Source organism: Syzygium oleosum, unplaced genomic scaffold (assembly GCF_021117445.2).
Source record: "Syzygium oleosum isolate NSW1041296 unplaced genomic scaffold, Sole_v2.1 Sole_v2.07, whole genome shotgun sequence".
Lineage (NCBI taxonomy): Eukaryota > Viridiplantae > Streptophyta > Magnoliopsida > Myrtales > Myrtaceae > Syzygium > Syzygium oleosum.
Window position 1 is genome coordinate 4,399,653 of NW_026607491.1, and position 118,283 is coordinate 4,517,935.

The following is a 118,283-nucleotide window of genomic DNA, read 5'->3' on the forward strand; positions in this document are numbered from 1 at the left end:
GTCCATGGACGAGGAAAATCTGGAAAAATACAGCTCTGAACATCAATGTCTCCGTTCAAGGTTTGACGCGATTCGAAGTGTGGTTAGCTGAATTTAAACATACCTCGGTTACTTTTGAGCTTCTAACGTTTGTTCTTTGGCAAATTTGGAAAACTCGAAACCACTCTATTTTTCGAGCGCAAAAGCCAAACCCAGAGGAAGTAATGGCTGAAGCAACTGCAATGAAACGAAATCATGATCGGTGGCTCCCTGGGAAGAAGAAAACTACAACAGCAGCAAGCTTCCGCCTCCACCAATGGCGGCCACCAGAACCGGAAGAACTAAAAATTAATATCGATGTAGCCTACTTGCCTGGAACAAATGAAGGTGCAGTGGCGGGTGTCTGCCGAGATAACTTTGGAAACTAATTGATGGCTTCGCGCGATCTATAAGGGCATCTTCAGCAGCTCAGGCGGAGTCGCAAGCCATGGTGGAAACTCTCATGTATTTCTCCACGCGAACTAAAGTCTCACTTAAAGTGGAGTCAGACCATTTTGATCTGATAAGCGCACTCACTGGCAGAGCGCAAATCGGCTGGGAAGTACAAGGCCTTATCAAAAAAGCCCACTCGCTCCTCAAATCTTTCAAGGATTTAAAGTTAGCCCATGTTAATAGAGAGTCCAATAGAGTTGCTGATTGGGTGGTTAAAGCTCAGTGTAAAAATAGATTATCACGAAATTGGCTTTTGAACCCCCCCTCACCCCTCTTAGAGCTTCTTTGTTCTGAAGCAAACGAAGTGTATCCACGTACTTATTTCCAGTGATGAAAGTCGATTCCTTTTCTGACCAAAAAAAAAAAGGTAGAACTTCCTGTAAGGAGATCCTGGGAGCTCTTTACAGATATTTGATACGTGTCCTTAAAACATTTTGATATTGGTATGTCTACATGGCATGGTGATTTAGTCCCCAAACTCATCTCCAATCACAATTTTAAGACGAATTCCACCCTTTCGTCCCAATATCGGCGAATAATTATTACATTATTTGCCCTCCACGTACAAACATTGAAATGACTCCGAAGTTAGAGTTCTCAGGAGCTCTTTACAAATATTTGATTTGTGTTTTTTTAGCATTTTAATATTGCCGTGTCTGCACGACAATGATGACGAGGACGTTGAACTTAGATGCGCATCACTTGTAAATGGAGTGGGACATCCCGGCTCATCATTAAATTTGGAAATGAGAGTGCGCTTCTTGCTATATTCTGGCTTTTGTTTTGTTCCGCAGTTAATTGGCATTTACTAGGCTCGAAAATTACGTACCTCTCTCGAGAATTATTTTGATACAGGAAAATTGGCACCAAGCAAATAAAATAAAGAGAGAAATTTCAGGCATCAAAATGAGGGGGGAAAACAGTACGTTTCAGAAAAATTGACTAGATAGAGAGAGTGCTGCAACGTTCCACAGGCGAATTGCCATGGCGGGAACGCTTCAAACCCTAATCCTCTCCCCTGCAACCTCCAGGACGGTCCGGCTTTGTCCCCGGAACGTCCGATTCTCCTCGCACGGCGGTCGTCTCTCCGTTCGCCCCGTCAAGATTGGTCCAAATCGCTCGGCTTCGCGGCCCATTAGAGCCTGCGAGGCATCATCGGGTCAGGTCAGTTCGGCTCTTGCTCGGACCGGTCGTAGCTGGGAGCTGAGCTGAGGTTCGCTCGCGTGTTCTGAGAAGTCAATGAGAGAATGGCTGCTTGGTTCGACGGATTTTAAACTCCTAATGCACGATGGGGTTGAGAGAGGAAATGTTTCGAGAATGAATTACGTTCTGCATTCAGTTAAAGTGGCGTTTTAGGTTCCGCATTGCGGAATTTCCGAAGAAAATGACTGCTTAATATTATGTCTGTAAAGGATGTGTTGGCGAGAAAAATGGGCTGGAGCCCTTTTTTAAATTGATAGATAAAGATTCTTGGATGTTTTCAGGTAAGTGGAAATGATCATGCTCCCGAAATTCCTGGGAAGGTAAAGGCGGGAAACCCATTCTCGAAGTTCGTTGCGGATAATTTTCTTCCTTTAGGTAATGATATCTGTTTGATGGCATGTATCTTAGTTGGTGCAAAGATTACAAATTCACAGGCTTGACCACGGTACATTTTGGATATATCTATAGCAATCTCTTTAGTTTCTTTTTAGATGCGGAGTTTTCACTCTTCATACTCATAAATGGTTCACTCAGATATGGAGGCCAGTGATTATGTAAGCCTTTGTGTATATGTCGATATGGTGGGTGGCAACTTTCCATGATCTTGAGCTCGACCCGTTTGCCACAGTAATTTAAAGCTTAGCTAAATTTAATGAGCTTTGACAGCTTGAACCAAGACCGTTTTCCTGTTAGTGATCTCGTTCTCTGCTATAAATTCCTTTCTTTCTTGCTAGTCAATAATGATTTTAGTCTGACAACAGTACCCTGGCTTGCTGTTTGTATGAAATGTTTGCGGTGATGATATATTAATGCAATTTCATCTCATGTCACAGCTCTTATAGGTGGAGTTGCCCTAGGACTTGCAAATCCTAGTCTGGGTTGTCTTGCAGATAGATACTATTTATCGAAATTTAGTACCTTTGGGATCTTTATTATATCAGGTTTGGAAGTGAACCTTTTCTCTCATTACATATTTTTCTTTTTCTTTTTTGTGATGCCATCTGTATGTAAAGCTTCCTACATGCTCTAGGATTGACATTGCGGAGTGGAGAAATTGGTGCGGCTGCAGAGGCATGGCCTGTCGGAATGTTTGGGCTTGTATGACTCCAAGTTTCTTTTGTGGGCATGTGCATATTGTAGGTCGATTGTAAACATTGTGAGATATTTTGATATGGTATATCATTTATCGTAGTACAAAATGTACTATTTCAGAACACGTCAATTTGTTTTATTTGACATAGATATTATGTGGTTGTGATCGCAGCCATCTTCTGTGAACTGTATCTTTCCAAGATCTTTTAATTTGCATATGAGATACAGCTAAGGCATGCGTAGGGAAGGGAATTATAGTCTGGCTGTGTACGTCATTCTTGAGCAGTCTCCATTGACTCTGCGTGCTTGATGGCTAACCTAAATTGAATATAGTTTTCGCGCTATAGTGAGTTTTAACTGTTATGCATCTTCACTATGCAGGGATCAATTCTATTGTTCAGTCCATATTTTTCAAAGCTAATTTTGCAAATTCAGCTTCAGCCTCAAGAATTTGTTACAGGTTGGGCATTGATTACTCTCTCTGTCTCTCTCTCTCTCTCTCTCTATGAATTGATTTGTGGACAATATATACCATATTAATATATATGTAATTTCTTTCACGTTGTTTTTAGGAAGACTTTTTTCCTAGCTTGTTTACCTGAATATTATAGATTCCATCATCAATATCTGCTCATATATTCAATATCAAGTTAAAATGGATGTGCAAACTTGGGCGCCCTTTTATATGTACATAGGTATTTGTTATCTCTCTTTTGGGCTATCTTTCTGTTATGCCTTTCCAATCATGTATTCGATACTGTCTCTGTTGCACCTCATGGTATTAAGCAAATTAAGATGACTTTGATTCTACTGATTAAGAAAGAAATTGAAGTTGGCTTTTGTTGGGGACTTTATGCTGTACATGATTGTCAAAGAGCGAGAGTTATGTTTGCTTCAACTTACTATTATTATACTTCAGAGCTTATAATCAATTTAAAGAGAATTTCTTTTCAATGCTACAATGATCTGTTTTGATCCTGCAGGACTGGCCATATTTAGCTGTATGCCTACTACATTATCAAGTGGAGTGGCTCTTACTCAGGCATGCCTACTATTCTTTTCTTTCAAAGTTGTTGCTATTGATGATAATTTTTCCATCAATGGAAGGTTGTGACTGCAGCTTTCTGGAGGGAATTCTGCTCTCGCTCTTGCAATGACAGTGATATCAAATCTGTTGGGAATTCTACTTGTAAGTTATAATATTGTTTTTGGCAGTATACTGTCAGATCGTATCTGTGGATTCTCAGAACAAGAGAGTTGTGCAAGATGTTACCCTGATCTTTCTTTTCCTCGGCATCCTTTTCTCTGCTATGATAATTTTTTCTGTTTTTCCTTCAAGAGCTGCCGTTGATGCAACTTCTAGTTCTGTTTCCTTTAATTTTCCTCTTTTTATCATCGAAAATACCAGGAAGCTTTTCTTTGGTTTTTACTTGAATGAAGTTTGTAGTGCTCCTCATGCTTTGTACTTTGGTTGTTGCAATCAATAAGTGTGATTTTATTATTAACAATAATTATGCGGCATTAGTTCCTAAGAGATGGCTCCTTTTAACAACTTGTCTAGAATTTTGTATGTAATATTGTAGAGCAAGCTTGGTCCTGCTTTCTAGGTATGAAACTTAGTATTTTCACATGCATGGCTGCGGATGCATGATAGTTTTCTAAATACTTAGAAGCATCGATTTGCTATTTTTTTTATTTGACATGATTGTGGTTTTATATGACTTGAGCTCAACCACTGTCATAACTGTACAACAATCTGATGGCATGATTAATATCTTTTTAGGTGCCATTTTCTATCTCCAAGTTCATTGCTGATGGAGTTGGAGTCACTGTTCCGACTAAGCAATTGTTCAAAAGTCTAGTTCTCACACTTCTTATTCCATTAATCCTGGGGAAGGTATATCATCCTCGCAGAAATTTTTTATATGCAGAGTTCGTTGATGCCTTTATTATTGGAACTAGTATATTACCTCATGAATATGGATCAGGTCCAAACAGGCTGTCAAGAGCTGAAGATCTTCCTGGTTACTGATTGCAAAAAGATATGTCGATTAGCAATAGAAAAAATAAGGCTAATGCTTAATTAAATTCATCAGCTGGGGGTACTTAAAAATTAATGTTCTGTTTCCAATCAAATGACATAACCTTTATGTTTGCTGCCATAAAACAAATTGTTGAATGTTGTGAAATAATTCAATGTCTTCACTAAATAGTGCTTGCATATATATTTCTGGTTTTTTGCTACCTAGCAGTATATAAATGAATTGGAGGATTAGTTTTTGATTCAAGAGCCCGCATTACCAGATAGGCAGATACCTGTTTGGCTCTTGCATGATCTCTTCATGATCTGCTTGTCAGTTTTACTACTATATGTACTTTGAAAGTATCCCTTTGGGTGAAGAGTTCAAAGAGTATAAAGACTTCTAACGGTTTTCTCATTTTGACTGTGGAAGTATGGTCAATGGAATGTGTAATCTAATCTTGTCACCTCCAAGTTTATCTATCTTATCTTTGTGGCATTGACAAAAATTCCTACCTTTTGAATATCATTAAGCTTTTCCTTCTGTTACATGTTTCTTTCTGGAAGCCTTCATGTGGCAGTATGAAGATTCTGTCTTTGTTATATTACTGTTTCATGAAACGACAGGAAATGGTTATTATCCTTCAATAAATTGATTGCTTTTCATTTAGATAATCTAACATCATGATTTGTTTTGCCCTACAGATTTTGCGAGAATCTTTCAGAGGTATGTGTCAACAATCATTGTTTACAGTTATTCTAGAGAATATGGTGAAGTTGGTGGATTTTGAGGAACTGTCAGTTTATAAGCTGAATTGATTCACTTCACTTGTCATAGGGAAAAATTGCCTGTGAATAATGCTGAGACCTGAATAAATATGTGTGGATAAAGTATCTGGCATTTGCTACAATGCTGAATAAAAGTTATATCTCAGGCTTGGCAGATTTTGTTGATAACAACCGGAAGCTTTTCTCAAAGATCAGTGCGGTTTTTCTCAGTTTAGTAAGAACCCCTAATTTTTCTAGCTTTAATTTTCTGATCTGTAGAGGGTAGCATAATTTTCTTATGACAACCAGTAGACAGTGTGATTTCTCAGTTTACTGAAGGAAGTAAAGGGCCATAGCTCTATTTTCGGTGAATGTCAGAAACAAATGAACGCATCATGGTCCATGTCGACTGTGGTTACTAAAAGCTTAGCAAGCATATGATATATCTGAAATTCTTGGATACTCCAGAAAGTATCTGGCTTTGTAATAGCTTTGTTCCTTTATTTTGGCTACACTAGCTTCCTTATTTCTGCCATTTCATTTCTCTAATTATGAGAAACAGAGCTGCGGAAATAACATTGTGATTGTGAAGCTCATATTTTCTATCAATAAGACTAGCATGAATTTCTACAGCTTTTACTAAGGCCAGTTATGTATTCAGCCAATATCTACTATTGGAGTTACGTACTTCGAGCTGAAATCCGCATGAGATCAACTGTAAGCCATGTTTTAAGGGATCTCTCGACAGGGTTGCTTCATTTTGTGATTTAGGGTGATTTTGAACAAGACTTTAAAATGGCTAGTAAGATGTACGACTACATGGAGAAGCTACAATTGGCGTTAGGAAGTCAAGCTAGCCGTTTTTCTTCTTAGAGAAGAGATAGAGCTCTGTGAGGGTTTTGTTGCTAGTCTAAAAGACTGACTGGAATTGCCAAATAGGAAACTTAACTGTTTAGGTTTTTCAAGGCCACTGATTTGTGCTCTGCAAATTATGTGATATGACTAGAGAACGATTTCCGGTCAAATGGTTGCTATTTATGTAAATCTGCTTTTGCATAGCGCCTCTGGCTACCCTAGTATGTTGTGCTTACTCTTGTGGGGTAAAAGATCGGTCATATGATATAGTGATTTAGTGTATGGAGGTTGTCGGTGATGAGGATGTCGACTATTTTAGTTGATCTCGTACAGGTTGTTTGGTGATGACATACTGCTTTTCCTATCCTTCCTGGCTCTTCCTTTACCCTTTTCACTACTCTAGAAGCACTCTGGTTGATCTGCAGTAATGAGCAAAGATTTATAGCGATTTGCTGGAAGAAAACTTTTTCTTCTCTTAAATGTTGGCAGTAAAGAGACATGGTGGCAAAATAGATTGATATGATATGCTAAAAGCTCTGTCTAGTGCTAAGCTTGATAAATTTGTGCTTCTTACCTAGGTGGGCACCGAAATGGCCAATTATCAGATTTCTTGCTTTTGTTGGAGGACGATAATGTGTCCTCGATGACTTTGTTGAACATGATACTGTCTTAAAGTGAAGGTCCACGTTCATGAGTCAATTCCAGTTTGGATATATCTCACTGGATGTTGTTTTGCAGGTCCCATGGATACAGGTGAGCAGGTCAAGGTCACTTTTGCTGTTGGTCCAACCAGCAATGTTTCTTGTTGCGATTGGGATGGGAACGTATGCATTTCATTCTTGTCCAATATTTCTTTTACTACCTTTTTATGATGCCAAATATCCAGCTATTTACCACTTTGCAATTATATCAGAATTTCCAGATTAACGAGTGGAGTTTTTATGGAGTGGGTACCATTAAAGTATTTATAGTAAGATTACCTTTTCAAGGATGATAAACTTGCTGCTTTTTACACGTGAAACTACTTTTTTACATTGTCAAAGCACAAAATTGTAGCTACCAGTGGCCTGATTTTGCTGTAGTACTTTTCTGATTAGCTTATCTTGAAATTGTTCCTTCTTTCTCTGCTCTTAAGCTTCTCCAAAGAGTAGCTGATAGCCCATTGATAATTCAACTACTGAAAACATTCTAGTTCTTTTTTAGATGGTAGAACAAACATATTATCTGACCATAGATTACTAACCAAAAAAAGCTCATATGATTACCTTGCTTTTCATCTTCTCTAGATTTTGCAATTGATGTGTCTGTCTGAAGTTCCTTGGTCTGGCCACCATTATAGGAAGCCAAACCATCACAGTTGTCTCCCGGTGGCTACATCTATAGCCCAAGTTCACTAGTGTAATTTTCAATAAGATTCATTATTGTGATTTAACTGCATTGAGATATGACATGATTGTTATATGTGACTGCAGGGTTCTTCATCTCATCCTATTAGCATTTAATGCTTTTGCTATACAATGTCTCTCAACTGTCACTGGTGGTGGTCAATCTGTTTTTGCAAAGAAAGAAAATGCAAATGCTGCTCTTCTCGTGGCAAGCCAGGTAATCTACCATACATATTCAGTTAACTTCTTTTCTTGTGCAGTCTAAGCAGCCTAAGTCAAAAGTAAGAGAGTAATACACGCTCAATCTGAGTCAAGGTAACAGAGGAACTATACAAGTGTGTTAGATGCAGATATAGAATATCATTGAGATCCTATAAGTTTCTTACTTAAGAACATATACTAAGTCTAATGTTTGATATGTAGGATATTCTGGGATTTATTGTGCCAATTATTTATTCCTCTAAAAGATGATAGCTTCTGTTTGGTTAGAACAAATTTACCATTTGGTATTATCATTCTGCACCAGTTCCAACTCTGCAGAGACATGAGAAAAGCTAAAAAAACAAAGAAAAAGGAAAAAAGAAAGAAAGAAGGAAAGGCCCATGGCATTTGATTGGACATTATAAAACCATCTGGACATCCTATAGCGGTAGCAGCCATGTTGCTGATTCTTTGAACGAAAGTCCCATGGCATTTGGATGGAGATTATTTTTGTTGGATGCACACTTATACGAAATTGGAACTATACATGGCATGAATTTTGTGGCAAGTTGGAGGAAAATGTCCATTAGGATGAGCATCTTGGTTTGTTTAATCAGTTAAGGAATCGGCTATTAATAACCTGTACCCTTGTATATTTTTTTAAGGAACACAGTGCGTATACTTTTCGCTCTATGATTTGAACTTGTTAGCTGGATAATGCAAGGGTTACTTCCTCAAGGATGACAACACTGAAACTTTGACCACACTCTGCAGAAAACTCTACCAGTAATGGTGGCTGTCGTTGAGCAGCTCGGTGGTGCATTTGGTGAATCTGGTCTGCTGGTTCTTCCTTGTGTTGCGGCACATTTAATTCAGGTAAATTTTTTTATTGTTTCTATCTGTCACGGGTTTGGACAATTGATTTCCTCACTTCTCTTTCATGTAGATTATAATGGACTCCTTCCTCGTAAATTTCTGGCTGCGAAAGGATGCTGCTTCCAACAGTGTGAAGGTAGCTTGATGCTTAAGCATGTGCTCTTACCAGATTCATTCTGTATGTTGTATATTAATCTGCTTTTTGCAGATGTGAGTGTTGATTACTGCATTGGAAATAAAATTTTTCAATTGATAGGGCAGTCGGACTCAGATAGGCAAGGATTTCGATGCAGTGGTAATCTGTGCTCATACTCTTCTTGTGTCATTATAAACAGCAAACCGAGTCAAATTCGTTAGATGCTGGCACGCGTGGCAACTATCTTTTGCTGTACTTTTGGATGAAAATTCACAATTACAATTCTGTTAGAAAAAAACAAAACAAAACCAGTTACCCGAAAACCAGTAACGAAGTGTTTGCTGCTGGACTAAGCTTCATATGTGGCGGTACATAGAAGGTAGTTGACTCATTAGAACTTTAATTGGTAATGTTATTCTGCTAACAGTCAGGGATCGTCATACCTAAACATTAAATCGGGAAGCTATATCACTTCTTCATCAACAAGAGAATGGATTTGCGGTTGGTGATGCACAGTTTAAGCGCTTTAAGAGCGACAGCTCTTGAACTAAAATCAAAGTAGAGTGAAAACAGGTCCTAGGAATCAGTTAAATGGACTGCTAACTCATATATGGAGGATAAGTGTTTGCAATGTGAAGTGCATTCATAGAAGTTTTGCTGAAGAGAACAGCTGACCAAGAATAGTAGACTCTTGATACCAAAACTAGATGTGGTCACGAACTGCAATTAACAATCTGTCAAATAGAAAACAACAGTCTCAATTGAAACTACACACCTATGGACGTCCAGCTAAATTTTGGCAAAGACTGCATTTGAGAGTTCAGCAGTGGTATTTCATTGATGATGTGAGCGGAATATTTGCCTCGTTGAAGATAAGGCTACAAAACAAATGAGCTTGTGATGCCAAGGACAAACTACAAGTACACAAATTCAGAAGGAAACGGAAAGAGTGCCTTCTCAATTATTTCGAGGGCCTTCCTTTATGTCGCAAGAAAAGGTACTTTGAAGTTTACAGATGAAAGAGATATGAAGCTGAAAATGTTTATTTGGGCAACCCCGTTTTAGGGTCAATTAGAGCCTGACTTTCATCTGAGAGCACAACCGGACCCCTCCCAGGTCTTGTGCAGATGAAGTAACTGACTTCACCTCTGTTCTTCTGGGCGGGGATCTTATCCTTGATCTCTGGAGGAGGTGGCAAAGCTTCCACATCATCTATTCCTTGGATTCCGGCATCTTTCAGGATTGACTTGTCCCCAATAACATAACTGTGGATAAAGAGGATCCACGTGATTAGTTACCAATTCCCAAACTTCTTTGAATCTTTCAGAGAGAACAATGGCAGGATGACTTTGCAGAAAACTAGAGTGTACCTGTTCATGTCGGTGTCTGCGCTGGGAGGGAAGAAGTACAGCAGTCGCTGAAGCAACAGCGTAGCTGCCTTTCTATTGCGTGCAATGAGAACTGCATTTGGCCCCGCATCAAAGGTGTACGCGACCTGTCATATCTTCCAGTATTAGTCACACCAATTTAAGGCATTTCAGCTACTATGTTGAGGAACAAATTAAAAATGCCGTATATAATTAGGCTTTTCCAGACCTTTTCAGTACAATGAATCTTATCCTAAATCAACCCAATTAATACTGAAGCTAGAACTCTTGCTTTCTAGGTATTACTGCATGGCCATCAGTACTAGAGGCAACTGGATGAAAGTGAGAAAAGAAAAAAAGGAATTATCTGATCAAGATAAACTGTATTTGTCAAATCTAAAGAGGTGCCCTGTCCTCCTAGAAGTATGCTATTTCGGAAACTGAGATGGCATTACAACTCAAAATATATAATGTCATTCTTTAAAATATGAGGCACCATTCAACAAGATTCAGAGGTAAAAGAACTTGTTCAAGTAATGTATTGGCTTCTGAAAATTTTCTATTAGATGAACGAACTTGTTGAACCTCATCAGTTTTGTGTAAACACCAGAAAATATTCCTCTGTGTCTTCAAGCATATACCACGATCGGTACAAGGAACTTCCAAATAGCTATTATTTTTAAGAGCAATCTCCATAAAAAGCAGTTCCAGGAAACATTTTATCATCTTTTCTTTGTATTGACAAGAATGTAGATGCAAACTTTAGAATTTTGAATAAGTTACCCTGAAAATAATGATGCCAATTTCCTTGTTCTTTTCTGATTAATACTGACAGTTTAAAATTACATCAAAGATTTCTACTATCTCAACATGCCAAGAGGAACTGTCCAAGTTAATCTGCTAAGTAAACACGAATAGAATGATGATCAACAAGAATGTGCCTCTACTTAAGCGATTTGAATACCTGAGGTGCTTCTTCTGAGCGATTCCATTTCTCAACACAGCCAATTACCCTGGAACATAGCGCTAAATATTTTTAAATGGAGAACAACACAGACGGTTATCACAGGGAAGCAAAAGTATGAACACACCAGTAAAAACCAGTAGTATGAACTTAAGTTGCCTAGAAAATGGTATAACTTGCCTGTGGGATGTGTCATTCATGTAGAAAATTGGAGGACATGTATCGAGGCACACTGCATGGAACTGATTACTGTCAGCACAGGCTAATCCTGCAAAAGATGCAAAGTCACGATTTTGAATGGCTTCTTCCATCTTTACAATCCGCTTGGGCACCACCTCCTGTTTCATTTAAAACAGAGGAGAATGAGTTGGTGAGTGTTTACTTCAGAAGCTTAAAGAAACTGCAATTGAAAGCTTCAAGTCAAAGGAAATGACCATAGGATGCCTGGAAAAAACATTAAATTCATTCTCGAGAAGCTACACAGGTGGAATGGTAAGAGAGTTCATAAATTTTTGTTATGCAGCTTATGAAATTCTCCAACCATCCAACTAATGTTAAAAGCTTGAGGAATTTTCCAGACATGAACAATTAATGACCACTTCATTGAAGGAGAAGAAGAGATACCTTTGCTCTATGTTGCAAAAGCAAACTTGTTTCAACACTTTCACGCATTCCTGAGGTGCTACTTGTTTCCTTTTGCCGGGAACTTACCTGAAATCACCATGCAAAGACTGCATAAGATTGAGGACGCACAGGAATCATGGAGCAATAATAATAACATTTGAAATGTTAGGGTGAATGAAGGTTGTAGGATCATGAAGCTCATACTAAACTAATGATAGGGCACATGACAAAGATATAGTCACTCATCAGATTTTCATGCTACAAACAGGAATAAAACTGTCCATTGAGTACAGAAAGTCTCACTGTTGGATGGAAAAACCGTAATAAAACAATGTCAAGAGAGTGATAGAAAATCTCCTACTAACGTTTCATTCCAGCCAATATAAAACTAGCTGAAATAATTAACACCAGATGTACTGTACACAAAAGGCCAAGTTAAACTTAAGTACCCACGTATAAGACCATGCAGAGAGCAATTGAAACCTGAATCCAATGCAATATCTAAATTAAAAAGAAATACATAACAAACAGCAATGACGGGTCATCAAAAGATGCAAAACTGCATAAAAGAAAAATACGAGTAAATTAACAAGGGGAGTAATCCCACTAGGAAAGATTATACATTACAAATACAAGGCGCTAAGCAGTAAAGAAAACATTATGAAAGATCACAGAAGTAGAAGAAAAATTAAATAACGATCAACTTACACTCGAACAAGGAAAGAAACGACAATGATAACTAGAACTACATCAATGCAGTAGTAACAGAGAATTCTATCTTAGACAGATAAGGCCCAATCAATCAAATGCCAAGGAAGAACAAATCCAGACCAACAATCAAATTATAGGTGACGAAATGGAAGGGGATTGCAAGTTCTCAATAGAAAATACGAGGTATGACTATTAGCCTCTTTGCTGACCTTTTTTTCCCCATTAAGGCTAAAAGCTTATTCTCTACATCTTAAAAAATCAACTGGTAGGTCACAGAAAACATCACTAGTATAATAAAAAGAAACATACCACAGCAATGATAATAACAAGTTCATCCCAGTGTTTTTCATCTGCCAGCTGAACAGCGATGCTGTCACTCCCATTTTCCTCCTTAAAATCACAAGATATTAATATCAGAATCGCAGAGAATAATGGCATAGCAAGCTTCAATGGATGGTAAGGTGTGACTTCAAATCAAACTCACTTTTCCCATTATCCACTTTACGAATCCACCATATAAGCTGCGACAAGCACTACCTGAACCTTGCCTAAAATGTAGAAAGAACAATTTATTAAGGAATGCACCAAGCTACCCCTCAACCCACCAATTGAAAGATTGAAACATGCAGACAGAAGGGCACACGCTACCTAGCAATAGCAGAAAGTTGGCTGTGATCTTCTTGAACATTCATTAACTTTGCAAGAGCAAACACTGCAAAAAGAGACAAAATTACAAATTATAGAACTGTCCATTCTTTTCCTAATAAAAGAAAACATGTCATAACATAATCTTGAGGCAAGAAAACAATGTCAACTATAAAAAGAATTAAGTGAAACCATAGATTCAACATATGGGACTATAAAAGTCCAGTATACATCAACTAGATATAAGTCTAAGGAGCAATGATACTTATAGAGACCCTTTCTAGTTTTGATCTGTATCATGGGCATTCTTGTATATCCTTGATGTAAAATTAAATCCACCAAAATTCCTTGTTCTTTTCCTTTCCTAGTTTTATGCACCTAACAATCTCTAAATATTACAATCACTCTGTCTTTCCTTTAATTCTGTCATCTACCCGCATGCTTCTAAACCTATACAATTCTGTCTTTTGTAAGGATATTTGAGAAAATTTCAACTAATTTTACTGCTATAAATTAACCGAGCTTATGTATACATGCCCGATGCAAACATGCAGCAGTGCACAAATAAGCGTTCGCATATGGTATTTGTTAAGGCATTATTTGTGTTTCTTATCCTAGTCCTTAGGATGATAGCCATGTTGCCTCCTCTTTTGTTTAGCAATGTTCTATCCATATTCTTGCTCCTGAGACTCCAACTCAGCGGGTGAGGTAGATACATATCATTTGGGCTAGAGAAGGGTTAAATTCAACTGAAGCATAAGGTCTTGCTAAAGACCACTTCTTATTCAAAAGTACATCACAAAATTTGACCAATTGGTGGATTGAATCACGATGGTATCCCATGGGCGACAAAGTTTGGGCTACTACGTTATTCATGTTCCGAGCTAAGTGAGGGAAGGAAAAACAAAAGCATCAAATTGATAAAGTACTTGAAATAGGCATCATACAGCTATCCACGGTATGGGCGGAATAAACACTTCAACCTACAAGTTACATTAAAGGGAATGGAGAAAAGGATCTGTTACCTAAACAGGCTAAGCCTGCAGCTGAGGAAGCTAAACCAGCAGCAGTGGGAAAGTTGTTAAAGGAAGAAATGTGGACGTGCAGTTTCTCCCAATCTTTCTTGGAAATCTTAATTCCTTTTTCCTTATTCTCAACATCAGTAGCTCGGGCTCGAATTTCTTTCAGACAACTCTGAAATCTAACTCCAGAAAGAGATATCTCCTGTAATACCCAGAAAAAAAATTATTCATGTGCCATACATGGAAAAGCAGAAGCAGCATGTAAGAGATCAGTAAACAGGAGATGAAAAGAATGGCAGTGCCGTATTAACATCAAGAACAACGCGCTCAGCTAAGCGACAAATATGGTTTTCCCAGCTATTTATTGCGCACGAACAATCCCAACCTATCAAATCTAACACAATTCATTCCGCAACGGCTCAGTTCAATCTCAGCTAAATCAAGCACGTCTCTTTTCCTCGTCAATCGCTCCTCCCGCTAGCTTTAAATCCCGGGCGACGCTCGTATCTTACCGACCGCGCCCGTTCCATCAAGCATGCCGTCTTCGACCGACGCGAATCCCAGCTCCCCTTCGCCCGCGCGGCCTCAGCCGGCCAAACACCCCGAACGAAACCCCCCACGAGCAACGACGGAATCGTACCTTGCCGTTGAGCCACATGCGGTCGCGCTCGAAGCCGGGGCTGACGGCGACGGTGGTGGTGGTGCAGAGGTGGTCGGGATCCAAGGTCACGCTGATGCTGTCGTTCACGGGCAAGATGAGGGACTCGTCCCGCTTCCCCCAGTACTTGATCACCGCGATGTTGGTCGGCGTCTGCGCGGTCACCATCAGTATCCATTCGCTGGCCATCGCCGCCGGGGCGCGCGCGCGCGCCGGAATCGAACGACGGGCGGGGGGGATTCTCGCCGGATTTTCCCGGGAAAGCGAGAGGGAAAATCGAGCGAGAGAATGAGATCTCGAGAGAGAGAGAAAATGGCGGAGAGGAAAAGGGACAGAGGAGAGTGATGCACGAGAGGAATGGGGAGTGGTCTTGTTGTTTATATATACAGGACAGGGCAGGGGGGGTTCCTAAAACGACTGTTTGAATTGGTTGCTGTGGGGTTTGGAATTCCTTTTTTTTTTTTTTGATCGGGTTTTTTCGCGACGGAATATTCAGTTCGAGTCACAATTATTGCTCAATTTTGAGCCATAATGTTAATGGGAGTATGACCGAAGTTATTTGATGACATGGCATGGCCAAATCTACATCATAGATGAACCGAGGCTTCCAGAGGCTAGAGGAGCGGCGGAGGGATTCGAACCTGTGACCAGGGGTCCGCCAACTACCTAGGAGTAAATCCTATATATCACTAGGTACAAGTTTGGGATTTTGGAGCCACGGAAATTTTTTTTTGAATAAATATGTCACAATGACATAGTTCAAGATTTTTTTGATGACTTTCGCCCTTCTAATTAAGCCAACAAATTACCTTTTTATCTTCTTTTCGTGTTCCACGATAGAGCCTGGCATATCAAAGGACAATGAAGAGAATATTCTTGGAGATGTCCTCGGTCAATATAGCCCAATAATAATCAAATTAAGTAGTGGCAAGAGATTCTCTTGTTTGGATTTGATGAGGTTATGCTCTTTATTGGAACACCTCATAAGCAATTACTCATCTTGTTAAAAATTCAAGATGATTTCATTAAGGTAACTCAGAGCCCTAACGAGAAATTTTGAAATACTTCCTGTCGAATCATGATTGCAGTTTATTCGTTCTTTCCAATTTTAGAACCATAAAGATTAAAATAGAAAAGATCAGAAAAAAGAAAAGGAAAGAAAAAAAAAAGGGAAAGATCGAGACCGATTTTTTTTGTTTGGCCATGAAGAAAGTTATTAATATTGCTCATAAACAATGCCCTGGATTTTTTTCATGAACAAATACCAATTTAAATTCGATAAATCTATAAGCAGATTTGGACTTCCGTCGATATCGCTCAAAGCTTAGAAAAGTGAATGAATAAACAATTTCCCTAATGACTCTAAATTAATAGCGTTATATATTCACCATATCAGTGAACTCATGATCGCGAAAACAGAAAATGATTTTCAGCTTCAAAGCAAAGCTTTACTTACGAGAAAGACATATTTCTAATTTCTACTTGTTCGGACGGACAACACGAGATAAGTTAACTGATTTCATTTTAAAATTAGCACAATTATGATATGTAGAGGAGAGATGATGAGATTAATTTTATTGAGAGATTGGGACAAGACCAATTGTAAATATTGAATCAAATCATGAGATCGGATGTTAAGTTGGTCAGATAACATGAAAAGGGTATAGATAGCTTTAAAAAGGGTACATTTTATTTGACCGATGAATGGTTTCCACACTACCATGTGGACACAGCTGAGCATGGTAGGCACTAGGCAGAATGCCATTTTCACGATCAACTATGAGTTTGATGGTAACAAGCAAGACATTTTGTGACAAAATAATTGAAGTATAATAATAATAATAATAATAAAAGAAGACAAAACATGATTTTGACGAACACGCCAAGCATAACGTAGTTCGACTTGCCGCTATTTGTACGAGCCAAAAAATGGTACAAACGTGAAAATCGATGTCGAGGGCTCCAAGCATTGATTTTCATTGGATGTCTCGTGCTCTTAATTGACTTATTTTTTGGGCTGTGTATATACTAAATGAGCTATTTAAACCTCATGCCAACACCCATAAAAGACCCCCCAAAAAAATAACTCTACAATTCAGTCAAAGAGCATGAAATTTACTGACCGCGGCTCCTACAACCCGACCCGTTTTACAGAGTCCAAGCTTCCAAAAGAAGTATTGTAAGGGATGGGTCTTAGACTTATGAATCACTCTAACAGAACCTCTCTCATTTGATATAGAATTCAGAACGTCGCCAATTATCCCACTTTAAAAATCGACATTCTCATCATCGTTATTTGTATAATTAGTCAGAAGATAACTCATTTCCTATGTTCTACTTGAATTATTTGATAATGCCTTGATGGAGGATAATCCAAAAGAGAGATACTAGTAGTCATGTGAAACAGGAGCACTCCCACGAGTCAAATAGCAATCGAGAATCTTGAATTTTAACTTCAAAGAAAGCCAGCTTCGCATTAAATTAATAAACAAACAAATCAATGCGTGAAGTAAGTAAGCCACCACTTTTTTAAAGCATTAAATGTGGGGTGCCTATGAATCAGGAAATCAAAGTCGCCAACCATCCTTGTGACCTCTTAAATGCCTCACAAGCCCCTTTTCCCCAAACCCTAACATGCAAAAGTAATTGAGGTTGAACCAGTTTCCGGTGCAAAAGGTCCCAGATAGGGTTCCATGTGGGCCTCTCTTGATTCATCATGCAATCATCCTACAGTAGTAGTTTCAAGATTCAACATATCCCACACGGCGTCTCGCCGCGAGATCTGATGTGAATTCTCTCTGAACTCCCATCGGGTTGCGCAGATTCCGTGCCGAAAGTTCGATTCAATCTTTCGAGGGATTTTCGCGTTTTGTGGGGAGTGATGTTTTTTTTCTTTTTTGGTCGAAGGGTAGTGATGTTGGTAGCTCGATATAAGAGTTAGAATTAGCACATAATGATTCACGGACTCAACAGCATTATACTTCCACCAATACAAAACAAGAGAGTCCATCATCCCCACGAAACCAAGACAATTTGAAAAAGAGTGAGGACAGAAGCTGGTGGCATCTTTTGTTCTTGCAAGAGATTCCTTGTTTTCTGGGGCCAACTTTCCACCAACCCTCGGCCGAGAGTCTCACTTGGCAGTCAGGAAAATATATAATGATGCTCCAACATCGTCAAATTCCGCACACTACAAGTCAACGGGAGCAACAAAAAAAAAAAACTATAGCTCCTCAGTCAAATTTGAGCAGCCCGGCACTCCATCGTGGGCTTCCATTCGTTTTAAGTTGACAACCACTACTAATTCAACATCCGCTCGTGTGAAATCGCCAGAAAAAAAAAGGGGTGTTGAGAGAGAGAGAGAGAGAGAGAGAGAGAGAGAGGTGTTTGGGGGAGATAAGAGTTGATTTTTGCAGGGAAATGTTAAGGTATGGTAGGCTGCCGAATAATTGAACACGTGATGAAATCCAATGAAAGGAACAACATATGCATACATGGATGGATGCAGCAGACCAGCTAGAGATTCATTATTAGAACCTGCATCTTCATCAGCATGCTCTACCTTCGTTTGAAACAGCAGCAGCCTCCTGATATTAATAATTTTGAAGAAACTAGTAACGATTTTTTAACATGTAGACAGATTTGAACTAAAGTGAAAATTGAGGGTTCTTTTTTTAGACAAAAAAAAAATTCGATCAGAATTGAGATTTGATCTAAAGTTGGAGGTTCTTTAGGGAATTAACAAGAAGTGTGTGTGTGTGTGTATATATATATATATATATATTGGTCTGTTCGTAAGTATCATCTCGGAAGGGTTCTTTCCCCCCTCCCCTTTTTTTTTTCTGGCCAACCATTTTTAAGGAATGTTGGGTTGGGCCATTTTATGGGAAAATTTGGGTTTTGAGATTGTCCAGCGATCGAAAGCACATAACTTGTTATAATGTCCGCATAGGTCAATGAATGCCGTCTCGTCAGGGCTTGTATAATTGGATCCTCATAACAACTCGCGCTTTGTCTTTGATGAACATCCTCCTCCTGCGTTTTTTCTTTCCAAATATACCAAGCAAATGGCTCAGAAGAAGTGAGATCTCTTTCACGGCTCGAGGGACAGAGGCTGAGTGCATACAACGGTCTAAGGCAAATGGCAAAAGGGTGGTCTAGACGGCCTCTCCTTTCATGAAACCGGGCATATAAGTGACACTATTTGTGCACACTCGAGATATGTGGAAATAGAAATAGGCAAAATGCACCACGAGCCCCTTTATGAAACCTGTGAAGAATCGAGAGCTCATAGGCTGGTCGCTGCTGCCAACTCATTGGTACAAGGTTCGCACTAACGGAACATAAAGGCGGAACCCTGGGAATCCTTCAGTAGGTGGAATCGTAGGCGATAGGTCCGGTGATTGTATTGAGGGATTCTCGGAGAGAATTGGGCATCGTTCAGCTCTGTGTGCAGAATAGGGGGCCATTACTAAATCCTCGCGTCAACGAAGCGAGATTGGGTGAACACAATTCAACACGCAGCTCGCGAAGGAAACATGTGCGTCAACTGGCAAGCGAATTCAGGTTTTTCCCAGGGGCCGGACTTCGTTATACATTTGAGTCTTCCTGTGGGTGTTCAGAACTAACGCGTTCAGGAGACAAAGTGGGCGTTATGAGGCCTAGAGTTGTAATCTGTGATGTCCTTTCACCTTCCATTACACCCAAAAAGGAAAATATGATGCTGGCCTTCGGACACTGCAGCAACTTTTGTTGTGAACCTGCTCAGCAGATGCCAAAGTTCATGAACGACGAGAAATCAATCTCTGAATAATCCTGTTAATGAGAAGAATCCAGTTCGCTTTCCTAGCCAAAGTGTCCATCAAATGCACATTCACCACAATAGGATGGGATCCAAAGCTGATACAGAAAAATTGACATAAGATTACTACAAGTGCGAGACAGAACTCAAATGAATTACTTGATAAAAGATTGGACTCTGATACAGAAAAATTAATATAAGATTACTACAAGTGCGAGACAGAACTCAAATGAATTACTTGATAAAAGATTGGACTCTCAGGTTTCTATTCTGCCTTTTTTCTGCCTTTTATGCACTGAAAAATATGCCTCATGTGACATATAGTTACTCCTCATCCGAATCCGGTTCTACATCAATAATATCGGGGAAAAGGTCCATAGATGATTCGTTGTCCGGATTTACAATTATCTCCTTGCCCTTTCCAGAATCCGAAGTCCCCAGCATATCCTTTTCACCTGAAGCAGAAATGCCATCACCTCGAGTCACAACGACATTCCCTTCTAATCCGATTTCTCTATTTTCATGATCTACAGTACCACTGCTCAGTGGATCTGCTCTGGAATCTCTTTCAACACCTTTAGAAGTAGTCGCTATACAAGGAATCAGTACAGGTTCCTGTTGCGGATGTTCTTGAACTTTCCTAGTCGACTCTTCATGCTTTGGTGATTCCACAATACTAGGATTCCTCTCTTCCATTTCCATGTCATTCGCATCTACTTCGAGTGGCGATGCCCTGCTTTTCTCGGTAGTGCTTTTATCTAATGAGTCGTCATGTTCCTTTTCCGTGCTAATCGCTTGGGACGAGTCACCGCTCTCTTTGCTGTACTTAACTTTCTTAACCTGGTCATCTAATGGAGTCTCGGGTTTTTCCTGATTTTGAAGCCACTTGCTGTGGAGCTCATCATCATACGAATCAGGCAGAGTAAGCTCGGTCCTTTGTGAAAAAGCAACTACAGGCTGGCCACCAGAGTGCACATTTTCCGCGAATCTGTGGGAAAATCCCCCAAAGGAGTCGGTAGTTGCGGGCGAGTAATCTTCCAGAGGTAGCGCCCGAGGATGAATAAGTACTTCCAAAGCTAAAAGAGCATGTGCACAAAATTCAGCCACCTTTGTCCCTGTTTCTTGTCTTCCTGCAGAAAACCATTATACTAAGTCCATTAAAAGAAATTTAGAAGATTTCTAAGAGAAGTAATTCAATGGGTGATGAGCAGCGATTGCACTAGCAAGGACACGGCGATCTGCATCTCACGATGATGAAATAAGATATTGCAAGGATATGTCTAGCCAGTGAGGACAGAATTAAACCTAATCAGAAGGAACCACGATTGTTTCTGTCGATTAGCTGAGTGCAGGACAGATAGATGTTAATTCGTTAAGGTTGATAGGGATTTTTGAGGAATCTCAGAAGAAATGCGATAGCGGGTCATTTTGTAAATGACTCCTTTAATCAATTAAGTTATCTCAAATCAGCACAATCTAATCTATTCACGCAGTACATCAAAAAGTTGAAGTACATGTCCTTAGAAGTTCACCAATGACAACTCTGAATTGACCTTTATCTTCATGGACCATAAAAGGACGAAAAGAAAGGATTTAGGAGACAATTAAAAAGAAACTGCAAAAGGACAGACTTCATCAAAGAGGAACAAATGACTGGAAATAGATAAAACCATTTTCACGCATTGCATTTGCTGCATATGTATTGAATCCAATAGTAATCTCACCGTCAAACATCTAAATAATAAACTATAGTTCCATAATGAGGCAAACAGACATTAAAGGGAAAAGCAGTCATGCGACCTCACCGTAAGGAAAAGTGACCATGCGACCTCACAGAAAGCTTCCTTCGAAAGAATACTTTCTCCACTAGCATCTTCAAGAAGTAAAATAAAATAAGCAGCCTCCCCCTCTCTCTCTTCCAGCCATGATATGCCTTATTATTAATCATATCCCCATTACGATCTACGGGGAAGAAAAGAATTCCTTCTTTTTGCACACTATCACCATAGACATGCTTTTCTGAACAAACTTATTGCCCTCATGGCTTTCCAGAAAGACTCCTCTTGACAAGATTTAAGGAATAGTTTTCAATATCAAATGTATCAAAAATGAAACTCTCACTAATCCAACATCGAGCTCAATATTAGACAACTGGTGTAGTTTCCTCTGCATATGAATATAGTTCTGCCACTGCTACTTCTGTCACTATAGCCAATCATATATAATCACACAGAAAGGAAACTACGTGTCCGCCAATGAGAATTACCTCTTTGAAAGAGATCAAGACTTCTGGCTATATTTGCAGGCCGTACATGAGATTGAGAAAGAAGTGATGCCAATAGTGCCCTCAAGGCAGCAAGTTTTAATTTCTCCATCATAGATATTTGCTCATTCGGCATACAGATGCTATTTTCCTCAATGTTCCATCCATCATGAACTGAATTTGTTGCTACTGAAATCAAGAGTGCATCAACATTTTTCCTCCAAGAGTCGGACCTAAGAGCGCCACCCTGCGATCAACATGTCGAAAGCAAGTTATGGAAATAAGACAAACAATTATAAATTAACTAGATCAACAACAAAAATGTACACCTCCTTGATGGAACGCAAGATACTTTCCCTTGACATTTTCATTGAAAAAAGTGAGAGTTTGACACAAAATAAAGTGGAAATTTCACACTACCCCCTTTGAACAACCAAAGGTACAAGAACGAAATATTCCAGAGTTTATTTCATTTACCTGTATCCCCAAAACACATTTGCTAAGTTACAGAAATAAATCTCTTCATAAGAGGTCAAATATTAAGAATTTTTAGTTGAAAAGAAACTCATCCAGCATCATTATAATGATATATCCAGAAAGTCTACCCAGCAATTTATCTCTATGTCAAAAGATGAGGGCAGAATTCTCTATATGGACAACAGTGCACATATATGCAGCACTTACCACAGTAAGAAGAACCTCCAATGCCTCCAGTGCAGCTATCTTAACACTGGCAGGCACCACCAGATGATTCTTGGGTACTTCTCCAAAGCCTATTTCATGCTTATCCTCTAAAGATCTAGCTGCAGAAGCATGCTTCCTTTTTTTCTTATTTGGGAATGACACTTCATTGGCCCTCGACAGTGTGATGGGAAAAGCAAGGCCATTTTCATGATCAGGATTCAAATCAATGAAAACATTGTTGATTACTTCCTGTGTCAGGAATTTTGCTATACCTGTTAAGAAATTATATCAAGGCAATTACCAGTCGAGCAGAGGTAGAGATATTGACATAAGAAAAGAAAATCAGGTTCTATAATAGAACTATATCATTAAAAACCAATGAGATGAAATAATAGAACCAAAAGGTGGAACAGGGAAAAGGCAGAACAAATGACTAACTGTTATTATTTAGCAAAAAAAATGACTAACTGTTATTAGTGTCAACGGCCTTACAAATAATTGCAACACCTCAAAACAAGGATTGAATGTTGCAGTGCTTCAGAACTTGTAAATCAATCGTTTTGGATGAAAGCAATAATTAACTTGCATCACTAATATTAACCCATACGTGGGTATTGTACAGAATCAATCTGCAGCAGATTGAGCTGTAAAAGTCACAAACTTGATGGATGCTGAATTGGCATTTGATTGACTCCTTAAAATTTGGGTTGGTTTTTAGTTTTAGCTTTTGTCCAGAGAGCCAAAAGGGTCTTTTGTTTTGGCTTAAAGCCAGACCAAACACCCCATACAATTCCTCTAGGTTTGTGTGCACATATTCATAGAGATGGAACTCTCTGTTGTCAATGATCAAACAGGTTCCTTCCTTACATATCCTGACAAGCATGACGGCACCATCTACACCAATATTTCACATCTTCCTTCAAGAGAAAGAAGTTCCAGGTGGTACAGAGAGAGGCCAAGTTAGCTGATTCTGAAGTTCTATATTTGATATTTGATCTCTCTTTCCAGGCCACTGCTTTCAGGGGAAGCAGGGTAACACAATAGTTACTTTATAACCTAATCCGAAAAATAAACTGACATAATCTGAACAGCCGAAAAGGGAAAAAGCATGCGTAGTCCTAACACAAGTGCCTTACCTACGCCCATGGACATCAGCAAAGTTCTTATGATTGAGTAGATCTTTACCCTTAACTCTGGCAATGAGCAGTTTTTGAAATATCCCATAATAAGTCGGACAATATATGCAGCATGAGGCAACATTTGACTGCACAAGAATGTAGACTTGATGTCATTGAACAACAGAAAACGAAGAGAGACCAATGAGGAACATGAGGAAAGAGGACAAATACATTGCAAGATTTTACTATATAGAATCATTGTAAAACCTCTGTCCAATTTTGCAGAAACAAGAGCATGAAGGACAAGCAGCACTTAAAGCAACCATATCGTTATGTTGAGGCCACCTACTATCAAGCACCTTGTTCTACTCATCCACCAAAAACTCAAATGGTGCCTCAGTACATTCCCAATTCTCACCTAACTCAAGCCAAATCAATCGACAACCCAATGATTTTCTTCGTGATGGCCCAGTTGACACCCTTGCCATGCCCATTATCCCATCACTTTTAGTCTATTCTTATATGGCTGTGCCCCAAACCAGTAATGCACGTAAAATAAGTCGTATTACATAGTTCTGGAGACAACATCACTGCTTAAGCATTTAAAAAATCTACCTTGGATAAAATGCTTACTTCGTCCCACGAAAAGACTGTAGAAGCACAATAGGCAGAAACTGATTACCTGCGCATGCCTTTTGTCAATGCAATTAGCAGATCCAAAGCATCTGAGTGAAACATTGGAAGCTCTGAACAGAGAGATTCTTGTTGTGTGGCCGTGACAAAGGGCAATAAGCTTTGAGAGACAGAGCCATCCACCATTAGCACTCTTTCGATAAGGGCTAACACTGCTTTAACAGGAATATTCACCTGTTCTCACAAAGAAATATTTGTCAAAATTAACAAAAGCAAGAAAGAAGATTTGTAATATATTCTCAATCATCAATAGTTCTAAGGTTGCACTTAAAGATTAAACCTATGTTTCTCTCTCATGAAGTTGAGAAAAGGTGCAGAGACGATGGTCACTACCTGAACAGGATAAGGATTTGTAAGCATCTCACAACCGCAAAGCATAAAAGCAGACACACTGGATGTTAGCAATCTCTTCAGTCTTTTTGTGGCCTCAACAGCTGCTTTGTCAATAGTCTTGCAAAATCCTAAGGGTGTTGGTGGATCTTTTCCCGGTGGAACCAATAAGTTGACAACTTTGGTACTTTTGGTTTCTGCGACATGCAAAAAACATAAGTCACAACACCAGATTTCCTGCACTAACACCGGATAATATAAGTATGTATGTCTGTTATGTATGTTTTGCTAACCTTCCTCTAGGCATTGAAAGGCATCATTCAGATGGCCATCAATTAAGAGAAGGATCTTCTGCATCAGTAAAGACCAGGTCTCCTCATCTCCTTTTGCTTGGGGAAGAATTGCTAAGCAGTGAGTAAGCTTCTGAAAGGTGAGCAGCAGAAATACATTAAGAGAGAATATACCTCAGAACAACCCATCATGTGCTCCAAAGCTTGTCAGTCGATCTCATACAAGAAACAAAGACTAGAAAAGAGAAGCACACTAACCTTTAACAAGCAAGTACTGCACTTCCCTGACATTATCTTCGAAGCAATAGTTGTCTCAACCTGCAAAATGCAGAGGAAGTATGTCATAGAATGCATGAGCGATTAAAAAATTAACCCAGTTGGGAGGTCTAGCCAACTACTGCAAACTACTGCCTCTTCACATAAATCTGACAATTAGCTTTACTTCATCCAATGCATTAGCTTACTACTCTTTTCACAGTTGATGTTTGGACCACATAAGGTTATTATCTAAATGAGTTCAGAACTATCTTTACTATAAGTGATTCTTAAGTTCTCAAGTGCTTTTATATACACCTACAATCTCCCACTTCAGTATGATAAAAGGAACCAACAAAGAATGTGCAACAGCAGCAGCAGTGCAAATATCAGTCATTCAAATAAATTTCAAGAAAAATCTTTTCACAAGTGTTTATGTATTTAAAAGTTTGATTAAACTTGGAGCTGTTAAATTTCAAGCCAGAAGGCAAACATGACTGTGCTCTCACATGCTTGGCATATCAGTATGCCTGACAGAAAAGACTCTAGCTAAAGTATACCCGGAAACTCACACTGTCATAATGGCGATGGATGGCAGAGGGAAAGTAACATATAATGCTGCACAACATGTTAGCTGCTCCATCCTGCAAACATCACAATAACAATAGCAGTTGGAAATCCAAAAAGAAGGCTAAAACTACCACAGGTAAACACGCCAAAAAGAATGTTTTTGGCATTATTATGCAGAAAACTTTAAACACGTTGAAGAACGTGTTCAAAGCTCAGAGAGAGAGAGTGAGAGAGAGAGAGAGAGAGAGAGAGAGAGAGAGAGAGAGAGAGAGAGAGAGAGAGAGAGAGAGAGAGAGAGAGAGTCTCGTCATCATAGACTGCAAAATGCTATGCAAGCAATGGCATACACATGGCAGGATTACCAACCTAAATTTGACTTGCACTAAACAACCTGGGTTAAATTACAACAGCAGTCTATGCACTTCCCAAATTCTGAAGAAGTTGCACTGTACTTTTTACAGTCAAGACCCCCAGCACAGGTAACTCTGCAATTATGTTAAGGGATGGTCAAGTGAAAGCAGATACATAGCCACTAGCCACATTGCATAGCATCAAGGGTGAAAATGTAGTTTACTTTCCCCGCAACTACGTATGTTGCTGCCAAGATGTGAAAGATAGGTAAATTGCTGACGCTACAAGTACATAAGCAAACTGCAGTAATCCAAAACCATAAGGACCATCATATTCAGACCCACCAAAAGTTTGGTTAGCTGCTTACAAGATCAGAAGATTTTGCCTTAATTCTATCCAAAAAACTACCATTCAGAAAGAATGATATGTTTCGGGCATGCTTCAAGAAAAGCATTGCATTATATAAAAGCATAACATCAGAAGTTGCAATCCCAACAATGTAAGATCTCCTTAGAGTGCCTCCAATTGAAAAACCCATCAGTTCAAAAGTTCCATTTCATAAGTGCAACAGCTCCTCCAAGTAGATTGTGTACCAATGGCATAGTGCGAGTTACCACATTAGGTATTTCACATTTAAGGATATATCAAGAAACTAGACATAAAGCACCAATTTGTGCCCTGGGTAGAAGAGATAAATTTTCGAAATTGCTGTTGTTGTGAACACTTATATGAATCATAAGCTTAAATCACAATGCTTTGAACAGCAATTGCAACATTTACAACCTCTAAGTTACTCTAACAATCACATCCACAAGCACAAAGGCCTTTCTCCACCTTTCAGTTTGCAGAGTTTATAAATAAAAGCAAAGTATGATAGAACATTTAGGTTGACATTGTAGAAAAAGCAAAAGAAGATAATTACTAACCCATTGAGCCTCCGATCCGTCTTCATTTAAAAGCTTCAAAAATGGTTGAATTAGCTTCCCAGAAAAACTAATACCATCTTTCTTCACGTTGGGAAACTGACCTAACCTAGTCCAGGAAAATAAAGCACATGATGACTAAACAATGCATCAGTTAAACAAGATCTACGATTCTCACATAGTTCATGGTCAACTAACGGATGGTGGCATAGATGTTGCTTGAAGTAACTATATAATAAAAAATGCATGAAGGGAGTCATTATCAGCTGTCACTTTCTCACTGCCTTCTCCTTTTCCTTTTTCAGTAATTTTGATGGGAAATGACCAATTAATCTCATAAAAACCTTCCACCAATGAAGGTTTTCAATATCCAATAAACTCAGCAGGAATCTCAAATTTCCTCACATTTAAAACGAAGCTAAGTCATTTGTTCTATTAAGGAAAAACACAAGGATCATGAAACCACTGGTCAACAGGATTGAGAAGATGCGACTAAGCACAATTATCAAATGATAACATCACCATTGTCATCAGCAGCTAAGCTGTTTGCATTAGGGGTGAGTATGGTTCCAGGGTAGAACTTGAAACCTGAGAACCTGACCTGTGGGAACCTGCAGGTTCCAGGTTTCAAGGTATGCAGGGTAGGTTCTAGCTTCCAAAAATTGGAGAACCTGTTTCGACGGGTAGGTTCCAGGTTCTAGGTAAGTGGAACTTGGAACCTGGAAACTGGAACCTGAAACCTAAAAGAGTTTTTTATGTTTTTTCTTAATCTATGTCTTTGTGTGATCCTGCGGTGTTTCATGGTATTAAATAATGAGTATATAATCTGGAACCACTAGTCTGAGCTTTCATTTTATGACATGTTAATGTTTCATATTCTTCGTGCGTCTAAATATAAGTTGTGGTAGCAACAAATGGTAATCATTAAAGGTGATGATTCACTGCAATTGTTCAATTAATAATACAGATGGAACCTGAGTAGATCTTGGAACCGACCCTCGAACCTGTGATATGGTAGGTTCTAGGTTCTAAAAAATGAAGACTATTATCGTGAGTAGGTTCTAGGTGGAACCTATATGGAACATGGAACGGCTCACCCCTAATATCGATTCATGCAATGACTTCTCATTTTAATTGTATTTGTTTGAACCGTAATGCTAAGAAAACTAGTATTTTGTATTCTCTTTTGTGAATGACAAGCTTCTTCAGTATTGTTGCGTTCATTTTCATAATAAAATAAAATAAAAAAAGAACCTATTAAACCCTGGAATCTACCCTGGAACCTGTGACAGGGTAGGTTCCAGGTTCCAAGTTTCAAAAAATGAGGAACCTGTACCCGAGGGTAGATTCCAGGTTCCACTTGGAATCTGTAAGGAACCTGGAACCGCTCACCCTTAGTCTGTATCTAAGTTTGGCTAAATATACGCCTGTACACATGCCTTCTAGGCAGTACCACAAGAACTCTTGTTTAAGTCAAAATGCAGATATACCATTAGTCACCCCAGTAGCAATAAAGACAGCTATTCATTGAAAATACAAGTGCCAGGGTTTTCAGAATTTTTTGATCTTTTGCGGTTAGTTTAGCATAAGTCTTGCGCGCACTTGATGCTCTTTATGAAAAGCTAATTATTTGTAAAAAATCTTCTTTATAGATGAACATTCTTGATAATCAAAAGATAATATATGAGATATGTGAAGTAGCAGACAAAGTAGATCCAGATTCGTTTATACTTATAATGAACTCTTCAATGACTTCTGGTAACACAAAATCTGCAATTACTTGATTCTTACCCACAATACAGTGCCACACTTTCTTAACTAACAACAAGAAGTAGTGAATGAGCTGGATTTTCTAATTCCATAAGTAGAAGGACAAACGAAAAACAGAAGACAACTCACCTTGTAAACAAGTCCGAAAGCGAGGCAATAGATGCCACTCTCACAAACTTGGAAACTCCTGGTGCCTATCAAAAAGATGAAAAGAAGAGGGTTTTTAAACTCCAATAACAACAATATTCGCTTCTTGTCATTCTCTAAGCCTAGCATCTTATCATCAATGATTACTGTCCCTCAGTTGAAAAAGAAGAAAGAGGAAAATGAAAGTATAACCACAAATACAAGTCAGATACCTGAACGTGCACATGAAGTTTCTGAAACCAAGAAGAATAAGATGCCAAGAAACGGTGAGAGCTGCAGTCTTGGCAAGTTATGCCCAGCAAACAGACTCCTGCCCAACATTTGTCTGGCTAGAAGAGAATCGCTTGCTCAGATACATAAATACGGAGACTAAAATTCCCAAATTCCAAACAAGCAATTGCAAAGCCATCGTAAAGGGTTAAGTCAGCTTTCATTAACAAAGTCTGTGTTCCACCAAGGGTGTACATAATCACAAAATCCAACAGATCCCATCTACTTTACATGTAAGCAACAAAAATTTCTTCACCAGGTTGCAACAGATCATCCAAGACAGCCGGAAAAAGTACCGATTCCTCCAAAAAGGAAGAATAACCTAATAAAAGAAGTACATTCAACCTAATTAAGCAGTAAGCAGTCATATCCATCCGTCCCTCGCAACTCGGCCATAATACTACTTCTTCTTTTTTCGAATACGACGGAAGGACAGCCATAGAACTTCATTTTGAATGAGCTATCATATAGCATGCAATTCACAATTCCAATATCATTATAAGCAAGCAACACTAAAACCAAATGAAAAAGGATGTCTCATTCTGCCAGTCTAAACTACAAAAGCATTCTAACAGGGGAAAAAGAAAAAAAAAACAGGAACTTTAGTCAAACAAAAGTATGAGCTTCCATTACCGCAGAGCCAACATTATCACAAAAAAAAACAAGACAGGGCGGAGATCATTACCACGTCGCTGGAGACCAGAAACAGCAGCCGGTCGACCCAAGCATCCACCGCCCTCTTCCAGCTCTCGACCAGCTTCTCGTCCGTGGACTCCTCGAACGACTCGGACAGCAGCTTGTGGACCCTGAGCGTGGCGATCACGCTCGCGAGCTCCGAGGGGTCCGAGAAGGGACGCGAATCGTCCGGGACGTGCTCCCTCAGGAGCGTCGAGAGCAGCCGCGGCTTCAGGGCGACGTCGTGCATGTTGCCGAAGTTGCCGCGGGCCGCCATTGACGTCGGAGGTATCCGAGCCCAAGCCGGCGATGGCAGCGACGGGGAGAGGTTGATACGGGTGAAGAATCGGAGGAGCGGCCAGCGGCGAGGGGCGACCGCGGCGGGGTTTTGGGTTTTACGCAGGAAGCCGTCGCGCAGGGAGAGATTTTGTAGTTTCAGTGGCGGAAAGGAGTGGACAGTCGCTGAACCTGATCAGGCAAAGCCCGAGCCCAAGCCCAAGTGGGAGGATTTTGGGCCAAGTGAACATCCGGCCCAATAAGAGAAAGAAACAGAAACAGAAAATAAAAAAAGCGAGAAAAAGAAATCGTTTTGATTACAGGCTATTCCTGGCAGATCGCCGGCCGGCCAGCAATGACTGAACCACCATTGTTTGCAATTTTCGGCCAATTTAGGCAAGATAAACTACATAGGAATATCATGAAAACATTTAAGACTGATTGGTCAAATTGAAAAGTTTATGACTGATTGGGTAATTTATTTTCACTAAAAGAGTTGGTAACTTAAGCCGTACAAATACATATTTGTAAATTACTGGAATTGTCAGTTATTTTGAAAAATTTTAATTCTTTCGTAAAGAATTCTTCACTTTGCTCAGCATATAATTACCGGCAAACCGTTGGAAGAGTTAGTACTTTTGAAACAATCAAACAAATGTGGTAACTAAAGTCACATATGAGTCGGCAATTTCATATAAGAGTTGGTGTCTTTAACAAGTCAGTACGCTGCGGAAATAAAATTACAAAATTATTAAGAAGAGTTGGTTATATCGAAACAATCTAATAAACGTTGGTAATTGACTCAAATAAGAGTTGGTAATTTCATATGATAATTGATAACATAAACGTGGACTTGATAGAGTCGGGCGAAATTGTATTCCCGAAGCAATGAGCAATGGATGAGGAAGGCGAGCGGGAACCCGAAGATGTCGATTATAGTCTGTCGTCGTCGTTTAGCAAACCGAAAGTTCTACAAAGAAGAGGGATTGTGTGGACTGAAGAACACGAGTAGGGTCGATCTTCCTCTACGGTTGCCATCCTTTTTTTTAAAAATTTGGAGGTACTTCTTTAGTTAGATTATAATTTGTCAAATTTTTTATTCCGATTTCATTAGGTTGTTTAATGGCCAGTAAGGGACTGTTTGGCAACTGGCCAAATAGTGAAAATTTTTGTTTTTTTGTTCCTAGAATCAGTTTTGGAATATAAATCTGTTTGTTAAATTTTTAGATTCTGGACACAATTTTTTGTAAATTTGTGCCCAGAATCAGTTTTGGAGCAGAATCAAGAATAAAAAAAAAGTAGCTTCTTGATTCTGGGAACAAAAATGAAAATCAATTTTTTTTCTTCTTCTTTTTCTTAGTTTTTAATGTAGCTTCTAATGTCTGGCGTGAGGGCCACCCTCGCCATATCTGACGAGATTAAAATATTTTAATAAAAAAAAATTTATAAAAAAAATATTTTACCGGCCTTGGCCAAAAAAAAGAAAAATATATTTTTAATATAAAAAAAATTTACCAGCCATGGCCAAAAATAATAAAAAAATTATTTTTAATGAAATATTATTAATAAAGAAAATTTTTACCGGCCATGGCCAAGAAGGAGGAGAAGAAAAAAAGAAAAGAAAAAAAAAGAAAAAAGAAAGAAATATTAAAATATTATTAATAAAAAGAAATTTTATGCCGTTACCAAACGCATTTCTGTTCTTTTACTATTTCAAGAATAGAAATTTTGGGCCGTTACCAAACTCCTTCAAATACTCAGAATCAGTTCCCGAGCACAGAATAAAAAAGAATAATTTATGAGCAGAATCAGTTCCCGGGCACAGAATCATTGCCATGCGCACCCTAAAAGTGATAAATCTTTCTTGGTTCTCAACAATTTGCCCTTCTAATTTCTAGACAATTGCATTATTCATAGAAGTATAAATCAAAAGGCTATCAAAGATTCAAGCATGAAAAGGGTATCCAACAATAGGTAGATGGGGCTATTGAGTTAAGTAAATCATGTTAAATGTTGTGTAATTTTCTACAGTTGGTTACTCTAGATCAACCCCCAAATAAAATATTGATAAAATTATGGGAAAAATTCGTACTTTTGAAGTGATCAGTAAACGTTGTTAAATGAACTCAAATAAAAGTGACATTTCTATATAAGAGTTAGCAACTTTATAAGTTGGTTAGCTACTCAAAAAACTGTCGGTAAATTATTTCTAATATATTGTAATTTGAAAATTTTCGGGAAAAGGACATTATAAGTGCCGTAACTTTCGTACAGCGTTCGCTTGAATGCCATAACTTTTTTTTCGATCACTTGAATATCATAACTTTGAAAATAATGCTCAGTTCAGTGTCATAACTTTCAATTGATCACTTGAGTGTCATAAATTTTTAAAAACGTTCACCCAAGTGTCAAAAAATCCGACGTGGCATGGCATTTGTGTTGAACATTTTTAGAAAGTTATGGCACTCAAGATGATCACTTGAAAAGTTATATGACATTCAAGTGATCGAAAAAAAAAATTATGACACTCAAGTGAACGTCATACATAAATTATGGTACTTGAGTGATCGAAAAAAACACTTATGGCACTCAAGTGAGCACCGTACAAAAGTTATGGCACTTATGATGTCCTTTTCCCAAAATTTTCAATATATATCGGCAATTGACTCAAATGAGAGCCAATAATTTCATAGAATAGCTTAAACTCTACCAATAATATTGTTGGAATGGTCAATAATTTTCAAAATTGTTGGCGATTTCGTATAAGATGGGTCACTACTTTAATCCGTTGGTAAGCTCTTCAAATAACTGTTGATAAAGCATTGGAACAATTGGTACTTTTGAAAAAACGTAATAAAAGTTAAGGTTAATATCATGAAAAATCCCAAATTGATATATAAATGATAAATTTATTCCAAACTAATTTTTTGACCACAAAAAATCCCAAATTAGTACACTTGTGACAAATTTACCTTAAACTAATTTTTTTACCACAAAAAATTCCAAACCGGTACATTTGTGATAAATTTACCATATGTTAAATTGGATTAATATCACGAAAACCACAAACTGGTACACCTGTAACAAACAGAGGGTAAGAAATTTGATGGTAAAATTTAACGGAAACTAACATAGGGTAAAATTGTCACATGTATACTAGTTTTGGATTTTTGGTGGTCAAAAAATTAATTTATGGTAAATTTATTACAAGTGTACTATTTTGAGGTTTTTCGTGGCATTGACCCTAAAAGTTAGTACGTGGACTCATAAAGGGTTGACAATTTCATACAAGATTTGATGCCTGAAGTGCCCTCATTTTCTCAAATAATAGTCTAAAATGGATATTGTTTCAAATAAGAAATGTAGTGATTATGTCAGTTTCAAAGACGAGCTTGACTTTCCGGCTGGTCAAGGGCTTCTTCGTCCTTTTCCTTTTTTTTTTCTTTTTTCCTTTTATTGGCCGTTTCTTTCTTCTTTGCCGGTGGCCGGTCTCAAGCAATGGCCGCCCACCGGTGATGCTCGGAGAGGGCCACCCTTGCCCAGTGGTCGGCGAGGGCCCGGTGACCCTCTCCAGAAAGAAAAAAAAAAGAAATGAGAAAAAAATAAAAAGAAATTTAAAATTAAAATTATGTTTGGACAAAAATGACCTTGACCGACCAAAATATTTAGCCGATTGACGACCGGCGAGGTCAAGCCCTTATTTGAAATTGTCATAGTCACTTCAGGTCATTATTTGAGACTGACATGGGCATTTCAAGGTCTTATGTGACACAAGATCCACTTCATGCCCTTATTTGAGAAAACGAGAGCACTTCAGGTGCTTATTTGAAATTTTCCCAAGATTTAGTGACCTTATCACAGTTTGGAAATTTGACCTATATGAATATCTATTGGTAATTATTAGAACAGTTTGGAAATTTGAAACAATCAAATAAACGTGGGCATTTAGCTCAATCAAGGATTGATAATTTTATATAAGAGTTGGTAATTTAAGCTCACATGTTGGTAAATTATTAGAAATGTTTGTAATCTTGAAATGAGTTGATAATATCTTATAAAAAGTTGGTAACATGTGTAAGAGCTAGTACTTCTCAAACAATCCAAATGAACATTGGTCTTGGAAAAAAATGGGAAAAAGAAAAGAACATGAAACACTGGTGACATAAGAATTGGTAATTCTACATAAGAGCTAGTAAATTTGACAACTTGGTGCTCCTAAGTTCCAAAAATAAGCCTTCGTAGATTGTCTTTTGCGACTCAAATGTGAGTTCATATAATTAAAATTAATTGCTAATCAAATCAAAGATAAATTGGTAAATCACTCAAATTACAGTCGGTAATTTTGTATAAAAGTGAGTAATTTTAGCACTTTGATAAGCTCTAAAAATAAACCACGGTAAATTATGACAACAATCATTAAATTTAATACGTTGGTAAAATACAAAAAATAAATGTTAAGTAGATAATTAAAATGGTGGTAAGATGTACTTTTCAAAACCTATTGGTGACATACGAGTTCCTGAATAAATAAAGGTGCATATGGTAACATTTCTATTCCCGGAAATAATTGATATTCAGAAATAGTTTATTCTATATCTATTTCCCGGACGAATTTCTGAACAAAAGAACGCGTTTGGTAACCACACAAAATTTCTATTTATGGAATAGAAAATGTACAGAAATGCATTTGGTACGACCCTAAAAATTTATATCCTCAATTTTTTTCATTTAATTATAAAAATGTCAGTAAAGACTTAACAGTTCATGTTTAGATAAAACTGAACATTTGTAAGGACTTAACTAATCAAGATATTCTAAGATGACCTTAGAAAATCCAACGTAATAGTTAGTCAAAGATGGATGGTTGGAAATGGCAGCAAATAGTTCCACTAGTTTATAACTCACAATATGAAGATGTTGACGATAAATCTTTGGGCATTACAATAAACAGGTGCATAGACCTTTTGAGCTTTAGGGTGTAAGGTGTAGGGTTTAGGATTTAAGGTGCAGGGTTTAGGGTTTAAGGTGTAACGTTTAGGGTCTAGGGTATAGGGTTTAAGATCTAGGGTCTAGAGTGTCGGGTTTAAGATTTTAGGGTGTAGGGTTTAAGGTTTTAGGGTTTAGATTATGCTAAGCTTGTTTCTAAAATGACATTGTTTCTCTTTTTGTTCTTGAGAACAAAAAAATATATTTTTTTTAACTTCTTGTTTTTGTTCCAAATTTATTTCCTGGCCACTGATCTATTCCGAAGAATAGAAAAATTAACTTACACAAATAAATTTCTATTCTTTCTTTTTGTTCCGGGGAACAAAAGAACATAAAAACAAAAATATTACCAAACATTAGGGTGTCAGAACCGAACCGAAAAATCGAACCGAGATACGAACCGAACCGAACCGAACCAAAAATTTTGTGCATTTCGGTTCGATTCGATTTTCGGCTCGGATACTAAAAAAAAACCATTCTTTTTCTTTCAGTTCGGTTTATTTCGGTTCGGTTCGGATCGAACCGAACTGAAAATACACCCTTTGCTTTTTACCTTAAAAGGCTTTTCAGACCGGTGCTACTTCTCTGGCTCTTCGTCTTCCTCAGCCTTACTTCCCAGATCTTCCGGCCCCGTTCCGTCAAGAAGAGCTGGGACACTATCAACCTCATCCTCGTCCTCTTCGCCATCATCTGCGGGTTCCTCAGCAGATCCAACCACGGCGGAGACGCGGGATCGTCGGGCTCGTACCTGAGGTCGGACTCGCGGAAGTCGTCGTCGTCGTCGAACCCGGCGACGCCGTACAAGTGGTACGACAGCTACGACCGTCGGAGCTCCGATTGGGGCGAATATGAGTTCTCCTCGAGTTCGTCTAGGAGGATGAGAAACAGCTGCTCGTACCCGGATCTGAGGGACGCTTGATTTACCTTCGTGTCTCTTCTTCCCTCTGCTTCACCAAAGGGATGCGGAGGTGGAGGGGCTGAGGGAGTGGGTTAGGCGAGCTGGTGGATGGCCTCGAAATGGAGAGGGCGGCTTTGAGCGACGAAAACCTTTGTACGCTCAGTAGACACACTCAGCAGCTCCTTCCTATACGCTAAGTCCATCGACACATCCCTCTCGTCGACCCAAACCCTGAATCCCCTTAATATCATCCTCACGACGTAACAATCCTCGAACGTCCTCCGAACTGGTGAAATACACCACAATCCTATCCTCCTTGCCCGGCAACCTAAACGAGCAGCCGTGATCGTACCCACAATCGACCGACTTCGCGGGTTTCAGCTTGGAAGGGGCATGAGCAACCACTACGGTTTGGGCCTCATCAGCGCCCCGAGATGGGGACTTGGCGGATTCGAACAAGCTGCAGAGCCTCTGGACCTTACCTTTGATGGAATCGCCGGTGGTCATGAACGATTCGAACGAGCTGTAGATGCACGGAACCAGCTCACTCGAAAGAGGGCTTACCGCCACAGGGCTTTTCCGCGGGCTTCGCACACATGGTGACCGATCGGTTGAACGGAGGCAATCTCCGCTTCCGTTCAGAACGAGAAGTTGAAGTTGCAGAATGAGAAGTTGGTCAGGGAGAAAGAGGAAGGGGAAAGAGCGAGCGATCCAGGCGGCGATGAATAAAAAGCAAAAAAAAAAAAGAAAAGAAGGAACCGAAAACTGATCCGAACCAAACCGAATTAAACCGAACCAAATTGATTTTTCGGTTTGGTTCCAATTCGGTTCGAGGGGGTTTTGGTTCGGATCAAGAGGGCACCCTTAATGGTTCGGTTCGGTTCGATTTTTCAAGAAAACCGAACCGAAAAACCGAACCGTTTACACCCCTACCAAACATGCCCTCACTTGCCAGTGACAACTCATTTGTTACCAAGGGGATGTGACAGTTAGCAACGCTTTCAAGGAACTCAATCAGCAGAGCAAGAGGAAGCAGCCAGATGCCAAAAAACTCTTATCCACAGAGAACCTGCGTAAGCGAACATCCATATACAGACCAAGTCTTCGAACATGGAGGCCTAAACATGAATTAGCAACAACTGAAACAAAATACATTTCCTAGATTTGCACGATACATCAGTCAGCAATTTTCTGGTACAAAGGAACATGAGATACAGACCCCTTGTCTGATCAATTCACCTGCGAAGGTTGGCCTGTAAATCAAGCACTTCTCTGAAATACGCGTCAAAATACAACTTGATAGCATCAGTATCCCAATGAACTTTACTCCACCAAAGTTTGTCGCCTCTAATCTGCTTTATCGAGTTGCCATTCATGGTCCTGAATGGCAACATCTTAAGTGAAGGACAACGCACAACTTCAAGTTGCTCGAGACTCTGCCACGACTCTCCTCTCCTACAGAGGCATTGTAATTGGGGTAGCCCGCTCAAACGTGCCGCCCGCAGGTTAGGAACAGCAGCATATTCTTTCCCGCTTCCTGGGACGTGTTGGAAGAGTTCATTTAGATGGACACAAGCCTCTACCTTGATTTTGCTCAATTTGGGCAGGCTTGTGATCCGACCCCCCAAGTAGAAAAGATTCTCCAATTCGTCGCATCCAGTTACCACCAAAGCTTCCAATCTAGGAAAGCTCAATCCCAAGCGATCAGCTAATACTGATATGCTCTTTATCTTCCCAATGTTATCAAAATACAGCTCTTCCAAATTCGGTAGTAGGTCGAACTGAGCATTGCTTCCTTCGTTCAGCATGGCATCTTTGAGAGTCAATGTCTTCATATTAGTAAAACAATCCACTCGGTTTATGACGACATTTTCCAGAATCACGTGAAGATTGCAACGATTATAAAAGGCTAGAGAAGTTGCGTGAGAAATGAACCATTCTATACTGTCTCCTGAGAGGTCTTTTTCCAATGGTCTTGGTATATCGTGCACTAAATTCGTCAGACCCATTGAGCAGCGAAACGTTTTCAGCCTTTCGATCCAATAAACACTGCATTCTTCAAACGCCTTCACCGTATCATGCAAGCATAGATATAGGACGGATAACCTTTGCAAAGACTGTAAATCCTCCAGGGTCGCCCTTTGCTCCATGTGGCGCTCTTGAAAGTAAATCTCGAAGTAGGACAGCGGAGGTCTTTGCTTGATGAGCCAGCGGTAACCACTTTCCGTCATGTCTAAGAATTCCAAGGAATTCAGCTTAGAAACTGTTTCTGCTAGAACGAATTCCAAGTTGAGCGTGTATGATAGATCTAACTTCCTTAGGTTTGTTAGTTGATCCATCCCTTCTGGCAATTGCTTGATACTTGTGTCATGGAGATCAAGTATACTGAGTTTGGTAAGACTTCCCAACGGAGGCAATTCTTCAAGATGGTTGCAACTCCTCAGAAGCAGAGCGCGAAGATCTTGTAGATGGAGGAGAGAAACGGGTAATGACCTTATTTGGGTTCCTCCCAAATTCATTATTTTCAAAGCACTGAATCCTCGCAGAAAGTTCTCTGGAATATTTTGTAGGAAGTTGTATTGAAGGAAAATAGATCTCATTTTAGAACATTCTATTTCCTGATCAGGCAACGCCTCTATGTTACTCCTCGTAAAGGAAAACCTTTCCAGATTTCTTTGCAACTTGACCTCTGAAAGTCTAATCATTCCGGCGTTAGCTCGAATGAGAAACTTGGATTCTGGACCTGCGCATGTTGCGATCCATATCGCAACATCACGAACCACGCCGTGCATCTTTACGCTATTATCTGAATCGCCAGTCTCCAATAAACACGAGTCTTTCAAACTCTCAATCAAGGCGGTTCCCTTGTTTAATGCGGTATGATAGTTAAGTTGATCGTCGATCAGACCTTCGGCCCACCAGCATTCCACAAGTTCGCTTATCAGAATGGAGTAGTCATCCGGATACAGGCAACAATACAGAAAACAAGATTTGAGTTGTTCATTCTGCAGCGAGTCATAGCTCAACTTCAGTGAGCTATACAAGTTGGGCTCTATATCGTGAATAGAAGGTCTTGGCCTTCTCAACTCATCTATAGCATCCTCCCACAGGCCAACCTGCGTCTTCCGTCTCATCGCTGAACCCACTGTTATGAGAGCCAGTGGCAGCTTTCCACATCCTTTGCAGACAGTTCCCGCTAACGGTTTAATACTCTGCGAATCAGCTACTTCTCCGGCATGTTCCTTAAATAATTCCCATGCTTCTTCATCCGTCAAGACTTCTACCTTAACTTCAACATCGGTCATCATTGCTCGACAAACATGAAAAGAACGCGACGTCAGTAGAATCTTAGACCCCAAATGGTTTTCGGGTCGTGGGATACCAACAAGATCCAAGTTGATGGCTTCCCATACATCATCAAGAATGAGAAGAAAGTTTTCCCTTCTAAGCCTTTCCAAAAGTTGTATAGCTGTCCTTTCCATGGTTTCCTCCTCCTTCAAGTTCAACCGATTGGCTATTTTGTTCTGCAGATTCTTCAGATTCAGCTCTTGGGATGAGGTAGTTTTCGAAACAGTTGCCCAGATAACCAAGCTGAAAGGTTGCCGTGATGACAAAGTGCTGCTGAGCTTGTTGTTTAGGTTCTTCACCAGGTAGCTCTTGCCTACTCCTCCCATTCCCCATATTCCAATTCGCCGTACTTTATCATCGTGTAATGATTTTAGAATACGAGCCATTGTTTGCGATGCGGTCGTGTGGTCTCTAATCGAAGGGCAGGGAATATGCTCCGCCACTTTTATGTGAGAATCAGTGGCATCTCCAATTGTTTCTCCATGCCAGCAACTCCTCATCTTGGCACTGATTGAACGATAAACAAATTTTCCACCTTCTACGACGAGTGAAGACACAAGCGAAGCGACAATTTCCATATCGCAGAAATGGCCTAAACATGTAAAAAGGATCGACTGCAAGTGCTAGAAACTCTCGGATCGCATTGCAGAAAGAACGAAGGGATAAAAAGAGTCATACTCTGCACAGATTCAACTTAAGATAAATTGATTCTATAGTACGAAGTAAATAATCAAGATGGATCACGCCATCAGAACTGGTGCCCCACTCCAAAAATAGTGTCACACCCCAAAAACTATCAAAACCGGGGATGACACGGCCGTCCTTTCGTCCGAAGACGCAGCCTGAATCCACAACCAAAGAACAAACTTCCAAAAGTCCCCACGACATCGATATCACTCTATTGGCTACTAACAAAGGAACCTGAAAAGATTGGGGAAAGAGAGGAGTGAGCAACCACAGCTCAGTAAGTAGTGTGTATCCCTTCTAAGCAGATCGAGCAGCATATAACAATGCTGGAAGCTCATACTTCAATCCAAAGATATTATATATATATATATATATATATATATATCAAATCAAATACGAGTTGGTTTATTTCAACAAGACTTTATACAATTCAGAAAATACTCATTTAAATCACCATCACATAATAAACAGCAATGGTCAAGTCCATTGATTAATCTCTATTAAAAACCATGTCAATTGTCCATTCTATTGACCAATCTCAAATCACACATCAATGGTCTATTCCATTGATAAATCTCATATCACATCACACGTCGATGGTTCATTCCATCAGCCAATCTATTGCTCAATATACTACCATGGTCACGACACAACGCCTTGTGACAAGGCGACCGAGATTCCCCTAGGAAAGCTCTCCACCTACAAAGCCGGTGGCTCGGCCCAGAATGATATCCTAAACCGGTATGCATACCCGAAACCCTTACCCGGGTTCACAGTCATATTGATTATCAAACAATCATCCTCAAATATTAGAAATCTAATCCATAATACATTGTACAAACCAAACAAATAACTTTCTCGCAACACGGCTCATCCGCCAGAAATACATTTCGTAAAGCATTTCTTGAATCATTTCCGCACCCATTTCATAAACTAGTTCGCAACATAACATGTATATATCCGTTTGCAATATATTTTTTAAAACCATTCTCAAATTACCAAAGAGTAGTAAATGTTCGATCTAGGCTTTTATGCAACAAACATGCTTTAATAATTCATACGATACTCAAATCTTTATTACTTTCAAAACATGAGTTTATAAACTCAAAGTAGAGATAGCACCACTCACCTGAAAATGCCTACGGTGAAACAACAAAGATTACTCGAACCGTCGAACTCGCAATCCTATCAAATAAGCGAGAAACAATGTTAAAATCGAGTAAAACGCTACCTCAACTGCAACTCAGTTAAACTAGGCTTAGATGTTAAGGTAACGACTAAAAGGCGGTCACAAATTGCTCATTCAAAGCGATTACTCAAAACCATCCGCAACGCGGAACTTAAACGCGAAACTTGATCGGGCCATAACTTCCTCCTCCACCGAACCCATTTCAAGCGAGCTTATAGTCAAAAGAAAACCCATTCAGAGAATTACAAGACCCCCGACTTGGCCGACCCAAAATCGGGCCAAAAAGCAACGAAAATTGGCGTGGAAAGCTTCTATCGCGTACTGTTCACCACACGCGCTCAACTTCAAAAATTCTTTTCGGGCAAACCATAAATTCAAATCGAGTTTCGTAAAATCCCATGACTCCACGAGACCCCAAACTACCAATTCTATATATATACGTAGCTCAACGACTCAAAAATCGGTCTACGCGGCTTTATTTTCACAAAACTCCGAAATTATGCCACAAATCCAAAAAATACTCCGAATGAACGAACGAGAGCCGCGAGTACTTACCGGGCATTGCAATACGAAGTCGAATTGGCTTGGCGAGGCCCCGTGGCGCAAAACCCTCTTCTCTTTTCCCTTTTTCCTTCGTTTCCTCTCTTCGTTTCCTCTTTTTCCTTCGTTTCCTCTCTTCCCGTGAGAGCTCTCGATCTTCCTTCTCTTCGTTTTTTAAGGAGCTGAACGAGCCCCGAGATGAGCAACATAAGACCATTGAAGTTTAGTCCTCCTGCCGATTGATATTCTTGAGAAGCATCGGTGGCAAGTGCTGGTAAAGCTCGCGGAAGAGATGGTGATGGAAACATATAAGTCCAAACACGGTTTCTTCTGGTCAGCGTCACGACTCGCAGTCAACTGAATGCAAAAGGCTGAAGAGAAAATTCGCGGAAAGCATGAAACATGAAGACTGAGTATGGAAAGAATTGTTCGGTTTCTGGACCTAATATCCTAAAAAATCTCTAATTTTAGTTATTGTTTCAATTCTACCTTTTGTCGTATAAAAAACCTCCAATTTTAGATCATGTCCAAATTTTATCCAAAACTTTTTTTGTCTCATAAAAAATCCTAAACTTTTTTTATTTCGTAAAAAACGCTCAACTTTATATCCAGTCTCAATTCTGCCCAAATTGTCACATTAGTTTTAGGTCCAATTTCAATTTCACTCTAATTATTTTTGTCTCATATCACCAATTTTACTTAAGTTCCAAATCTCCTTTCCATTAACCCTTCGTCAAAATCGCCCTCAGTGATTTTGCACTCATTAATCTCTTATGCTTGGGAATGTCCCATCTCTCGTGCGCTCGATACGCTTGAACAACTCGTGCTTGGGAGTTTTCCATCTCTTGGTTGTCAACGAGAGATTTTTTATGGAGGGTTTATGGGGGCAAATTTGTGACTCAAGTAAAAATTTGTGGTTTTTTATGAGATTGGAAAAATTTTGGAGTAAAATTGGGACTTGACAGTAAAATTGGGATTAAGACCTAAAGTTGGGGGTTTTTCTTAGGACAAAAAAACTTTTGGGGAAGAATTGGGATATGACACAAAGTAAAAAGGTTTATGGTAGAATTAAGATTGATCCTAAAGTTGGAGGTTTTTTACGAGACAAATGGTAAAATCGGAACAAAAACTAAAGTTTGAGATTTTTTGGAGTATTAGGCATCGGTTCCTGTACAATGTTGTTTTAATTTTTCATTTTTATCACAGAGAAGAACCAAAACATTCTGCATGATTCTGAACATATTTTTTCTTCCGTTTTTTCATCAGGCGAGAAGCAAGTTCTCATTTCAACGCCTACCCGTGTTTTTGTATAAAACGAGATTTCTTTTCACGTTTAATCTACTGTTATGGGAAGTGAAGAATGGATTTCTTTTTACCGTAAAAAAAATATCCACGTTTTTTACCGTCCACCTTAATCGAAAGAGACCGACCAAGACAGGCAGGGGTAATATTGTTACCAATGAAGTCGTGTGGTCTCTCATTGAAGGGCCGGGAATATGCTCAGCCAACCTTTATGGGAGGATCAGTGGCATCTCCAATCGTTTCGCCATGCCAGCCCTCCTTCTCATCTTGGAAGGGGATCGAAGGACAAATGAAGGGTTAATACCACGAAAATTCTTAAATTAGAATACTTATCACAAATTTATTTCGAATTAATTTTTTAACCATCAAAAATTTCAAATTAGTATACTTGTGATAAATTTACCCCAAACTAATTTTTTGACCACAAAAAATCTCAAATTTGTACTCTTGTGACAAATTTACCGTCCGTTTAGTTTCCGTTAAATTAGATTAATTTTTCATTTTTATCAATTTTGTACACTTGTGACAAACAGAGGGTAAAACCCCAAACCGGTACACCCGTCAACTGTCACATGTCATTCAACTAAGTAATTTGACAGTAAAATTTAATGAAAACTAACGAAGGTAAATTTGTCACGGGTGTACCGGTTTGGGGTTTTTGGTGGTCGAAAAATTAGTTTTGGATAAATTTGTAACAAGTGCATCAATTGGGGGTTTTTTTGTGGTATTAACCCAAAAACAAATTTCCCACCTTCTACAACAAGTGAAGAGACGAGCGGAACAACGATTTACATATCGGAGACGATCTATGTAGGTCAACGCGATCGAGAAAGACGGGCTAAAATTCTAACAAGGATCAATTGCAAGTTGCTAGAAGCTCTTGGATTGGATTGCTTTGCACAAATTCAGCTCGAGACAGATCGATTCCATGGTCCAAAGTAAGTAATGGATGATGGAACACGAGAAACAGAAATGGTGCCCGCCTCCAAAAAGAGAGATGAGCAACGTAAGATCAAAGAAGTTCAGACCTGTTAAACAGACATTAAAGAGCCCATCGGTCGATACTCCTGAGAAGCATCGGTAGCAAGTGCCGGGGAAGCTCGCGGAAGAGATGGTGGAGGAAAAGTACTGACTCGCTGTTTTTTTTTTTATCAGCATCACGACTTAAAATTGACTATCATGCAAAAGGCCGTGAGGGAAAATTTGCAGAAGAGAAAATAGCAGAAATGATCGCTGAACCTTGATTCAATATGTAATGTGATTTCTGAACTTTTAATTTATTCAATATAGTCCCTAAATTTTAGCCAAATGTGCAATGTGATCCCAAAACTTACAATTTATTCAATATAGTCACTGAATTTTTTGTACATATTTAATTTAGTTCATAAACTATGTGAAAGACAATATCGAATATTTTCATATAGTTTAGGGACTAAGTTGAACATGTATCAAAAGTTCATGGACTATATTAAACAAATTGAAAGTTTATGGACCACACTGTACATTGGGTTACAGTTTAATGATCACATCGAACAAATTCAAAATTCAAGGACTGCATTATACATTGGGCCAAAATTCATGGACCATTTGTGTCATTTTCCTCGCAGAAAGCATGGATGGTGATAATTTTTTTTTTTTGCAAGAATGAATGGTGATGAAGTTAACAATGGGCCCCACCTTTATTGTCAGCACCACTTTTTTTTACATAAAATAATAAGTCAGCACTACCTTTTGAACTAAACAATTGTCCGAAAAGTGCTAAATTTATCATGCGATGGCTAATTCAATAGTAAATTTTTTAATTTAGTCCATCTAATCCTAAACCTTTCAGCGATTTTTCAATATAGCCCTTCCATCTAATTTTGACCGAAAATTGCTAACGTGGCAGCCTTGTTAATGCCAGTCATTCAGTGTTGATGTGGACAATTTTTGCTCTTTTTTTATTTTCTGAATTTTTTTCCTTTTTTTCTTATTTTCCTATTTCCCTTCTTCTATCGCTGATGCTTCAATGATCGTTCGCGTAAGTCACTAACCACAGGCAAGGGCTGCGACACCCCCTCCTGTGGCTTATAACCTACATTGGCCATCGCTGAGGCCCGGCAACCAACGAAGGGAAATAGGAAAATAAGAAAACAAAAAGAAAAGGATAGGAAAAATAAGAAAAGTTTAAAAAATATTTGCAAAAATCGTTCATGTCACAGCGCTAGCTATATCATGTAAGTCAGTCAATATCCACGTCAGCGATTTGAATGACTACATTGGTAAATCACCAAAATGTTTGGGACTAGATCAGCCAAATTGAAAAGTTAAAAACTGAATTAGCTACCATACAATAGGTGTAGGGCTTTTTGGACAATTATCCCCTTTTGAATAATTTTTTTTTGTTTTTAATTTCCAGAACCGCCAACTTTTCTAAAAACTTAAATTGTTAAATGAAAACGTGATTTAATATTTAATATCCTAATACAGTATTTTATAAATTTTATAAAGTGATTGGTGGTAGAAAATGAAAATTTTCAGCGTTAACAAAAGTTTTAAATATAATTTGTTGTTCCGTTTTTTCATTTGGTAAGAAGCATGTTCTCATTTTAGCATCCACTCGTGTTTTTGTCTAAAATGAGATATCTTTTTTACTTTTAGTTTGCAGTTATGGAAAAAGTAAGTGGTTTTTTTTTTTTTACTTCAAACAGTATTTAACCATTTTGAATACTGTAAATGGAAAATTGGATGATTTCTTCTCTCTTTTTTTTTTTTTTTTTTTTGGATAGAGAATGATTTCTTTTATATCAAGCAAGTTACATCTCACGGCGGTACGTACTAACCTTTCTGAGCAAATGCTGGGGTCGAGGTGTTCTTCATCAAACATATCCTAGTACACGGCATGTACTGAGTTTTCAGCACCACAACAGTAGTGCGATGGTTCAATTTCGATTCGATTTAGACATGAAATTGGCAGTGTAGTTGACGGGCCATTTTGAATCTGCTCATGTGGTATGAGTTCGAATCCTCCGACTCATTCTTGTTTTGGACTTCTCTACAGCAAGGCACGGGGACTTCCTAGCACTCTTTTGAGATAAAACGATACAGTTTCTCCTCAAGATTGTTAAGAAAAATAGCATTTCAGAAAACCTCGAAATCGAACTAAACCCGATATGATTCTTAAAGCGAACTAATCGGATCGAATTATAGTCTAATCCAATTCGTTTTTTAATCCGAACTCTATTCCCTCACCAAAGGTCATTCCATCGCTTAGGACTAACACCTCCAGCTTAGCTAGGGCTCGACCTGTTCATTGGGCGGGCCGAGGCAGGGCCTGCTCGAGCTCGTACCTTTGGAGGCACAGCCCAGGACCAAACTTTTGGGCCCGGGCATGTGTCCAAGCCCGCCAAGTGAAGAACATGGGCGCGTCTCGCCCACCTACTAGGCTACCTTTTTATATTTGGTTTTTGGAATTTCAGCTTAAACAATGAATAAATCGTTTTATTAGCTACTTCATCCATGAGTTTTATACTATTTCTCCGTAATATATTGGAAATTTTGGCTCATTTTATCCTATTATTGTCCATTAATTGTATATATCAAGGTTGAATTATTAATAGAACATAATTGTGTATTTTTTTAAAATAAGCATATGGGCGGACCAGGCTCGTCCACTGACTAGAGTCATCCAATTGGCCTAAAAAATCCGGCCAAGCCAGCCCGTTTTATGAGTGGGCCTGGGCAAGCTTGTGGACCACCCTCCTTAGTTGACAAATTTATAGGGGTTCAGTATTCCAGTTGATCTACTCCGTTCTTTCAGCTCATACAGTGACATACAAGGTTAGGATCCATTTTATAATTCTCGAAATTTTACCGTTTGTAGAGATTGTTGCCTCTGCACAAAACTCAGTGGATGATTCTACAAGCACAAGTACCTTTCACAACACTACAAACCCCCGTCTTTCCAAATTACAAATATTCAACCCTCAACAGAATTAAAATCAGAAAACACTTAATTTTGCACAAGTGAAAGCTAGAAAACTGGATGCAACAGAGAGAGAATAGGAGTGTTTTCCGTTAATCTTCACAATCATCTTTGATTTGTTTAAACAGATTTCCAATTTTCAAAGTATCCTTTAGAAGCTATCTTAGAGTCAAAGGAGCCATTGGTTTGTCTTTCTTGACCATCAAACCTGCGTTCTGCACAACCAGACTCTCAAGCTGGGCATTTCTAGAAAAAGAGGCCTCTACTTCTGCAGTTTGTCTGACACTTTGATATGAATTATGGCAATTTTTTGACATTCTTCAAGCTGCTTTCTGTGGATTCCAAGGCTTGTAAATAGTTGTTACACATCGATTTGAATTAAAATCAAATTAATAACTAGGCTAGGTCTGTTTTCTAGAATTGTAGAGGCATGTGTGTTAACTATCTATACCTAGAAGGAGCTGCTTTTGCAAAGGATTCTTCCAGATTTTTCACGTTTCTAGTTGAATCGTCTGTTCACCTTCTACACAATGGTCCTTCCATGCATAATAACGTCCTCATGTTCTACAATATTGTTCACCTTGGACAAAGATCCTTTGAGCCTTAGGCACATTTCCCGTCTAATACCTTATTCTCCTTCTGTCGAAGTAGAACATCGATATGCCTTCGAATCAGAGTAACAATCTTCACGAGATTTTAGATAATCTCACCATAATAAGAGTGGATTGCTTTTGACTATCAAAGATGCAAATGGTGCATTTGTTTCGCAGAAAATGAATGATTTAAAAAACATAATTTTAAAAATAATATCTTGTATTGTTTACAAAAATAAATGAATGAAATTTTTTTTCATTGTTCACGCAAATAATTAACAAACATACCCTAACGGTAAAATGAGAAATTATCAACGCTAACAAATCTTCACCCAGGAGATCGCTAAGAGAAAGCCAAAGTCCGAGCCCATCAATGTCCTTTACTCAAAAGCTTAAAACAATAAGTTATGGGCCAATTATGATATATTAATTGCTCCACACCATATCAATTCTTCGATGCGGAAGTTCTCTAATCCAATTTACACATGCATCCTAACAGTGTGTCGCAATCACAGTGCTGTGGCAAGAGAAAAGAGTCTTAGCAGAGTCTCAAGCAGCTCAAAGTCACGCGATGTCGTTCACTCGAGAAGTTGCCATTCAGGACCATGAATGGCAACTCTAGAGGCGATACACATTGGTGGAGTGAAGTTCATTGGGACCCCGATGGCATCAAGATTGTATCTTCGACCGGAATTTCATTCACAGGCCGACCTTGGCAGATGAAGTGATCAAAGGAAGGTCACAGATGTTGTGTTCCTTTGTACCAGAAAATTTGGCAACTGGCTTATGTTGCAAACTCTGGAAATACGTTTGTGTTTCGGTTGGTGCAACCTCAAGGATTTGTGGCTTGATTTTAGGTCGAGAGACCATATTTCAAAGCAAGTGCTCCTTTCCTCGTCAAAGCGAAGTCCCCACGTCCGCAATCTACGGGGCGAGATTGTCATTGTTGCTTTTTTCTCACCTTGCAACCGCTTCCATTTCACCTTTCAACCGCACCAACTTCTTTACGAAGAGAGGAGCATCTTATGCATCGAGTGCTCTACAGTTGATTCACGGAGAAAAAGCTAGGAGCAGGTGTTGATCTTTGAGAAACAACGTTGGTCGACGTACAAGCCTTGTTTATTCATCCTCCTTCGTCTCCCTTTTGAAGGAGTTACATCTTTAGATGGCCCACATGATTCCACTACTAAAGCAAACGATGATCACAGTCGACACTGCACAGTGCTGGAGATCACCATCATAAGAAATCATGGCCATCATGAGAGAGAGAGAGAGAAAGAGAGAGAGAGAGAGAGAGAGAGAGAGAGAGAGAGAGAGAGAGAGAGAGATGTGGGACCTTACAAGACCGCAAGTCATGCCTTGATGGAAAATATTGCAGTCAGCTTCCTTTTAAGTGAACGTTCCTCTTCGCTTACTCCTTCCATGGGGACCCTTCAGCTCTCCAAGCGCTGTCCAATGGCCGAACTGATGAGACCCAAGTTCTTCTCGATCCTCCTCTTCTTCTGCGTTGCCCGTCTCGTCCACTTGGAGCACTGCGAGTCCACGCACTTCATAAACGACCTAGTGGAGGAAGAAGACAGCTCTTGGCCGGACGAAGAAGATGGAGTGGACATGGTCCAGACGAGGCATGATGCTCCGAAGCAGAGCTGCGACATGTCGACCGGGAAGTGGGTGGTGGACGAGTCGTACCCTCTCTACGATTCCAACTGCCCTTACCTCAGCACCGCCGTGACTTGCCAGAGAAACGGACGACCCGATTCGGATTACCAGAAGTGGAGGTGGAAGCCCCAGGCATGCTCACTGCCAAGGTATCATTAGCATCATCAAAATTTCCAACATTCTACTTTAATTTGGGCCAAGACTGAATTGGTAATTCTTAAATGATATAACTAGAGGCGGATGCAAGAAAATTTGGATGATCACTATGTATGTAAGACAAACGAGGATGGTTCTGATACTTTTGAAGACTTAAAAGATCCATTTTCCATACCTCTTCTCTTTCTGATAAAAGAAGAACAAAAACTAGGGAATATTATCACTTTGTTCTTGCTTCGCCTGAATGATATGAAGGCCTTTATAGTCCTTAAGTGTATTGTCTTTCAGGTTTGATGCGCTGAAATTTCTGGCAAAGATGAGAAAGAAGAGAATAATGCTGGTAGGCGATTCTATAATGAGGAATCAGTGGGAGTCACTTGTGTGCTTAGTGCAAGGCGTGATTCCAACTGGCCGGAAAACAGTATCGTACAATGGACCTTCCATGGCTTTTCATGCAATGGTGAGAGACCTTAACATTGAGAAGTTGAATTTTACCCGCTTTCCAAACTTCTTTTTGTGATAATATTAGTGCACGCAGTCAATCTTACATAAAAGAGTGAAAGCTATCGTGGAAAAATCATCAAGTCAGAAGGACCACGTACCAACTCATCTAAAGAAGCTCAAATTTGTTACTTGAACATTATGTGCTTTATAACTTTTATTGATCTATCGATGCTTAGAAAACTCGATGCCAATTGACTTTTTTCTTAATGCGCGTAATTAAGGAAATTTTTGGCAGGATTTTGAGGTGTCGATAGAATTTTCCTGGGCTCCGCTGCTGGTGGAACTGACCCAAGGACCTCAAAACAAGAGAATCTTGCACTTGGATTTGATTGAAGAGAATGCCAAGTATTGGAGGGGAGTTGACGTCCTTGTGTTTGATTCTGCTCACTGGTGGACTCACTCAGACAAATGGAGTTCGTAAGATGAATACCTTCCTCTTACCCTGTTTCTGTTTTAATCTTCCGAAGAATGAAAAGCAAATTCATTCCTCTTTCTTGACGACCATATCAGAAGCATCATTTTGTTGCCAATGTGACATTTATAGAGCCAAAAAATTTCATCCTGCTGATTTTAGAATGTGGAACCATCCAAAATTCAGGTGGGATTACTACATGGAGGGAAGATCCATGTTCAGGAACTTGAATCCAATGGTGGCTTATGAGAAAGGACTCACTACATGGGCCAAATGGGTGGACTTGAATCTGAATCCTCAGAGAACCAGAGTCATTTTCAGAAGCATGTCACCCAGGCACAACAGGTACTCGCACTTGCTTTTAAACTTTAAAATCACCTAATTGAAGACTCCAAAAAAGAAACCTATCTGTTTATTCGTATCCTAGTTCATAGTAGTAGAGCTCTGTCCTGAATCTGCCATCAAAGAAGACGAGGGGGAATTGCCTTTTGTAGACAGAGAGAGGCAGAGTTTAGATTTTGTTATAAAAGCATTGCGTGACCTTACAATGCAGTATATCTAGGGTACAATGTAATATTACCATTTTCTTTATAATGAGAACATCATTTTGACTTGTCTCCTTGTGTGGCTAGGGAAAATGGGTGGAAATGCTACAACCAGAAGCAACCTCTGGCATACTTCAGCCACCGGCATGTCCCTGAGCAGCTGGTCGTGCTACAGCAAGTGGTGAGGAAGATGAGATTCCCTGTGTATTTGCAGGACATAACGGCAATGTCTGCACTGAGGAGAGACGGGCATCCCTCGGTGTACAGAAGAGAGATGAACCAGCAGGAGAGGCAGAACCCGAGAGGCTTCTCGTCTGATTGCAGCCACTGGTGCCTCCCAGGAGTGCCCGATACTTGGAACGAGATGCTGAATGCTTTGCTCTAAGCATTGGAAATCTAGTGCAAGGATTTGAGTAGGAACTAGTTTTCAGGTTTGTAGAAGAACTGCTTCTACAGATGATGGCGCGTTTCTTTGTGTTTCGTCTTTGTAAATTTGTATGCGATGTTCATCGTTGACGGTTTTATCGGGTTTGTTATGCGATTGCTGCTCTGCGTCTGCTTTGTCATGCTCATCATCTTACAAGCAGATATTCGTGCCCAGTTGCACATGTCAGGTGAGGAGTGTCATAGGCCATGTCGAAATCTAGATCTGACCAAGCTTCTCTAACTTAGTATTTGAATGGCATCAGGTCTCATAAGATTAAACTACAGGGGCCCGGGGCGTGAATACTTGGTCAGTCCTTGAATATGACCTCAATCCAATTAAAAAAGTCGGGTATGCTAGAATTACGCAGACAAGTCTCCACCATCGTCATACACGAGATATCGAAATCTCTCTCCAAGTTTGAAAACTGTCATCTAGCATTTGGTTGTAATTCATCAGAATTGTAGGAAGAAGCCAACCACTCCTCTATGGATGAATCATAAAAGAAGCACAAATTAGGGATTAGGTGATCATCTTAGGAAAGTAGTTTGAATTGAAGCTATTACTTTCGCAATGTGCATGAGAGAAAGAGAGAGAGATGTCCATGGGAAAATGCTTTAGGGCATAGGATCCCCACTTTCAAGGTGACTAACTTTGACCACTAGAGATCAGAAGGAACATAACCAACGAAGCAGAAGAGATCACTCACTAATAGTGATCCATGTTCTTGTCATAATGCACATCATATTTTCTCACAGGTGAGACCGGGAATCAAGGGACGCGAGAGACGCGTGCGAAGGTTTGCCTTTTCAATTTAGTAAAGGCGACACGATGGCTTTGATAGGAGCAGATATGATGGCTTTTTTAGTACAGGCCCCTTCACATTCGGAGTAACAAATTGAGTTACACTCGGGCCTTTTTTCCCCCTACTCAATCATGTTGCCTCATCTTTAACCATACCAACCGGAAGAAAAAGTCTTAAAGAAGAAAAAGTTAAAAAGTCATTAAGGGTGGTGAACAGGCCATCGATCTGTACTGGTGATTGCGTTAGTTCCATATTGAGTGGAGGACGTGAAGGGAAATGGGTAAATCCAAGAACGAGCGACGAATTTTCATGTTCGGAACCCTCGATTCGATCACTTCAGTTTATTAGATAGATAATACTATGGTCCGATTGACCGATATGAGTAGAAAACATATAGTCATCATAATCTTAAATTCTTATACGAAGTTTGGAGAAAGGCACAGCCCCGATCCTATGTAGGTGGAGCGAACCTTCTCTTCAATTTAGCCATGTCCTTGGAGCTCAACCCGAAAGCCTTCTCCAAGAGATCGTCCCTAATCCCAGACCCGAAAATGGCGGATGGAACTCTCAGCAGTCCAGGGTTTTGGCTGTTGAAGCTCCCCAGAATAGTGGCAGGCTTATCTCCCACGTTCATTTGGAAGTGGACTAGACCTCTAGGGAAAACCATCACTTCACCTTTGTCTAGAACCCTGGCAAAAACCTTGTTCTGGGTGTCGACAAATCCTGAATAAACCCTTCCCTACAACACGAAAGCCACCTTGGTCGCTCTCGGATGAAGATGCGGGACGTTAATCCCATCTACATCAAAATCCGCTCTTACAAAGGACATACACAGCGTGTTTAGCCCCGGGAAGATGTTTGCATTCACTGACGTGGCCGATTATCCTGTTTGGCTGAACTTTCCAGGGAACTTTATCCCGGAAAACACGAAGTCTTCTACCGTGGCTAGCGACGAGTTCTTGCGTTGGGTGGCGGCCGTGGATTCTTCTCTGTCGGGTATACAGAAGTCTTGGGTAGGATCAGGGTCAGAACCCATTATGAGATGGATACGAAGGAATGCCAAGAACAAAATCTTAAATTTGGGGGACAATCTGTTTGCACCTCTTTAGGGGAGAAGCAAGAATTGCCATAAGCTAGGGGGATTCGAGTCTTTTCTTTTAGAACTAGTTATATGCTTTTTCTCCACAAGAATCGAGACATACGAAGTGCACGTTTGAGGATTTTCCACATCAGGACAAGGCACGGCGGGTTGTTTCCGGGTGATTCTGTCTTTTTCCTTTCAAAAAAAGATCTCTTCCCTTTGAAAATAAGGTAGTAGTTCGCTCGAACATGGCACCGACAGCGGCTCAGGCCCACTTTTGGCTGCTTTTCTGTGGCCACTTCATACAATACATCGAAGTGTTCTCGACTTAAACCATTTATTTGATGCTTGAAGTGTATATAAAAAGGCAAGATGATGAATGCTACTCTGTCATTTGTATAGCTCTCCAACTCCTACTAACAAAGTACATTCTCATCGATGTCGTTTCGTCTTAATCTGTCAACCACTCGTCACACGGATTGAGCTACACTGCAAATTATGCTGGAGTCCACTATGAAGAAAAACAAATACAGATGACTCTAGCATCTGCCTAGCGCGTACCCTTTTCGGAATAGAATAGTGAGTTTTGAAATCAAACAAATGGTCATTAGATAAGGCAACGCTGGTAGCAGGTATGATTGCTTATATGCAGTCACTGGCCACAAATCTTGCTTACATTATAACGTTCATCTGGCCAGGAGGTCATCGCACTTAGCAAAAGATGTACACAGTTTCATCCACCCGTAAATATCAGTAGACAAAACACTTCTAAGAAATGTGATAGATAGAACGAGTATATATAAGTCAGGTGATTTTTTTCCAAGTCACTATCTTATTAATCTAAAGGTTAATACCGCGAAAAATCCCAAACTAGTACACTTGATACATTTGTGATGATTTTACCCCGAGTTAGTTTCCGTTAGATTTTACCATCAAATTTCTTGAATTATATGACACGTGTCAGTTGACGGGCGTACCAGTTAGGATTATACCCTTATGTTTGTCATAGCCTCACGGGTGTGCTAATTTGTGTTTTTTCGTGGCATAATTCAATTTACTGTATGATAAATTTATCACAAATGTACCAGTTTGGGATTTTCAGTGGTCAAAATATTAATTTGGGGTAAAATTATCACATGAGTATCAGTTTGAAATTTTTCGTGATCAAAATTAGTTTTAAACAAATGTCACAAATATACAAATTTGGAGTTTTTCGTGATATTGACCCTTAATCTAACGATGAGAAGAATTTCAAGATATTATCGATTCACCTGTTTATGGTGCTGGTCATTGCATCCATTGACTGGATCATAAACAATAAGGTCAAATTTCGGTGACAGCAGCCAGTCATTGTGCTTCAAGAAGATAATATGTGAAGAAAATCAACAATGTGCAAGTAGATATTATTTTGGTAGATGTGGGAATTCCAATCAAATGTGGGAGAGACGTCAAAAGCATAAGAAGTGAAGTAGTGACAACCAAGCAATTTGATATTCGTCCTTTTCAAGCTGAAAGAACTAGAATCACACAAGATAGATGGGGATCAATTACCTCCTGGGAGAGAGAATGCACCAGGAGAATACGGCAGCCACTCTATGGAGCACAAATGGTGCTTTAGAATTTGACACCACAATTCTATCTAATGCTTTCTCCTTCATAGGTTCCTGGTGGAAAAGTTTTCCATGTCTCTTCCAAAGATCCAGATTGAACTCGACACTGATGGAAATGTATATTTGTTGAGCCAAGACAACAGAGTTTATACTGGAAGAATGGTTACATTGTGTTTACATCACAGTTTCTTGGTCCAATTGTTAGTAACTATCAATATCCGTTTCTGGCCTTCGAAGGTAGTATCGCAAGCAATTTACTAGCACCTGCAATTTCAAATGATAACGCAAGTAAACCCTGTGAGTTCAAATAACAGACTTCATAGACAAACATTTTGATCCTACATGGTATACAAACATAATTGCTTGTAATTGAATAATGGTTTCAATAAGATTTAAAACTCGTGAGCAATTTAAAGACCCACATCATTTCTAGAACTAGAATATCAGTAAGGTCCGTGTATTTTAGTTCAGGAACATAACATTTCAAAAGAAAATTTTTAAATTTTAATCTATACGATAATTATATTAATTTAGCCCCTCGGATCAGTAGAATCAATCCCACGTTTTCATCAATTAAGATAGGAACCTATAAAGATCCTTCTTTAGATATAGACTCTTGGTTAGGTTTCAGATCCACAACCGTAGCTGCTTTCTGGTTTTCAAGATTTGATAAATAGCATCGTAAGATATTATTTTTACTTAACTGGTGTGCTCTCATCCACCAGATTGAGTTTGAGGGGGGCACGTTGGAGAATTTATTGTGTAGTTGGTTCGGGTGTTGGTTGAATTAAGTAGGAGAATAATAATTTAGTAGCTGCGTGTTGGTTTCTATGCCCTATAAATTAGCTTCTTTCTGTACTCTTGAATAGGAGATTACTGAATAAGCACTTTCAAATCATTGTGTTATATTATTCTTAACTCATACGATATAAGGATCCTACAATCCGGAATAGGAATTTAACAACCAATTATTCAACCCAAATCACTACATTTGACATAAGTCCAACAGAATATGTGAACATACAGTCTTATGAGATGCTATGAAAGCAAGATTTTTTAAGACTTCACCAATTACCTGAGACAATGAGCTATTCAGTGCTGCTCCTCCATAGCTCACGTAAAATTTATCTTTAGCCACCAACCCCTGTAAGATGAGAACTCCTTTTAAGTGCGACCATAGTATACAAACAATTGAATATGCGAAGATCTGCAAACAGAAGCGAGATGAGAAACAGGCTAATCTATCATACTTCTGTATCAATCTCTGCCGATTCCACATTGATATTAATGTCAGCAAGATTTTTGATGATGTCTACAAGTAATCCAGGTCGATCTGCTGTCTCTACATAAAGCAAGCTGGTCCAAAGCAGGATAAATTTGCATAAGCGATCTATTAATCACCTCTCTTGAATACAATGATGTGTAATTTAACAAAAATCCAGGGAATCTAGTATTTCGCTATTCAAAGATGATCTGATGAATATGCATACCTCCGCTTCGGTCCATCTTCCTTCACTTGAATGCGAGTTGCGATGTCAACATCAAGCTGTTTTAAGATAAAGAATGCCACTCAATACAGGTAACTTCATGGAACAAGTGCAAAACTTCTATCAATTGAAATAGAAAGTCTTAGCACATCAGATTATACACGGTCATAGCACAGATCCAAACATTAAGCGGCCAAACTACTAGTTCCCTAAACAGGAAGTACCATAAAGCAATAACTGAAATGTCTTTCATCCCAAACCAGAAAAAAGGAAGGGGAACCTTTAAAATAGATTTTGTCATGGAAAAAAATGTTAAAACAAATCATTTCTGAGCATGTAGACATTTTATTTGCCTAGAAACAGAAAATGGCATCATTTTTTCCTCTTCCTGCTGTCTGAACATGGAAAGTTTTGCAATTTATTAGTTCCAAAGGGATGATGTGAATTTTGAGCAATTTCGTTCCGCACGTAGAAAGTATCAGACTACTATCGATTTATGTGAAAGTTTAAACTTTTAGATGACGGCATGATTTCCTATACTCATGCTCATCACTCAAAGCTCAATTTTGATGTATGGCCCGCCATTATGAGGGTCATTACGTCTTGACCAAGATTTTGTTCTGGTATAAGGTCGTCCAAGCACGTCTTTCCCACCACAGCTCGCACAAAGGCGCAGAAGCAACAGTTACCATAAGAACATGCGTGGTAAGGGTAAAAAAGAGGAAGAACCTACGAAGGAGAACCAACCCAGCATTTCCAACTGATGATATCAACATCATCGGAATATGTAATATTTAAAGACCTCAAAACTACCTATAGACCATTCTCAAATGCAAACCCGTGCAGTCCAAACTAAAAGCAGGATTCCCAACAAAATCAGGGTCAAAACCAAGTGGACCAACCAATTTGGAGCAAGAATATTTTGACAGGACACGTAATCAGTTTATGTTGCTTAGATCTAATGGATTCTTCTAATAGTATTTTAGACAGTTCTCTCAATTTCCCTCCATTAAGTTTAAGTTGTTCGAATGAAGTTCATGTTTCCAGAAAAAGAAACAAGAATAGTTTGACACGACAGGTTAGAATAGAAAACCTTTTTGACTCTATTCTATATATATCAGCCAAAAATTATCAGCAATTTCACCTAGATTTGAAAACCACGTATCGATATACCTTTTGCTTTGACTTCTAAAAAGCTTGGGAATCTTCATTAATCCCCCGACTTCACTCTCTCTCTCTCTCTCTCTCTCTCTCTCTCTCTCTCTCTCTCTCCCCCCACAAAAAAATAAAAGGGGGAAAGAAAAACACAAGAGAAGAATGAATGACCTGCCTCAACCCACTAGAAAAAACCTTTTCCCTCTTTTTCTCTCTATAATATATTTTCTATTTCAGTGAGCATCTCCTACCAAAAGCATATTATAGTGTGTTTGAAATGCTGGCTTAGTAATAATGCCAAACTAATTAAATACCTCTATATGGAAATTAGAAAATGAATAGGGATGCACCGACAATGGGACAGAATCTTGCACGGAGGAAGTCAAGGGAAAATTCAAACTTATGCCAAAATGAATCGTGGACTCTCACAAAAATCTGAAGCACGTGGGTTTCAGTTGGGGTCCAACAGGCAAATCTCAGAACAAGTATGCCCCACAACAGTTACAAAAGAGATTATTCGTCATATCTTGCTAATCCTATCCTATGTGTTTACGTATCTCATATTACTTGTTGATAGGGTTTATAGTGGCCTTATATACACGAAACTCCCTCAATCTAAATTCCCTTGACCTAAAATTTAAGTTTTTGGGTTGGACTTGTCACTATGAACGAGCCAAGAAGGGTCAAAGTACAATGGACACAAACCAAGAAAATGAAACTTGCAGAAACCAAAAATGCACATCACCTTCTTCTCTGGAGCTTGTATTCCAAATGCCGCACCCAATGCAAGTTGTGCACTGGACTCCTAAAAATTAAATAGTAATGGTAACAAGAAATTCACAAGCAGAAATTCTGTCCAGTAGATAATTTTTCCATGATACTCTCACCAAAGAACTCAAAGTAATAAACACTATGGAGCAATAATTTAAATTCATACCGGATGATACTTCAAAAGATTGTTGATAATTGTAAGGCGGATCGTCTCCAATAGCTCAGGATCCTCAACTTTACGGCCAGTGTCCCTGAAAAAAAATATATAATATAAATGACTGCTTACCCTTTTTTAATTGTTTCAATAAGTGACTGCTTCCCATTATGTGATACTAAAATTGACCTGTCATGGCATGCACAAAGGAAAAAAACAATCGAAAGATAGCGACAGCTAGAGTTGAGTCCATATAGAAACTTAGTGCCTCTTTGGCTCTTGAAGATCCAAAAATTTTGTTTCAAATCACATTTGACTGTGATAATAGGTCATAAAAAATGTCTAGTAATATCTTCAAAACAGTTTCCAGCAAAAACAGGTGAGTTGTTTTGCAAAATTAAACCTACAAACAGATAACAATTTCTTTTGTTTTCAGCATTTTCATTCAAATGAGAACAGGAAGGTCTGATACAACCAAAATACAGCTTCTCATGATTTTGACGGATACCAAGCAAGTTCTCACGATTTTTCATTCCTACTGAAAATTTTCATTCTCACTGACCAAACCAATTTCCAAGAAGATAGAAAATGAAACAAAGACACACTCATATTATCGAAAATACATAAACAATGATGATTAAAGCCTTCTACCGGTCTCTTTTTAAATAACCCGAAATGCGGAAGCTAGAATAAGAGATGAAATATCTTTCAGCTGAGTCTATTTTTCCAGGTTACAAGTTCCTCTCTCACTGATCTATATGCTACCCGGCTGACGAATAAGAGTACAAACGCAGAATTTGTAAGAACCAGCGAAAAGCGCACGACAATTTCAGTTCTTTCTTTTCAAGGATAACAGTCTTAGCTGATATTCATCCCAATAGACTATATGCCCGGAAGATATGACAAACACTTGCAACAACATGGCAGAAAGCCAGAGAACTCAGGCATAGAGGACAATAATCTATTTTGTTCTAGAGTTTCTACAAATGAAATCTTTAAAGCATGGCTGATAACAGACATATAGTCATGATCGTCACAAGTGCAATAATTATTCAGCAAATAATACTGAAAAGTTAATCTTCAACACAAAAACATAAATAAAAATGAACTACATGGAAATTGAGAATAAGAGAATATGCACAGAGAACATGGATCAGCAATTCCATAGAGGAGACAAAAAATTCTATGACAATAAGTACATCAAGTGTTGCCGGTAGAAATGAAATCCCTTACAGTCTTGTGATGTGGAATTTTGTTTGCTTGACAGGTCCCTCTGTGGTAACAATTCCCTTCGATACATCCAATCCTAAATCCTTCAATGCTCTCATCTGTCAACATAAATCATCAGTCTAATCTCATCAGAAAATACACACGGAAGCAAAACTCTACCCAGATACCTATGCCATTAAGAACTCTTCAGGTAAATTTATTCCAATACTCAATGGATGTACTCAAATCTTCCAACCCTAAGAATTTACACATTTACATGTAAAAGAATCCAATTCAAAGGAAAACAACCAGCTTACATTATCCAACAACCAAAGACTTTTGTCAGTATATACTGCATATTTGATTCCATCCATAAATCGATTTTCTTCCCTATGAGTTATAGTCTCAATAAGAATTTGAGTTCTTATTGTTGGTTCATAGGTTATTATATGAATATACCACATCAATTCGTTATGTATGGATGATGAGATTCCCAGCGCGACCCAAGATACAAGAGACTATGCTCACAAGTTTATGCTTCATAGTCCCGCTCGAATCTAGAGGGTAAAAGGGGCTTAAATGATCTGGTTACTAAAACAAATTATAAAATGGCAAACCAACTCAATCTGGGGATGGGGAATAACACAAAAAAAGCTCAAATTAGACCAATTTAGCCACAAGGCAATAGTAATGGTATAGTATCCATCATTCTTCTCTTTCATTCTCCTCATCTTTGGGGCATATATTTGGCAGGATGCACACAATTTTGATAGACAAACAGAGATATCCATTCACCCAATAAATAGGGGAAAAAACAGAGAGAGTTGTTGCTGGAAAGAGCATTGGCACTGAAACTGAAACCAAAATCACTACTACTTTTAGGTTAACAATAAAATCTTTACAAAAAAGTCACTTCACCGTGTCAATAAGAGCCCCGAGGCGATCCCCAAAGCTGAGTTGCACTATAGTCGCATCTGAATCTGAATTTTGATCAATCAGCACCACTGGCATGGGAACATAATCAGAAGCATCATCACACTGCAGAAAAAGTTACACTTGTGTCATGTCGTCAGAACGGATACATCTTGGGATTTTTTGTATTCTCTACCAACTAAAAATTGACACTTAGAATAACAATTTAAAAATCCCATCATCGCATTATTGAAATTCATATCAAAGAAAACACCTGAACAAGTAAAGGACTAAATCATGACGGAACATCACATTTAGGCTATTGTCTGTACTTCATCTAGATAAGAGAGATGAACATATGGAAGGACTGATAAGTGCAGTATAGTATATCTCAGTGAAGATGTGGAAAGAACCACAGCAGAATACCAGCTTCTCCATCTCACAACTAAATAACACAAGCAGAAGACACAATTTGGAGAAAATAGTTGGTGAACGAAAAAGACAATACACGACAATATGCATTCAATATGTCAACCCAAGCTACAGATTTACACTATATAAAGAAAAGTTGGTCCCACCCAGACACTGATTTTCAACATAACCATTGAAAGATGCTTGTTGATTGCACCAATTAGCAACAGAAGAGAAAATGGCCACTATGAAGGCATTCATTACTCGACAAAGACGGGAAAAACACTGGTTCTAATTGCCAGGGAAGCTCTATTAACAAACAATTGAAGTAAATTTAAACAGAAGGCCAGTTCTCCACAAAATTATATTACACAATTAAAGGATCCAATAGGCACCAAAATCGAACATAGAAAATAGACAACTGTGTTTTTTTTTTTTTGATAACCGAGGTATCCGCGCGGCCGGCGAGCTAGGGCTCAAACCAGCGGTGATGCCCGACTACTGTGTTTTCAACGTTCAAATATCCAATAAGTTGGTAAAATTCAGTTCCTTACCATTGAGGTGACATCCACAGCATTTGTGCCATTAGCAGAAGCATGAACGATGTTTCTGCACAATAATCCAAATGAATATGGAGAATCAATAAGCAGGAACAACATGCGTTCAACAAAGGTGCATAAATGATCACACACACAGACTGCAGAATCGCTCTATCCTTGTTATAGATAGGTCTAGTCAAAACATTTTTCACAGGTGCCAAAGAGAACGCCAGAATCAGTGTTCAGGCAACCGTTTGATCCCGATATTCTCGACGCAAACTAATCCGATGATCGCAGATGGTCATAGAAAACGAGCGATCAGACAAAAGGATATAGGAGAAATCAACCAGATTTTCTTCGTCAACCTATATTCCGAAACGCAGACATCGGCACCCTCCCGATCAGAGCCTTGGACGATCAGTCGAGCTCATCGGCCACAAAGTACTCCAAACCCAGGGAAACGAAGAAACAGACGAACTACCGAGGTCCTTGCGGCTGCAGATTCACATCTCAATCTAGCACGAAAGCGGAGGAGAAAACACGTCGCGTACCTCTCTCGCCAGAATCCGATGCTGAGCCGGGGGAATTTGCAGTCGAGCGGGTGACCGCGAGACGTTCCAAGAGGCGGACATAGGCGAGGGAGGTGATCGGAGAAAGCTCCCCAACGGCAGAGAGCGAGCGAAGACGACGAAGAAGAAGAAGAGGAGAAGAAGGCGCGCGATGAAGCCATGGGAGAAGCTCTGGGAAGTTTCGGGAGTTCCGTAACGCGAAGAAATGGAGAGACTCAGCAGAGTGCCATGGAGGAGGATCGGGGGGAGATGCTTCTGGCGACTGGCGAGACGGTGGCAGGACACAAGGAACGGGCCCTCTTCGGTAAATTCGGAGGGGGCGCGAGGGCTGAACCGGGTTTTCGCACGTCCGAGCTGGTTCGTGAGTTCGTCACTCGCGCGAGAGTAGTTGGTTGATGATTGGGGGTGGGGTATTGCGTCACTTTTGGCGGGACCTACTTTGGAGGTGTCGCCACGTCAGCCTAACGGATACGTCACCTTCTTGTTCGCCGCATGCTTGCTCGGGTAAATTAAAAATTCAAATTTGGGTCATTTACCAGATTTTACGCCTACGCTATCTCCGGTCACGATAGGAAATCTGAATTTTCGTCTTGATATAGACAAAAAAAAAATGCTAATTGAATAGTGGAGATCAAGGTATAAAAAAATATAAAATTGGAAAAAGCTACAAAAATGATCTTCGAATTGGTAACCCCGATTTTTTTTTAATGACTCAAAAATTTCAAGAAATGAAGCGACTTGGACACGAAATTGGCATCTACGAGAACTATGGAAAGAGGTAGATGGCTTCCACTAGAAGAGGGAGAAGTGAAGATAAATATCGATGGAGCATATGTATCCGGCTCAAACGAAGGCTCTATTGCTTGCATTTGCCGCAATTCCTCTACGACTTTGGTTGATGGCTTTGCTCGAACTGTCCTCGTCTCCTGAGTTGAGCAAGCAAAAACCCTAGCCATGGTGGAAACACTAAAGTTTTCTCTTTCCATGGACGCACGAACGGCTTCTCTTGGGGTCAAATTGCCTAAGTTTAAGTAACTTGTCCATAGATCGGTCCGACTAAGAAGGGCGTGCACTTATCAACGAGGCGGGGCGAGCTGTTGCTCCTCTTTTCAAATTTAAAGATAGCACATTGTAATAGAGCCTGTAATTGTGTAGCTAATTGGGTTTCCAAAGCCCATAGAAAAAAGGCCTTGTCCCAGATTTAGCTAGCTCGCCCTCCAAAGGCCCTCTAAGATATGCTTTGTTTCGAGGCCTCATTAGTGGCTTCATGTATTTACCGCTAATAATAAAAGATTGTGTTTAGACAAAAAAAAAAACACCAACAATGCAAACCATTTGATTTTGTTAACAACCAAATTTTTGTCTAAAAGTTTTTTTTGAAAAAATTGCAAAAAAAGTTATAAACATGTTGTATGGATGCTAATTTAGTTATGAACTTTTCAATTTGACCAATTTAGTTCTAAACATTTTGAAGATTTGCAAATGTAGTCTTTGTAGCTAATTTAGCTAGCAATCACTAATGTGAACATCAATCATCCTACGTGGCCGGCATTGACGTGAATTATTTTTTGCAATTTTTATAAAAATTCTCTGAATTTTTTTTTATAAATTTCTTTCTTTCTTTCTTTCTTTCTTTTCTTTTTACCTGCAAAAATTGTTCACTCATATAGAATAGTAGGCGTTCATGTCAGTGATTGTTAGCCAAAATTGGTTAGAAAGATTACATTAGCAAATTATCAAAAAGTGTAGAACTAAATTGGTTTGCCAAAATTGGTAAGAAGGATTACATTAGTAAATTATCAAAAAGTGTACAACTAAATTGATCAAATTGAAAAATTTAGAATTAAATGTATCCGTGCAATAGACTTAGGATTATTTTGTTAATTATCCCAATTTTTTGTTCCATGCTTTAGAAAAAACCGGATTTAGTTTCCTCCGTGTAGAATGGAATAGGATCAAATGCCAATGTTGTGTGTAGAATGGAATAGGATCAAGTATCCAATACCTTTAATTGAGTACCTCCATTATCTCATGCTAAAAAGAAAAAAAAAAAAAAAAAAAAAGAAAACAATTTGGAAGAAAATAGAGAAATATTGGGGGGTTGTTTGGTATTGGGCCACTTGAAAATTCCTTCCTTTTAACGATCCACGGCCTATATTCGACTATTTCCTGGCCATTTGTGCCGGGCCTTTGGATCCTCCCTCAAACGAATTTCGTTCCCAAGTTGACAACTAAATTTAAATTTCATATATCTCACTTATGCTTTAGTATCCAACCACTACCTTTGGGCAAATGTCAGGGAAATTGATGAAACTCTTAACGATGGTTTTCCAACTCGGAAAGTGCATTCTGCCCTTTTTTCACGGGCCATCAGCGATTAACTCTTAAGCTAAGGGCTGCTATTCGGAACAGCATGCTCCACTTCACGTTACGTTTATGTCGTATAGTCGCATTTGTAGAAAACTGCGTATATTACCAGCATAGGATCACACGTACACGTACCATTTTCGTCTTCCATACCATAACCCCGGCCAAAGAAAAAACAAGGAACAAACAAACCAGAAAACACAACTTTGACGTTGACCTTATTTACCAGCAAAATCACCAGCCATCGTCTCTTCCCTTCTCTTCTCATTTCAGACCTCCTCCGTCAGCTTACACACCCCCCTCTCTCTCTCTCTCTCTCTCCGGCTCCCCGCCGGCGATGTCGATGGCCTTGACCTCGGGCTTCCTCTCCTCCGCCTTGGGAACGACCACCGTGAGCACCCCGTTCTCCATGTTGGCCCGCACTCCGTCCAGCTTCACGTTCTCCGGCAGCCTGAACCGCCGCGCGAACCGCCCGCTGCTCCGCTCCACGCGGTGCCACTTGTCCGCCTTCTCCTCCTGCTCCCTGCGCCTCTCCCCGCTGATCTGCAGCACCCTCCCGTCCTCCACCTCCACCTTCACCTCCTCCTTCTTCAGCCCCGGCAGGTCCACCTTGAACACGTGCGACTCCGGCGTCTCCTTCCAGTCCATCCGCGCGTTCGCCATGGCCGTGGCCTCCCGGTCCCCGCCGGAGGGCTGGACGGCGGCGACGCCGAAGCCCTCGAAGGGGTCCCACATGTCGAGGGAGAAAGGCTCGAAGACGCTGCCCCCGCGCCCGCTGAAGAAACTCGGGACCAGCGACATGGTGTACGACGAAACTCTCATGTTTCGGTGGGTTTGGTGCTTTTCAAGAGAGCTTTGATTGAAGAAATATCCGGGAGCAGGAATTTATACAGAGAGAGAGAGAGAGAGAGAGAGAGAGTGCAGTGGTTTCATGGCGCTTCTGGACGATGACAAGTATCGGTACGAAGTGAAAGGTGTCTTCTCTGATCTGATCTCTCTCTTCCCACGAGGTTCCACGAGCTTCTTCGGCATTCTGAGCTTGTGTATAGGAGAGACGGGAAGATAGAAAGGGCGAGGAGTTGAATGGGCCGTGAGGCCTAACTTCGGAACTGAGCGGGACTGGGCTTGTCGTCCAATTCAATATGAAGCAGTAAAAGGCAGGCTTTAATTTTCATACTGTTACGTTACCTAGCAAAAGGGCATATTGCTATCAGTTCACGTGTGCACCAAAATTTGAGAAAAAGAAGAACTTAAAATGGGCAGAAGGGGATACCAAACACTTGGATCATTTTACAAATTAAAATTTAGTTATTGTCTGATGATGAAGATCGAGATTTATTGTGTGAAAATCTAACGAATTACCTAGAAAAAGGTTTTCTGTGATATTCAAGTATCCCATCGAAGAGGTAGTGCGTTTTGATATTATTCATAGATAAGATGCACTTTAGAATGGTCGTCACATAATGCGATGATTTCGAGTACTCTTTTTAAGAGTTTGGTCCACATGAGATGAGTCAGATCGTCACAGACGATATAGGAATAAAATTCTCCCGTTCACGTCTACATCAAGCTTGCCAACTATGACATGGCCTTGGCGCAGTACACAAATGGCATCTGATTGATGACAATCAACTCTAGAAGAGGCATCTTCTACGGATCGAATGTGGCCGTCAAGGTGTTGACATTAACATCGGTCGAATCTCAACGGCGACACAGAGATCTTGGCATCAACGTATGCTTATTTAACTGCTAACCCAGTGAAGGATTGCTTATTGCTCAGGTCCTCTTAAGAGTGCTAAAGCATTGATGCTTGCAAACCCTAGCTTCTAATAGTGACAGCTATCCATAACTTCAACGCTCTCAGTTGCTCGATACCATTCATCTCTCATCTTACTATATTTAAATTCAAGTTCATGTCTCATCTTACTTTATTTAAACTCATGTTCCTTCATTTTGACATATTAGATTAAATTCAAGTCAAAGGTAGATCATTCGACGTTTTTACGAAGATCAAACCCAAAAATTCGCATCGAACTGGATCAAATTCAAGACCTTACGTTTGCGCCGGTTGTACTAAACATCTGTGTTCGTTTTGCATCTCTACACGACTCCGTTGAGGAATGCATGCTTCGGAAAATCAGCCGAGTTTCCACAGTAAGCGCTTGGTTTGCGGCCGATGGCTACATGGTCATCGCTCTTGCTTGTATTTGACTGAAACCTTCAATATTAAAGACATCGAAATGTTGGAAACATTTGGAAACAGAGGCAACCATAATTTGCACAATGAAGGACAAAGAAACGATGAGTCCAACACCGTCCCGCTCGCACGTACTCGTTTTCCCATTCCCGGTGCAAAGCCACGTGAACGCCATGCTCAAGCTCGCCGAGCTTCTCTGCCTCGCCGATCTCGAGGTCACCTTCCTCAACTCTGACTACATCCAGAGCCGCCTGCTCCGGTTCTCTGACGTGGAATCCCGTTTTGGGCAGTACCCAGGCTTCCGGTTCGCCATAATAACGGACGGGTTGCCAGAGGACCACCCGCGCTGCGGTTACGAGGCTCGAGAGTTGTTCAACTCGACGAAGGCAGTGACGAGACCGGTATTCGGGGAGATGCTGGTTTTGGGTCGACTGAGGTCCGCGTCGGGGAGGCCGGTCACATGCATCATAGCCGACGGGTTGCTGACTTTCGCCATTGATTTCGCGAAAGAGATCAGAGTTTGGTGCTTCTTGTTCAGAACTACTAGTGCTTCTTGTTTTTGGGCTAATCTTTGCATTCCTAAGCTCATTGAAGCTGGGGAGCTTCCATTTCAAGGTATCACTCAGATTTGCTTAATACTGAAGATGTGAAACTATATTTAAAGACACATGAATTTACTCAATTTGTTAAAACATTCTTCCAGGCAATGACTTGGATAAGCCAGTGAAGAACGTAGCAGGGATGGAAAAGTTCCTAAGACGTCGAGATCTTCCAGGCTTCTGTCGCTCCATCGATGCGACCGAGGCCACTCTCCAATTCATCGCCAACGAGAGCCAACAAAACGCGAGAGCCGACGCTCTCATCTTCAACACCTTTGATGAGCTCGAATCGCCGATCCTCACTCACATCCACAACCACGGCTCTTTCCCTGAAATATATGCCATCGGACCCCTCCACGTCCATCTCAAATCGATACTAACGGCAGCCGACGCCAACATGCCGGTCTCGAGAAATAATGGGATTTTGAGAGAGGATAGAAGCTGCATGGGTTGGCTCGACGACCAGCCGCCGAAGTCGGTGGTCTACGTGAGCTTCGGGAGCCTTGTGGTGATCACAAGGGACCAGGTCATGGAATTCTGGTACGGTTTGGTCAACAGTGGGGTGAGATTCTTGTGGGTGTTGAGGCCGGACTTCATCGCCGAGAAAGATGGCAGTGACCGGATCCCTGCCGAACTCGCGGAGGCCACGAACGAGAGAGGGTACTGTTGCATCCTCGATTTTCTCATTAGGAATCAATCCGAGCTTTCTCATCATTTAAACTTTAGTGATAGAAACTTTGTGCCACTGTAACGCTAAGCTGGCATTTCTCTCCCGAAAATCAAGACATCACTTGTCTTGCACTTGCAGTTCGTTCCTAAGCACCGTATGTTCCTAACAGTTATCTAGTGGAGTGGGCCCCACAAGAGGGGGTCCTGGCCCACCCGGCCATCGGCTGCTTCCTGAGCCACGGCGGATGGAACTCGACCCTGGAGGCGGTAGCCGCCGGAGTCCCCATGATCTGCTGGCCCTGCTTCGCCGACCAGACACTGAACAGCAGGTTCGTGGGCCGAGTGTGGAGGAACGGGGCGGACATGAAAGACGCCTGCGACAGGGTCGTGGTGGAGAGGATGGTGAGAGATCTGATGGATCCAGAGAAGGACAATGAGTTCAGAGATTCTGCAGAGAAGATGGCAAAGCTTGCCAGAACCAGTTCTGGCTTCGGAGGCTCGTCCTATCGCCATTTGGAGAGGTTGATTCTGGATATCAAGAACATGGCAGCTCATCGAAATTGAATTACGAGTTGAATTGAAAAGATTAACGGAATATATTTAGACACGAGATAGAAGGAAATGTTGCTGTCTCTAGCAGGGGCTAGAATATAGAGAGAAAGAGAGAAATATATGGGATGGAGTAATTTGATTTGTTTCGTGTGACTTTGTTTTATTGGGAACAAAAGGAAAATTTCCTATGTCAACAAGTGTGAGATCTCGCATTCGATTCATACTCGGCATAATCACTTGCGGCCAAGTGACAAGGAAGTATTTCCTTGTGAATCTCCCCATGTTGATGACCTATCTTAGGTCGGATTGAGAAGGCGGACTTAATCTGGTTCACAAGAGATGTGTTGATTGGTTGAAATGGAAAGATAATTCGATTCTCAATTTTATAGAACGATACTTAAGATATCAATTGCTGATTTGGCTAGAATCTATTAATACGATAATGAGTTGATCAATCAGTTTGTTACTTAATTTAAAAGTCTAGAAGTAGATGTCTCACTTATGTAAGTATGAGCACCTACTTAAGGACGAAGATAGAGGACCACATAAAGACTTTACACATAGCATGCATTTTGTTAGAAAAATGAGTCATGCGATAAATCCGATTAGGATAAAATTTGGTAAGGAAAAATCTAATTTGCCGATGACAATGGGGCAAATTGATAACTCTTAATTATCTAATTTAAAAGGATGAGAAAATGACATAAACAATCCCTGAACTTTGCCCCAATGTGCAATGTGATCCCTGAACTTTTAATTTGTTCAATGTGGTCTCTTAACTTTAACTCAATGCTCAATGGGGTCTATGTACCAAAAGTCAATGGACTATATTGAATAAACGAAAGTTCAAAAACTACATTCAACATTAGGCTAAAGTTCAATGACTATATTAAACAAATTAAAAGTTTGAGGATCAAATTGCTCATCGAGCTAAAGTTCAGGGATTGTTTGTATCATTATCCCTAAAAGAATCAAACAATCGATGAATCTTTTAATTCTTTTAAAATGGGGCATTTGTTTATACCAAAAAATGACCAACTTTTGGTTATTATCGACATGTAATGAACTTAATCGATAAGAGCAGAGTTTGATCATTCGGAATAGAATTATCGACAACTTGATGAATCGATAACTTGAAAGAATCAACAAACATTGGACTTGACAATCTCGGATGCAACCGTCAAAGAAGTAATCATCAACATAGTGGAATAAACAACCGTCAAGATAGTGGAGCTGAAGAAACTGTCCATGTAGTGGAGCCATTGTAATCGTCTGTAACATATATTTGTAACCCCCTATGTAACTTCCGTTTGTAACCTCTCTTTGTAATAGTCATTTATAACCATTGATTGTTGGCTTTAAATAGCCACATCGTACCCTTCGGAGGCCCTGCACCTTACAAACAAACAAACATGTTACCTTTCAAATTCTACACTGCAATTATAGTTTCCAGACTCGCGTCGTTAATTAAATTCTGCATGTTTCTTAACTGTAGTTTCTAGATCCGCATCGTCGATTAAATTGTAGCGTGTTTTTGTTGTATATCCTGGGTGCCTCGTCATTGATTAAATTTCGGTGTTGCATCTTCGCATTCTCAGGTTTTGTCATTGATTAAATTCAGGCATAGTTTGTGTACGTTTGGTTCCGTTTGAGGCGATTAGGTTCTTAGGCTTTATCGTCGATTAAATTCCAATACAGTTTATGTATGTTCAATTCCGTTTGGAGTGAAGTTATTGTCTACTTGTGAAATTTCCTGTCTAGAATCATTACAGAGCCTGTCTCCTCTAATAAAACCGAAAAATTATTTTTGGTGAAAGATATTTCATTGCGAAGTTGAATTTTGGCACAACGCCTTGTATCGATAGGGTGGGATTAAGTTTAGAAAAGTAACGGAGCTCTCTTTATATAACCTCAATCGGTGATTGACACTTTTTTGTTCTGTAAAAACTAGCGAATGAAATTTTCATCTCCCAAAGGTAATTTAAGGAACGATGATTACGAACGCTTTCTTTGTGCTTCCACGAGTAATCATGATTATTATCTTAACTACTTCGTAAGGCCTGTGAGCCCTCGCGAAGCAAGTGTCGCCGAGCCTTAGGTAGCGGTAGCGAGTGGTGGCGCCACTCCACTATTGCGCAAGAGCTCGCATGCCCTTGCTTGTGGTTGGGCAAGGGGTCGCCAATGAAAGGCGGCACCGCCCCGGCCGTCGACAAACACCCCACTTTTCTCCTCCCACAACCATCTTTCTGTTGATTTTTCTTTTTTTTCCTTTTTTAAGAATTGGCTTTTTTAAATATGTTTTTTTTGTATGTATAACAAAATTTTGGCCTATTTTCTAAGAGAAATGATTGAGCGATAGTCTTTAATTTACTGTGAGAATAATAGTATGTTCTGAATCACAAAAAATCAAACAAATAATTATAAATTGTTATGTGGTCTATTCCTTCAAAAATTTGTGACTCACAACAAATCCTTATTTTCACAGTAGCATAAATACTGTTATGCTAGCAAAATTCATTTTTTAATGTGGTGCCGACTCCACACCCTGCATATGCTAAAAACGTACTCAAAAGGGCCACATTAGCTTTTCGGCGTGTCGAGTTGGAAGGAGAAAATAGCACCAGATTCAAAACCTTTAGAATATGCTTGGAGCTTGATGAACTTTAGGGAAAACATTTAGCATTTTTTTTCGTAATTTTCTCATACCTTTGATTTTGAATATCACGTGATCAGGGATGCTCGAGCTTTCGTGGCAAAAAAAAAAAAAAACTAGTATTCCCTACTTTGGACCTGCTAAAGATTCTAAGACAAAAGCATCGGGACGTTCATTCCTCAGGATGACCGGACCCCGATTCTCTTTCGTCCTCAACTTGTTGCTACACAACATTCCAATTTCATCGGTAATTGATGTGAAATTGTTAAAGTCAAGCTGTCTGACCATTGATAGTCCCATATTGATCTGTCAATATTTTGACTTGTCAAGGAAGCTTTATTCCCTTTTGACACAAAAAACAGGAAGACTATCACCCACTAGCGTAGAGGTTTCGTTATTATTGTTGTTTTGAAGAGAGTTTCTGGCCTACACGATCTCGATTTAGATATGATTCTACTGTTTTAAGAAGGACAAATGATACGAATGATTAATGGACTTTAACCTAATTTGCAATATCGTCCTTGAACTATTGGTAAATGTTCAATATAGTCCGTCCGTTTGCTCAAACGACAAATCGGACGTTATTTGATGACGTAAATTATGACGAGTCAACACATCCATCTTTTTATCTATCTACTTTAGATAAGGAAAAAAATTAGGGCGTGAAAATGTCCATCATTATATGATGACATGAATCATTATATCTCGATTTCAGATAAATATCTTAATTGGATAATTTACATATAACTTTTTTGGTTGTCTATTGTTCAAACTTAACGAATCGGAAACCATATTAGCAAATTTTGTTACTTGAATTAACGGAAGGACGACATCAAATATTTTCATATAATATAGGGATTATATTGAACATTTACTGACAGTTAATAAATTAAAAATCAAAAAATGACATTGCACATCGGATCAATGTTTGGAGACCAGTTGTGCCATTTTTCCTTTTAAGAAAGTATAACGGACCAGCCATTTACCTCATTTAATATTAGAATTGCAGGAGTAGCTAACCCTATAGAGAAATAAGCAGGGTTTTGCTAATTTAACAGTTTTTGAGCTACCGTGAGAATAACAATATATTATAAGTCATAAATTTTTGAAAGAATGCAACTCCACCCAATCTCTAATTATTTGTTATCTATTTTTTTCTCACAATAGATTATGGACCGTGGCATAAGTATTTGTCAAATAAGCGCAATGCTTGAGCTCATTGAAAGGAGAGTAGACAGTGTCCACTATACACCATTAGAGCAGTGTCACGTGACAGCAACCCTTCATTGCGTTGCTTCAACAATGAGACTTGATCACTATATATTACGACGAGAACGACACTGACACGCTGCAGAGGACGAGATCACCGCTCGCATCATGTGGCATCGTATACGGACGACGACTTGAAGACAAAACCATTTCCTCAGAAAAGAGCAAGGTTAAAGCGGTGACTCTTTCACTAGAACAGTGGAACACGAATCCAATCACAGGATCCAAAAGACCGCAATGGATGTTCCTCCTCCTCCTCCTCCTCCTCCTCATGTCGTCATCTTTCCTTTAGCTGCTCAAGGTCATGTGAACTCCATGCTCAAGCTTGCCGAGCTTCTTGCCCTCTCCGGCATCCACATCACCTTCATCAACTCCGAACACATCCACCATCGCCTCCTCCGACATGCCGACATCCAAGCTCGTTTCGTCGCCTACCCGTACTTCCGGTTCAAGACCATATCGGACGGCTTCCCGATGGACCACCCGAGGCCTGTCGACCACTTCATGACCACATATGATTACATCAAGAGCATAACCAGGCCACTCTTCGAAGAGTTGGTGGCCGTTCCTGATCGGCCGGTGACCTGTATCATCGCGGACGGGATCCTGACCTTCACTGTTGATGTCGCTCGAGACCTCAGAGTTCCCATCATCGCGTTCCGCACGATCAGCGCGAGTTCCTTCTGGGCTTATTTCTGTATTCCGCGCATGATTGAGAGTGGAGACCTCCCCATCAAAGGTAATGTTCAGCATTCGCTGAACCTGTTGATTCTGTTCAATTTCGAGAAAAGCTTGATGTAAATTAAGGTATAGGGTTGAAAGGGTACAAAACAATTAAGAAGTTGGAGTGAAACTCATTGAGGAATTTCATGGAGCCCTTGGACTTCTATTATTTTGTAGGAGACGAAGACATGGACCGTGTCGTGACGAGCGTGCCGGGCATGGAGGACATCCTCCGGTGCAGAGACCTGCCAAGTTTCTGCCGAGTCGCCGACCTCTCTGACTCGACCCTCCAGTACGTGACGACTCAGACCCTCCAGACCACCCGAGCCTTAGCCCTCATCCTCAACAGCTTCGACCAACTGGAGGGCCCCGCCATTTCCCAAATTCGAACCCACATCCCGAACCTCTACACGATCGGCCCTCTCCACTCGCACCACAAGTCAAGGCTCTCGTGGTCGTCGTTGCCACCATCGTCAGCAAGCAACAGTCTCTGGGAAGTCGACCGTAGTTGTATCTCTTGGCTCGACAAGCAACCTCCGAATTCAGTCATCTACGTGAGCTTCGGGAGCATCACGGCCTTCAGCAGACACGACTTCACGGAGTTCTGGTACGGCCTCGTGAACAGCAGGAGGCGCTTCCTGTGGGTCGTGCGGCCAGACTCCCTCGCCGAAGGCGGCGGCGGCGGCATCTCGGAGGAGCTGACAGAGGCGGCGGCGGAGAGGGGGTGCATCGTGGGGTGGGCCCCACAGGAGGAGGTCCTGCACCACGGCGCCGTCGCGGCGTTCCTGACGCACAGCGGGTGGAACTCGACTCTGGAAAGCGTGGTCGCCGGGAAGCCAATGGTGTGCTGGCCGTACTTCGCGGACCAGCAGGTGAACAGCCGGCTCGTGAGCCGCGCGTGGAAGGCGGGGCTTGACATGAAGGACGTGTGCGATAGGGAGGTGGTGGAGAGGATGGTCAACGAAGTGATGGGGGAGAGGAAGGAGGAATTGGCGGCGGCGGCCGGTGACTTGGCGAGGAGGGCGAGGGGCGCGGCAACCGAAGGTGGGTCCTCGTGGGATAATCTGGACCGCTTGATTGAGGATATAAGGTCCATGAAGCCGAGTAGCTGAAGTCCAACGTCGTGATTTCTTCTGTTATTGAAGTAAATGATTCTTAGTATTCCAAAAGTTCAAATAACATACACCAATGGATACTCATCGGCGTTTCTTTTAATGTCTCAATCTCATAATCGTTATATATATAAAGTTCAAAGTTAAATAAAAATTTACAAAAAACCATAGATTATATTGTCGAGACGGGTTAATACTACGAAAAAACTCCAAACTGGTACACCTGTGACAAATTTACTCCAAACTATTTTTTTGACCATCAAAAACCCCAAACTGGTACACATGTGATAATTTTACCTTGAACTAATTTTTTTACCATAAAAAACCCCAAACTGGTACACCTGTGATAATTTTACCCCAAACTAATTTTTTGATCACCAAAAACCCTAAACTAGTACACCTGTGACAAATTTACTCTCCGTTAGTTTTCGTTAAATTTTACTATCAAATTGCTAAGTTTGATGGCACGTGGTAGTTGATGGGTGTACCAGTTTGGGGTTTTACCCCTCTTTTTTTCACAAGTTTACCAATTTGTGATTTTTTGTGATATTAATCCAATTTAACGGACATTAACGATGGGTAAATTTGTCACAAATGTAACAGTTTGGGGTTTTTAGTAGCAAAAAAATTAGTTTGGGGTAAAATTATCACAGGTATATCAGTTTGGAATTTTTTGTGATAAAAAAAATAGTTCGGGGTAAAATTATCATAAGTGTACCAGTGTAGGGGTTTTTGGTAGTCAAAACAATAGTTCGGAGTAAATTTATCACAGGTGTACCAGTTTAGGATTTTTGGTAGTAAAAAAATTAGTTAGGGGTAAAATTATTATAAGTGTACCAGTTTGAGGTTTTTCGTGATATTAACTCTATTATTAGAAACTATCTTTTGTTCAATTTTATTATAGGGGAAAGACACTTTCCTAGGCACTAAGAGCCCACCATCGAACTTTTCAATTGTGATCCCCAGAATACATTGCTTTATCTTTCCCTCTTATCGGTAATCATCGTTTATTTCATTCCTACTACTTGGTGCTCATCTATCGATACCGTGGTCGATCGTTTCGAATACCATCTTTTCATTGGATGTGTTTGCACAAGTCAAATGTAAAAGAAGGAATTCTATATTTTACCGGAATACAAAACACAAGAAATGGTGGTCATTAAGCCCCAGAACCATGTGGAAAAGATACATATAAGATACACTCAATATTCCGAATATCAGTGAAATTTGTTAAATCGCATCAACATTCAACTGAATTTCAATGTAGCGGATCAAATATATTATAGACATTACCCGCGAATTAAAAAATGGTTGGAAAGAAATCAACAGGAGTTTGGGAATCAAGCTTTGAAAGCGGCTTGGATGATCAAAGTTGGTGAAGACGTGTAATCTTACTCTACCTAAGAAAACGTCGACTAGCCATGTGCCACCCATTTTGGTGGCTTTATTTGGAAAAGGGAGGAAAACCAATTTGAATCTTTGGCATTTTCTCTCCAAATTCTATTCCTCACAAGCACCCAAGCTTCTTCGTAATTGTCAAATCGCTATTCTATTATTGGCAGTTTGGCACTACTACTATGTTGTCGTTATGTCAGATTTGAAGTGGTGCGTAAATGGTTCTCTTTCGCTTTCGGCATCTAGGCGTGTGAGGCACTCTTGAGTCCAACTTTTAAAAGAAGACAAAACGTTTGATGCATTGATCGATGACATTATTCTTGGTCCAAAAGAATTACATTATAGTCTTCAATTTCATATAGGTCATCCCATCATTTACGTTGTAAGAAACGCAACGGGAGTGATGAGCACGAATGTTCCAGTCCAGGAGCACACTTGCAGGCTCAAGTATCGCTTAGACAAAACTTTTTTAAAAGTAAGCCTAAATAGAAAAAATTAAACTTAAAATCCACGATTGGAGTAATCGCGTACGAATGGATTTGATTTTCCTAAGACTATTCAATTCTGCGAAAGAACGCAATGAGTCAAATTGTAACAAAATATGTTAAAATCCATGAATGGAGTGAAGTGACAAGAATGGTCCCGTTTAGATTCTAATCAAGAAGTCCATGATCAAGTCTACACCAACTGTAGTTCAATTGTCCCCCGCGATACATCAACATTTCGGAAATCCCATCAAGATTGTTGTATTACAAATTTCAATGGAGAAGCTAAAAGTTTCCTAGAACGAGACTAAGTAATCGGTCAGATTCTGAAGCGATTGATGTGAAGAACCACCTTCCTTCATACACTCATCCACCTTCCTCTTCAAACCCCCCATTCTCTCCCTCATCTGCTCTCCCTCGTCACCCGCCACCAATCTCCTAATCGCATCCTCAATCTCCCTCCTCTCCACCTTGTATTCCAAATGCAACCCGACTCTCCACTTGTCGCATACGTACCTCGCGTTCACCCTCTGGTCCCGGAAGAAGGGCATGCACATCATTGGCACGCCCTCGCAAACAGCCTCCAGCATCGAGTTCCACCCGTTGTGCGTCCAGAACCCGCCAACGGCAGGGTGGGCTAGGACCTCATGCTGTGGGGCCCACCTCATGATGTGGCCCCTCCCGTCCAAGCCCTCTAGGAATCCGCTTGGCAGGGCATCGAGCCACTTTGACCCACGGACCGACCAGGGCCAGACCACCCAAAGGAAGTGCCGGCCGCTATTCACGAGCCCCTAGGCTATTTCCAGGAATTGGGCCTCGTTGAGTATTGAGAGGCTCCCGAAGCACATGTAGAGGACCGATTTGGGCTTTTCTTGCTTGTCAAGCCACGAAATGCAGCTCTTATCTTGAGGCAACAAGTTGCTTAATGAGGCTGCACAGAGCTTGTGGAATGGGCCAATCGTGAAGATCGGGACGGGGAAGTGCCGGCGACATTTGGCCAATTTGGTCGATTCGAGCTCTTTGAAGGAGTTGAAGATGAGCCCGGAAGAGGCCTGGATGGCCTCGGCCATGGCGATGATGAGCCTGAGGACATCCTCGGGGTCTTTTGTGTTGAAGACGTGAAGGTCTTTCACTTTGAGCGGAGGAAGTTCGGGCACTGCCTCCTCTAACCGGGTATCTGTGAGGAATGAAACGCAGAAAACGGTCAAACTCGAAGACACATTAACGCTGTTTTAAGTATACATTTGTCTGCTTCCTAAAACACAAAAGCTATTGCTCTACAGTTTTTCACAAATCAGCTACGGGTGAAAAAGCATTTTTGACGTTGCAATCTCCATCTCCCACGATCACAAGGTCTAAGAAGCCAAAAAGCATCTTTTTTCTTCGCAAAATTGCAAGCAGTAACGCCGGAGATAACAACATAAATAAGAAAGACCATAATAGTTTATGATGACAATTAAACAGATCATCATATTCCACCCAAATATGTGAGATCTTGATTCACGTGGAAATGAATTTTAACGATACGACAATACTGTCAAAGTGTCTCATCATGATTCCTGTATCTCATAAAATATTCACGCCCAATGGCGACAGGCCAAGGTGCTATAGCCAAATCGAGCACAAGGGTATGTGAAAATTGCTTTGTCCATCTTTTCAACAATTTCTTGATTAGCAGTAGAAATGTCAGGTGTGATGCGATACCTGGCAACTCAAAGAGTTAAACAACACGGATAAAATTATCAAAAAAGACCTAAATTTATTACACATCTACAAATTCAGTTAAAAACATTTTAATCGTAATAATTGAGTCGTAAATAATTTTACGTTTCACCAATTAAGTTCATCAGGCTAATTTTAATAGGAAATCGCTGACATGGACAATTTTTTAAATATTTTTCTCAGATTTGGGCATCGCTTGCAAGGGCTGCAATACCCAGATCAGGGCAAGGCCAACCTCGCTGGCCACAGGCGAGGCCACCTTCACCCGCGGTCGGCGAGACTGACCTCGCCTAGACCATCGTGGCCGCGGGTGAGGCCGCTTTCATAGTCGCAATGGTCTCGCCTAGGGCCGAGCCGGGTAAAGAAGAAAAAGATAAGAAAAAAAGGAAAAAAAAAATTCTTAAAATATTATTGAAAATCGTTCACGTCAGCTATTTCTAGTCAAAATTGGCCAAACAGACTCAATTATCAAAACGTGAAAATATGTAGAACTCAATGAGCACGATTAAAAGATTTATGGCTAATTGGCATAAGTGCAATAAATTTATGACTTTTTGGGTAATTTTACCAACAGCAGAAGGGCTTGCACCAAAATCGACAAGCAGAGGGGACAATTTGATTGCACGGATTCAAGTTGATTCGAAAGCTGTGGATCGTCAAGATAATGTTCATAATGTTTCTACTAGGTCCCATGGAAAATGACCATCCAAATTTTTTATGAAACAAATAATTTGTGTTTTTTTCTATCTTCAACAGGGGAAATAGTTATTCCTCGCACATTAAAGTGTATGCGAAGATAACCATCCTATGCTTGCTCAAACGCTTACATAATGATGATTGGAGGCTTAATAAGCGGATATTCTGCAAACTGAAAGATCCTGAGAGACCACTCGTACACCAGAAAGAATCATGCTCTGGCTTGAAATTTCATATTCTGCAGAAGAATAATAGATCTATGGCCTTCCAATTTGCTATATAGTCATTTAAACTCAAGTCACATATGACACAGTAAAACCAAGTACACATCATAAGCGAACGAAGTTCATTTGTCTAGGGATTTATGTGTGGAGATGTGGAAGGAGCTTACCTTGGAGCGGGAGGTAACCCTTCTCTTGCATGAGCGGCAACGCGTAGAAAGCGAGAAAAGAGGCGATGCTGCTAGTCTGCAGCACCATCCTCGGGACGTTAAGCTCGTCGGCAACCGCCTGAGTGAAGTGCCACACCGGGTCGGTTATCAAGCAGCACGGAATCCGATCCTTCGAAGCATCAGACAACAGCTTGGCCAAGCAGTCTCGGAACGGCCCCACGCAATTAACGTTCATCAGGGTCACGAGAGCTATGAAGTCTACGGTAGAGGCCTGGCCCTCTAGCAAGCCGTCCGGGATCGGTTGGAAGTTGAAGTGAGGGTAGTTGGAGGATTTAGGAGAGTTGAAGTGGGAGTGGACTATGGTGATGGAGAAGCCTCGAGAGTAGAGGAGATTTGCAAGCTGAAGCATCGGAGTTATGTGACCTTGCAAGGGAAGTGGGAAGAGGACGATTTCGCGGCCGATCTCAGCTTCACCGGACTGATTCTCGGATTCTCCATGAACAAATTGGTTTGCCGCTTTTTGCTGGTGTATGTTGCGTGTCTTGTGTGTGTGCATATGTCGATATGACACTTGTAGTCGGCTAAGTTCGTATATCAGAAATTAAAATCAAACGTTAGGAAAAAACTAACCTGAAAGCAGTACAACCAAATAAGCAGAATGTTGATCCGAGCCCAACGAATTAACGTCGTGTCCTTAAGACGAATTTCGCCCCTCAATCAGTACCCGAGGATATTGGACAATCGTCTCCCAGGATAGAACGGATCTCGTTCCTCCGAAGCGGTACGTATTCGGAGGACTCCAACGAACGCAATTTTGCAGAACAATCGCACCAAATGACAATGATGAAGTGAATATGCGTAGAGTGCGTCGGGAAAAAATGAATGCCACGAAGTGATATATATATTCCGAACTAAACTGTTCGGTCTTATTCAAGTGACGAAAAATGAAGAGTCGCGAGTTTTCGTGAATAGTAGCGAAGGTTCGCTTGAACCGGTTCGGTTCATGAACAGTCGCGAGAAGGGCTTCGGTTTTTGTTCGGGCGAACCGAACCTCACGAACATACATGTTTATTTGTCCAAAAATAAATAAATAAATAAATAAATTCTAAACAACGTGTCTGTTCGAAAAAAGAAAAAAAAATAAAAACCGATAGAGAGTGGACCCGGCCGGACGGACGGCGGCGCGCGCGCGGGAGGTGGACCGACCTAGCTTGACGTAGGTCCTCTCTCTTCCACAAAAGTGGGGTACCCCTTGGGGCCCAAACCCATTTGTGAGGCTCAACTATTTGAACCCATCTCCCATCTCTCTTCTACCCTATGTGGGACACTTTCACCCACACACTTCTCATTCAATTCTATGGGATTTTGGTTCCAAAATCCCAACAATCCCCCACATGAATGAGAAGTTCAGATATCATGACTCTTTGTGTATGCATGAGATGCAATGTGCGATTATTCCATGAGAAAACGTTGCATCATGATAAGTAGTCTGAGACCTTGAACTTTCCTTAGTGAAACCTATCGGACTTACTCAGTCAATCAGTAGACTTGATGTCTTTGAACTGTCGACCTTTGGTGTAAGCCTAGACAATAGAAATCACACAACTGTTTCTCGAACAAAATTGGTTCTCACTGTTGTGTTCGTTTTGGCCATGAACACCGCCTGGTCTCATGAGTGTTTTAGAGAATTCGGCCTTTTCAATTCTCACAGAAGCGGCCCTCACTTCACACTCACATAGGTGATTTCTGAACATATAGTATATCACATACTCAATTCAGAATCATTAAAAGCTTTTGCTTAACCTCATATATTAGTACTGTCTTCATCCGGGAATGAGTAAAAATTTAACAGTACTCTACACTGTCTTCATAACTTAGTTGTCCCTTTGAACCTAGATCTTGGGATCTCCAGTCAACTAGGTAGGGTTTCCGCTATGATGACTTGTTTATAGGCCTTAAACCCATTCCCCTTGATGTTTTTGCAACCATCTCTCCAGTTAGGCCTTTTGTCAATGGATCCGCAATATTATCTTTTGACTTCACATAGTCAATGGTGATAATTCCACTAGAGAGAAGTTGTCTTACTGTGTCATGTCTTCGACGTATGTGTCGAGACTTACCGTTATACATGACATTCCTTGCTCTTCCTATTGCCGCTTGACTGTCACAATGTATACATACAGCGGGCACTGGTTTAGGCCAATTAGGAATATCTTCCAAGAAATTTCGAAGCCACTCTGCTTCTTCACCGGCTTTATCCAAAGCAATAAATTCTGATTCCATAGTGGATCTAGCAATACAAGTTTGTTTGGATGATTTCCAAGACATGCCGCTCCCCAAGTGTGAATACATATCCACTTGTCGATTTTGTGTCTTTAGTGCCGGTTATCCAATTTGCATCACAGTATCCTTCAAGTACCGCTGGATATTCTGTGTAATGCAAAGCATAATCTTGAGTATGCTTTAAGTAGCCCAATAAACGTTTCATTGCTTTCCAATGATTTTCATTTGGACTAATCAGAATCGACTTAGCTTGCTAACCGCACAAGCTATATCCGGCCTAGTACAGTCATGACATACATTAAACCGCCTAGTATACTAGCATACTCATTTTGAGCCTTACTTTCACCAGTATTCTTCGAAAGATGTAAATTAACATCTATAGGAGTCTTTACCGGTACAATATCTAGATTCTTGCACTTTCCAAGAATCGTCTCAATATAATGGGATTGTGATAGAGTTAATCCTCCATATGTTTTATGGATTTTAACTCCTAAAATAACATCTGCAACCCCCATATCTTTCATATCAAATTTACTTGTGAGCATGCGTTTGGTCGCCTTAACAACCTCACTATCGCTGCCCATTATAAGCATGTCATCTACATATAAGCACAAAATGGCAAAACCATTATGAGTGTTCTTAACATATACACATTTATCACACTCATTGATCTTGAAACCATTCGACAACATGACTTGGTCGAATTTAGCATGCCATTGTTTCGGTGCTTGTTTCAATCCATAGAGTGACTTGATAAGCCGACATACTTTCTTCTCTTGACTTGGAACAATGAACCCTTCGGGTTGTTCCAAATATATTTCTTCTTCCAAATCTCCGTTTAAGAAGGCCGTCTTAACATCCATTTGATGGATTTCAAGCTTATACACCGCTGCTATGGCAATTAGCATCCTTATGGATGTAATTCTAGTAACAGGTGAATAAGTATCAAAATAATCAAGACCTTCTCGTTGCTTGTATCCTTTTACTACAAGCCTAGCCTTATATTTATCAATAGCACCATCCGCTTTCATTTTCCTCTTGAAAATCCACTTACATTGTAGTGGTTTATTACCAGGAGGAAGGTCAACCAATTCCCATATATGGTTTGACAAGATGGATTCAACTTCACTATTGATAGCTTCTTTCCAGAACGGGGCTTCTGGCGAAGTCACAGCTTCTTTGAATGTCCGAGGCTCATTCTCTAACAGATACGTTAAGAAATCAGGTCCAAAAGACGTGGAAGTCCTTTGTCTTTTACTACGTCTAGGTTCATCCTCAATTGGATCATTTCTAGATATAGTATCTCGAGACCTCTTATTATTATCAATTGGCTCATATACTATGTTATACGGAAATATATTTTCAAAGAACGAAGCGTCCCTTGATTCAATTATCGTATTAACATGTATATCTGGGATCTCTGACTTGTGAACAAGAAAACGATATGCATTGCTATTCTGAGCATATCCGATAAAAACACAATCAACAGTCTTTGGTCCTATCTTAACCTTTTTAGGCTTAGGAACCGCAACCTTAGCCAAACACCCCCACACTTTGAGATAATTCAAGTTAGGCATTCTGCCTTTCCATTTCTCATAGGGAGTTTGTTGTGTTTTTCTGTGGGGCACTCTATTTAAAATAAAATTCGCCGTCAAAACAGCTTCCCCCCACAAATTCTGTGGTAAACCGGAACTATTCAACAATGCATTCATTGTTTCCTTTAAAGACCGGTTTTTCCTTTCTGCCACTCCATTAGATTGCGGCGTATAAGGAGGAGTCATTTGGTGAACGATACCAAACTCAGTACAAATTTCCTCAAAAGGAAATTCATATTCACCTCCTCTGTCACTTCTTATCATTTTAACTTTCTTATTCAACTGAGTTTCAACTTCGGACTTATAAATTCTAAAAGCATTCACAGCCTCATCTTTGCTACTAAGCAAATAAACATAACAATACCTCGAGCAGTCATCTATAAATGTGATAAAATACTTATTACCACCTCTTGACGGTATTGATTTCATATCGCATATATCTGTGTGTATTAAATCTAAAGGTTCTGAGACTCTATTATCTACAGAATGAAAAGGAGGCTTAGAAAATTTAGATTCAACACACACTTGGCATTTCTCACTAGAACATTCGAATTTTGGCAATAATCCCATGTTCATTAATTTCTTTATCGACTTATAGTTAACGTGTCCTAATCTATCATGCCATAAATTAGGAGACTCAAGCACATAAGCAGAAACAGCTTTATTCATAACATCATTGGGTACAACAGTCATTACATTTAACTTGAAAAGACCATCACTGAGGTAACCCTTTCCTACATACATCTCATTCTTGGAGAGTACAAACTTATCGGATACAAAAACCAACTTGAAGCCATTCTTGCTAAGAAGAGATCCGGACACTAAATTCTTGCGTATGTCTGGCACATGTAGCACATTATTTAGTGTCACAACTTTCCCAGATGTCATCTTTAGAGCAACCTTTCCAACACCTTCAACCTTAGAGGTCGATGAATTACCCATGTAGAGTTTTTCATCACCTTCCATAGGCATGTAAGATGAGAACATTGATTTATTGGCGCAAATATGACGAGTTGCTCCAGTATCAATCCACCACTCCTTGGGATTTCCCACCATATTACACTCGGATATCATGGCAGTTAGATTGATATCATCAACACCATTGGAAATTTCTTCCACCACATTAGCCTGAGTTTTCTGTCTTTTCTTGGCTCTGCAGTCTTTGGCTCGATGTCCAGACTTGCCACAGTTGAAGCACTTGCCAACGAACTTCTTCAGGCCTTGGGTGAATCCCTCTCCAGACTTGCTAGTCATTTTTCTCTTCTTGTTGGGTTTTGATCCTTCTTCAACAACATTGACCCTTGAGACCGCCAAATTGCTGCCAACTTTCTTTTCGGAATTTCTATTGTCTTCCTCTATCCTCAACCGAACAATCAAGTCTTCAAGTGACAACTCCTTTCTCTTGTGTTTGAGATAATTCTTGAAATCTCTCCAGGATGGTGGCAATTTTTCAATGAATGCAGCCACTTGAAATGTCTCACTTAGAGTCATTCCTTCAGCATGAATATCATGCATAATCACTTGAAGCTCTTGAACCTGACTTAAGACGGTCTTTGAATCAACCATCTTGAAGTCCAGAAATTTACCGACAATGAATTTCTTCAATCCGGCATCTTCGGTTTTGTATTTCTTGTCCAGACTATCCCATAACTCTTTAGCCGTTTTTAGCGGACTATATACGTTATAGAGAGTATTGTCCAGACCGTTGAGGACATAGTTACGACACAGGAAGTCAGAATGATTCCATGCATCCACAAGCAGCAAGCTTTTCTTTATTTGTCTCTCCAACGTCCAATTTAGGACCATCCTCATTGAGGAATCTAGCCAAGTTCAAGGTCGTGAGATAGAACAACATCTTTTGTTGCCATCTCTTGAAATCCGTACCATTGAACTTTTCTGGCTTTTCTCCGTGATTCGGAACAGGATTAACCGAAGTCGAAGCCGAAGCCATTTCTGAAATATAAACACATACCATATTCACGAACATAATTGAAAATTTCTAATATGAACAATATTCGAAAAATTCGTTAACGAACAGAATGTGCAAATAGAATCGTATTCTATACGATATGACAAGGAACATACGAACTATACAAAAGTTCGAATTAAAGAAACGGCAATATGATATTTGATATGAACAACGCATAAGAATATACGAACAGAACCGAAGCAAAATTCGTCTTAAGATTGTAGTCGGCTAAGTTCGTATATCAGAAATTAAAATCAAACGTTAGGAAAAAACTAACCTGAAAGCAGTACAACCAAATAAGCGGAATGTTGATCCGAGCCCAACGAATTAACGTCGTGTCCTTAAGACAATTTCGCCCCTCAATCGCACCCGAGGATATTGGACAATCGTCTCCCAGGATAGAACGGATCTCGTTCCTCCGAGCGGTACGTATTCGGAGGACTCCAACGAACGCAATTTTGCGTAACAATCGCACCAAATGACAATGATGAAGTGAATATGCGTAGAGTGCGTCGGGAAAAAATGAATGCCACGAAGTGATATATATATTCCGAACTAAACTGTTCGGTCTTATTCAAGTGACGAAAAATGAAGAGTCGCGAGTTTTCGTGAATAGTAGCGAAGGTTCGCTTGAACCGGTTCGGTTCATGAACAGTCGCGAGAAGGGCTTCGGTTTTCTGTTCGGGCGAACCGAACCTCACGAACATACATGTTTATTTGTCCAAAAATAAATAAATAAATAAATAAATTCTAAACAACGTGTCTGTTCGAAAAAAGAAAAAAAAATAAAAACCGATAGAGAGTGGACCCGGCCGGACGGACGGCGGCGCGCGCGCGGGAGGTGGACCGACCTAGCTTGACGTAGGTCCTCTCTCTTCCACAAAAGTGGGGTACCCCTTGGGGCCCAAACCCATTTGTGAGGCTCAACTATTTGAACCCATCTCCCATCTCTCTTCTACCCTATGTGGGACACTTTCACCCACACACTTCTCATTCAATTCTATGGGATTTTGGTTCCAAAATCCCAACAACACTTACTTTCTTTTTATATTGGTACAAGGGAGTGTTGCGGCACACGAGACAGTGTCATTTTTTCAGAGATGAGAGCGTGGCAAGATGATTTGGTAACTCTTTTCTTTAGACACTTCACAGTCTCATTTCATTACGTCTCTTCGGCTTTCTTGATCGGTTAAACTGAACGGGGTCAAAAGAGTTTCCACGACCATGAGGACATAATGGATGCGGAGAATTAACATGTTTTACGTGCTAAATTAGGAAAATTAACACGTTCTCCCATTTTTGAATGCCAAGGACATTAGTGAGATTGCCGATAAATCTTTAACCATATAAGATTCTCTACAAGATAATGGAAAAGCATCGCCAATATGCCAGTCATCACCGTTTCGATTGTCACGAGTTAGCATCTTCTGTCCTTTCAGCTGAGATCTAGCCGTTTTCAGCTCGTTCGACTTCAGACGACGTGCCCGATCTCGAACCTTCTTTTTATCTGATTTTGACGGGTTGCTCTACCATGTCCGTAATCGCTACCGACTTCGAGGACGACATCAGCTGGTCCTAACCACACAATTCGGAGTTAATGCAAAGACGCAACTCCACACCTCATACATCAAGAAGAAGCTGACAGCTATTTAAGGAGTGAGTAGTGCAGTTGCCAGTTGCGGCCATTGTTTGGTCCAAAGCCCTCCATAGAGAACGATTGCTTGCACTGCCAGAGTTCCATTATTTCACAATATATTCTTGCTCATTAATGGGACCCAACGAATTGGCTTCCCTGCTGCATGTCGAGGTTGTGGATCTTGTTGGATCATTGAAGGCTTTGTAAAATTGGCGTGAAAACCGACGGGATATTGTTATTAAATCAATCCGAAATCACCGGAAAAATAAACGATGAACGATAAAGACACTAAAGATTTGCGCGGTTCGATCCGAGTGTCGATACCTGCTCTATGGGGAGAGCCAACAATAAATAATCTATTAATAATCGGAGAATCGGGATTACATTCACCCACATACTGGAGTGTTTTATAATTAAACAACTCAATTGAATGTAAAAAATCAGAGCACAAATCACCGGTTGTTCAAACCCAAGGCAAGAGCTCTACCTACGGGTGAACAAGAACCGTCCTGTTCGTCCAAGAGAGAACTTCTATGTGCATCTCTTTTATACTTCAGGTCGCGGCCAGAAGATCTCAACAAAACCCACGAAGTCCCACGTTCTTTAGGGTGCGGCTTAAAAGGGAACTTTAATAAACAAATGAGTGTTCTGGTCCTTTTCTTGAATAAACAAATCCCCACAAATATTATATTTGTGTGCCCCTTCATTTTTGCAATTGAGGAAACTTCTTGAACAAAGAAATTCTAATCCATTTTGGTATTTCTTTCTCAACAAATTCGATCTAACAAACCTATATCCTCGAACAGAGTGCTCAAACTCGAGACATAGTTTAGGGCTTGCTTCCAGGGATTCTCTCCATTGGCGGCCAAAAAGTAGGCGCCAGCTTGCAAAGTCCATATTGGACTTGGATTGCTTCTTGAAGAAAAGAAAACAACAAAAGCCCAGCTTGAAGATTATGTTCACGTGTTGAAGTTGGCCGAGAAAGAGAAGCCCAAGTTGGTCTTCACATGTGAACGCAAGAGAAGCAATTATGAGCCACCGTTTTAATGGTACATCTTCGCCTATGAATAAGGAAATTGACAAAGCAAAAGAGTCAGGCCAAAGAGGGCCTCAAGCCACCATAGCGAGGGTGAGCTTCAGCGAAAGCCACACGCTGCTGGAGAGGCTGAGAGCAAAAGGTATGAGCTTCGGGAAAACCTCTAGCAGGGAGAGCTTCAGAATAGAGGAAGTCACCAGATGCAAAGGTGAGCTTCAAAGAGAGAGGCAACGCAGCCTAAGTAGACATAGAGAGAGACTTACTCCTCTAAGAGTGAGAGATAAACAGATTAGTTGAGAGTGTCTGTGTATAAGTAAATATTACTTTGAGATTACTTTGTAATAGCTATTTAAAATAATTTTTAGTGTCATGCCGCAGTTTGGTATTACAAGTGTGCCTTGACTTGTCTATTACAATTCTCTCGTGCTACCACCACAATGCTTCCTCATACCCTATAAGTGGTATCAAAAGTGTCTCTGAATACCCTACAATTGGTATCAGAGCAAGGTTGCACACTCTACATTCTCAAAGTCAGCTTGAGAGACATGTTCAAGGAAACAATGTTTTCAAGGATGTATGCTTTATGGGGTTAAAGCATCAAGTTTGGTATAACGGGTTGGTTGGAGTTCCTGTAGAAGTTTGATTTAAAAGCCACCAGAAAGTTCATCCGCCGTATGAAAAGAAAGACAACTCCAATGACAAATCATTTGCAATCTTATAGTTACCAGCGATAAAATATATATTTAGGGCCTAAAAAATTACTAAGTGAATGTTAAAAATGACATCACAAGTGACATAATTTTCATATGGTACTCCCTTGATTGCCATAATTTGTTCATCAAATCACTCGAGTTTCGTAAATTCTGTAGGCCGTTCGCTTGAATATCATAACTTTTCAATCGATCACCTAAATATCATAACTTTCGAAAAACATTCACCACAAGTGCCAAAAATCTTAACAGCATGATGTCACGGATTGTGATTCTCTTGTACTCTTGTACCCATGTGGGTGGAGCTTGGTGCCATCGAGTGAAAAGTGAGTGATGTAGAGGGGATAATACAATTGGCTAGTGGAAGTGGCGTCAAGGTAGTTTGTGTTAGGAATTCTAGGCCAAAATGAATATACCCTTCGGAGCTTTGAAGGTAGGGTTGGCCTTCCGCACATAAAATGGTCAAAAGCTAATGTCACTTTCCTAATAAGGCCACAGCAGGCCAAAATCAATTGTTGTGCCTAAAGTATTCTGTATGTCTCACTCGAGGGACTGTATGCCCAAGCTAAGCTAGGCGTAATACTATCCGATACGAGGATGTTATTTGTCATATTGTTCTTTGGAACAACTATAGGAGAATGGCTAGCCTGGGGTCTACTTGACTCGCCAGGCACTGCACAGGCTATTCCGCGGCCAAGGAACTGTCGGTCGTGACAAATGGTATCAAAGTAGGGATCTCTCCAGTAGGTGGGTGATTTGGGATAAACTTGTGGTCTAGCGGTCCTATGAGGGTAGAGAGTGAATCGCCATGGCTAAGAGGGCTTGGACAATGTGCAGCTCTCGTCCAGCTTCTAGGATGGCAATGGGGGCACAAGGTGGAATCGCATTGCTCACTGAATAGGGATTCCTAGATCAATTGGTGAAACTCAAGAGGAGGTCTGTTATCATATTTCCAAGAAGGAGAGAACCCTCCACTGGCTTGCTGAGATCAGGAGAAGCCTCGTAAGCGAAAGAAAGGGAGTGCAGTTGGCTTAGGATGCCACACTTCTCAGGGTGCACAAATGGCTGGAGATTCACGAACAGCTTTGATCAGGGGAAACTGCCAGTGGAGTAGAGTGGAGTGGCATGTTATGTTGGGCAAGTGTTGCCATTCATGTAAATCTCAGGGTAGTGGCATTGATGGTTGAGGAACACAGGGAAGCAACTAAATAGCACGCAACGAAGGCATTGCGGAATTGAGTGGAGGAGAATGTCACGGACTGTAATTCTCCTGTATTCTTGTACCCTTGTGAGTGGAGTTTGGTGCCATCGAGGTAAAGTGTTATGTGTAGCTCGCTTAGAAGATTAGATGCTTGAGTTAAACTGAGCGTGGTACCATCTGATACGAGGATGTTAGTCATATTGTTCTTTGAAACAACTATAGAAGGAAGATTGGCCTAGAATCTTCTCAACTCGCCAGGCACCGCACGAGCTATTCCACGACCAAGGAACTGTCGGCCCGTGACAATGACATTTATGATGAATTTTTTCAAAAGTTATTGTACTCAAGTCATCAATTAGAAAGTCATGGCACACGAGTTATCAATTGAAAAATCATGACAATCGAGTAAATGTTTATAAGTCGACAAAAAAAGTAAACATTTACAAAAGTCACAGCACACAAATGATTTATTGAAAAAATTATGGCGCTTACCGGCACCAATGATGTCCTCGTATACGGTACGCCTTTCGATTTGGCGGGTCTTCTATATAAAATAGATGAACCCCACTGGTTGGAAACTATTATATTTGTTTCCTATATTTGAGATGGACACAAAATCTTAGTTTCTAAGATATTAAACATATGCCGCAAAAGATCCTTAATACATGCGGTTGCTTTTGTCAAATAAAATAACGTGGAGATGGTTACAAGTGATTTAAATCAATCAGATAGAGACAAAAGATTTGTATCTAAAAGTTATTATTAGGGACGCTGCATAAAAATGGGCTTTTTCTCTAAGTAAATAATTTTTCACCAAAAGTTGATTTTTGATTTTTTAATAAAAGTGCGTTTTGTGGTGATTTGAATAGGAATCTACTCGACGTGATAACGAAGATGAATAGAAAACTTAAAGATAAAAGACTGGAAATGATGATGAAAAATGAAAAGAAAATTAATAAATTGAGAAGAGTATATTCGGAATATGTGTTCGGGATCCCCTTTCATAATTATACGCTGCCATTTATATAAGGGTTAATACCACGAAAAATCACAAACTGGTACATTTGTGATAAATTTATCTCAAACTAATTTTTTGACCATCAAAAACTTTAAACTGGTATACCTATGATAATTTTAACTTTCGTTAGTTTCCGTTAAATTTTACTATCAAATTTTTGAGTTGAATGACACATGGCAATTGATGGGTGTACCAATTTGGGGTTTTACCCTCCATTTGTCACGGGTGTATCAATTTATGATTTTTCGTGATATTAATTCAATTTAACAGGTGATAAATTTATTACAAATGTACCAGTTTGAGTTTTTTAATGGTCAAAAAATTAGGTTAGAGTAAATTTGTCACATATGTACTAGTTTAGGATTTTTAGTGGTCAAAAAATTAGTTTTGGATAAATCTGTTACAAGTGTACTAATTTGGGGTTTTTCATAATATTAACCCTTTATATAACTCAATAATTATAACCATTCACTAGCAGTTATTACTCTAAGTATGGTTACAATTGTTCTCCCAAGATTCCAAGTTTCCTATTCACGCTGGTCTCATCCACAAGCAATTACAACTTCCAAAACCACTAGGTTGATCAATTATTGTTCAATCTCCTTGCCTTCAATCGATATTTCTACTCTTGTGTTCTCGTTTTGGTCCAACACTTAAGCTAAATTTTAAGATGGCTAACCCTTTGCTTGCTCTGTTAATAAGTTTCACTTGACACCTCTTAGCTACTAGTCAATGTCGAATGTATGTAGCTATAGATAAGTCTTCCGTTAATGAGTTTCACTTGACACTTCTCAGCTATCGGTCAATGTTGAATGTATGTAGCTATAGATAAGTCTTCTCCATAGATGTCGATATCCATGCCATCAAGTTGTCAATTGTTCAATAGCTCATATCACTTTCACCTACGGCCTTCCTTGATCAATTGTACTCCGTCATTTAGCAATAATTGTATGGTATAATTGTCGATACCCGGGCATGATAGTCATCCATAAACTACCTTTGTAATTGCCTATAACTACATTCCATATAAGTCGTTATATATAAAAGTCTTCTGCATAAAGGTCAATATCCAAGCCATATAGTTGTCATTTGCTCAATGGCTTATATCACTTTCAACGACCAATCTTCCTTGATCAATTGCACTCCATCGTTTAGTGATACTACCTTTGCAATTGTCTATAACTACAGTCCATAGTTGTCATGATATAGATGAGTCTTCTCCATAGACGTCAATATCCATGCCATCAAGTTGTCAATTGTTCAATAGCTCATATCTCTTTCACCGACAGTCTTCCTTGATCAATTATACTCCATCATTCAGCAATAATTGTATGGTGTAATTGTCGATACCCAAGCATCATGGTCATACGAGCTCCATAAAACCATCATTCTTTTCCTTTAGCGATAAGCGCCATGAAACAACCTACAACGGCGGAGAGCTGTCTCTAATGGTCATTAGGGATAGGCTTTTCCACTTTTAGGGACGGCTTCTCCTATAGTCCGTTATCCATTTGCTAGACCATTTTATCGTTGTTCGGGTTAGGAAACACCATCCATAAAGTTTACAGGCTTTAATTAGTCTATCGAGGGTACCAAATATATCGACAATCTCAATGTCTTGGTGACATTAAAGTATGCATGCAATTAGGAGAGGAGGGGACGTTACAGTAAAGTTTAGTTTTCTACGATATTGAATGCACCAACTGTCACCCCTCGAAACTCATAAAAATTGGGATGACATGACCTTCCTTCCATCTAAAGAACCCAACCTCAAACAGAAACTAACAACCTATCATCAAAATATATATCTTCAACTATATATATGTATGTATGTATGTATATATGTATGTATGTATGTATAGATATATAAAATAAACGAGTAGATTTTGTTACAACATTAGAGTTTCTATAATCCATCGCAAAGAATAATTACATATCTAACTAACAACTAAACCGAGCAACTATCAACAAACATAAATAAATAAAAACAACTCTCTCGGACCATACAAAAAATCTAACTCCCAAAAGTCCTCGTCGAAAGCGCTCTCATACAATTTGCGGCTAACCGAGGAACCTGAAAATGCGAAAGATGAATGGAGTGAGCAATGACAGCTCAGTAAATGGTACAACTCTTTTAAGGAGATCGGGCCTCGACGATATCCATTTAAAATCAAAGACGTAACTCATTTATATCAATCTAGAATATAATAAACTTACAAAAATAAAACGAGCTCTATATTACTTCAACATAACTATATTCATAGCAAATATACCCATTTCATCAATGATATCAAAATAAGTATTAATGGTCCAATTCAATGATCAATCTCATCAAATCACATATCAACGGTCCACTCCACGCTCAATAGTCAACTCAAGGCTCTAGAGGTAGCTCCCACAAAACTTACATTATCATATAGCACTTAGTCTTGAGCAATGCATATCAATAGTACGAGGCCCTAGAGGTGGCTCTCACAAGATTTGCGTCGTCGTGTAGCACATGACCCTTGACTATGTATATGATTAGTATAAGGCCCTAGAAGTGGCTTCCACGAGATTTGGGTCACCATGCTTAGCCCTTGACTACAAGGCCCTAGAGATGGCTCCCATGACACTCACGTCGTCATGTAGCACTTAGTCCTTGACCAGTCTATATTACAATTGGTTTCACAATCCAAAACACATAATCTTTCGATACTCAGTTCATCAGTCAGAATCTCCTTTCGTCAAGTATTGGTCAAATCTTTTCGGGAGTTTTCTTGTAAATCAAATTCGCAAAGTAGTAAACATAACCTTTGAAGAAAAGTGAATTAAACCATCTCTCAATAACTCAAAATGTAGTAAACACTCGATCCAGTTTTATGCAACAAATATGCTCTTCTTAATTCCATATATACATATATATACATATATATATATATATGTATATATACATATATATACATATATATATATATATACATATATATACATATATATATATATATATATATATATTGAATTACTATTACTTCAAATCATGAGTTTTACAAAAGCAAAGAAGAAATCAGCACCACTCACCTGAAAATGCCCAAAATCAAACCACATAGCTAATCAAGCCAATGATCCCATAATCCTAACAATTTAATAAGAATCGACGTCAAAATCAAGTGAAACATTACATCAATTTCGAAGTGACTAAACTACGCTTAAACGTTAACAAAATAACTCCTACGAGTCAACCAATCACACACCTAAAGTGATTATTCAACCCATTCGCAGCACAAAGCTCACATGTGAAATCCTAAAATTTTGCTCTGACTAAGCCATTGCTCCAAATCGACTCCTATTAAAATGCACAGCTCAACAATGCCATAATCCATCGTTTTCGTGAAATCTCATAGCTCAACAACTCAAAAATCGGACTCCACAGCTTAAATTTCACAAAATTTTGAATTTGTGCCCTAATCCTAAAAAAACCACTCCGATTAGACGAACGAAGCGTGCAAACACTTGTAGCGCGTTGTGAATCGAAGTAAATCTGGATTGGTGTGTAATTCCTTCGCTAGATTGAGATATTATTTCGTGAGGAATTGTGGGGCTAAACACTTCGTGAGTTATTAGATGTAATTGGGCCTTGAGAAACACTTAAAGTCTTTGAGTGACTCGAGTGTGGTTGTAATTCTCGTTGTATCGCTTAATCTATAGTGGAATTTCATGTTGCTCTTTCTGTGGATAGAGGTCACTATGATCAAATCATGTAAATCTGATGTCCGATTTATTTTCTTATTCTATCATATTATTGTTCGATCAGTTGGCTTCCTCAACAATTGATATCAGAGCTAGAATTGACTGAGTTGAAGCGAATCGATGGCAATGGAAGAAGGAAAAGTGAAAATCAACAGATTTGATACAAAGGATTTTGGTTTCTGGAAGATGCAGATTAAGGATTATCTATATTAGATGAAACTGCACTTGCTCTTGTCTGGGGAGAAGCTAGAGATGATGAAGCAATCTGACTGGGAATTGCTAGATAGAAGAGTTTTGGGTGTTATTCGACTGACGTTGGCTCGTAATGTCGCGTTTAACATCGTGAAAGAGACGACCACTACAGGTTTGATGAAAGCCCTATCAGACATGTACGAGAAGCCCTCTGTAATTAACAAAGTCTACTTGATACGACGTCTATTTAACTTGAAGATGAACGAATGTGCATCAATTGCTGATCATGTTAATGAATTCAATGTAATCGTTAGTCAATTGAGTTCAGTTGAGATTGACTTTGAAGACGAGGTACGTACTTCGATTCCATTATCCTCATTGCCTGATAGTTGGAATACTACTGTTACTGCTATTAGTAATTCCTCTGGGTCAACAAGTTTGACGTTTGATGGTGTTCGAGATTTAATTCTAAGTGAAGACATCTGTAGAAGAGAATCTGGTGAATATGTATCAACTACTTTGGTAGGTGAAAATAGAAGAAGAACTAATACACGTATTAGCAGAAGTGGTATAAACACGAATAGATGAAGATAGTCTAGGATTGGCGGTGTTGTCTATTGGAATTGTGGCAAGAGGAGGTATCTTCGAAGGGATTGTCTTAAGATGAAGAACGAGAAGGGTAAGGGAATTAAAGTTGAGTCTGCGCATGATGTTGCAGCTATAGCAGACAGTAATTCGGATAGTGCTGATTATATCTTGTCTGTCACTGATGATTCATCATTTGGCGGATGGATTATGGATTCTGGTTATTCTTTTCACACTACACCAAATAGGAACCGGTTTACTACTTATTAGTGCACGGATAGTAATAAAGTGCAGTTGGGAAACAACGCGAATTGCAATATTGTAGGTGCCGGTGATGTTAGAATCGGAATGCATGATGGTATTGTGTAGATATTTACTGGAGTGAGGCATGTTCCAGAGTTAAAGAAAAATCTGATTTCCTTGAGTGCCTTGGATTCAGCTAGGTGTCGGTATTATTCAAAATGTGGAGTTCTAAAAATTATTCGAGGTGCCATGATGATAATGAAAGGAATCAAGCATAATAGCCTGTATGAACTTCAACGTGAAACAGTGACGGAATTTGCTGCAAAGACGTCGGATGTATCGGTTCGAAAGTCTAAATTGTGGCAAATGCATTTGGGGCACATAAGCGAGAAAAGCCTGAAAGTTCTAAGTGAAAGAAATTTGATATGTGTTTATGTGGCTAATAAACTAAATGTATGCAGGTGTTGTGATTCAGATCAACAACGGAAAGTGCAGTCGAGTGAGATTGTCAGAGAAACCACGGAAATTGCAGAATTAATTCACTTAGATATTCGCAGGTTGTCGTGGTTTCCTTCAGGGAAGAGTGCTAGATTTATGCTAACAATTATTGATGACTACTCGAAGAAGACGTGGGTGTTTGTGTTTAGGAACAAGTTTGATGTTGTTGTCAGGATTAGGTAGTTGAGAGCTTTGATCGAAAAGGAGACTGGTAAAATGATCAAGCAAGTGCGGATTGACAATAGTATGGAGTTTTGCTCGAAGCAGTTAAACGAATTCTGCATGAAGGAAGGCACGGTGAGATACCACACTAGTGCCAGTGAACCACAACATGTTGCAGAGTTGATAAGCAAAACGTTACTAGAGACGGCCCATAAAATGATCTCTAGTGCTGGTATAGCTAGAAGGTTTCTAGCGGATGCACTTAGTACGGCGAGCTATCTAAAGAATAGATCCCCATCGATTGCAATTGGATGTCAGACTCCTGAAGAAGTGTAGTCAGGTAACGTTGCTGATTATTTTGTTATTAGAATATTTGATTGTCCATGTTATGTTCGGGTTAGTGATGGTAAGCTCAATGGAATGGCAAGAAAGTACATGTTCCTAGGTTATGCACAAGGTGAGCGGGGTTATCGGTTGTGGTGCCCGGAATTAAATTCACATGTTATCAGCAAAGAAGTTACATTTGACGAATCTCCAGTACTTCTGGGTAGAAGTGCTAGTAGCAGTGTTTATACGGATATGAACAGTGTTCAACTTGAGGTGAAGTTGCAACCAGAAACTCCTAAGGTAGCGGGTACTAGCGGAGTAATCGACACAGATAGTGCTTGTAGCAAGGTAGAGCCTATTGAGCCAACAATTATTGTAACTACGAATATTGATATGAACTTATGATAGTTATAGGAAACTACCAGCAATCCCTGGTGCACGTAGAGAAGCAGACATTTTGGAGGCTATAGAACCCTTGTTTTCCTCATCATCTACACTGCCACAAAGACTGCAATCCTTCTTCACTCACTCTTCAATGGCGACTGCCAATATTTTCCTCCTCCAATTGCTTCTACTCGCCCTTGTTGGTAGCTCTCTACTAATTAAAGGGATAGTCTCCCAAGATGATCGAAAGGCAAGGCCCCCCCCCCCTGCTCGTGCTATCTTTCTCTCTCGAAAATTTTCTCCCGTTCAATTATTTGTCGTAATTCTAACATGAAGTATACTTTTCCTTTCAACAAAATTCTCGCCTAAAGATCATTTCGATAGACCAAACAAAACCAACTTGAACCTTCAAAAAGATGAAGTCATTGTGATTGATTAATGCCTGCCGCCTTTGATATATAAAATGCTAGCATTGTGTTTTATGAGGTATGACCCTATCAATGTTACACCTGAGCTACTGTACTCAGATAGCTAAGAGCAGCATCTCAGTCAATTGCAGATTTCTCTTACGTGCTTCAACTTCCTTGCATTACTTCCAAATTGACAGACTTTTTTTTCTCTATATTGATTGAATTTTTCTTGTCTACCTAATATGCAACCAGGCCTTCATTGTGTACATGGGCAACCGGCTCAAAAATGACGTTTCCACATCGTCACCTCAACACATTAACATGCTCCAGGAAATCACTAGCAGGTCAGATAACCCATACAATTTTAAGCATAGCTCATTTAGAAGTGTTAATAATTTCTTCTGGTTGTACAAACCTATCAATAGCAACTCCACAGGTATGCAGAAGAGAAATGCTATTCCGCCATTATTTGATATTTGAACGAACTATTTCATAAGAATTTTCACAATATGTGCAGCGATGTTCCCTCAAAGCATCTGCTCCACAGCTATAAAAGGAGCTTCAATGGATTTGCAGCGATGTTAACCGAAGAGGAAGCGAAGAAGATGGCTGGTAATTGACAACACGATTTACTATATACGTTTCTCTCTTCGTGCTTGCACAATCTGAAAAAAAATCATTTCTGGGACACAATACTTAGGACTGGAGGGCGTGGTGTCCGTGTTCCCCAATCGGAAGAATAAGCTCCACACCACAAAATCATGGGACTTCATGGGCTTCTCACGACAAGTGGATCGATCGATAACTGAAGGTGACCTCATCGTCGGAATGCTCGACAGTGGCATATGGCCGGAATCGGAGAGTTTCAGTGATCGAGGGCTGGGCCCGCCGCCGAGCCATTGGAAGGGCACTTGTCAAAGTTCATCCGATTTCACCTGCAACAAGTACATAAATTATATAATATTCCTCATAAGAAAACTACATAAATATATCTTACGCGAATATCGTACGCTTTAATGTGCTATGGCAACGATGTTTATGTTTGCGAGCAGGTAGAGAGAGTGATGTCACATCAACATTTTCTTAAAAGTAAGTACCTAAAGAAATGAAAGTGAACAAATTTGCATGGACATGACTCATTCTATCCATTGATTGATAGCTTTGTCTTGTAACGAGATGTCGTGTTCTTCTTGGCATGGATAGTTTCAAGGTCAATTAGAACCCTATTTTCGATAGGCTCAATCTTTTCCCTTCATTTCTGCACAATCTCAGGAAAATAGAAAAGCAATAGAACTACATTCGGAAAATCAAGAGGCTTATGATTAGAATTATCTAAAATTTGTAGTGACTATATTAAAACTTTATATATTTTGAAGCCAGAGAGATGAGACCACAGAGTCAAGAAGAAATATGAAGAATATAGGTCAATCAGTTCAACAAAATTACCATGCACTCATTCCATATGATAATGAGTACGCTCAAACACCAATTCTTTTATAGCAAGGTTATTGGGGCGAAATACTACCGAATAGATGGCAAATTTGGTCCGATCGATCGCCGATCCCCGAGAGACTCCACTGGCCACGGGTCGCACACGGCGTCGACGGTAGCCGGAGATGAAGTAAGCATGGCCAACCTATACGGCCTGGCTCAAGGCACAGCTCGCGGTGGAGTTCCATCGGCCCGCATTGCAGTGTACAAAGTGTGTTGGTCCGATGGTTGCTATGACGCCGACATCCTTGCCGCGTTCGACGACGCGATCGCTGATGGAGTCCACATCATTTCCATCTCGATCGGGTTCTCCTTGGCTAGAGACTATTTGAGGGATTCGATTGCGATAGGAGCTTTTCATGCCATGCAAAACAGAATACTCACATCAACTTCTGCAGGCAATAGCGGATCCAGGTTTAACTCCATCACTAACTTCTCTCCATGGTCTCTCTCGGTCGCTGCAAGTACCATCGACAGGAAGTTCTTCACTCAAGTGCTATTGGGCAATAAGAAGACTTACGAGGTAATAAAAGTTCTCTCGAAAAGGAGTAGTTACCTTCCGGGTTCGATCTTGCACGTAGAGAACAAGTATCCTGCACGCTAAATCATCTAATTCAAGCCAAAAATATGTGGGACTCACAATGGTCCCCTTTGGAAAGCACCAGTTCCCATGCAATTATTCCATCGTGATTAGTTCTGATTACCATATCGTCCATAAATTAGGATGTACAAGATATTCTCCTAAGTAGCACATGTAAAAGATTTGTTTTCTATGTACCTAATATGTGGTACGGTAAATCGAATTGGCAGGGAATCTCCATAAACACCTTTGATCTCGAAAGTAAGATGTATCCATTGATTTATGGAGGCCATGCTCCCGATGTCTCTACTGGATTCGATGCATCCATATCCAGGTAATTTACTGACCACCGAAGACTACAATAAATTCCGCCAGCGGTCACTAATTTCCGTGCATCTTGCAATCAAGTCACTAAATTTTTTAGGGATGCTAAACAAACTAAAGACTTTGAGTTTTTATGTGAAGAAAATGCTCTCCGGGAACATTGGACCCCAACTTGGTGAAGGGCAAAATTGTGTTCTGTGATGCTCTTGAGAATAGAGGACCATTCTTTGCTGGTGCTATTGGTGCTTTGCTGCAAGACTATGGACCCAAAGACACTGCCAACTCTTTCCCCATACCCACATCTTACCTAGACCCAAAGGCCGGCAACGATATCTACTTGTACATGAGCAACACCAGGTCTTTTTTTCTAATTCCCTTTCTTTCTTTTTTTTGTCTCTTTTGCCTTTTGCACAAAAAAGCTTCAGTTAATCCAATTATGGCAATGGCGTGAGCACTAAATTGTTTGAAAACTCTCTTAGCGGCCCAATGGCGACCATATGCAAGAGCTATGAGGGACCCAATGAGCTTGCGCCCTACGTGGTGTCCTTTTCATCAAGGGGTCCAAACTCAGTTACACCTGATATTCTTACGGTAATTTTATATGTTATATCAGTCTACAAGATTGTGTATGGAGAATTGTATGAATCAACATTGAACTTATACGATACACCTGTAACAATAATACATGATATCTTGTTAATTACAGCCAGATTTGGCAGCCCCAGGTGTTCATATTTTGGCTGCATGGTCTTTGGACAATCCGGTTTCGCAGGTTGACGGAGATGTCAGATATGTACCCTACAACATTATATCAGGGACGTCAATGGCATGTCCACATGTAACTGCAATCGCGGCTTACATTAAGTCATTCCGCCCCTCATGGTCTCCTGCAGCGATTAAGTCTGCTCTTATGACCACTGGTAATGTTCATTATCTTGTTGAATCAATTCGATTTTCTTACGACCAGATTGACAATTTTGAAGTAGAACGGAGGAAAATGTGTTATAAAAAGATGCATGAAATGCTATTTATCTCTCTGGTCGAATGCCGCACGATTTGAATAGTAGCATCATCTAATGTGCTGAGTACTCAATGAATGATCACATTGACTAATCTGGTTTGAGAACGATACTATCATTTTGTCATTGGTGAAAATTAGGGTCAATAACAGACATTTGTTAGCATGCAGGTCTAGTAAGTAATGTTTCTAATGACATTGTGCAAAGAACACCAATAACTCCAGGGAGCTCCCGATTTTTCATATTTCACAATATGGACATATATCGGGCCTGATTCACTTTCATTTCTTGATAATTTCTAGCTCTTCCCATGAGTGCGGAGATCAACTCTGAAGCCGAATTCGCTTACGGGGCAGGCCAACTTAATCCCGTTCAATCGCTACATCCCGGCTTGTTGTACGATGCCAATGAAACTGATTATGTCAACTTCTTATGCGGACAGAATTACAGCACGGAAAAATTGCGACTGGTCACAGGTGATGACAGCACTTGCTCGGGATCAAACAATGGAACAGCAGCTTGGGACCTGAATTATCCATCATTTGCACTTTGTACTGCAACGAAGGCCTTTAACCGCACCTTTACGAGGATCGTGACAAATGTCGGGTCACCTACATCAAGGTACACCTCTGTTATTGAAGCTCCACATGGGATCGATATCAAAGTTATACCCAGTGACTTGTCCTTCTCAAGTCTTGGACAGAAACTGGCTTTCAGGGTAATTGTTGAAGGGAAGTTGGACAAAGACATCCTTTCTGCTTCTCTAACATGGGCTGATGGGAATTATCAAGTAAGAAGCCCCATTGTCGCATTCTCTCGTCAAATAATTATACAGTGATCTTGAACCTTGTCATGTAATTGCAATCGAACGTTCGATGCTCCACAAAAATAAGAGGTAAGAATATGATCAGTGTTTGATAGTACGACTATGCTTTCTGGGGATATTTTGATGATGCTTAAAAAGGGTGACCCTGTATTTCAGTAAAATTTTAATGGCAAACTTCTTTCCAAAATCTCATTCCGCATACTCTGTTAGAAGTTGGGATCGACCCCGACCCTCGCTTGATAATAGCATTAGTTGTTTTGATGTTCTTGTCTTACAATTGGGTCCATGTTATCCCAAGGCAGGTCTCATCCAACGAAAAACGTTCTTACAATGGGGTCCATGTTATCCCAAGGCAGGTCTCATCCAACGAAAAACGTGCTACAAACTCGGATGTGAGTAGCGGATACTTCCTCTTATTCCGAGACCAATTGCTTTTATTGCCGCTATCCCGTCCTTTGCAATGCTCTTTCTCACAAGTACAACATGAAAACTTGTTCTACTGGATACTTCATTGAAGTTGAGTGAATACTCGTAGTAGGTGATTTCACCTAGAGATCATTTTCCAGCGACCTTGTTTGATTGCATTGAGCTTGCTTGAACGACACGCTCAAGAAAACAATATTTTCTATTTAACAAAGATAGTACGATATATGCAATTGTTATGACCAATGCGGAAACTATAACAAAATTAAAACTAATAAGAGTAAAAGAACACACAGATCTATTAGGAAAACCCTTACGGAAAACTACATGGAGAGGAGAAACAAAATCCATTATGGAAATTCAAGGATTACAAAATGTGGCTCAAAAACCTTAAGACTCTTCTAGTCTCTATTTCAAACCTAATAACTTGAGAAAAACAATATATACAACCCAAGCCCTATGCTACCAACACTAAGGTTCCGTTTGTTTTGCAGAAAATGTGACATTTTTTAAAAATATTTTCCGAAAAGTCATTTTTCAGGAAAATGACAATATTGTCCGTCATTTGATAAGGAAAATCTCGATTGGTCCGAAGTTGCCGACGTGGACGCCGGTTGTCCTACATGGCACAGCCGCTCAAGTGAACATTTTTTGTAATTTTTTAAACTAATTTTTTAATATTTTTCTTCTTTCTTTATTTTTCTTTTCTTTCTTTGTCTTTTGCCTTCTTCCTCCACTGATCACCGAGGTCACGGGCAAGGGGCCAACCTCGCCGGCCCCGAGGCCGGTGAGGTCGAGCCTCGCTTGTGGCCGACCATCGTCAATGCCTGGCGATCGATAAAGGAAGAAGGAAAAGAAAAAGAAAAACTTTTGGTCTCGATGGACTCGAGCACAGACATTTAGGATCCAAGCACGGGTGTCAAGGGCCGGTTTCGAGCGAGGCCTAGCGATCAACAGAGGAAGAAGGAAAAAGAAAAATTTTAAAAAAAATGGTCACGATGGACTCTAGCACGAACGTCGAGGACCCAAGCACAAGCATCGAGGACCTAGGCTCGGCCTTGATGTCACTGGGCCTAGCATCCAAAGCATAGGCACTGGTGTCCTAGGCCTAGCCTTAATACACCCGAGCGCGGCCTAGATAGACCTGGGCCCGGCCTCAATGGATCTAGGCTCGGGTGCCGGGGACCTAGCCCCATTGCCAAGGGCGTTGGTGTTCATATGCCCAACCACAGAGTTTTTGGTCTAAACGCTGATACCTAGTTATATTTTGGAAAATGATTTTCGATTTTTAAAGAGAAAATCATTTTCCTGAATTTAAGATTTGGTAGGAAACCATTTTCCATTGACTTATTTTCATAAGTGAACCAAACACCGGAAAATGAGGAAAATGTTTTCTTGAAAAATGTTTTCCTCGAAATAAATTTAGCCTAAATCTACATTTATTTTTCTCAAGTTAGGTCGGCACAAATTTCAATACGGGTATCAAAACTCAATTTGGGTCATAACGTATTCAACATATCCCCCCTTGGCTTGAATTCTCAAATAGATATAAGCATGAAACAATCTTCTCCTTCTACTAAAGTAAAACTCAGTTGCACCAAACATTAACCAAATCCAAGTAACGCTTGAATTTAACAATCGGCAAGGGTTTGATCAACATATCAAATAGATTGTTTTTGTACCAATTTATTGTTAGTGGTCTGCCCTAGGAATCAATCAATGTTGATACTCTAATATTAGTTGTGGATTAGGTTGTGTCGAAAAATCGACCTTCACTGTACTTAGGTAGTCATAATGTCTTGCTAGAAACCGCTTATGACTTGTGGGCCAAAAAGGGTTTTGAGCACACTGCTAATGTTTAGTGAACCTACAGGATCGCACACAATAGCGAACTGAGTTAATATTTTCTGTGCGCCAGGATCTACTTAAAATAAGAAGTAGATTTTAATTTATTCTCCAATTCAACTTATGTACGCGATTGTGCACGTTATGAGATAACGATTAAACGTACAATTGAAATTGGACATTTTGGCGGGCCCAAATCACCCAGCCCCACTTCTTTTAATTCGCATAGATAATAAGGCTATATATATAGCGTGTGGGTGACGAAAAACTAACCCTAAGAAAATACGAAGAGAATCGTTCTCTGTTCAGAGATCTTTGAGAGAGTCTCGAAGATCAAACGCGATCAGGAAAAAGAAGTCCAAGATCTTTAGCCAGTACTTGGATCGTTGGAGACTTCCGTTCGTGTGTGTGGATACCAGTAGAGGCGCAACACTTGGGGCACTAATCTAGATACAATCGATTATCAATTTACCTTCGATCTGCAAAAGGTACGTGTCGAACTTCTATTTAGATTTTAATATACGCATGGATCCTATCTAGGATTTCGGTTTATAAATTCCGATGCATTTTTAGCACTTGAGGAACCCTACATTTATAGCCATCGGTAAGAATGTCTCGAGTAAAATGATACTGCACATCAATGTGCTTTGTCCTCTCATGATACATTTGATCTTTAGGAAGATGTATAGCACTCTCACTATCACAGTGGACAACAATCACACCATGATCCACACTGAGCTCTCCAAATAAGCCTCTTAAACATATAGCCTCTTGAACTATCTCTGTAATAGCCATATACTTTGCCTCTGTAGTAGAAAAAGCAACCGTATGTTGTTAGTAGCTTTCCAATTAACTGCACAACCTCCAATAACAAAAATATACTTGGTCAAAGACCTCTTCTTATCAAAGTCACCGGCATAATCAGAATCAATATATCACGTAAAGGTGTCACCAGTTTCCCCAAACTCTAAACCAAAATTAGAAGTACCCTTTCAAATATTTCAAAATCCACTTCATAGCTTGCCGAGGAACTTTGCATGGGCATAATAAATATCTACTTACCATGTTTACAACATGTGATTGTCAAGTTGAGTCCAAACCATAGCATACATTGGGCTACCAACTACACTAGAGTATGAAATTTGTGACATATATTTATCTCTTCATTTGTATGTGGACATAAATTCCGTATATCGTATTTATCTTTTGTGGCAATCAACATGTCATCATCATATAATAATAGATAAATGAAAGAGCTATTTGAAGTTTGCACAAATATACACAACTATCATATTTGCTCCTACAATGGCCAAGTTGCACCATAAACGACCTTTTATACCACTCTTTAGGTGATTGTTTCAAGCCATATATAGACTTCTTCAATTGACCAACATGATCTTCCTTACCTTCAAACCGAAAACCCTCTGGTTGACCCATGTAGATTTTCTCTTCAAATTTACCATACAAGAAAGTTGTTTACACATCGAGTTGTTCCAATTCTACATCATGCATAACAACTAATGCAAGAAAAATCCAAATTGAGTTATGATTAACGATAGTTGAAAACATATCATAAAAATCAACTCCCTCAATCTGACTATAGCCTTTAGCAACTAGACGAGCTTTGAACATAATATCTTCAACTCCAGGATACCTTCTTTTGAAAATCTATTTACAGCCCACAATTTTCTTTCCTTTTGGTGGCTTCACATGCTCCTAAGTCTGATTCTTTTTAGGAGACTCCATCTCTTCATTCATAGCAACTGACCACTTTGCTAAATCTTTTGAAGAGACACTTTTCTTATAAATTTTAGACTCACTCTACTGACTTAGCAATTGAAAGAGTATACGCAACAAAATCTGAGTACCCATATTTCTGTGGAGGCTTCACTATCCTTCAATAGAATACTATTCCTCTTCAGGTTCTTCAATCTTAATATTATCAGTAGACTACTGAACTAGTTACGAAGAAATTGCTTCAACCTCCATCTTTTCCACAACACTTTCTAGATTTTCATGACAGTGAAAAGATGATTCCTTACTAGGATAAAGTATAGCAGACTCAACAAAAGTAATATCTCTGCTAATGATAATCTTAGATGAATCAATAGATTAAAGTCTATAACCCTTTACACCAGAAGCATAATCAAGAAAAATGTATTTCTTTGCTCTAGGTACTAGTTTCCCCCATATGCCAGACATCTAAATACTTGAAAAGAATAATAATCAATAGATTTATCTGATCATACATCCTCAGATGTCTAGCACTCAATAGATGCGCAAGGAGAATGATTTACCAACAAGCAAACTGTATTGACTGCCTTAGCTCCGAACTTTTTGCCCAAACCAGCGTTAGACAACATGCACCTTGTCATTTTTTATAAAGTTTTGTTTATGCATTATGCAATACCATTTTGCTGTGGTGTATTTATTGTAATATGATGCCTTGCAATGTCTTCATTTTTACAGAACTCATTAAACTCGCCTCCACAAAATTTCAACCCATTATCCGTTCTTATCCTCTTGATCTTCTTACCCGTCTATTTCTCAATCAATATTTTCCATTACTTAGATGTAACAAAAACATCACTCTTTTGTTTTAGAAAATAGACCTAAACTTTTCTTAAAAAATCATTGATGAAAGTGAGTAGATACCGTGAACCAAGGACTTTTGAAGGAACTTTTGCAGGACCTCAAAGATCACAATGAATATAATCCAAAGTGTCATTTGTTGCATGAATTCCTGTTTTGAAATTGACCCTTTTCTATTTTCCAAAAACACAATGGTCATAGAAATCCAGTTATCCAATTTTCTGACCACATAGAATACCTCTCTTACTCAGCACATCCATCCCTCTAAGGGCCCGTTTGGTAACGTGCCAAATAGTGAAAATTTCTGTTCTTTTGTTCCCAGAAATAGTTTGGGAACAGAAATGCGTTTGGTAAATTTTTTGTTTCTCGGCACATTTTTGCAAAAATTTGTGCCGAGAAACAGTTTTGGAAGAGAAACAAGAAGTAAAAAAAAGTTGCTTCTTGTTTCTCGGCACAATTTTGAGAATCAGTTTTTTTTTCTTCTTTTTCTTTTTTTTCTTTTCTTATTTTGTGGTGTTGTTCTTGGCTGAGCCGGCCGCCGGCGACCAGCGGCCGGCCACCGGCGACCGGCCACAGCCCGGGCCGGCGAGGGCGTCACGGCCCTCGCCGGCGGCCGGCGGAGGCGAGGTCGCCCTCGCCGGCGAGGGCGAGGGCTGGACCCTCGCCGCCCGGGCGAGGCGGCCTCGCCCGCATCGAGCGAGGCCGAGCCTCGCCGTCGGTCGCGACGGCGAGGTCGGCCTCGCCCGAGACGGCGAGGCTCGGCCTCGCCCCAGATTTGGCGAGGCCGAGCCTCGCCGTCGCGACCCACGGCGAGGTCGGCTTCTCCGTGGGTCGCGACGGCGAGGCTCGGCCTCGCCAGATCCGGGCGAGGCCGAGCCTCGCCGTCTCGGGCGAGGCCGCCTCGCCCGGCGGCGAGGGTCCAGCCTCGCCTCGCCGGCGAGGGCGACCCTCACCTCCGCGGCGGCCGGCGAGGTCCGTGACGCCTCGCCGGCCTCGGGCCGTGAGGCCGGCCGCCGGCGACCGGCGACCGGCCATGGCCAAAGAAGAAAGTAAAAAGAAAAAAAAAATTTTAACAATTCAAAATATTATTAAAATATTATTTGGGAACAGAAATTTTGTGTAGTTACCAAACGCATTTCTGTTCTTTTCTACTCTAGGAATAGAAATTTTGGACATTTATCAAACGCCTTCAAATACTCAGAAATTGTTTCCGGGCACAGAATCAAAAAAAATCATTTCTGTTCAGAAATAGCGCCCGGGCACAGGATGGTATTCATGCGCACCCTAATACTCATATGACATAATCTCATATGTCATAATTTAGTGTTTTATGATTCTGTCATAGCGGATGAGGCTGTAGCTGAATTAATAACTATAGTACAGTGCAACTGATACAAAGTTCTGGTTTTCAACGATTTCATCAACAAAAGCGAACCTCTCATAATCTTCATAACTCCACCTTCAACCATAAACCTAAAACCGTTAGCATTAAGTGTACCCCCAAGAGATGAGGTTCTTCATCAAATTAGGAACGTGTCTAACATTTTCCAAGGTTCTGATCATGCCTTCATGCATCATAATGTTGATAATCTCAATCCCAACTATTTTGCTTTTAGCATTATTTCCCATTATAATAACTCCATCATTATATCCCTTGTATGTGAAGAACCAATCATGATTAGGACATATATGATACGAACAGCCTGAATCAAGAATCCAACAATCACTAAATTTGTCTTTACCATCTACAACTTTCTTTAAGGTTTACCTATCTGTATATATACCGTGGCCGAAAAGAGGAACCCATTTGAGGTTATTCATAAACAGTCTGTTGCCTGAAGAGTTTGATGCTAGGGCTAAGCTCTGGAAGCTGAAGAAACTGAGACGTCTTTCCTTAAGCAAAAATCTCGAGTGAATTAGTTGAAATTAGGTGGCCAAAACACCAGTTACGTTTTCTGTTATGACTTATCTATACTATGGATTCGTGAGAATTTTGCTGAAGTGGTAGTGAATATTTTGAAGTTATTTCTTGGTCCTCCAGACAATCTGGATGTTGATTTTGTCCGAATTGTAGAATCTATTAGATTTCAGGCTCTTTGATGCTCAAAGGGATCTTTTTACAAAAACAGTTACTCCACGGGAGATTAAGCAAGCGTTGTGGTCCATGAATGGAGACAAATCTGCTGGACCCAATGGTTTATAGCCCGACTTATAAGTCGGCTTGGAGTGTTGTTGGGGAGGATATCTATGCTGCCATCATGGAGTTCTTTCTTAAGAACTTGGAGACTTCTCAGGAAGGTGAATACCACTGCTATCACTTTGGTTCCTAAAGTGTAAAGAGTCTCAAAGATGCCTCAAATCCGTCCTATTTCTTGCTGCAATATCACTTATAAGTGCATCACAAAGATTTCCAATAGGCTTAAGCAAATTTTGCCACACTTTATCAGTTACAATCAGGCAGTTTTCGTTGAGGGGAGGATTATCTCTGACAGTGTTCTTTTGGCCCATGAATTGGTTAACAATTACCATGAGGCAGGCATTTCACCTCGAGGGATAATCAAAGCTGATGTCGTGAAGGCATTTGACTCAGTAAGATGGGATTTTTCTTTCATTGGAAAGTTAAGAACTAAGAGAGTTCCTGAGCAGCTTATTGCTTGGATAGAAGCCTGTATCTACACCATATTTCTTCATCTCCCTTGATGGTGGATTAGAGGCCTCTTTCAAAGGAGGGAAAGGGTTGAGGCAAGGTGCCCCTTTGGCTTTTGAAATGTTGGAGGTTGCCGATCTTGGTCTTGCTGTTCATGCTGCGACAGTGGTTGAAAAAGCAAACTTCATAAATTTTACTTAACAAGCGTACCCTGAACTAGAAGGCCATGTAAATACTGAACTGATAGGGCCCAAATTGAGGATACAGAAAGTCATCTTTGTGCCCATTTGAAATTGGGCTTCGTTGAAGAGCTAACGAGCTTATTCGAAAAGCAAGGTAATGTCTTTGTCTTGGGTGTGGGAACAAAGCTCAAGGAAATGGCTCATGCATGTAGGTCGGACTCGATTCCGAATTTGTGATAGCATAGGTAAGTAGTGTTTGATTAGATTCTCAAATTCGAACATGGACACTACGCGCTTTAAATAAGAGGTAGTAAATAAAAGTTAGTTAGTTAATCATTTGATAATTTAGTAACTCGCTCAAATAAAAGTTGATAATTTCCACAGAGTGTCAGACAGCTAAGGGTGCGCATGGCAACAATTCTGTGCCTAGGAACTGATTTTGCTCATAAATGATTCTTTTTTATTCTATGCCCCAGAACAATTTCTAAGTATTTAAAAGCATTTGGTAACTGCCCAAAATTTCTATTCTTAGAATAGAAAAAGAATAGAAATACGTTTACTAACTACACAAAATTTCTTTTTATTAATAATATATTTGAATTTTTAAATATTTCTTTCTTTCTTTTTTTCTTTTTTTTTCTTTCTTTCCCTTCCCTTCCCTTCCTTGGCCATGGCCGATCGCCAGTGACGGCGACCAGCCACAGGTTAGGCCGCCGAGGGCATCGCAGCCCTCACCACCGTCCTCGTCGTCGCGACCCATCTCCCCCGCGTAGGTTGCGGCAGCGAGGTCGACCTCGCCATGGCTGGGCGAGGCCCCGCCATCTCGGCCGGGAGCCGCCCTCGCCAGCCCTGGCGTATGGCCAATCGCCAGTGGCCAATCACCGGTGGCTGGTCACTAGTGGCCGACGGCTGACCGGCGGCAAGCAAAGAACAACAAACCAAGAGGAAGAAGAATATCAAGAAGAATCAAAAGTGGAAAAATTATTCTCAAAATCAAGAAGCTACTTTTTTTAAATTGATTCTAGGAATAAATTTTTGTAAATTTGTGCCCGGGCACAAAAAGTTTAACAAACAAATTTCTGTTCCCAAATTAATTCTGGGAACAAAAAAAATAGAAATTTTCACTGATTGACAACTTGCCAAACGGGCCCTAATTTGAAGTGCTTGTGAGAAGATAAAAGTTAATAACTTATTCAAAGAAATTGGTAATTTTCAAATATGGGAGTTGGTAAATCTTTCGAATAAGAGTTGATAAATGAAAGTTAGTTGGTAAGTGAATCAAAGAAAAGTTGGTAACTTCCTAAGAGAGTCGATGACGATATTAGAAGAGTCGGTAAGTACGGCAAGTAAAAGTTGATCATTTAAGAGTTGGGAAGTGCCTAAAATAAAAGTTGATAAATTATAATAAATTGGTAAGTTAATCATAAAAAAAAAAGTCGATAACTAACTCAAACAAAAGTTGGTAATTTTGGAGGAGAGTTGGCAACTTATTAGAGGCATTGATGAGAAAGAAAAGTATTAGCTGTCAACTTGTTAGAAAGAAATGATAATTTCCGAAACTAACAAATAAAAATTTGGTATGTGACCCAAATGGGAATTGGTAAAACTAATATTGGCAGCTAGCTAATAAAAGAAAACTTGCTAGTTCACTGAAATAATGAGTGATAACTTCGTATAAATAGTAGGTAAATTCAACAAGTTGTTAAGCAAGACAAATGAAGGTTGGTAATTTATAAGAAAAGTTGATTGTTTCCATTCATTTTATATTACCAACATTGTTCTTGAATTTTGCTAACCTGAAATTACATTTTTTTTCTTTACAATCAATTTAATTAGTCATTCCTTTTTACCTTGTTGCTTGGCAGCGTTTTCAGTGGTTAATCGTCATAGAGGCAAAGGAAATTGTTACTTGTTCCAGTCCCACCTACTGTGCAGTTCTCCACTTCTTCCAAACAGATATGGTGAGAGAGACAGAGAAAAATACAACAGAGAGAAAAGAAAGAAAATGCTTTTCGAACTTTAGTAATAATAAATCACATACATCTTGACTATTTAAAGGATAATACTTAATCATTTATCGAAGTCCTGATTTTATTTTAAAAATTACAAAAATTACAGCATTACTTTCCACATTAAATACTCTTCTCATGTTTCAAAACTTACTGCTATAATTCCTACATTGCGATTTTATTTTTCAAACTGTCCCTATCCTCAAAAGACCCAACAACCACCCACACTCTCTCTCCCCACTCGATAGGCTTGCTCAATCCGACACGCTCGCCACCGCGTCTCCCCTTCTCCACCGCAAGCCGCTGTTGCTCCTTTGGAGGCCATCACTAATCTCATATCTGAGGTCAAAGATGGTCGTTGCACCAGCTTAAGGCCAAATTGGGGAAAAGGATACTAAAAGTGTCGTAACTTTCGTACCGTGCTCACTTCAAAATCAAAACTTTTCGCCAAATCACTTAAGTGCCACATCAAAGGAAAAACGATTGCTTGAAAGTCTCTAGCAACAAATTTTGGCATATAAATTCCTACGTGGCATTTTTAATAGAATTTTATTCATACGCGAATTATTTTTATGTAAAAAGAAAGTCCAATAGAATTTTATGTGAAACAAATTCCGTTCATGGGAAAACGACGTCGTGTCCTTCAAATTTAATCTCTCGTCTTTGTTTGTGTTAACTTGGACTCTCTCTCTCTCTCTCTCTCTCTCTCTCTCTCTCAGTTACTCAATTGCCGTCATCCTCTCTCACTCAATTGGCATGGGCAAAAATTAGGGCTTGGTGCTTGGAGGGACTTGTTGGGGAGGAAATTGTGGATGGGTATGCTTTTGACTTGTTTTTTGGCTGGCGTTGCTGCATTTAGTAGGGGAGGTTATTGTTGGGGAGGTTTCTGACTTGTTGGGGACTTTATGTTGATGTAAGAACATCCTTGTTGGGGAGTTTTCTCAGGCAGACAACAGATGAGGGCATCATTAGCGACATCCACGGTCTCAAACCACATGGTGGGCACAATCACGAGGGGAACAATGATGAAGGCCCATGCCTGAAACGCTATAAAATAGAGGATCTAAATCCAATGATTAGAACAAAGATTTAAGGAGGGAAACATTAAATAATCAGCTTCCATGGTTCTTGCATCTGCCTCTGCCCCGTATGAAGCCCACAAGGCTACAACACTTCGTATTGAAAATGCATTAGCAAACAAAAGAACACGCAAGGGAGAGCGGTTTCTGATGCCCATGTTCCGAATCCAAATCCCCCCAGTTCCTCACAAAAAACCATTGCTTTGCTTTGGATCTGTAAACCCGATCACTGGGTGCTGTCAGATCACATAACCCATGTTACCTGAAACTGCTATATATTGCTGTGGTTTATGAAATTTTTATCAAATTTGAGTAATTTCTAGAAGGAGGTGTTAATGGATATCTTTAAAAATTGAAACTTTTTAATTCTAGTAATATTGAGTTTATTTATCGCGACCAAACCCAATGTATGGAAATTGGTTTCTTTTTTTTTTTGGGTTGTGACTATTTAACAAGTACTTTTTCACACTTTCTTTATGAAAAAGGAGGACTAGCAAATTGAAATATGCTCAACAACCATCGTACTATGTATAGAGAATTTTGCTACCAAAGATTCCTCTATGCAACGGTCTCCAAAATCGCCGATTTTCTCCTAATTCGGCTATCCCTATGCACGGATCTAGATTGAGCTCTCGCCCTCACAATCCCCTTTTTAAGCGTAGAGGAGAGATCTATCGCCATTGTCATATCGAGATTGTATGGATCAAAGAGAGTATCGAGTAAAGATTTAAGACCAAAATAGTCATCGAAATTGAAATGCATTATTAGAGATGTGAAACATACGTGAATCCCCCCTCGCCAATAAGCCAACAGGGGAATTAGGTTACACAAATCACGAGTGATGGATAGTATAACGAGAGAACATGCAGGTTTCAATATTATATTGGAAGGATACCGAGCTCTCCAAAGTTTTGAGAAAAAAAAATAAAAAGGAGTAACGTGTTTTACAAAACTACAAAAGTCTACTTACATTGCTATGTTGGTGAGCAATTTCAGACAATTATCATTACTAACCAAAACAAAAGTCAATGTAGAATTTTTTTCCGTCTTCTTTGGAATTGGTATTCTCGACTAAATCACATAAGTATACTAAGTACTTGATAAACATTAAATTTTATAATCAACATTAACGTTGAGCACCTCAAATCGATAACAACATATCATCTTAAGTTCCCTCGTAATTTTAGAATATTAAGATAAATTTTACTTTTGTCGATTTTGACAAGAAATCGCAAAGGGCTGCTCGGATTAGCTTTGAGCCGAAGTAAACACACTTCATTTTGATAAGAACGCTCATATTGGATGGATCAACTTCGCATATATGAAACACCTCAAACAGATAGGATGAAATAAGGGAATGTTTGCGGTCGATACGGCAAGTTGAGCATGTGACGTGCGTCCAATTCATACAATTTGTTAAATTATTTAGGGTTAATATCACGAAAAACCCTAAACTGGTACACTTATGACACATTTACCCCAAACTATTTTTTTGACCACAAAAAACCCCAAACTGGTACACCTATGACAATTTTACCCCGAACTATTTTTTTGACCACAAAAAACCCCAAACTGGTACACCTGTGACAATTTTACTCCGAACTATTTTTTTGACCACCAAAAACCCCAAATTGATACACCTATGACAATTTTACCCTGAACTTACCACAGAAAACCCCAAACTGGTACACGTGTGACAATTTTACCCTGAACTTACCACAAAAAATCTCAAACTGGTACATATATGACAATTTTACCCTGAATTAAAATTTTAATATTATTTTTTATTTTTTCGAATTTTTATTATTTTTTTCTTCATCTTCAACCTCTGGCTAGTAGCCGGACCGGCGACCGGCCAGAGGCGGAAGCCGGCGATGTCGGCCCCGCCGGCCGCTGGCAAGGTCCGCCCTCGCCGGCGTCGGGCGGCGAGGCAGCCCTCGCCTGGGCGGGCGAGGGCAACCCTCGCTTGAGTCGAGCGAGGGCAACCCTCGCCTGAGTCAAGCGAGGGCTGTCCTCGCCCGACGCGGGCAAGGCCGCCCTCGCCGGATCCTGCGAGGGCAGCCCTCGCCGGATCCTGCGAGGGCGACCCTCGCCTGCGTCGGGCGAGGGCTGCCCTCGCCGGCGTCGGAGGAGAACAGCCCTCACCTGGGCGGGCGAGGGCAACCCTCGCCTAAGTCGGGCAAGGGTAGCCCTAGCCCACGCCAGCGAGGTCGAGCCTCGCCGGCATCGGGCGAGGGCTGCCCTCGCCCGATTTGGCGAGGGCGACCCTCGCCTGCGTTGGGCGAGGGCAGCCCTCGCCCACGCCGGCAAGGTCGAGCCTCACCAGCGGCCGGCGAGGTCGAGCCTCGTCACATGGGGTGTCGTGTCGGTTGGGGCGGGGCAGCCTGGTCGGGGGGCCCCACCGGGGGGGGGGACTGAAATCACGCAAGTGGAACGGAACGTACGGCAAAAGACTCACGCCCGTCCACGTCAACCCCCCCACCAATTCAATGCCTTCCCGCTGAAGCAAAAGCCCTGCTCTCCCTTCCCCTCTTTTTCCACCCCCTTTTCCTTTTGCTTTTTCGTCTCCGTAATGATAATGGCGTCCATCAAGCTTAAGCCCACGTAACAGAGATACGTCTCGATCCATTTATTTCGCAAAAAAATAACAATTTTAATAATATTTTTTAAAAAATTATCGCTTACATCAATTAAAAAAATAAATGTATGAAATTTTTTTCCATATCGCTCGTTATTTAGCGAAACAAACTCATCTTTGATATACTCAATATTTTCCTTTTTTTCTTTCTGTTTTTCCCAATTTTGTCGTTTTTCCTGAACCATAATCCAGAGAAACAGAGACCCCCCATTTCCTGAGCCATAATCCAGAGAAACATAGACCCCCCCAAGAAGGTATTACATAGTTCATTTGTCATCGAGTTGATTATATGCATCAAACATGCCGGGAGCATATTAAATTTTGTTTAATAATTTCAAATTTACTCGTTATTCAAGCTTCCCAATTCATTTTTGCTTTATGGATGCAAAGAGCATATTATATGGATGTAATTATGTTTTGCTTTATCTGTGGTAGAGGAGGTTGTGTCAGAAAATCCTTATAGAGCAGTTAAAGGTACAGGTGAAGTTGGTCTTCTGATGAGGTCCACAATTATAGCAAAATTCAAGCGCGGCTTGAAGTTGAAAGACGTCTGTAGCGGTTGAGCCCATTGGGGCTATAGAAGAGTAGTAGAGAAACGATTGTGATTTGGCTCAAATGTCGAGTCAAGATAGAGATTGTTAAAATATGTCTCGAGTTTGAGCTCATGAACGAAACTAAACTCAAGATTAATTGTTATTCGTGGAGATATGAATATTTCGAAATTTGGATTTCCTTCGCAAGTTCGGAATCCTGCAAGCAGAATACGGCAATTTTCGTTTACTAGCTGTAGGCAATTTTATTTTCACTTTGGAGTGCAAAGAATATTGGACTTTGACTGTGAAAGAAAGCAAATCGTGGACTTGTGGCTAAATGTGTCAGAGAAAGGAAACAAACTCCTATTTCCCGTAGAAGTCAGGGCCAAAGAATATCTCAAAAAAACGATAAGTCCAACTTTGGACGTTGTTAACCGAACTTCACGGTTTCCTATTCCGTGTTGACATGGTCATGGTGCTTCTTTCCTGGGTATATATATATTGAATCGTGGGATTTGGTTCAGGGCGCCGTCGTTGATGTACAGAGGCTATTTCGATCGTGGGTTACTCCGTAGGTCATGCAGAGTGAAGTCTTGAAGCGCCCCAGTTGACGTGAAGAAAATCTTGAAGTGTCGTCTTTCACGCGAGCGCTTGGCATTGATTTCGTTTATGCAATTACATCAATAATTTCATGTTCAAGCTGAGTAAATCTTGTGGTAAGATTGGTGTGTAATTCATTCACGAGATTAAGAGATTATTTCGTAAGGAATTGTGAGACTAAACATTGCATGAGTTATTGGGTGTAATTGGGGCTTGGGAAACACTTAAGAGTGTTTGAGTAACTCGAATGTGATTATAATATCTGTTGTATCACTTGATCTATAGTGGAATTACGTGCTACTTTCCCCGTGGACGTAGGTCACTACGACCGAACCACGTAAATCTGATGTCCGATTTATTTTCTTATTCTGTCATATTATTGTTCGATTGCTTGGCTTCGGCAACACAAACATCAATAATATCAAATAAATACATAATAATTATATCATTTGTCCTAACAAGGTTTGGCTCGATTTTTGTCGGTGCCCGTACGCCCTAACCCACCCCAAAGTTAGGGGATAGTTTTTCTTCCCTCACCCTAGAGAATACCCTCGAGTTTTACGTCCCAGAATTCAAACGAAATAGTTTTAGGTCTTGCTTAGCACCAACCTTCAACCCTTTTCGCACAGCAATTTTGTCTTTAGTCCTTACTTTGTTTTTTTCTTTTCTATTTGAGTATTATCACACCCCTCGTTGCTCAATTTGTCACGAAGATGGATATAACTATATATGTTTTTTTATGTATACGACATATAATATATTGTATATTGTATATATGTATATGTTAGTGCTATAGTGCTTCAAGTTTTCTTTTCTTTTATGCATGCTTCTTTCATACACAAACGTACCTTTTTATTTTTATATGTTACTATATCATAAAAATTTATATATTTATTTTAATATAGGCGCTAGAGTGCTTCACAATTTCTCCATTTTAAAACTAGCGCTTTATTTGTTTCATGAAAAATGTGACAATTCTGTAAAATGTTTTCCGAGAAGTCATTTTTCTAAGAAAATGACAATATTTTCCAATGCTTGGATGAAACCTGATAACAAACCGAAAAATATTTTCCATCGTTTGTTAAGGAAAATCTCATTTAATTTTCCTAAATAGACATTCACTATTCGGGGGTTAGTAACTCATGTACGGTAGCCAAGGAACCTGGCACAAGCTTTCAGGCACTGGTCTAGGGTCCACTGAAACCAAGCTCGAGAACTCCATGTCCGTGCCCAACTCGCTAGCACCCCCCATAGGATAGGACAAGCATCTATAGAGAACGGTTGAAACTTACAATCATTAAATTAATGAAGAAAGAAGAGCATGGAAAAATGTCCAATGAAAGAAAATTTTCCCATTTAACAACCGGTCTCCAAAAAATTAGATAGACGAAAGTTACGCAACTAGAACATTGAATGTCAGTTATAAATCCAGCTCTTGACTTCTTGTGTGGAAACATTAGACGTCATTTCAAGCGAAACCAGATATCACACGAGGATCACATTCACGTATCGACATCAACTTCATTACTATGTGATAGTACTTTGAAAAATTCACTGGTTCACATGTAGAAGGAGACGTTTTGGAGGCTATAAAGCCCTATTTTCTGCATCATCTGCACTACACAGAAGCTGCATCCTTTTGCACTTGCTCTTCAATGGCAACTATAAAGTTTCTCCTCCTCCAGATCTTTGTACTCGCCCTTGTTGGTAATCTGATGCTCAAATGGATGATAGTCCCCCAAGATGATGATCGAAAGGCAAGTCCGCGCCCTCTCTCTCTCTCTCTCTCTCTCTCTCTCTCTCTCTCTCTCTCTCTCTCTCTCTCTCTCTCTCTCTCTCTCTCTCTCTCTCTCTCTCTCTCTCTAAAATTTTCTCGTTCAATATTTTGTCATATTTCTGACAAAGTATTCTTTTTTGTTTGAGTAAAATTCTTGCCTAAGCTAAAGAGCATTTCGATAGATTGAACAAATCAAATTGAACCTTCATTAATCCTATGAATTCCACACCTTAATTTGATAAATGGAATAGACATCAATAGGAATTATTCATGGTGATTGATGACTGCTCGCTGACTTTAATATATAGAATGCTAACACTGTGTTTTATGAGGTATGAATTGAATAATTACCAAAAAAATTCTAAATCTATTGTGCAAATGTCAATTCAATCCTAAACTTTTTAATTTTGCCAATTTAGTCCAAACCTTTTAATGATTTGCCAATGTAATCTTTTTGGCCAATTTTGGATGAAAATCACAAATGTGAATGCCAGCTAGCCATCTTACGTGGCATGGTCGGCACTAACGTAGACAATTTTTGCATTTTTTTTTCATTTTTTTCCTTTTTTTTCTTTCCTTTTTTTTC

The 118,283-nt window shown here is 40.0% G+C and overlaps 10 protein-coding genes and 3 pseudogenes across 13 annotated transcripts; 5 read left to right on the forward strand and 8 right to left on the reverse strand.

The window, feature by feature from the left end:
• The first annotated feature begins 1,357 nt into the window (after positions 1-1,357).
• On the forward strand, positions 1,358-9,131 carry LOC115677016 (probable sodium/metabolite cotransporter BASS4, chloroplastic). The gene is made up of 14 exons (XM_030600069.2): positions 1,358-1,635; positions 1,956-2,049; positions 2,508-2,615; positions 2,705-2,772; positions 3,148-3,226; positions 3,750-3,808; positions 3,887-3,955; positions 4,550-4,663; positions 5,492-5,513; positions 5,722-5,789; positions 7,148-7,233; positions 7,882-8,011; positions 8,770-8,871; positions 8,942-9,131. Exons 1-14 carry the CDS (start codon positions 1,456-1,458, stop codon positions 9,014-9,016), a joined length of 1,254 nt encoding a protein of 417 aa, XP_030455929.1. The 5' UTR covers positions 1,358-1,455; the 3' UTR covers positions 9,017-9,131.
• Positions 9,132-9,818: 687 nt separating this feature from the next.
• LOC115676136 (diphosphomevalonate decarboxylase MVD2, peroxisomal-like) lies at positions 9,819-15,349 on the reverse strand. Its single transcript, XM_030599017.2, has 10 exons — positions 14,981-15,349; positions 14,344-14,542; positions 13,322-13,385; positions 13,158-13,221; positions 12,983-13,063; positions 11,963-12,049; positions 11,519-11,676; positions 11,339-11,387; positions 10,378-10,502; positions 9,819-10,272 (listed from the first exon to the last, which is right to left on the reverse strand). Exons 1-10 carry the CDS (start codon positions 15,185-15,187, stop codon positions 10,050-10,052), a joined length of 1,257 nt encoding a protein of 418 aa, XP_030454877.1. The 5' UTR covers positions 15,188-15,349; the 3' UTR covers positions 9,819-10,049.
• Positions 15,350-19,532: 4,183 nt separating this feature from the next.
• On the reverse strand, positions 19,533-30,546 carry LOC115676223 (uncharacterized). 3 transcript variants are annotated; one of them, XR_008816988.1, is made up of 14 exons: positions 30,149-30,546; positions 29,406-29,522; positions 29,176-29,240; positions 27,280-27,385; positions 26,005-26,076; positions 25,436-25,495; positions 25,181-25,310; positions 24,891-25,084; positions 24,547-24,731; positions 23,883-24,010; positions 22,747-23,018; positions 22,066-22,309; positions 20,038-20,929; positions 19,533-19,897 (listed from the first exon to the last, which is right to left on the reverse strand). XR_008816988.1 is itself a non-coding variant. In XM_030599104.2 (13 exons), the coding sequence occupies exons 1-13, from the start codon at positions 30,413-30,415 to the stop codon at positions 20,124-20,126; spliced, it is 2,646 nt and encodes an 881-aa protein (XP_030454964.1). In that variant the 5' UTR covers positions 30,416-30,546; the 3' UTR covers positions 19,933-20,123. The 3 variants fall into 3 exon arrangements, 2 of the variants coding, with proteins under 2 accessions (XP_030454964.1, XP_056169293.1); XM_030599104.2 differs by lacking the exon at positions 19,533-19,897 and having other exon boundaries at positions 19,933-20,929; XM_056313318.1 differs by lacking the exons at positions 19,533-19,897; positions 27,280-27,385 and having other exon boundaries at positions 19,933-20,929; positions 29,406-29,518; positions 30,149-30,289.
• Positions 30,547-36,390: 5,844 nt separating this feature from the next.
• Positions 36,391-36,974, reverse strand: LOC130138609 (uncharacterized; annotated as a pseudogene).
• A 459-nt stretch (positions 36,975-37,433) lies between these two features.
• On the reverse strand, positions 37,434-40,529 carry LOC115674167 (disease resistance protein At4g27190-like). Its single transcript, XM_056312931.1, has one exon. The coding sequence runs from the start codon at positions 40,222-40,224 to the stop codon at positions 37,534-37,536; it is 2,691 nt and encodes an 896-aa protein (XP_056168906.1). The 5' UTR covers positions 40,225-40,529; the 3' UTR covers positions 37,434-37,533.
• Positions 40,530-49,245: 8,716 nt separating this feature from the next.
• LOC115674178 (protein trichome birefringence-like 36) lies at positions 49,246-51,763 on the forward strand. Of its 2 annotated transcripts, none has more exons than XM_056312889.1 (5): positions 49,246-49,729; positions 50,025-50,196; positions 50,476-50,657; positions 50,785-50,997; positions 51,285-51,763. In XM_056312889.1, exons 1-5 carry the CDS (start codon positions 49,284-49,286, stop codon positions 51,580-51,582), a joined length of 1,311 nt encoding a protein of 436 aa, XP_056168864.1. In that variant the 5' UTR covers positions 49,246-49,283; the 3' UTR covers positions 51,583-51,763. The 2 variants fall into 2 exon arrangements, with proteins under 2 accessions (XP_056168864.1, XP_030452379.2); XM_030596519.2 differs by having other exon boundaries at positions 49,252-49,729; positions 50,839-50,997.
• A 980-nt stretch (positions 51,764-52,743) lies between these two features.
• LOC115674193 (germin-like protein subfamily 3 member 2) lies at positions 52,744-53,783 on the reverse strand (annotated as a pseudogene).
• Positions 53,784-54,976: 1,193 nt separating this feature from the next.
• LOC115674184 (ACT domain-containing protein ACR12) lies at positions 54,977-62,604 on the reverse strand. The gene is made up of 10 exons (XM_030596530.2): positions 62,307-62,604; positions 61,771-61,825; positions 60,812-60,931; positions 59,918-60,012; positions 58,697-58,781; positions 58,505-58,564; positions 56,608-56,663; positions 56,368-56,473; positions 56,193-56,261; positions 54,977-55,381 (listed from the first exon to the last, which is right to left on the reverse strand). Exons 1-10 carry the CDS (start codon positions 62,483-62,485, stop codon positions 55,319-55,321), a joined length of 888 nt encoding a protein of 295 aa, XP_030452390.1. The 5' UTR covers positions 62,486-62,604; the 3' UTR covers positions 54,977-55,318.
• Positions 62,605-64,776: 2,172 nt separating this feature from the next.
• Positions 64,777-65,618, reverse strand: LOC115676242 (17.6 kDa class I heat shock protein-like). Its single transcript, XM_030599120.2, has one exon. It carries the CDS (start codon positions 65,511-65,513, stop codon positions 64,980-64,982), a length of 534 nt encoding a protein of 177 aa, XP_030454980.1. The 5' UTR covers positions 65,514-65,618; the 3' UTR covers positions 64,777-64,979.
• A 1,443-nt stretch (positions 65,619-67,061) lies between these two features.
• LOC115677442 (7-deoxyloganetic acid glucosyltransferase-like) lies at positions 67,062-68,720 on the forward strand. The gene is made up of 3 exons (XM_030600613.2): positions 67,062-67,503; positions 67,592-68,147; positions 68,327-68,720. The coding sequence occupies exons 1-3, from the start codon at positions 67,062-67,064 to the stop codon at positions 68,718-68,720; spliced, it is 1,392 nt and encodes a 463-aa protein (XP_030456473.2).
• Positions 68,721-72,797: 4,077 nt separating this feature from the next.
• LOC115676884 (7-deoxyloganetic acid glucosyl transferase-like) lies at positions 72,798-74,568 on the forward strand. Its single transcript, XM_030599912.2, has 2 exons — positions 72,798-73,369; positions 73,531-74,568. Exons 1-2 carry the CDS (start codon positions 72,868-72,870, stop codon positions 74,463-74,465), a joined length of 1,437 nt encoding a protein of 478 aa, XP_030455772.1. The 5' UTR covers positions 72,798-72,867; the 3' UTR covers positions 74,466-74,568.
• A 1,920-nt stretch (positions 74,569-76,488) lies between these two features.
• Positions 76,489-79,667, reverse strand: LOC115673937 (UDP-glycosyltransferase 76B1-like; annotated as a pseudogene).
• Positions 79,668-96,802: 17,135 nt separating this feature from the next.
• LOC115665363 (cucumisin-like) lies at positions 96,803-101,459 on the forward strand. Its single transcript, XM_056312999.1, has 10 exons — positions 96,803-96,972; positions 97,385-97,476; positions 97,650-97,744; positions 97,833-98,076; positions 98,633-99,146; positions 99,434-99,537; positions 99,669-99,884; positions 100,007-100,118; positions 100,234-100,447; positions 100,849-101,459. The coding sequence occupies exons 1-10, from the start codon at positions 96,874-96,876 to the stop codon at positions 101,382-101,384; spliced, it is 2,226 nt and encodes a 741-aa protein (XP_056168974.1). The 5' UTR covers positions 96,803-96,873; the 3' UTR covers positions 101,385-101,459.
• Positions 101,460-118,283: the final 16,824 nt, after the last annotated feature.

Excerpts from the sequence above, each read along its gene's own strand:
- LOC115665363 (XM_056312999.1), top strand. The coding sequence starts at position 96,874 with ATGGCGACTGCCAATATTTTCCTCCTCCAATTGCTTCTACTCGCCCTT. Across the intron at positions 98,077-98,632 it reads TCCGATTTCACCTGCAACAA|CAAGGTTATTGGGGCGAAAT; the intron begins GTACATAAATTA and ends ATTCTTTTATAG. Across the intron at positions 99,885-100,006 it reads TTGTACATGAGCAACACCAG|CGGCCCAATGGCGACCATAT; the intron begins GTCTTTTTTTCT and ends AAACTCTCTTAG.
- LOC115677442 (XM_030600613.2), top strand. The coding sequence starts at position 67,062 with ATGCTCAAGCTCGCCGAGCTTCTCTGCCTCGCCGATCTCGAGGTCACC. Across the intron at positions 67,504-67,591 it reads TGGGGAGCTTCCATTTCAAG|GCAATGACTTGGATAAGCCA; the intron begins GTATCACTCAGA and ends ACATTCTTCCAG. Across the intron at positions 68,148-68,326 it reads GAGGCCACGAACGAGAGAGG|TTATCTAGTGGAGTGGGCCC; the intron begins GTACTGTTGCAT and ends TGTTCCTAACAG.
- LOC115676223 (XM_030599104.2), bottom strand. The coding sequence starts at position 30,415 with ATGGCGGCCCGCGGCAACTTCGGCAACATGCACGACGTCGCCCTGAAG. Across the intron at positions 25,311-25,435 it reads GCAGTACTTGCTTGTTAAAG|AAGCTTACTCACTGCTTAGC; the intron begins GTTAGTGTGCTT and ends CTCACCTTTCAG. Across the intron at positions 23,019-23,882 it reads GCTGATGTCCATGGGCGTAG|GTATAGCAAAATTCCTGACA; the intron begins GTAAGGCACTTG and ends ATTTCTTAACAG.
- LOC115674178 (XM_056312889.1), top strand. The coding sequence starts at position 49,284 with ATGGAAAATATTGCAGTCAGCTTCCTTTTAAGTGAACGTTCCTCTTCG. Across the intron at positions 49,730-50,024 it reads CAGGCATGCTCACTGCCAAG|GTTTGATGCGCTGAAATTTC; the intron begins GTATCATTAGCA and ends ATTGTCTTTCAG. Across the intron at positions 50,658-50,784 it reads CACTCAGACAAATGGAGTTC|AGCCAAAAAATTTCATCCTG; the intron begins GTAAGATGAATA and ends TGACATTTATAG.
- LOC115676242 (XM_030599120.2), bottom strand. The coding sequence starts at position 65,513 with ATGAGAGTTTCGTCGTACACCATGTCGCTGGTCCCGAGTTTCTTCAGC.
- LOC115676884 (XM_030599912.2), top strand. The coding sequence starts at position 72,868 with ATGGATGTTCCTCCTCCTCCTCCTCCTCCTCCTCATGTCGTCATCTTT. Across the intron at positions 73,370-73,530 it reads TGGAGACCTCCCCATCAAAG|GAGACGAAGACATGGACCGT; the intron begins GTAATGTTCAGC and ends ATTATTTTGTAG.
- LOC115677016 (XM_030600069.2), top strand. The coding sequence starts at position 1,456 with ATGGCGGGAACGCTTCAAACCCTAATCCTCTCCCCTGCAACCTCCAGG. Across the intron at positions 8,012-8,769 it reads CTCTTCTCGTGGCAAGCCAG|AAAACTCTACCAGTAATGGT; the intron begins GTAATCTACCAT and ends CACACTCTGCAG. Across the intron at positions 8,872-8,941 it reads TTGCGGCACATTTAATTCAG|ATTATAATGGACTCCTTCCT; the intron begins GTAAATTTTTTT and ends TCTTTCATGTAG.
- LOC115674184 (XM_030596530.2), bottom strand. The coding sequence starts at position 62,485 with ATGGCTTCATCGCGCGCCTTCTTCTCCTCTTCTTCTTCTTCGTCGTCT. Across the intron at positions 60,013-60,811 it reads TCGGGGCTCTTATTGACACG|ATGAGAGCATTGAAGGATTT; the intron begins GTGAAGTGACTT and ends TTATGTTGACAG. Across the intron at positions 58,782-59,917 it reads AAATTCCACATCACAAGACT|GGACACTGGCCGTAAAGTTG; the intron begins GTAAGGGATTTC and ends ATTTTTTTTCAG.
- LOC115676136 (XM_030599017.2), bottom strand. The coding sequence starts at position 15,187 with ATGGCCAGCGAATGGATACTGATGGTGACCGCGCAGACGCCGACCAAC. Across the intron at positions 13,386-14,343 it reads TGCAGGCTTAGCCTGTTTAG|TGTTTGCTCTTGCAAAGTTA; the intron begins GTAACAGATCCT and ends CTCTTTTTGCAG. Across the intron at positions 13,064-13,157 it reads TAAAGTGGATAATGGGAAAA|GAGGAAAATGGGAGTGACAG; the intron begins GTGAGTTTGATT and ends TGTGATTTTAAG.
- LOC115674167 (XM_056312931.1), bottom strand. The coding sequence starts at position 40,224 with ATGGAAATTGTCGCTTCGCTTGTGTCTTCACTCGTCGTAGAAGGTGGA.